We start from the raw sequence: 142,500 nt of genomic DNA on the forward strand, positions 1-142,500 counted from the left end.
CTGGGAAGTGAGGAGCGCCTCTGCCCGGCCGCCCCGTGTCTGGGAAGAAGTGAGGAGCGCCTCTGCCCGGCCGCTCCGTCTCGGAGGTCTACCATGGAGGCCAGAAGCAATGTGGGGGCTGGACGTGGTGGCTCACGCCTGTGGTCCCGGCACTCTGGGGGGCGAGGCGGGTTGATCACTTTGGGCTAGGAGTTCGAGACCAGTCTGGCCAACATGGCGAAACATGAAAAATACAACAGACAAACCAACCAACCAACTCAGTGACAACAAAACAGGTCTACCCTGGAGTCATACTCTAATTTTTTCTATTTTCCTCCCTTTCTGATCCTTTATCCCACTTTCTTTTTCTTCCTCTTCCTTCTCCTTCTTCTTTGTCAAATTGAGGATTGAGTTATTATCACTGATCCATATAAAGTCCCTCTCACATTTATTTTAACTCCCACCCCCCATTTCTATTCCCCGACTTCCCATGTGCAACCTTCCTAATATGTCTGATATGCATCTTTTTGTTTGTATGTATTTTTAGAAAATGTTTATTGTTTTTGTGTGCAAAAAAAATTAAAAAAAAAAGTTCTCCATTAATTTGAGCTCTGAAAAAAAAAAAAAAGAAAGTAAAAGGGTTGGTTTTAATATTTTTTTCCTCTCTGCTCATATTTTAAAGGTGATAAAGGGATTTTTAACATCATTTAGTGTACAAATTGCTTTATTTTCTATTCCATTCCTCCTTCCTGTAAAGATTTAAGAATCTTGTTTTCCTTTTGGTTACGGGGTCTCCAACCCCTGGGCTGTGGACCAGTACCAATCCATGGCCTGTTAGGAACCAGGCCACACAGCAGGAGGCGAGCGGCAGGCAAGCGAGCATCACCACCTGAGCTCTGCTTCCTGCCAGGTCAGCAGCGCATTAGATTCTCATAGGAGTGTGAGCCCTATTGTGAACTGCACATTCGGGAAATCTAGGTTGTGCCTTATGAGAATCTAACTAATGATGAGGTGGAAGTTTCATCCCGAAACGTCCCCCCATCCAGGCCCGTGGAAAACCGTCTTCCTTGAAACCAGCCCCTGTTGCCAAAAAGGTTGGGGACTGCTGGTTCAGAAAGCCTTGTTTTAACATTACATCCACCTATCCTTTCTATTCAGAAGATATGACAGAATTTCCAAAAATGGTTAACCACCTGTTTCCCTCTGCTCCTACGGGAAAAAAAAATTAAACCAGTACTGTGGTCTCTTTAAGTGGTTTATTTCTGAGAGGAACCTTCAAATGTGAGCACGAGATAATTTTTTTCCCCTCCAAATCCTAGGCATTTTAGTTCATTTAAAATGGGTTTATGTAATACCTGCAAATGGAACGCAAACATACCATTTTTTTCTTTCTTCTCTCAGCCACATGAAGAATTTTGTTTTTGAACATGGTAAAATATTCTTCAGCTATTAATTTCCTGTACATACTTCATAGTCCTTACTGTTTATATTTTGGGTTTATATATATATATTTTTTAGAGACACTGCACCGCAGATAGACTCGCTCTGTTACCCAGTCTGGAATGCAGTGGTGTGATCATAGCTCAGTGCAGCCTCAAACTCCTGGGCTCAAGCAATTCTACTGCCTCAGCCTCCTGAGTAGCTGGAACCACAGGGACATGCCATCACACCCAGGTAATTTTTTTTTTTTTTTTAAGAGATAGGGTCTCCCTATATATACCCTGGGCTGGTTGGTCTCCAACTCCTGACCTTTAACAGTTCTCTTGCCTCGGCCTCCCAAAGTGCTGAGATTACAGATGTGAGCCACCATGCCCAGCCCTGTTTACATTTTTAAAAACCATGTCGCCACACAACCCAGCATTTTTTATTCAGTTAAATCACATTAATAACCTTAACTGTGAGGCCGGGCACGGTGAACACACCTGTAATCCTAGCACTTTGGGAGGCTGAGGTGGGTGGATCACCTGAGATCAGGAGTTCAAGACCGGCCTGATCAATATGGTGAAACCTTGTCTCTACTAAAAATACAAAAATTAGCCGGGCATGGTGGCACGCACCTGTAATCTCAGCTACTCAGGTTGAGACAGAATTGCTTGAACCCGGGCGGCGGAAGTTGCAGTGAGTCAAGATCTCACCATTGCACTCCAGCGTGGATGACAGAGCGAAACTCCCTCTCAAAAATAAAAAAACAAAAAACCTGAACTGTGGCATACATAGAGATGGAAAAAAAGATTCTAGAGCCACCCACAGTCCTTAGCTGAAGGCCTCCTTCCCTCATCTGCAAAGCCAGCAATGCTGCATCTGTGCCTTCTTCTGTAGTTGCATCTGCCTCTGGCTCTCTTCTGCTTCCCTCTTCCACTTTAAAGTTTCTTTCTAATTATATTGGACCCATGCAGATAATCCAAGATAATCTCCCTATTTTAAGGTTATCTGATTAGCAATCTTAATTTCCCTTTGCTATGTAACCTAACAGATTCACAGGTTCTGGGCATTAGGATGTGATGTCTTGCAGGGTGGGTACTATTCTGCCTAGCAAACATGTGAATGCAGTGTTCTGAGGTGCTTCTCAGGACTTAGAAGAGTCATTTTAATACTAAAGATAATATACATTCTCTAACGAAGAGGAGTTTGCAGACTATCCAGTGTTTTCAATATATCTAGATGTTTCAACCTGAGGAAGCTGATTACTATATATATATATGGAAAGAGAATATATATATACTCTATAGAGTGTATATAGAGTGTATGTAGTATATATACGCTATATGGTATACTCTATAGAGTATATATATGCTATAGAGTATATAGTGTATAGAGTATATACTCTATACATATCTATATAGTATATATATACACTCTAGTGTATATAGTATATATAATAGAGTATATAGTATATGTAATATACTCTATATAGTGTATACTCTATAGTATATATATATACCCTAGAGTGTATACTTAGAGTATATAGTGTATATATATACTCTAGAGTGTATATATACACTCTATAGAGTATACACTCTATACTCTATATAGTGTGTATATATATATATATACTCTATATATATGATGTGTTGAAATTACTATACATTTCTAGAAGCAAAGACTAAGAGTCTGCAGTCCCAAGGAATTATTCAGTGACTTTGCAAGTCTATGTACTAAGAATAATTCTGATTTAAATGTCAGAATCTGGCTCAGTTTTTATTTTAACCTGTTATTAATTTTTATCAGTGTTATAGATACACATGCTAAGTAACTCCATGGTATAGAAAAACTGATGATGGAAATCAGTAGGTGCACTCTGCCTTTCCATTCCCAAGCCCACGCTCTAGAGCAAGCCTGGTATAGCTTTTGTTTTTAGTTCTTCTGAGGGTTAAATAAAATGAGTATGTAGTTTTGTGAATTAATATTGCCTTATAATTTTAAGTATAGTACATGACCCAGGTGGAGTGCTTTAGATACAGATGTATGAGTGATTAGTTGTAGGAAACACAAACCACTGTAGCTAGCCACATTTAAAAGGACTGTAAAACAGGGAACTGGATGCTTACAATATTGTCACAAGGACTAGGAGTGGGTTCCGTACTGGGTCTCCAGAATTAACTCCCAGAAAAACACTGCAGGTCTGTCTGGCTTGCCAGAGGCACTGCTACCCCACAATAATGAGAAAGGTGAAGATCAGAGTTGCATCCACCATGCCCACTTGCCTCAACAACTGACTGCAAGAATTCTGCTACAGGGAAATTAAATGTCTCCTCAACCACACATGCCACCAGAACACAAGCAAGAGGAAGATGGCTGTCTCCTCAGTTCTGCCTTCCAAATCTCACACATGGATATCTGATCAGTGGAACCCAATTCACATCTGGAAATCTACCTGCAAAGGGAATTTGGGAAATGTGGTTATTTTCTCACCTTCCAGCCCCTGCATTATAGGAAGGCACACTAGGAAAACAGAATGGACACTGAATTCCAAATCCCCGTATCATTCTATCTACATTTATCCACCTCTTTGGCTAGTCAATATCCATATCATTGTTTATGCATTCAATGCATTCATAAACAATATACGAATATTGTTTAATATTCTTCTGTATAACAACAGCAACTATAACATGTTAATGTAAGTATGATATTTCCCTTCTTTATCAAAGGGGAGCTATAAAGATCCATCAATCACAGGGTGGTGTTTATTCCTCTTCTGGTTCAGTTATACTCTCACCTTGATATCTCTATCCTAAAAATGAAATGAACAAGTTGATTACCACCAATACAATTTACTTAACACAATATTGGAAAAGAGAGAAGGCTGGGCATGGTGGCTCACACCTGTAGTCTCAGCTACTCAGGAAGCCCTGGAGTTTGAGAACAGCTTGGGCAACAAAGGAAGACCTCATCTCTACTAAAAATCAAAATTAGCTGGGCATGGTGTTGCATTCCTGTGGTTCCAGCTACTCAGGAGGCTGAGGTGGGAGGATTGCTTGAGCCCAGGAGATCAAGACTTGATCATGTCACTGCACTCCAGCCTGGGCGACAGAACAAGACCCCCATCTCTTAAATTTTCATCTTGCAGCCAGGCATAGTGGTGCATGCCTGTAGTCTCAGCTATTCAGGAGGCTGAGGTGGGAGGACTGCTTGAGCTGAGGAGTTCAAGTCCATCCTGGACAACATGGCAAGACCACCATCCCTTAAAAAAGAAACTTTCAGCCGGGCATGATGGCTCACGCCTGTAATCTCCGCACTTTTTGGGAGGCTGAGGCAGGCAGATCACCTGAGGTTGGGAGTTAGAGACCAGCCTGACCAACATGAAGAAACCCCATCTCTACTGAAAATACAAAATTAGCCATGGTGGCACATGCCTATAATCCCAGCTACTTGGGAGGCTGAGGCAGGAGAAACGCTTGAACCCAGGAGGCAGAGGTTGCGGTGAGCCGAGATCGCACCACTGTACTCCAGCCTGAGCAAAAAGCGAAACTGTCTCAAAAAAAAAAAGAGAGAAAGAAAAAGAAACTTTCATGATGTAATGTTTTTTTGCTTTGCACGTTTCTGTTCTAACATTTGTACTTAGGATTTGTTTTAATCAGCAGTGGTGACACAGAAACAATTACCTATGGAAGATTACTTTCATCTCCCAAGAGGGCATGCCATGCCACACCAGGCCACATGGGGAAACACCAAAGTCAGTCAGGCAGTAAAGAAGCAAGTGAAAAGCCTAGGCCAGAGCTTTGTTGCTACAGTGGTTGAAAGGTGTGGGGACACCCCCTATTGGTCAGGAAGTGAAATACTGTATGTTGGGGTTTGTGGTTGGAGGGACTGTAATGTGATGTCTGCACACCCACAAAAGCTGGATTGTAAGGGAAAGCTAAACAACTTTTGTTGTTAGTTTGGCCCTGTGATTAATGGATGCTAAATATAGAATCTAAGGAAACATGGAACAATTCATTCTGAAAATGTAGGTTTATGTCTTTTTAAAAATAAATTTATATAACAGCCGTAACCTTTGAGATTTATTTTCCTCTTTGAACAATGAATTAGTACATTTCCTCTTGTGTCTACCACTTTATTTTGGTTGATATTATTTATGTGTTGACTTTTGTGAAATGTTTTAAATTCTATTAATATATTTTTTTCAGCTTTAAATATCTCTTATTTATTTAGTTTGGAGAAAGAGTCTCACTCTGTTGCCCAGGCTGGAGTGCAGTGGTACGATCTTGGCTCACTGCAACCTCTGCCTCCCGGGTTCAAGTGATTCTCCTGCCTCAGCCTCCCTAGTAGCTGGGACTACAGGTGCGTGCCATCACACCTGAGTTATTTGCTTTAAATATCTTTTAACCCCTAGCTTTTAAAGACTTCACTATATTTATACTACTATCTACTTTCTCCTTTTTTTTAAGAGACAAGGTCTTGCTCTCTTGCCCAGGCTGGAGTGCAGTGGTATAACCATAGCTCACTGTAACCTCAAACTCTTGGGCTCAAGTGATCCTCCTACTTTTCAGCCTCCACAGTAGCTAGGACAATAGGCATGCACCACCATGCCCAGCTAATCTATTTTTTGTAGAGATAGGGTCTCAATGTGTTGCACAGGCTGGCCTCAAAACTGGCTTCAAGTGATCCTCCTTACCTCAAACTCCCAAAGCTCTGGGATTATAGATGTGAGCCACTGCACCTGGCCCCTCTTTTGATTCCTGATATTTCCTTCCTCACTTAAAAAAAAAATTTACACTGTGGTCTATGGCAATAGTCTCCACATCTTAGTTTTGGTCCTACAGTTAAACATCTGATATACACTGCCAGTTCTTTTTATTTACATTTTCCATTCATCTTCTGGTTTGCTGGAAGCTGTATTTTAGTAGATTCTCCAACAATGGTTCACATTTCCTGAGATCTTGTATGTTACAAAGTGTTTGTTGGATTTACACGTGATTGACAGTTTGGCTGGCAACCCTGTAACATTTGAATCCTCTCACAACATATGAGAAATTCTGGTCTTATTGATCCCACCACCCAAAAGTAGAACCAGGAAAACTCCCTAGCAGCCTATGAAAGGGGCATATAACATACCCTTTTTCAATCAGATGTCTTTGTATGCGACTTCTTTTTTGAATTCAGCAACTTAGGGAGGCGCCTCATGGGGAATCCTTTTGTTGCTGTTCTGGTGTGGGTGGGGGCATTCTTCTACCTATTACTGCTGCAGAAGTGGCAAAGGTGGGGCATGGGGGGCAGTAGCACTTTCTTCCAGCGCCCTGTGTGGCAGTAGAGTGTCAGCAGCTTCTTCCTTAGTCCAGTTCTAAGGCATGGTTTTACAAATTGCTGCTGGGAGCTTACCCTCCTGGTTCACCTGCCTTCTAGTAATTCTGTGAGCTAACCAAAATTCTTTCAAAAAACTCCTCCTGCTTAATCAGTCTGTTTCTATTGTTTGCAAGCAAGACTCTACAAACTACAGCCTGTGGAATAAATGAGGCCTATTATTAAATGGCTAAAAACAAAAATCGAGTATTTTGTATTCTTGACATGGGAAAATTTTATGAAATTCAAATTTTAGTGTCCATAAATAAAGTTTTATTGGAACATAGAATATGTAATATGTTCATTGGTTTATGTATTTGTCTGAATGCCTACATTTGATATGCAAAACTATGAAATATTCATACATATAAAAGGCAGGTCAAAAATATAACTATAAAAAATTTATAAGTAATTTACTTTTAGCCTTTTGGAGAATTTATTTAACAACTAACACATGGCTACCACTACAATTTTTTTTTTATTTTTTTGAGTCAAAAGTTACTCTATTGCCCAGGCTGGAGTGCAGTGAACGGTGTGATTGTGGCTCACTGTAACCTCAAACTCCTGGGCTCAGATAATCCTCCTGCCTCAGCCTCACAAGTAGCTGAGACTACAGGCATGTGCCACCACACCCAGCTAAGTTTAAATTTTTTTTTTTTTTTTTTTTTTTAAGAAATGGGGTCTTGCTAGGTTGCCCAAGGTTGGTCTCGAACCCCGGCCTCAAGCAATCCTCTCACCTCAGCCTCCTGAGTCGCTGTGATTACAGTGTGAGCTACTGCATCTGGAGACTTTATCACTCCTTAAATTAGTTTATTATATTTAATGCTTTTTTCCTATAATACTCTTGGGACATCATTTTTCAGAGAATAATATTTGAGTGTGTGTGTGTGTGTATGTGTGTCTGTCTGTGCATGCGCACATATCTTCACTGAGATGGCTTTAATCTGCTAATAAACCCAGGAGGCCCTAACTTGGTGAAGTCCTTTTACATAGTTTGAAGCTGGTAAACTTTTGGGCCTTTTTTCAAGAGGTAACCCTGGTCATTTAGTGATCCAATAAAGTTTTCAAAATCAGCAACCTGGAAGAAAACAAAAGGTTTAGCCCATTAAGTAACATGTCAAAATATTACTTTTAAAATAAATCTCTCAAACAATAATATGTAACTGTAAAGTTTCTTGGCCAAATAAAATTATTTTTACTTCTTACAGAGCAAACTGCCTATATTTGAGCTCTGGATTATATAATGCCTAAATAAACAAAAAATAAAAGTTCCAACAGGCAGAGAATATTTTATGTTTTAGGTTAGCTGAAAAACAAATCAAACTAACTTTTGAAATTAAGAAGTTAATTTTCCATAATGTGTAATAGCACGTTTGAAGTGCTATTACATTGATTTTCACGAGAACTTTGAAGTAGGAATAGCAGGTATAATCATGTCCATTTAACAGATGAGGGAACTGAGGTTAAAAGATGTTAAAATGACATATCCACAAGAGACTGTCAGAAAAACAGAGACTGTGTCTTATTACAATGTTTCCCTCTGACTATCAAGATGCTGAAAAGCCTTTGAGAAGCAGGTATGAATTTTAAATAAGTAAAAACTGTTTCTGTTTTACTATATATTAATAAGGACCTCCTGAAATTATTACAAAAGAGATTAACTCATTTAACATACCTGAATGTTTAGTTCTTTGGCAATCTGCCGAAGTTGATGAAATTGAAATATATTATTATAAGTTCTTTCAGCAACGTTGTTGAGAACAGAAATAAATCTTTTTGCTGTTGACCTGTTGCTCATTCCAGAACCATGCTGGGATCGCTCAAAATCTAGGTTCCCAAATTCATCAGAGTAAGTTCCTAGCATGCTTAAAAAGGAAGAAAAAATTACCCAATGTGGCACTGCCATAGAAATTGTCCTGGGCTTTCAGGTTACAGAAGAAAAATTTGGAAGTAGCCACAAGGCTCACTTAGCAAACATTTCAACATGTGTTTATTGAGTGGCCACTCTGAAATTCACTATGATATGGATTGATAAGGAATAAAAATATTTTGGACATAGTTACCACTTTTAAGAAACTTCTAAATTTGAAGAGAGAGATGCATAAAAACACAAAATTGATAAACTACAATATAAATACCTGGGACATTCTTTTTGATTCACGAAGAAAAGAAATTCTAAATATAATAAATCTAGACTTTACTGAATAAAAATGTGTCCTATCTCCTGGAACAGCATCTGGCTGTACCAGTATTTTAAATAAACGGTATTTAAAATACTCTAGGAACGAACTAGAAAGGTTATGGTGAGTTGCAGTGATAATGGTTAGATATTAAAGGATGCACCTATTACTGCCACACTTCTTCTGCTTTCTCTTATTTTCACAATATCTCCAAGGAAAGAAATATGTACTTGATAGTGAATTTTAGCTAAAGTCTGAGAACACCAGTTAGAAACACAATTAACCATCCTGTTTAATCCAACTCTATTGCTGATTCCCTGCTTGAACAATGGGACAGCTATATTTCACAGCCAGATTAATTGGTAAAACTGTTATTTAATCAGGAATTAATAGTCAAATATATACTGGTCACCTGCTGGGCAACAGGCTTATAGTGGTGAACAAAACAGGTATAATCCCTTCCCTTAATGAGCTGCAGGAATGATTTTAATGGGTTATAAACAATAAAGCTTCCTTTTGTTCCTTGAATAGTTAAAAGCCTACATTATACAAATAGGAATGAGTCATTCAAATAAGACTATTAAAAATGATAGTAAGATGGTAACTGTTTTCCTCTGAAATACAGCATAATCTCTTTTATGACAAACCTCCCATATGATTGTTTCTCATGAGAAAGTTGTTAAAAATGCTTTCAGTTAATAATAATAGGTCACATTTATCTTAATTATATTTATTTACCATAGGCTATCCCACTTAATCCTCCCAGCAACCCTGTGATTTAGGAACTATTCTTATTCCCATTTTACGGACGAAAAAACATTCTTATTAGGTTGGTGCAAGAGTAATAATGGTTTTTGAAACTGTTTTTCTTATGGCAAAAACTGCAACTACTTTAGCACCAACCTATAACATTAAAGTGACTTGTCAGAAGTTACACAACTAGTAAGTGGCATACCTCAGATTTGAATCTGCTACACTGCTTCAGATTTTAAAAAGCTATGTAAAATATTTGAGCTAGTTTCCTGAAATAGAAAAAAACAATGATCTCTCACCTTTGAAGGTGGCTCTGTTCTCTTCTGCTACCTTGTATATTTTCAATTTTAGGAGAAAGCTTATGTGAACTGTCTACTAAATATAAGCATTTAGTTTTTAAAATATAGCTAAGTGCTCTGGTAACTCAGACAAGCTATGTCACTGTTTAAGAATTTTCTTATTCAACTGTCGGCTTCCCAGTTAAAATGTAATCTTAAAAGGTTTAAAACCACATTAAGGGCAAAGATTGAACAAAGCTGAAGAGATGAAAACTCTGAAAGGGAAGATTTAATGAATGAATGAATGAATGATTACTAAGGTCAACTTTACCATCAGTGCAGGACATTTATTGAGGGCCTACTTTATGGCAGGCATGATTCTGGGCCCTGGGAATATACTGGTAAATGAGTCAGATAAGGTCCCTGCTCTCATAAACTAAGGACAGAATGCACATTGAGCATAACAAACAGATAACTCATAATCTAATTTCATTGTGTTTCACTGGATCTTGATCTCTGCCATGAACGCAGTGTCAGGTAATTCCAATCAAACTATTTTTCCTGAACATTTTTATGAATGCCAGTAAACATACTGAGACAATTCAGGGAAACAATCTGGTAATGTCATGTGGGTACTGTTTACACTTAATAGTAAGACCTCTTTTTTTCAGGGGCCCAGATGTAAACTGATCTGAAACTTGTTCAAATTTGCCACCAAAGCAACTCTGGGAAGCAGTATGAATACAGAGTTCCACGAGACAACACTTAAGAGTTCCTCTTGGACAGGAAAGCACATGCAAACGCTGTCCAACATAAGTATTCAGACATGCAGATAAATCTTATACCAAGTATAAGCCAACCATAAATAGGCAATATAGCATTTTTACTGAAAAGGTAATTATAGCCTAATTTACTCTGCTTAAGTATGATGCTCAGATAGGAGAACTAATCTACCGTGTCCACAGACCAGTGAATTTATTGTGGAGAAACACTAGACAGTTGAGGTGACATCTGTGGTCTAAGGCCTGCAGAAACTGAGCAATGGTAAAGCCTCAAAAGAAGAATGTTACAGGTTAAAAGAGAAAAGGAGCAGGGTAGTGTACCCCTTAATTTGCTTGACAGACGAACAGTCTACAAAGTAGAAACATGTGACATTCAGGAGAGCCAGGCACCAGAAGACCCAGAGGGCCAGAAGTAATTAAAAGGAAAAAGAAATCAGGAGTGGGAATCTCAGCCACACTCCCAAAGGTGGAGTGTTCAAGTGCAGGATGCAGAGAAAGCAAGATGCACACATTCTAGACTGTAAGTCAATAGGCAACTTATCATCGTTAAATATGAAGTGCCTATTTTTGGTCTTTGTTTTTGTTACAGGAAAAAAAGTTAAAATAAAAAAAATTCTGAAATTTTGGTTGGGTTGTGACTTACTTTCCTAATGGGAAAAAATATCTCTGCTAGGTCAGTCTCTAGTCTGGTCTCTCAGAAAGCCACACCCACAAGAAGTCAGGCAGACAACTATATTTTGTGGCCATTCTCTTACTTCATATGCTAGCACACCATGCCCCCAGCAGCAAGTTGTATGAGAAAGTCTAGTAAATTCCTAGACTATCTGGTTGCTTATAAATGGCAACGGGAGGGTCTCCAACATAATGAGATCAACTGGAGAGGGACTAAAGCCAGGTTGGTAAAATTTTCAGCTACAAGTTCCCTCAAACCCTAGTACTGAATCACAAAAAGAGAGAAAATTGACGGGTCAAGCACTGTGTGATGTCAGGCGCAGTGGCTCCCGCCTGTAATCCCAGCACTTTGAGAGGCCAAGGTGGGCAGATCTCCTGAGGTCAGGAGTTCAAGACCAGCCTGGCCAACTTGGCGAAACCCCGTATCTACTAAAAATACAAAAAAATTAGCTGGGCGTGGTGGCAGGTGCCTGTAATCCCAGCTACTCAAGAGGCTGAGGCAGGAGAATCGCTTGAACCCAGGAGGCAGAGGTTGCAGTGAGCCGAGATCACGCCACTTATACTCTCCAGCCTGGATGACAGAGCGAGACTCTAAAAAAAAAAAGCAAAAAAAAAGCACTGTGTGATGCCATACCAATAAGATACTTAGACACAGAAGGTAAGTTGTTAGAAATTAGCTGAAAGGGTTGGGAGTCAATAATTATTAATTTTTCTTATTATGAGGCAGTTACTTTGGTGCCACCAATAAAAAATTAAGAGCTGTGCCGGGCGCGGTGGCTCACGCTTGTAATCCCAGCACTTTGGGAGGCCGAGGCAGGCGGATCACGAGGTCAGGAGATCGAGACCACGGTGAAACCCCGTCTCTACTAAAAATACAAAAAAAATTAGCCGGGCGTGGTGGCGGGCGCCTGTAGTCCCAGCTACTCGGAGAGGCTGAGGCAGGAGAATGGCATGAACCCGGGAGGCGGAGCTTGCAGTGAGCCGAGATCGCGCCACTGCACTCCAGCCTGGGTGACAGAGCGAGACTCTGTCTCAAAAAAAAAAAAAAAAAAAAATTAAGAGCTGTCAATTCTAGAATCTTTAAAGCTTTCAAAGACAGCCAGTAGAACCTCACTGTTGCTTACAAACTCAGACTGAATTGAGAAAGGTTTCTCTTCTTCCATGGACTCCCTATAAGGGCAGGAAACAAGCTGCAGATTATTGCACCTTCAGGAGGTGATGTGGGTGCCCTTCTACCTATATGCATACTTCCAAAGGCAGCAGAAAGAAGACAGCAGCCTCCTGGGATGGGCCAGTACCAGGCTGGGGACAAAGAGACAACTAGGTAAAGTGTCTCCCTATGAGGAAAAAGACAAGAAGAAAAGGATCTGCAGCTAAGACATACTCTGCACGATTTAGATGGACAGCACTGAGGACTAGACCATAAAAATTCTTTGAAAAGGGTAATTTTGGAAACTTCTTATCTAGGGTGAGATCTGCCAGTTTTTGAGGCCTTCGGTTTATGGTATAACTCAGAGAAAAGGGGATCTGCTCAGCCTCATCTGAGTATCAACAAAACTTGCACTATCAGGCCAGGCGTGGTGGCTCACGCCTGTAATCCCAGTACTTTGGGAGGCCAAGGCAGGCAGATCACTTAAGGCCAGGAGTTTGAGACCATCCTGGCCAACATGGTGAAACCCCGTCTCTACTAAAAATACAAAAATTAGCCAGGTGTGGTGGCATGCACCTGTAGTCCCAGCTACTTGGGAGGCTCAGGCAGGAGAATTGCTTGAACCCAGGAGGTGCAGGCTGCAGTGAGCCAACATCACACTACTGCATTCTAGCCTGGGAGACACAGTCTGGCTCTGTCTCAAAAAAAAAAAAAAAAAAAAGATAGACTTGCACTATTGATAGTAAACAGTGTTTATTGAGTGTCCTCTTTATAGAGCATAACTGCATGACACCTCAGAGCACAATCTTTTGTGGTACGCTTTACACCAGAGGAGACTGAGAAGCAGTGTGTAATTTGCCATGGCAGCTCCAGGCTGGACTCCAAAGCCCTTGCTCTTCCAGCTATGCTGCACTTTTATTCACAGCCAAAGGGGAAGAGCTGGGCAAAACCACCCGGTTCTGACACCATGCAAGCCTCAGAATCAGCAGCTACTAGGACAAAAGAATTCATCTACCTTAGAAGAATTAGAAATTACTTAACAAAATAAGATAAATAATTTCATCTTCAATATATTTTTTGGTCTTGGAAAAGTAGATTCCTAACAGATATGTATTTTCATTGCTATAAGAGGATATTAAAAATGCATTTTAAATGAAAAAAGGAAGGTATAGTATGTATATGGTATGTTGTTATAGTTAACCATTTGTCTACAAAGGAGAAAAAAGAATATATAGATACGTAGTCACAAAAAAAACTGCTAATAAATGCCACTGGCTAGCAGGAAGAACGGGTAGCTATTAAGCAGAGTAGGAGGAAACTTTTTCCACTATATACTTTTTTTTTTTTTTGAGACAGAGTCTTGCTCTGTCGCCCAGGCTGGAGTACAGTGGCACAATCTCAGCTCACTGCAACCTCCGCCTCCCAGGTTCAAGCAATTCTCCTGCCTCAGCCTCCCAAGTAACTGGGATTACGGGCGCTTGCCACCACACCCGGCTAATTTTTTGTATCTTTAGTAGCGACGGGGTTTCACCATGTAGCCCAGGCTGGTCTCGAACTCCTGGCCTCAGGTGATCCACTTGCCTTGGCCTCCCTAAGTGCTGGGATTACAGGTGTGAGCCACCATGCCCGGCCCATACTTTTTGAACTTTGGAATTTTGAAGCTTATGGAAGTATGGACCTATTAAAAAAATTTTTTTAGCTGGAATAAAAAACCTACCTAAAATAATATTACTGATTTTTAAAAATCTATGTCTAAGGTAAACATATATGCTCAATTAATTTTTCTTTTCTACCTTCTAGGAATCATTATCTACTAAATGATATGAAATGCAAAGGATACAATTTAGCAATATTTATCAAAAACCTATAGTATTTACTGTTGAACCCAGAAATATCACTTCTGAGAATTTATCATGTAGGTGTACAACTTACCCACATATGAAGTATCTTACATGGAACATTACTCATTGTAGCATTATTTAAAAGCACAAGAATGGAAAATATTCATGTGTCAATAGGGGACTGATCAAATATACTATATAGTATCTCCACACAATAGAATACTCTGGAGCTATAAAAAAAGAGTCTCTAGTAAGATCTCTGGATATATTGTTAAAATTCAAAACTGGTACAGAAGAGTGTAAACAGTAGACTATTTATGGAAAAGCAATGGGTGTCTGGGTGAAGGGCGAGTAGGTGGTAAATAGCACGGGAGCTAGCTTTTCTCCAATAGGTTTTGGAACTGATTTTAGCACTATCTAAATGTATTACTCATTCAAAAAAAGTTTTTAATGTAAAGATTATTTACACACTGAGAAATATGTTAAACTAAGAAACAATACTCTGTTCAGGAGGAAAATAAGTGACCCAATGGCCTATTACCTAATTTGAGATGGGAAGATAACTGGTATTTCATTTAAAACAATTTGAAATTTTTATCTTACCTATATTTCATAATTTCCACTATATCCTCAGCATCTTCTTTGGTTGCTTCCTCTCTCAATTCCAACCTTGCTCGTGCCTTTAAAAGAAAACACATTTTCAGATGACAAAAGATGAATATATGTACCATAGTATAAGTTTTACTTCATTTACTCATTTTACACAAAAACTGACATTTAGGCGATGAAGGTTATAACATCAAAAGTCAAAATATGAAAATAATTCTCTGGGCTGGCGGTGGTGGCTCACGCCTATAATCCCAGCACTTTGGGAGGCCGAGGTGGGAGGATCACTTGAGCCCAGGAGCTCGAGACCAGCCTGGGCAACAAAGTGAGGACCCGTCTCTACAAAAAAATTTTAAAATTAGCTGGGTGCGGTGGTGTATGCCTGTAGTCCCAGCTACTTGGGAGGCTGAGGTGGGAGGGTCCCTTGAGCCTGGGAGGAGAGGCTGCAATGAGCCTTGATCATGCCACTGAACTCCAGCCTAGGTGACAGAGGGAGTCCCTGACTCAGGGCAAACAAACAAAAAAAATCTCTGAAACCACGACTATGAAAATTACAACTCATTTAAAAGAAGGATAAAACTCATTTTTACTTATTAACGTATCTTTCTGAGTGTTCATTTCAGGAGATTTGATGATGAAATACACTTGGTTTTCCCTTGCCTTTTACTTTTAGGAAATCATACCTAACCAATATGGTAAAACAACAAAGAATAATTAATTAGGAGCAAAAAGCCCAAACTCTGAGCTAGCTAATTTTTACTGCCAGAGTTCTCTTAGTATTTCAAACTGTGAATAGATATTACTGCTGTTAAAAACACAGGCACTATCCTTGTGGACCTGTCATGTAAAAAAATAAAATACTCAAGATCCTGACACATTCCATGTTCCCATATACTCAACTTGGGATCTCAGACTCCTAGTTAACCTAACCACTTTTCAGACATTCCAGGAGTCTCCTAAGAGTCAGTCAAAGAAAAACAAAAGAAAAGTTGCATGCTAACTAATTGATTCTGTGACTAGAAAGAAGTAGCTATACTTTGGTATGTTATAGACATGACAAAATCTTTTAAATAACTTTCATCCGTCCATTTCTAATGTCTCTCAACAGAAAGAAAAACGGAGTCAATTATGCAGAAAATACTTCAAAAGAGAAGTCAAGGCACACCCTTCCCCTTTAAGCCAAAAAAGCATGACCATAAAAAGAAACAAACCTCTGTCAGACGAATCAAAGATTCCAGCTGCCTGGTAGTGATTGGTGAGCTATTTAACCTCTGGCTCTGTTTCCGGAGCTCAAGGTAAAAATCTTGAAGAACTTGAGCAGCTTCTGTGGATAGCCTTGGGTACACATACTGCCGAGCATAGCCAATGTACTTTCTCAATAGCTGGTGGGGAATGGGATCTATTGTTTCTCCAGGAACCACCTGAAGCAGGATTAAAAGGCCCAAGATAACAAAGATAAGTAGCAAATAAAATCTTTCTGCTAAAATAACTTGTTTAGGCCAGGTGCAGTGGCTCACACCTGTAATCCCTGCACTTTGGAAGGCCAAGGAGGACACATCACCTGAGGTCAGGAGTTCAAGACCAGCCTGGCCAACACAGCAAAACCCCATCTCTACTAAAAATACAAAAATTAGCCGGGCATGGTGGCACGCGCCTGGAGTCCCAGCTACTTGGGAGACTGAGGCAGAAGAATCGCTTGAACCCAGGAGACGGAGGTTGCAGTGAGCCAAGATCACACCACTGCACTCCAGCCTGGGCGACAGGGTGAGACTACATCTCAGAATAAATAAATAACTTGTTTAGATACATATACAATTCTAAAAGACTCTCCAAATCAACCAAACACTTTATCTGTAGCTCTCATCTTAGCTGACTTAGATTCCTTTTTTTTTTTTTTTTTTTGAGACGGAGTCTCGCTCTGTCACTCAGGCTGGAGTGCAGTGGTACGATCTCAGCTCACTGCAACCTCTGCCTCCCAGGTTCAAGCAATTCTCCTGCCTCAGCCTCCCGAGTAGCTGGGATTACAGGCACACGCCACCACGCCCAGCTAATTTTTGTATTTTTAGTAGAGATGAGGTTTCATCATGTTGGCCAGGATGGTCTCGATCTCTTGACCTCAAGATCCGCCTGCCTCGGCCTCCCAAAGTGCTGGGATTACAGGCATGAGCCACCGCGCCAGGCCGACTTAGATTATTTCAAATGAAGTTTACATAAACTCTAGTATTGAAATATTAAAAAGTTCTGGTAAAAAAATGTATATCCTACTGCTCTACAATAAGCCACACACTGAACTTTGACATTCAAACAGAACCAAACTGAATAAGCAGAAGAAACATTTATACCTTTAGTCTTTCTGATAATGGTTTCTCAGAAACTACTTCAAGTACCGAAGTATTTGAATCTTGACTATTCATACGAGCTACTGTGGCACTGCTAATGGTTCTCTGCTTTCCAGCTCTTATTGCAATCACATGTTCAGAGAGTAAGTGATCATGATGCTCATTTGGAGTATCTAACAGGATAAAGACCAAATCAAATCTGGATAGTAGTGCACTCCCCATTCTACGAAGCATGAAAGAAAGAAGAAACAATGATTGGAATCAAAAGGAAAACTAGAAAACTGTTTACTCACTTGTTTACTACTCAAGTTCCATGCAGAACTTGAAAAACCAAGATTCAGGTTAAAGAAATAAGCAAATAGCTTCTTGGATTCGATATATCCAACCACTACAACATAGGCACAAGAATTACATGTATCTACCCTGGGTAGGTTGAGGACATGGCTCTTTCTCACACCACCAAACCCACTGAATTCTTCATGTCCTATTATCACTAATTGGCAATACTGCTACATGACATATCAGAGGTTAGCTAGTTCAGTATTTTGTTCATGATACCATTAACAAACAGAATCCAAGTCTGCTGGATTTTTGTTCAATAGATCTTTCTGAGTTTTCTAATATAGCACTTTGTCATTTTACTAAAGAAAAACTACTACAGGTTGACTTTTTTGGTGGTGGTGGTAAATACCCTAAATCTCCAAGTACAAATTGTGTATTTCGCTATGTATCAGACTGTTTCTATATTGATACATTGTTAAACAATAGGAAATTAACTCCACCCCCATTAGGCTTAAGGCTTTAACTTTTCAGGAGGCACTCTTTTGTCTTTTTTTCACTTCTGTATCACTTAAATATATTTTTCCTTTTCCACACATTTTGTCCAAGCTGTACAGAATGAATTAGAAGAGAAAGCATACATACAGATATAAACATTGTTTTTGAAAAAGCAGGATCATACCACATATTTAAGTTTGTCAATGTGCTCTTCTCACTTAATAGTACAGCACAGCCATGTTCCCCCATTAGTACATACAAAGCCACTTCTGTTCTCATAATCACTACAGTCTTATTGCAGTTTTAAGGTGTTTCCAATTTTTGGCAGCAATAATGCTGCAATACCAATGCTATAAACCTATCATTGTGCACTTGTATGACTATTTCTGTGAACAGTAGTCCTGAAAGTGGAGTGGCTATAACAAACAGAATGTGCATTTAGAATTGTGATTAACACACCAAGGGGTCCTACAAAATAATAAATTGTGTATGTGAGAAACAATTTCTTTTCTTTTTTTGACATGGAGTCTCACTCTGTCACCCAGGCTGGAGTGTGGTGGCACAATCTCGGCCCACTGCAACCTCCACCTCCCAGGTTCAAGCAATTCTCCTGCCTCAGCCTCCCAAGTAGCTGAGATTACAGGCGGCTGCCATCACGCCTGGCTAATTTTTGTATTTTTACTAGAGACAGGGTTTTGCCATGTTGGCCATGCTGGTCTCGAACTCCTGACTTCAGGTGATCCACCCGCCTCAGCCTCCCAAAGTGCTGAGATTACAGGCGTGAGCCACCCGCCCAGCCAGTGAGAAACCATTTCCACACTACTTTGCCAAAAATGATTCATATTTAAAATGTTTGCCAATCTGGTGGATCTCGCTGGTACTTCATTGTTTTATTTTGCAGTGTTTAAGCACATTTTTGTGCATTTATTGGACATTTGTAACTTCTGTGAACTATCCATGTATTTCCCATGTAGTTCTGTGAACCATTTCTTTTTCTTATTGAATTAGAGTGATTCAATATATTAAAGGTATAAATATTTGAAGAGACTTACTTTAAATTCTCAGAAACTGTTTTGGCTTTATTGTAATGTCCTCCAACTGGATTTGCAGCAGCAATAATGGAAGTTCTTGCAGGAAGGCTACAAACCACACCAGCCTTAGCAAGACTAATACTTTGCTGCTCCATGGCTTCCAACAAGGCTTGATGTTGACTCCCCATCTTATCAAATTCATCAATTCCACAAATACCTACAATCAAAGTAGAATAATGCAGAAAAAACATTTTTTTCTTTGGTCGTGTTCCAAATTTTATAGGATAGAAATTGTTTCACAATAATTATTTCCATTTGTTTCAGCAGTTAAAATTATAAAATGTCATATAATGGAGAATTACTGTTTGTTTCGCAGAAATTGTTTCACAATAATTATTTCCATTTGTTTCAGCAGTTAAAATTATAAAATGTCATATAATGGAGAATTACTGTTTGTTTCGCAGCAAGTTAATACATTTGTCTTATTTAACTAAGTTTTGTGTAATAGTTATTCCTCTAGCATTTTTCATACGCAAGGCACTATGTTGTGAGGATTACAAAAATGAAGAGGTAAGAGTAACCCTCAAAATGCTTAAGGACTTAAATTCAAACACGTGAGATGTTATATACACACACACACACACAATTTAATAAGTATACCTCGATACAGATATGTTTATTATGTTTAATAAGTATATTTCAAAACCTATACTAGGTATTGACTATACACTTGTATGCACTTATAGGGAAATCACTTAACCTCTTTAAACATAATACAATGCACCACCACTAACTAAAGGCACTATATGTACCAGGAATGTCATGTCTATTGCCTAAGTTATTGGAGATTCTCTAACATTACCTTGTAACATTTGTCTTCCTTTCTCCCCATACCGGTTAGGTTAGTATCTGGGGGTGACATCTGAAGGGCTTTGCTGTGGTTAAACCCCTCCGTATCTACTCTATATCCAAGTAAGCCTTGCTAGCACAGAGGAGTATATGGAAAATAACTGCTGATTAGTCTTTTTGACCCCTAGCTGCTAACCTAACTGGTATGGGGAGCAGGGAAGACAAATATTACAAGGTGATGTTAGAGAGTCCCCAGTAACTTATGCAATAGACATGACATTCCTGGTACGTACAGTGCCTTTAGTTTATCTCAACAGATTTTCTTCTATCCTTGAATCCATTTCTGGTTTCATGTTTGGGTTTTCTACTTCATGGAACCAATTATGTTGAATTTCCTTTGTTCTCTATCTCTGTTACTTCCCCTCTAATTGTGTTAAGCTTTGTTCTTTTGCATTCACTGTGATTATCTCAAGCCTTTCCTCTTTATAATTTCTCATTCGGCAGTGTCAATTTTATGTATTAGTTTAATAACATTGCTAGTCGTCAATTTGTCTCTCATATCTTTACGTCTTTTTGTTTTGAGCTATTTCATTAAATTTATGTTCTTGTCAAACATGAAACACTCATGGAAAATTTTCATTTGTTCTTTAGATTACAATTTTGTCTAGAATGAGGTCTTTTACTGGGCATATTAAATGTCTTTCTTCCTACGTTATTTCTTCATAGCTGTTATGCTCTCTCTTTATCTTGCTCATGTATAATGGCTGTTCTGTCCAGAACTATTTTTTCCGACACAGTATACATGAATTCTTGTCAATACTCTTTTCCCAATGTAATTTTGACCCATTTTTTCCTTTCCAGCTAGTTTGCACTTTTGGGTAACCTAATGATTTAGGAGGGGGAAGCAAGGGGGGCTTCGTTGAACTTTGTGCCACCTTTCTTGCTGATCTCTCTTCAGACGGTTCACCCCCCGCTGTTAGGAATGTGTCCCATATTCATGGCAGGGGATCCCAGTGCATTAGCCTGTTCCTGCTGTTCAATGTGGAGCTCTGGGACACGGTGAGCCTTCCCTGCCTGTGCTAAGATCCTAGCAGTGGTACACTCATAGGCTTTATCTCCACCTTTTCCTGGGCTGCCTATTGCTCTGTCTGCCTATACCTCTCTGGATTCATGGTATTACTGGAAATTATCAAGATTGCTAATACAGTTCCTCAGGGATGGGGATGGGGTAGGAACAAAGTCAAGCTACTTCCTACTTTGGCTGTCACTTTTCAAAGTGTAAAACAGGAGCTGGCAAGCCTTTTCTGCAGAGGTGCAGAAGTACATATTTTAAGTTTCACAGGCCATGCACAACCTTACATATTCTTGGGCTTTTCTGTTTGTCTGTACTTTACAGTCTTTTAAAAATATATAAGCCAGTTTTAGCTTGTGGACTGTACTAAAACAGGCTGCTGACTGGTTTGACCTATGGACCAAAGTTTAATGACCCCTTGTTTTAAAGCATAAAACATAAACTTTGAATTTTTTTTTTTTTTTTTTTTGAGAGACAGAGTTTCGTTCTGTTACCCATGCTGGAGTATAGTGGCACCATCATGTCTCACTGCAACCTCCATCTCCTTGGTTCAAGCAATTCTTGTGCCTTAGCCACCTGAGCAGCAGGGATTACAGGCATGCGCCACCTCACCCGGCTAATTTTTTGTATTTTTAGTAGAGACGGGGTTTTGCCATGTTGGCCAGGCTGGTCTCAAGTGCTCTGCCCGCCTTGGCCTCCCAAAGTGCTCGCATTAAAATTTTTTTTAAAAACCTCCAAATCACCTTCTACTTCTAGTTAATGAAAAGTTTCATGGTTTCATGAGTATCATCTTTTTATTACTATATTTTACCTGGTAACTTAGCAAAAATATTCTCACTTCTGATGAGCTATATAATAACCAGATACATGTTTTTGGTATTTATTTATTCAGCAAATATTTACTGGATATAAATGCAATAAATTTATAAATTCAATAAACTGAATGCCTTCTATATACCAGTACTATGTTCTAGGCAGGCCGAGTATGGCACTGAAAAGACAAAATTCCCTGCTCTTGTGAAGCTTATGTTCTACTCAGCCAATGAGGGGGTAGGCAATAAAAAAAGTAAACAATATAGGAGGTGAAAAGTGCTATGGAAGGAAAAAGTAGATTAGGGTAAGGAAAATCAGGTCTGTTAAGGTGGCAGCAGGGGCAGGGGAGGTTGTAAGTGAAAATACAGTATTTGGGGAAGACCTCACTGGGATCAGGACACAGCTGAGCAAAACATGAAGGTGGAAAGAAAACAAGCCTTTGCAGCTCTATATGGGGTAAGAACATTCCAGGCAAATGGAACAGCAAGTACAAAGGCGCTTATGAGGAAATGTGACCTGCCTGGTGTGCTGGTGTCCAAGGTAGAGCCACCAGTGGAGCTAGAGAAGAGGAGGCATGGGAAGCAGCAGATAAGGAGGCAAAAGAGGTGAAAGGCCAGAACATGAACGGCCCTGGGCCACTCTCTAGACTTTGGCTTTCACTCTGAGCGAGACGGGCAGTTACTGGAGGATTATGAGCAAAAGAGTAACACAATCTAATTTTTAATGAGATTACTGTATTAAAAATAACAGGAAGGGGCAAGGGTGGTTACAGGCATGCCAATTAGGAGATTACAGTAATAATCCATGTGAGACATGATGGTGCCATGGACCAGGGTAATGAAGAAGTGGTTAGATAGCAGATATATTTTGACCATAGAGCCAACAAGATTTGCTGACAGATTAATGTGGGGTATGAGAAAAAGTCAAGGATGGCTCCATGTTTTCTGATTTGAGCAATTAGAATGAGAGAGTTGTCATTTACTGAGATGAGAAAGACTGTGAAAATAGATTTGAAAGGCAAAATCAGGATTTTAATTTTAGACATGTTAAGTTTGAGAAATTTGTGGAGATACTGAGTAGACAATAAGAAGTGTGTGCCTGATATTTAAGGGAAACGAGATTATAAATTTAGAATTTTTCACGGATAGGTAGGTAAAGCCAATGAAACGATACAAGATCACCAAGAAGGTAAATACAGACCTAGAAGACAAAAGGTCCAAGAACTAAGCACCTTAGTTAACAACAGGTAAGAGGTTGTGGAGATGAAGAACCAGTAAAGACTGAGAAAGAAGTAAAGAAGGAAACCAACGAGAGTTCAAGGGTCTCAAGGAGGAGGGAGTGATTAACTGTGTCAAATGTGGCTACCAGGTCCTGGGTTCAGAAATGTGAAAGTCACTGGCAAACCAGAAGGAATGAACGACCTTAACTGGACTGGAATCTGCACACTGCCTGACACATGCATGGAAACATGTTTTTCCAATAAGGTGAAGGCATCACAAAGAGAAACTTAGGTGACAAAGCCCAATGTAGAGGTTTCTTCTTGCGGGGCCCTATGCCTGGATTTCTTATCACCTATCACTCAAATCCTGAAAAAAAAAAAACAAATGAGTTCAGTTACAATACAGCAAAACTATTCATTCTGAAGTAGGCCAGGTGTGGTGGCTCACGCCTGTAGCCTGTAATCTCAGCACTTTGGGAGGTGAGGTGGGTGGATCACTTGAGTCCAGGAGTTCAAGACCAGCCTGGCCAACATGGTGAAACCCCGTCTCTACTAAAAATACAAAAATTAGCTGGATGTGGTCACGCACACCTGTAATCCCAGCTACTCAGGAAGCACAAGAATGGCTTGGACCTGGAAGGCAGAGGTTGCAGAAAGCTGAGACTGCACCACTGCACTCCAGCCTGGGTGGCAGAGCAAGACTGTCTCACAAAAAGAAAAAAAAATCGCAAGTAACACCTCTAATCTCCTATTACAAGTCCTCTGTGAGCAAAGGATGACATCCACCTTTTTGTCAGTGCCAAGGTTTCTAAACTATTTAGAGCTAAATCACAGTAACGCATTCAACAAGTATTTACTGTGCCCCTATGTACTAGGCAATGGGAACATGGCAGTCCACAAGACATCCAAATCCCACCATACAGGGAGCTTACTATAAAGCTTCAAAACAGGCTTTTAAAAAAAAGATCACAAATGTGATAGGTGGTATGAAATGGGAAGTTTAGGGAGCTATACATATTTATTTGATTTTTACATATACTTGTATCTGCTATAAGATTCTGAAAATGAATGACATTAAGTATAGTTTCAATTCTGTAGTATAAAAATGATGATACTGCATTTCCAATGATTATTTCTGACAGTGTCAACTTACTGGTTAGGACTTTGCTATCTAAATGTCTCTTAAACAGAATGTAAAGAAATTAACTGAAAAGGAAAAGGCTTTTCAAAAAGTCCCAGAATCACTAATTATTCCCTTTGGCCTCTCACCTTGATCACCAAGTACCAGGGCACCAGCTTCCAAAGCAAAATCTCCAGAGGAACTATCTTTTGAAAGAGTTACCGTCAGACCAGAGGTGGTCGTGGTGTTACCACAAACATACACGCCACGTGGGGCAACATTGCATGCTGCCTAAGGAAACAAAAAGTTTAAGAGAATCATCCAAAGTAAAAGGGAAGTAATAGCTAACAGCAGTTGCTCACAAACGTTAGGTATATGCCAGGTATTCTTTTAAGAGCTTTAGTGTACAAGGTGCACCATCACCTGCAGAGAAAGGTATTATTATATCCTGATTTACTGATGTCAAAACCAAGGCCAACAAAGAGTGAACGAGGAACTACACAGCTATGAAGGTGGAAAGTCAGGATTCAGTCAAACCCAGGCAGTCAGATTCTGAAGTCTGTGGTCATATACTCAACACAATTCCAATTTATGCTTCATTTTCAAGTTCGAAAAGCAAAAACATGAGTACCAATTTTAATTTTGAAGGTTCCAATGCTTCTTTAAACATCAGGTAATAAAATGACTTAATACATGCTCACCTTCTGAGCAAACATGCTATAACAGGCCAGAAAAGTAAACAGCACAAGAGTTAAAAGCATAGCTCTCTGGAGTCAGACAGACCTGTTCAAATCGTGGCTCTACCATGCACCAGCTGTGTGGCTCTCAGACCTCTCTGAGCCTCAGCTTCCTTATGTTTTATCACAGCATTGCCTTGAACAATAAATGAAATCATGTGTGCAAGGCATGTAATTTGGTACCTGGCACATAAGTGCCCAATGTAAAACCGCTGTGTATGGCAGTGCACTGCCCAATTCCAGGGGACAGTATTCACATCTCAAACATCCACTGTTATCCTATGCTGCTGGCTCAATAAATAGTAATTATTATTTTTGTTACTTATATAGTCTTTCTGAGAAACCTTATAACACACAGAGTATGATGGTTTACTAGGTGGTCAGAAGAAAACACAAAAATATAAAGTAAATGGTTCATAATGGTTGGTGTTAGCCTAATTTTTCATTTGTTTTGTTATATTTATTATTTTTGAGGCAGGGTCTCACTCTGTCATCCAGGCTGGAGTGCAGTGGCACAATCCTAGCTCACAGCAACCTTGAACTCCTGGGCTCAAGTGATCATCCCACCTTGTGATATCCTACCTTGTTTTAACTCGAGTGACTCTCTCCTAGCAGAGAGAGAGCCGGACAGACTCCATTTTAGTTTCTTTACTTGTAAACCCTTTCACCTCCCTCCAGGCATAGCTGGTGTAAAAGTGACTCAGAGCACATCCAGGAATGCACCTGTTGATAAGATGTTGAGACGAGCTGCACCAGCAGCTCCTGGGGGTGCGCGCAGTGGATGGCACCCAAAACCCCTGCATTTATCTCTTTGTGATAGTTTAAGCCCCTGTAACCTGGAGCTGTTTATTTTTTGTAACTGCATTTGTAACCAATTAATTTTTTTAACTTTTTGCCAGTTCTGCTTCTGTAAAAATTGCTTCAGCTAAAATCCCCCCTTCCCTATTTAGACCATGGTATAAAAACAAAACTAGCCCCTTCCTCAGGGCTGAGAGAATTTTGGGCGTGAGCTGCCTCTCGGCCGCCAGCTAACAAAGGACTCTTAAATTTGTCTCAAAGTGTGGCATTTTTCTGTAACTCGCATGGTTACAACCACCTCAGCTTCCCTAGTAGCTGGGTCTATAGGAGCATGCCACCATGACTGGCCAATTAATTTTCTGTAAGAAACAAGGTCTCACTGTGTTGCCCAGGCTGGTCTAAAACTTCTAGGCTCAAGTGATTCTCCCACTTCAGCCTCCTGAGTAGCTGGGACTATAGGCACATGCCACCACACCTAATTTTTTTTTAAATTGTTTTTAGAGACGGGATCTCACTATATTGTCCAGCTTGGTCCTCCTGCCTTGGCCTCCCAAAGTGTTGGGATTACCGGCATGAGCCACTGCACCCAGCCTGTTAGTCTCGTTTTTAAAAACCCTGGCTTAGTGTGGCTTACGTGCCATACTCTGTACTATTCAGGATGTTTAATTTCCACTAATACTACAGATTCTATTCTAAATTGAGCCAAAGGCATTATTCCAGGTCTGAAAAACAAGAAAAACTGCCAATGTAACTTGTTGGTATTAACACTTTCAATACCACTAGATATATTTTAGAACAACTATCTGCCAAGAAACATTTATTAAAAAAAAAAAAGAGGCCGGGCACGGTGGCTCATGCCTGTAATCCCAGCACTTTGGGAGGCCGAGGCGGGTGGATCACAAAGTCAGGAGATGGAGACCCTCCTCGCTAACACGGTGAAACCCCATCTCTACTAAAAGTACAAAAAATTGGCCAGGCGTGGTGGTGGGCGCCTGTACTCCCAGCTACTCGGGACACTGAGGCAGGAGAATGGCGTGAATCCAGGAGGCGGAGCTTGCAGTGAGCCAAGATCACGCCACTGCACTCCAATCTGGGCAGCACGGCGAGACTCCGTCTCAAAAAAAAAAAAAAAAAAGAGAGAGCAAAAAAAGGAAGTTTTATATACTGCAAGCAGTATGTATAAATTATGAGATTTGTACAGATAAGACACTCTAGGGGTTAAAGCAGGCTCCCACCTATAATTCACTAATTCCAAAGTTACACACACGAACTTGTATAATACCACACAAAAGACAGAAAAGAAAGCTGTAACAATTCAGATCCCCACTTGCATCTTTTCCTACATATTCCAAACATAATGTTTTCTTTTCTTTTTTTTTTTTAAAGACAGGGTCTTGCTCGATTGCCCAGGCTGGGGTACAGTTGCATAATGATGGCTCCCTGCATTCTCCAACTTCTAGGCTCAAGCAATCATCCTGCTGCAGCCTCCGGAGTAGCAGGGACTACAGGTGTGCACCACCATGCCCAGCTAATTATTTTTTTTGTAGAGATAGGGTCTCACTTTGTTGCACAGGCTGGTCTTGAACTCCAGGCCTCAAGTAATCCTTCCAACTCGGCCTCTCAAAGTGTTAGGATTACAGGTGTAAGCCACTGCACCAAGATTCCTGTTCATTATGAGCTTTGTTTCACCTATAAGGGGTACCCTGAGCCTCTGTTGTCAGGCTACATTGTAGCGAGGTCTCAGAGCAGAATTTATTTTTTAAAAAGTAGCCCCAGCTGGCCAAAAGGAACCAAACATAGATGAAATATCTATGGAATTATAATAATATCTAGGAATTAAAATGACTGGTTTAACACTCAACCACAGGCAATAAAGGATGACTCAGATACGAAGGACAGTGGGTTTACAATGTAATGACAAGATCAAAGCAGTTCTCAAGCCTGGCTGCATATTAGAATCATCTGTGGACTGTTGTACACATATAGACACTAGGACCCTAACTTGGAAACTCTTAACTCAATTGGCTTGCAGTGGGCTATGGTATTTTCAAAGAGCCCCAAAGGTAATTAAGATGTGCAGCCAGGGTCCCAATCCTTGGACAAAGATTTAGGAGCCACACTACTACAACTTACCAAAGGGCCAGAGAAGCCCTGGTCAATTTTCCACATCGAGTGAAGAAGGGGGTCACAGGCATTTTTAGAAAGCACAGTGGCCAAGCACAGTGGCTCACACCTGTAATCTCAGCACTTTGGAAGGCTGAGGCAGGTGGATCTGCTTGAGCCCAGGAGTTCGAGACCAGCCTGGGCAACATGACAAAACCCCATCTCTACAAAAAAAGCATTAGCCAGGCATGGTGGCACATGCCTGTAGTCCCAGCTACTTGAGAGGCTGAGTTGGAAGGACTGCCTGAGCCCAAGGTGGAGGCTGCAGTAAGCCAAAATTGCGCCACTGTACTTCAGTCTGGGCAAAAGAGGGAGACCTTGTCTCAAAAAAATAAAGTAGAAAGCATATTATGGCTGGCTTACTGGGTGTCACTTTAAGGAAACTACAAGCATACCAATAAGCAGCACCTTCTAGAGCCATCATAAAACCCAGGAAAGGAAAACCACTAGGCTCTGACTGGCAGAGGCAGAATTTTCTTGGGGATCTACAAATGACCGGTCACAGCAGTTGCCTTGCTTTGGGCCAAGCGTGGTAGCTCACGCATGTAATCCCAGCACTTTGGGAGGTTAAGGTGGGTAGATCACTTGAGGCCAGGAGTTCAAGACCAGCCTGGCCAACACGGCAAAACCCTGTCTCTACTAAAAATACAAAAATTAGCTGGGCGTGGTGGTGCGCACCTATAATCCCAGCCACTCAGGAGGCTGAGGCACAGGGATTGCTTGAAAGTGGGAGGCGGAGGTTGCAGTGAGCCCAGATCACGCCACAGAACTCCAGCCTGGGCAACAGAGTGTGACTCTGTCTCAAAAAAAAAAAAAAAGTTGCCTTGATTTGGACTCAGAAGCAGTGGAGATGTATACAGACAGATCCCACACCTTTAGCAGACTGTTCTTAAAGCCCAATACAGTGTTTATGTACTTGTATGAGGGAGAATAGGTAACCCTGCTTTAACTCCCCTGAACTATTCTGTTCATAGGTGAGGTCACATAACAACGACAAAGACTAGCAAAACAATGGTTAGAGAAATGGTTAATATTTCCTAATAGTTGATGTCTCAACAGACCAGGATGTTTGTACAGCCTATGTAACAGGAGACTGGCTCCATTTAAAAATATGGTCAGATATAAGTTACACATTACTCACACAAATTCCAATTCATTTACGCCACCTAACCATGTCCTCTGGAACACACACACTACGTGCTTTGAGAAAATTCACCTGTGAATTATTAATGCATTTTACAAGCAAAAGAACAAACACTACACGACTGACTTTCTACCTGTAGCATCTGACTTTTTCCTAGGCCTGGATCTCCAACAACAAGGATGTGTGGGTCTCCCCGAACTGGAATTCTGTTTTTGTCATCTGCGTATTTCTGGCTTCCTCCAAAGAGTGCTAACGCCAAACCTGCTTTAACAAGCTCAAGTGCGAAAAAAGAACAAAAAACAGAAGTAAAGAAAACATAAAGGTGACTAGTAAAGGGGGTATTCCTCCTTCTATAACATTGATTTGCTTGGGGATTGTTTTAAAAGCATGACTGAATGTTAATTTTTTTCGAAGAAAAGGAAGTCTAAAAACAAACTTCTATCATGTAAATGACTAAAAAGTAAAAACCTGAAAGCATATAAAATCAGAGAGGTATCTTAGAAATTACTAAGACCTACCTTGCAAGGCATAAATCCATTCCACAAAAACGAGAAATATTTGTTTCTGCTTTAATACTGGCAGTGTGTAGTCACTTTAAAAGCCCATTTCTTACCAAAAGTAGCTGGGTCTGGTGGCGCGTGCCTATAGTCCCAGCTACTCGGCAGGCTGAGGTGGGAGAACTGTTTGAACTTGGGAGGTGGAGGTTGCAGTGAGCAGAGATCGCACCACTGTACTCCAGCCTGGGCGACAGAGCAAGACTCCATCTCAAAAAAAAAATAAATAAATAAAATAAAAGCCCATTTACATTTACTCTAGTTGGTAAAAGTTTTTTCTTAAAAGGAGCTATACGGCCGACACCTATAATCCCAGCACTTTGGAGGCTAAATTGGGTGGATCACTTGAGGCCAGGACTTACACACCAGCATGGGCAATATGGCAAAACCCCATCTCTACAAAAAATACAAAAAAATTAGCTGCACATGGTGGTGCATGCCTGTAGTCCCAGCTACTCAGGAGGCTGAGGTTAGGAGGATGACCTCAGCCCCAAAGCTCGAGGCTGCAGTGAGCCATGACTGTACCATCACACTAGCCTGGGTGACAGAGCGAAACCCCGTCTCAAAAAATAAAAAAAAATCTTTTAAAAAAAGGAGCTATAGTTTGCTTGCCTCCCATATCATTAATTTACAAATAAAGACTCATATTAAGATATAAATAACTGGCCTATAGAAATTTGCTATTTTCTGTGAAGTTTTTACATGTTATTTTTGCTAACCTTATATACTTTTTGAGCAAAGATGAAGTAAAATACTTACTTCATGACCAAAAATGACAGGGCAAAGCGAGCTGAAAAACAGAACACAACTTATAAATTCCAATTTATACTTCACTGATCCATTAGGAGATCTCCTTTACAATTTGTTTAACTTGCTTAATATCAACAAAGACAAATGTAAAAAATTTACATCCCCTCAACTAAAATTTCATTCTTACATTCTTGAGAAATATGAGTACATTTCTCAAAATTCTTGGTTAATCTATAAAGGTTAGAATGTTTTAAAAACTCTGCCTGCATAAGGAAAAGAGGATACTTGCAAAGCATCTTAAAGTAACTAAATATAATGTTGCTCTTCTTACACAACTAGCCTTAAAATGCGTCACAATCATGGTCTCCCATTTTAGGATACGGGATTATATTGTATTTTACGTGAATAGACATCTTGAGACTGTGCAGCCAAGTCACTGAAAGGAGACTAAGAAGTGAACTCAGTATATAATACTCTTAAGATGGGATAAAATTTCATTTTTTTCAGTTCAAGTCAAAAGGTCAAATTAAATAAGAAAATGAGGCCAGGTGCAGTGATTTGTAGAACCAGAAAGTCCAGAAAGGTGGGGTAACTCAAAGCATGGGCTTCCAGCCTACAGGTAAATCTAAACATTTTCTGGTTGACAATTGGTTGAGTTTGTCTAAAGACCTGGGATCAATAGAAAGGAATGTTTGGGTTGCAAGAGGTTGTAGAGACCAAAGTTTTATCATGCAGATGAAGCTTTTAGCTAGCAGGTTTCAGAGAGAACAGGCTGTTAAATGTTTATCAGACTGAAAATCTGTGTTGATGTTAATGCCAGAGATGTATAATAAGGCATGTCTGACCCCCACTTCCCTTTGTGGCCTGAATCAGTCTTTCAGGTTAAACCTTAAGAACCCTGGCTGAGGAGGAAGTCTGTTTAAATGGGTGGGGGCCTTAGAATTTTATTTTTGGTTTACAGGTTCATGCCTGTAATCCCAGCAAGGGAGGCTGGGATTACAATCCAACTCTGGGAGGCCAAGGTGGAAGAACTGCTTCAGCCCAAAAGTTCAAAACTAGCCTGTGCAACAAAGTGAGACCCTGATATCTACAAAAAAAAAAATTTAAAAATTAGCCAGGCGTGGTGGCATACACCTTTAGTCCCAGCTACTTGTGAGGCTGAGGTGGGTGAGTAACTTAAGGCCAGGAGTTTGAAGCTACAGTGAGCTCTGATTGTGCCACTGCAATCCAGCCTGGGCAACACAGCAAGACCCTGTCTCTAAAAAAAATTAAGAAAAAGAGTATAAAGCAGTACATTTACATTTATCAATTTTATAAACAAAGAACAAACAAAAATAGGGTGGGAGAGAAAATCAGGAGTAAAACGTGGGTCTTTATTCCCTTTTAATATATGTAAACACAGAAGGAGGTGGTGGTGTGCTCATATCCCCTTGGCACTCACTGTTCAGTATGTTCCGGCTTCCTACTGGCATCTGCACCTGTCTGCCAAAGACCTTTCTATGGCCACACAAGCATCATCAGCAGGCAGGATGGGCAGGCCAGAAGTGCTGAGGTGTTTAATACTCCTGGGGGCAGTCCCAAATGTATGCCCTTAAATGGAAAAACACTGAAGCTGGCTTTCCACAGTGGAGTTTTCCACTGGCCCAGGAGGACTATGTCCCAGATGCTAGTGGGTCACCTGTTCGTCAAGGCACCTACACTGGCTGCCGTCACTTCCCCATTTCCCTACCAGTAACTCCAGAATCACCTCCCAAGTAAACTATGTTGACCCAAATCATTGCTTCTGAAGGAATCTAAACTAAAACATAAACTTCTACTGACAAACTTTTTCTTAAAGGGCCAGAAAGTATTTTCAGCTTCACAGGCTATACTGTCTCAGTCACAACTACTCAACTTGTATCGTGCAAGCAACTATGAAGAGTAATGTAAGTAAACTGGGTGCGGCTGTGTTTTAATAAAACTTGACTTACAAAAACAGGCAGCCTGCCTAGTTTGCCAATCTCTGCTAGACTGATAATGGAGGACCATGAAAAATTCTAGTTTTGATGCTGAAATCTCACACATGGGCGGGAAAAAGCAAACTGTGGGAAGAAAACTAAAGTTTTCCATACTTACTCTTCTATAAGTACAGGACAAGAGGGACCACTAAAAATGTTCAGTTTTAATTTACAACCTTTAAGAGGAACCAAAGATGTTTGGATTCTCGACCAGGTTGCTTCCTTGGCCACCTGCTCAGACTCACTCCCAGACCACCCCAGCAACCCTAAGTTAGAGCAGCCTCTCTTCCAGGGTGGGTCTGGATGGCTTTTTATTCAGAGGGAAGTGGGATTTAAGGACAAAAAACCCCTGTGGAGCACTATTCTTTACTCAGTCAGCTAATTAACATATTAAAGCCAGAAAGAAAAAGCATCAAATCCTCTTACAGACCTGAGCCTACTGAACAGCAAAGCATGACAAAATCACTTTTTTTTCTTTTCTTTTCTTTTTTGTGAGACAGTCTTGCTCTGTTGCTCAGGTTGGAGTGCAGTGGCGCGATCTCAGATCACTGCAACCTCCGCCTCCCAGGTTCAAGAGATTCTCTTGCCTCAGACTCCCAGGAAGCTAGGATTACAGGCACCTGCCATCATGCCCTGCTAATTTTTCTATTTTTAGTAGAGACAGGGTTTCACCATATTGGTCCGGTTGGTCTTGAACTCCTGACCTCAGGTGATCCACCTGCCTCGGCCTCCCAAAGTGCTGGGATTACAGGCTTGAGCCACTGTGCCTGGCCAAGATCACTTTTTATAATACAATGCATTTCAAAACGTTCTCAGTTCTTTACCTCTCTTAGATATATCTATTATTCAGTCTCTCTCATTTTCTCCTATTTCTTCAAAATTACCCCACAATTGTCAAAAAATTATCAAAGTAACAGTATGTTGCAGTAGTTATGTTAAGTACATTATAAAATCCCACTTAATTTTTAGAACAACCTTCTGAGGTAAGTCTTATTATTTCCATTTTAAGGTGATACAAATAAAGGGGAAATTAAGTAATATGTCCCAGATCACACTGGAAGTAAATGCCCAAAGCAGGAGTCTAACTTAGGTTTGTCTCCAAAGAAAAGCTCTTAACCACTAAGGCAAAAAAATGCCTATACTTTGCTGCTTCTCCACGGCATGGCAATAGCATGGAAATAAAATTATCAAATACTTTTTGAATATATGTTAATTCGATTTGAATCTCTATGAACAACACCCTACATAGAACTAATTGAAATGGCTTTGGAATTCACTGTTCCCTCACTCTTCTGTTGAGCAACAAACTTCTTGTATAAGATAGTAAATATTCCGTATTGTTTAAACTAGAGATCAGCAAATTCTTTCTATAAAAGGATAAAGCAAAAATATGTGAGCCATATATATGTTCTCTGTTACAACTATTCAACTCTGCCACTGTAGCACAAAAGCAGCACACTGTGTAAATGAATGAGTGTGGCTGTGTTCCAACAGAACTTTATTTACGGACACTGAAATCTGAATTTCTTTTTTTTTTAAGACAGAGTTTCACTCTTGTTGCCCAGGCTGGAATGCAATGGCGTGATCTTGGCTCACTGCAATCTCCATCTCTCGGGTTCAAGTGATTCTCCTGCTTCAGCCTCCCGAGTAGCTAGGATTACAGGCGCCCAGCCACCACACCCGGCCAATTTTTGTATTTTTAGTAGACACAGGGTTTCACCATGTTGGCCAGGCTGGTCTCGAACTCCTGACCTCAAGTGATCCGCCCGCCTCAGCCTCCCAAAGTGCTGGGATTACAGGCGTGAGCCACCACATCCGGTTGAAATCTGAATTTCATATAAGTTCATGTGTTGCGAAATATTCTTTTAATTTATTTCAACCATTAAAAAATATAAAAACCATTCTTAGTTCATAGGCCATACTCAAGTGGATGGAGTGCTGGATTTGGTACATGGATTGTAGTTTGCCGACCACTTTGACTAGTTTTTGGTTACCTGTAGCCAAGAGAACCCCCAACATGCATCTATGTAATAAAATTTCAAATGACAGCATACATACTTGACAATGAGTTTAAACAGGTTTTCTTCAGCTTGAATCTCTTGGACGGCATAAAGGTCTTTAAGTGAGAACTCCATCAACATTCCATGCTTACACCCATCCTCAGAAGTCTTTGTTTTCTGTCCTTTGCTATTACTAATAGAATTTGCTTCAATGTACAAAAGGAACATACACTTGTCATTCTTATTTCGAGAACCTGTAAATTAAAAGTATTAAATACAATAGTTGGTATTTTCATTTTCCCTACAATGACACAACTAGAATATAAAACAAAGCATAGGTAGCTACAAATATATGTTTTTCTTTTAAGGGAATGTTTCATCTTATGTATGCAACAAGAAATTCCTCAAATTATTTGAGATTCAGGGGCATCTTAGAAAAGATGAATGTTGATGAATCATTATTGAGAGACAAATAATGAAAAGAGTTGTACCATACCTTCTTCCGCATTTGAGACTTTGACAATTCCAGTAATAGTCACTGTGTCTCCCGGGACACAGCTATCCACAAGATCATGAACAAGCTCACATTCTATTGTTCGTGGAATCCGACCTGCTTCTCTCTGATCATCAGACATCAACTCCTGGATTCTAAAAAGTTTAAATAGTTTTCAGTTAGAATACTTACTTTGGATGGTTTCTGCAAGATATTAACTATTCAGGGTTCCCATGATGCTGAGGAAGATAAAAGCAGATTTGCTTATTAACAGTTTAATGGTATATCTAAAATTACTTCAGCAGTTTCCAATTCAAGATAGCGGAATGAACATATGTATTTGCCTAGCCTCCCTCCAAAATGTCCACCAAAATGAGTCACTAAAAATTTGGGGGTATGTAGAGGTATCATCAGCAAATGAGATATTAATGAAATTTTTGAAAACAGCAAATGGTAAAGTATTGATGGATAAAACAAAATGAAGTCCAGAATACACATGGGCAAAAGCTATAAGCGTACAAGAAAAGTGGGACCCAGTGTTCTTAGCAGAGCCCCAGAGAAGCTTCCAAGTCGGATGTGGAAGGAACAGAGGGCAGGAGTAGATGGCTGGAAGAAAATGGTAATCAACAGAAAGACAAGTCATGGAATAGCTGTTGAGAATTTTTGGAGAAGGTGAGTGGACGGATGGGTAGGGGAAGAACACGTACTTTATCATCTGGCAAAAACCAGAGCACTGTTCTAAGGAAACAAACCCATCCGCCCTGTGAAGGGAGCTAAACTGTGCAGTGAGAATATCAGAGCTTCAGAATAAAGACTCTTCATTCTACCATTTGAGAAACCCAATTCCAATTCAAAAACACATTCATAAAGCAAAATCTGATAGCCCAAACCCTTATCTTTGTATTCAGAGGTAAAGTCTTGTGAGAAAAAACTACTACCTAAAAAATTGCAAAGGAAACCTATCTTACCTACTTCAAATACTTTCTCATTCCTCATCATACATTTGAAAACTAAATGGTAATAATTCAGGGAGCATTAAAAACAAAAAACTGCCTAAGAGTTTTGAGAAAATATTGCCATCATAAAACAGGAATAAGCCACTATAAAAAGGGAACTATGGGGAAACAAGTACGAAATCAAGGAAATTTAAAGCATGTATATAAAAATCGAGCATTTGTAGAGAAGATATAAGAAAAAGCCAAAGAAATCTAGAAAACAGAACAAAGAAAATGAAAGAGTGAGGAAAAAGTTAAAACAAATAATCCAAGGAATGCATTTGATAGGAAGCTGAGAAAAGTCAGATATTCTAGAGTTGAAGACAGAAGATCCTGCCAATCAAGCAGGATAGAGACGACTAGATACACTTTCACTGTTTCACAGCATGATAGACAAAACAGTTACAAAGAGGAGGAAAAGTCTAGTCCTCAAAGGAATGAGAATCAGATGAGCACCAGACCTCTCATAAACAGCAGAGAAAATTAAAACCAAATAGACTTCAATAGCTGGCAAACTCTTAGCCAGACTAAGATCCAAATAAAGACATTTTCAGACATGCAAGGGCTTAGAACTTTTTACCCGTCCTGTATACTTTCTGAAAATTTACTTGGGAATATTCCTTAGAAAAAATGCAATGAAGCAAGATCCCAGGATGACGCAGGATGCAGGTCTGGAGAACTACTGATCCACACTCAAGCGGAAGGAAGGTATGTTTTTTTGTTTTTGTTTTTTAAGAATAAAAGGTGGATTCCATGTATTCCATAGTATATTGAAGAGAGAATGGAAAATTATGGTGAAATGGTACAGGCATACTCTAAGAAGTAAAACCAGCACTTAGAAACCTTAGGAAAAATAAAGTACTAAATGACAAAGTTACAGTCCAAATATGATGCACACTAAAATGTGGGATAATTCCAAATAACTAGCAGAGTATAAGAAAAGATAATTTGATGCTTGAGTCATTTTCATTTAAGGGGTAAAAACCAACAAAACAAAACCCAGTGACATAAATTACATCTCCTTTGCTTGGCATTTGATCACTTCACTTGGTTCTTTGTTGAGCTATATTTACATTTTTATGTTAATAAAATGGGAAGGGAAAGGAGTAGAAGGACCGCCGTAATAAGGACTTAACAGACGAAAAGGGGTGTTTGATATTGGGACAAAGCTGGAGGTTTTATGTTAATTATTGTGGTAATAAAGTTAATGGCCCCTAAAATGGAAGAGACAGTGGAACGTGAAGATGGTCAGATCCACAGAGGCTCCTGCACGCGCTAGGTTTTTTGCTAAAGGGGGATAAACTGTCCAGCCAGTTCCAGCACCGGCTTCGACTACTGAGGACGCAAGTAGGAGTAGAAAAGATGGAAGGAGAAGTCAGAAGCTCATATTATTTATCCCGGGGAATGCCATATCGGGCATTTTTACTAACATAAAAATGTAAATGCCTGTTTATTGTTTTTGTTAGACATGACCTATAAATAAACTCTGGAAGACAATTATAATTAGAAGACAAAAGGTAAACCTTGACAATTTAAAGTAATGTTGAAACTGAGAAAGTCTAGAAGGTAAAAGAACAAGTATGTTTCTAATGTCCTCAGCTCACAGAACGACTGCAGTAAAGCGAAGGATGAAAGACACACAAGAATGGTATCTAAAGTTATGTATAATGTAACGGCAAGTTGTGGGGACTGTGCCTTTCCACACTGATTGAATTTTTAAAAACATGCACATGTTATTACATTAAAGCTTTTTTTACTTAATAATTAATGTAAACACAATCATTGAACATTAAAATAATAACTTTGGAATACATTCATCATACATCTAGACTACCTCTCAATGTTTTTCAGGTCATGGGCCAGGCGCTGGCATCCACCTAACCTGCACGACTTCAAACCTTGCTCCAAGATCACTCACCACTTCACAATCAATTCACCCCCCCCACACCCACTTTTTTAAGATGAGTCAAGTGCAGTAGTGAGAAGGGAGGAAAGAGTAGAACAAGAAGTTTGATCTGTAAGTGACTGTGAATAATCAACTGAAATAACTTACGACCTCCAGACTAACCCTTTGTCCCTCTTAAGTGGTAAAGTCCCACAGACTGGGTTGGAAATCAGGCTCTACTACACTCATAGGCCACACGATCGTACTCAAGAGTCTTAACCATTTCCTCTTTTATAAAATGGGGTGTTTGTAAAGATCTCACTATAGTACAATTAATTATTATATATGTTAGTCTTAATTTTTCAGGGAAGAAGGGGGTGAAGCAGTTAGCAGCAGACCATCATCTTTTCTCTAGGTTCTTAGTTCTTAGGACCATCTCATTTCAGCCAGGTTTGCTAGACAGCACTGACTTCAAAACCATTCATAATTTTATATTTAGGGATGAGCTATAGATCTACAGCTAGAAAAAATGGAATCAATTATGGGATGAAAAATACATACACAAAGAAAACTCTGACTTGCAAAAAAAAAAAAAAAAGCTATTAAAAAAACCGTATAGTAAAATGCCCCATTGCAACATTGAGAACATAAAATGAAACATGCCATTTCAAAGGAAGTCTATCTGAAAACTTCGAAACAATATTATTTCTATCACAGCTCATTATGGAATGAATCATATAGCTTTGCTTATGGCCTATATCCAGTTCAATTAATCACATAATTGAGATATAAAATCAACTATTTCTCAGTAGGACACAATATTTGCATAATGAACCCTTTCTGGAATCTGACAGAGAATAAATTTCAAATAAAGACAATTATTTAGGCCAGGAGCGGTGGCTCACACCTGTAATCCCAGCACTTTGGGAGGCTGAGGCGAGCGGATCACGAGGTCAGGAAATCAAGACCACCCTGGCTAACACGGTGAAACCTCTAAACTAAACCTCTACTAAAAATACAAAAAAATTAGCCAGGCATGGTGGCGGGCGCCTGTAGTCCCAGCTACTCAGGAGGCTGAGGCAGGAGAGTGGCGTGAACCCAGAGGGGGAGCTTGCAGTGAGCCAAGATCGCGCCACTGCACTGCAGCCTGGGCGACAGAGCAAGACTCCGTCTCAAAAAAATAAAAAAATAAAAAGACAGACAATTATTTTAACATAAAAATTCTTCATCAAATAAACCATCTATTATACACTATTATACACTTTGTCATTTAGATAAAACATACAATATAATACAGTGAAATTATGGATTTACTCAACAGTGTGACAGCTAAAGACTGCCTTTTATGTAACAGTCTGATTGCTTACTTGATTGACTGCCAGTCCATTGTAACTGTGAGAGGAGAGCTGCAGAGAGCAGTAAATGACCTGCCTCGACACACAGGCACAGGACACTGAATGAAACAAAAGTAATTCACATTCAGATTTTGATAAACTATAATCACACCTCAGGAAAATTCAGTTAAAACATTTCATTTAATGTTGTTTTAAAAGTTGGTCTCAGGATGCTAGTAAAGTAAAATCCACTGAGAGATTAATGACTTTCTATTTCCTCCTGCAACAATTTAACATCGAGAGCTTTTGAGGCACTTTCCAACTGATCCTTCTCGCTTACTGTTCTTATCCTGCAATGGGTATGCAAGGTGCTTTGCTTGCCTCCCACACGAAGCACTTACTGCTTCCTCTGTGCCCATGCCACCTCTCGCTCCTTGAACACCCCCTCTTATTCTGTCCCACATGCCCAATGCCAATCTTCTCCTTTTCAAAAGGCTTTCCAGAGTTTTCTTTAATCCCCAGCTTTCTCATCTGGGCTCCTTTTGCACTTTCTGTAGAGTGTAATATTTATTATACCACACAGGCACTTGTTTGGTGTTTGGATCTCAAGAAGCATTTATAAATTCAGACTGTGGCAGACTGTATTTGCCAACTATGATAGCAACAATATTTATCTTCAAGTCTTTTTAGAACCTTGCTACTCCTCCATTAAGAAATGAAGGCTAATTCCTTCTCCTGGAATTTGAGAAGGCTTGTGACTCACTTTGTAACCAAAAGAATGTGACACAGTGATGTCGCACAACTTCTGAGACTAGCTCACAAAAGGCAAGGCCATTTCTGCCTACCAACTGGACTTCTTGACTTGAAGCTGTCAGCAGCCATATAAGCAGACTGAGTGCCCTGAGCTGCTATACTGTGTGCAAGAAGCCCAAACTAGCCCACACAGCCACATGGAGAAGAAGATGCCTGGCCAGCCCCCAGCCACCTTGCTGTACTCCAGCCACCATCTGACTACAACTCCATGAGAGGCCTGGAGCCAGAACTAGCCAGCTGAGTAGTTCTTCCAAACTCCTGATCCACAGAAATCAGGAGAACTAATAAAATTGGCTTTATTTTCAGCCACTGAGTTTTGGAGTGATGTGTTTTGCAGCAATAGTGGCTGGAATAGAGATCAACTGAAACAGCCATCTTTCTGTCACTTCAAATCCCTACAGTTCAGACAAATAGAGGACCTCTTCACGACATCACTCATGAGTCAATGCTACTACCTCATCTATTAGAGGGCACGAAAATACCCTGAACAAACACTGTCTAGAAAATATCTGACTTAAGGAGGTCGAGGCTGCAGTGAGCTGTATTCATGCCACTGCACTCCAGCCTGGGTGACAGAGTGAGACCCCGTCTTCAAAATAAAAGGAAGAAAATATCTGGTTTAAATCAGGATTTAAATTCTGGCCTCTGAGCTAAAGGATGTACCTTGAACCTTAAGCCAAGACAAACACCAGATGAAACCCATCTATCAACACCACTGATTATTCAAAACCAACAGCTGAATCTCACATACCCTCTTCTTCCAGTAAGAGAAAGAAGCCTTAGGAATTTCAAACATAAACATCTTACGTTTCCCTTTCTAATTCTTCAAGGGATTATTTACCTCACTAAGGATTCAACCCTTCACATGAGCAAAATTTTAACAAATGTTAAATTTATTAAAGCCCAATGGTGATAAAGATGACTCTGGGTACCACCGAGGAAACATTATACATCCATGGTAATGAGGGCTTAATTAATAAATGGTGACAGGACAAATAGCTTTTCACCTAAAAATTAGATCACTAGTCTGTTTTTTTAAGAGATGGGGGTCTCACTATGCTGCCCAGGCTAGTCTCAAACTCCAGGGCTCAAGAGATCCTCCTGTCTCAGACTACTGAGTAGTTGGGACTATAGGCATATGCCACCATGCCCAGCTTAAATCCCTAGTTTTATGCCATTCACCAATGGCTTAAATTCCAGATGGACAAAAGATCTAAAGATAAAAAACAAAACTTAGGATTCTTAGAAGCAATGTAGGAAATATGTTTATAATGCTCGAGTGAAAACAGCTTCTTATTTATTTATGTATTTTTTGAGGTGGAGTTTTGCTCTTGTTGCCCAAGCTGGAGTGCAATGGCGTGATCTCGGCTCACTGCAACCTCTGCCTCTCAGGTTCAAGTGATTCTCCGGCCTCAGCCTCCCGAGTAGCTGGGATTACAGGCATGTGCCACCATGCCTGGCTAATTTTGTATTTTTAGTAGAGATGGGGTTTCTCCCTGTTGGTCAGGCTGGTCTTCAACTCTTGACCTCAGGTGATCTGCCTGCCTTGGCCTCCCAAAGTGCTGAGTACAGGCATGAGCCACCACGCCCAGCCGAAGAACAGCTTCTTAAGCAGGGCATAAAATGTACAAGTTATGGAGGAAAAGACAACAATTTGATCATGTCAAAATGTGAAACTGTACAACAAAAAAACTCACAAAGTTAAAAGACAAACCAAAGACTGGGAGAAAATATCTAACATATATAATCAACAATAATTAGTATGTAGAATGTATAAAGAACTCCTATCAATAAACCAATAGAACCAGGCACAGTGGCTGGCACCTGTAGTCCCAACTACGTGGGAAGCTGAGATGGGAAGATCACTTGAGCCCAGGAGTTCAAGGTTGTAAATGAGCTATGATCATGTCACTACACTCCAGCCTGGGCAACAGAATGAGACCCCATCTCTAAAAAACAAAATTAAAGAATAAACCAATAAACAGGAAAATGAACATTAGATATAAATAGAAAATTCAATAAAGAAAGAAACTGAATGGCCACTAAAGATATGAAAAGATGCTTAACCACAACAGAAATCAGAAAAATTCACATTATAAATGCAGTATTATTTACACCTACCAAACTGTCAAAAATGTGCAAGTCTAACAATACCAGGTGTTAATGAAAATACGGAGAAATGGTAACTGCTTAACACTACCAGCAAAGATTTAAGTTGGGGACAATACTCTGAGAAGTAATTTGGTGACATCTAATACAGTTAAAAATAAGTATAGCCAGCCAATCCCAGCACTTTGGGAGGCTGAGGCAGGCGGATCACGAGGTCAGGAGTTTGAGACCAGCCTGGCCAACATAGTGAAACCCTGTCTCTACCAAAAATATAAAAATTAGCCAGGCATGGTGGCGCGTGCCTGTAGTCCCAGCTACTCGAGAGGCTGAGGCAGGAGAACTGCTTGAACCCGGGAGGCGGAGGTTGTGGTGAGCTGAGATCGTGCCACTGCACTCCAGCCCGGGCAACAGAGCGTGACTCCGTCTCAAAAAGAAAAAAAAAAGTACAGGCTACAACTTAGTATTCCTCTGCTAAGGAGACATGTACAAGAATGTTCTCTGTAGTACCATTTATTATTATAAAAAACTGGAAAGAGCACAATTGTCTACCTCCAGGAAAATGGATAAATAGTGGCTATTTATTTAAGGCAACACTCCACAATAGTAAAAATGAAAGAATTCGATATGTATTAAAATAGGTAGAACTTCAAAATAACCAAGTAAAAAAACAGCTGCATGTTACATTCAGGATACCATTTATGTAAACACAATACAAAAAACTAACTCTACATATATAGTCAAGAATAAAAATGTAAACTTGAAGAATACATGCCAATTTCAGAATAGTGGTTGCATCTGGGGAGCAAATAAAGGGAATAAAACTGAGAACAGAGAGACTTCAACTTTAACTATATAACCATATTTTTGTTACAAATTAAGCTAAAATAACAAAATATTAATATTTGCCAAATCATAGAGTAGATGTTAATTACATTATTCTCTGCACTTTTCTATAGTTTTAAAATCCAGTTTAATAAAGGCTAATAAAGATTTTTTAAAAACCCACCACTTCTAAATAGTAGAAGAAATAAAGGGAAAAAAAAATTTGGTGTGTATACCTAGAAGTCAACAGAAATATGAATGGAAGGGATGCATATTATAATAACTCCAGGATAATGATCATCCCTGGGAATACTACAGGTAAACGGTAAAAAACAGACACTAATTGTGCCAGTAATGCTTTATATCATTAAAAAATGTGTCCAGAGCTGAACAATGTAAATTCAGGGTGATGAGTAGTGGAATGTTTTATTTATTTCTGTATTTTTCTTACCCTGAAGTATTTCATAATATAAAAGCAGAAAATCGAAAATAAAAAATAAAAATAAGCTCTGTGTTCAGAAACATTGGGAAATGTTTTCTGTATTCTGATTTGCCTTCTTTACCAAGATAAAGAAAGAAGCAGTTAAAGAACGTATTACCTTTGTGGGAAGACTGTATTTTCCATCTGGAAGAGGAAAACTCTGAACTTCTCCACATGCAGCACAACGAAAAGCCATCTTGGTGCAAAGAGGCTTTATATTACTGACACGAACCACTGTCCCTCTTAGAGCAATGTATTTTCCGTAGTAATTTGCTCGGACATTCTTGAGCTGTGTCAAAGGCTCATAGTTGTACACCCTAAAGACAAACAGGAAGTAATGAACAGAAAGTTGATGTTTTTTATATTTTCACAAGTTCCTTTTAGGAGCGACTATGGAATTCTCAAACCAAATCATCCTTTCGATATATCAGAAATATCACAAGAATTAAACCATTCTTGTTTTGCTTTATTTTGTTTTCTTGAGGCGGAGTCTCACTCTGTTGCCAGGCTGGAGTGCAGTGGTGCAATCTCGGCTCACTGCAACCTCTGCCTCCCGGGTTCAAGTGATTCTCCTGCCTCAGTCTCCTGAGTAGCTGGGACTACAGGTGCGTGCCACCACACCCAGGTAATTTTTGTACTTTTAGTAGAGACGGGGTTTCACCATGTTGGCCAGGATGGTCTCGATCTCTTGACCTCGTGATCCGCCCACCTCGGACTCCCAGTGCTGGGATTACAGGCGTGAGCCACGGTGCCCGGCCAAACCACTCTTAAAAAGAAACAACACTAAATCTTCCTTTTTCTTCTTATCTCATAGGCTGTTCTCAAGGAAAAAAGAAAAAAAAATTTAAGGAAAAAAATAATGCCAAAAGGGAAATCTACAGATTCAAAAACCTTTGGGTTTCTAAGTTCTTTTTAAAGAACTGCTAGGAAACTGTCTTCTATAAATTCTGGAAAAGAAAAACAAAACCTGATGATTACCTTATAATGAATTCTTCTAATGAATTTAAAATCTTAAAGATAAATTCAAGAAAAACAAAATAATTTCATTTATTCCCTTGTATCTAACAGAAACCTAGTAATTTAACAAAAAACACTTAGTGTATTACAGACTGAGTATATCCCTTACCCAAAATGCCTGGGACCAGAAGTATTTGGGAATTTTGGGACTTTCAAATATTTGCAATATTACTAGTTGAGTATCTCTAATTCAAAAATCTGAAGTGCTCCAATGAACATTTCCTTTCAGTGTCGTGTCAGAGCTCAAAGTTTTGAATTTTGGAGCATTTCAGATTTCAGATTTTCAGATTAGGGATACTCAACCCATACATGGATTATTAAACTTACACAGCAGGGTCTTGATAAGTTCACATCCAAAACCAATGTTTAGAAAAATCTGCAGGTTAGGAAATCAACATTTTCTTCCTTATTTAGGAAGTACTGTCATGATGTCTTTGATTAATTTTCAATGAGTTTATTTCAGTATGATGATCAATGAGATGGCAAGGAACTCATGTCCTTTTTACTGATTTCCTCATTTTTATAAAATAAGCGTTTTCATTCTTAAATGGCCTTCAATGTCCCATTCTAAGTAATACTTTAATACATCAAATTCCTCACCTTGCATGAATATGTGGCACATTTACCATTGTTTCTCCATCACTAGACAATCCTTCCTGAGCTTGTAACTCAGCTGCATGCCTTTCAAGGTCCTTAGTTAACACCTAAACAGGACAGACATTTACTCTGAAGTTGGAAAACAAAATATCCTCTTTATACAGAACTCTATTTTTATAGAGAATATAAAGTTTATGGACAGAAACAGAATAAAAACAGAAAACTTTAACAGCCCTTTAAAAATCTAATATTTAATTATGACTACTTTCTTTATAGTGGATGTTTTACTTTGGATTTTGCTGTCCCTGTGCTGAAAAACTTCAGCATCCCAGTCTGCTACTTTCTGTCCCAACGAAACCTAACATTAAAAGCCCTTATAGTAGTCCCCAAAACCATCATCTCTTGATACTAATTTTAAAAAAAAAAATGCATTCCTATTTCTCTATATTCACTGATCAATCAAGACATAGGAAATAAAAATGACCTTTAAAATACCTAATACTCACTCCCTTGGCATTTAACATTAAATAATATAAACAGGCTGGGCGCGGTGGCTCACACCTGTTATCCCAGCACTTTGGGAGGCCGAAGTGGATGGATCACCTGCGGTCAGGAGTTTGAGACCAGCCCAACCAACATAGCGAAACCCCATCTCTACTAAAAATACAAAAATTAGCTGAGCATGGTGGTGCAAGCCTATAATCCCAGCTACTTAGGAGGCTGAGGCAGGAGAATCAATTAAACCTGGGAGGCAGAGGTTGCAGTGAGCCAAGATCACACCATTGCACTCCAGCCTGGGCAACAAGAGCAAAACTCCATTTCAAAATAAATAAATAAACAACAAACAAACAATACCACTTGTGCACAGCAGTTTGCTGGCAACCTAAGAGGCAAAATAAGATGCACATATACAGCTGTAATTGTTATAAGGACCATAAAGATGTATAGACAAAATACCATGAAAGTTTTGAAAAGTGGTCACGAGAAAGGTTTTACAGAGAGACAACTGAGCTAGGCCCAAATAATCTGTCTATGTGAAGGGAAGGGGATTCTATGTTGAATGGACAGCACATGCAAGAGGTAGGAGAATGCCCCTCTGAATGCCCCAGCACTTTGTGTATGCCTGTCCTGAGATTTGCTACTCATTACCTTGAAGCATGTATCTGTTTGCTAGCCTAAAAAATGTTTTTGGCTGGGCAAGGTGGCTCATGCCTGTAATCCTAGCACTTTAGGAAGCCGAGGCAGGCGGATCACAAGATCAAGAGATCGAGACCATCTTACAACATGGTGAAACCCCATCTCTACTAAAAATCCAAAACTTGCTGGGCATGGTGGTGCACACCTATAGTCCCAGCTACTCGGGAGGCTGAGGCAAGAGAATCACTTGAACCCGGGAGGCAGAGGTTGCAGTGAGCGGAGATCATGCCACTGCACTCCAGCCTGGCAACAAAGTGAAACTCCATCTCAAAAAAATAAATAAAAAATAAATTTAAAAAATTAAAAAAGTTAAAAATGTTTTCATATATGTTGTATCACCTGACCCTGAAACAAAACTCAGGCAAGCACAGTACAAACTGTTATTTACATTTGATATACAGGGACACTCAGTGGTTTGCCTCATGCCACAGAACCTAAATCTAAGGTTGCTCTTTTTTGCTCTAAGTTCATAACTGGTAACACCATGATTCCTTGTTTTATCTTCCCTATGAGATTGTATAACTTCTTGAAAGCAAGGTTTAATTTCTGCACAATCTTTAGCAAGATTAAGCAAATCCAAATAAGTTGGAAGTAAATATTTCATTTAGATAAGCTGTTGTATATAGAATGAATGGTATCTTTCAGAACGGAACTGCAACCTCTCAGTTCTAGCCAACATCTTTTCGTAAAAGCTAAGTATCTCTTATAGAAAGTACAGTCACTGTAAAATCTTCCTTTAAACTTAGACAAGGTGTGCATGTGTGTGCAAACATTAAAAAAGTTTAGACAAAACTATGCATAAGACAAATAGTTACCTGATGTATTGCCAAACCCATGCAAGCCAAGGTTTTCTCAGGTGCATCTCTTAGTTCATTTGCTATATCTGGTATCAAGTTAGTTACTTCACCACCTTCTGTCAGTTCTTTAAAATCCACCAAAATACTTCCCTTTCTTTCTATTTCATCCTATAAAATATAAAAGTATGAAAATGATACTTGCTTTTCTGTAGTCAATTACCATTAACTGAGCATTCTATTATACACTTTGAGAAAGCATACAATGTTTATATGTGATAAGGGTAAGTACGACATAAGTATAAGCTTTGTGCCAAGCATGGTTCTGATATTTTAAATATATTAACTTATTGCTGCCTCTTAACAATCCTTTGAGGTAGGTATTTATACCTCTATCTCCAAATAAAAGAAAACTGAGGCACAGAGAAGTAATTAATCAAAGTCCATACTGCAGGTAAGTGGCAGAACTGAGGTCTGAGCCAAGGCAGTCTGACTCCAGTGCCTATGATCATAATCACAAGTACCTCAAATGCATTGATAAGAGGGCACACGACTGGTAGCTTTGCTGTAGAGGAATCTTACCTTGTCATACAAATCAATATGCCTTGTGAAAAATTTTTCAAATGCTTGAATCTTCTCAATCAAAGGAGAGCTATCGCTGTAAACTAATCCAACAAATATGGGATAAGCACAAATAATCACACACGTACATGCATATTTTTCATGAGACAAAAGCAGCACTACATACATGGTAGATGATTTTTTTCTGATTGCTTTGTATTTTGATTACATTCACATAAGAACTGGTATAGAATGTAAACTTAAGATTCTAAAACAAATTTAGGTTTGCATAATGTGAAATGCAGACAGAAACTCTCTCTCCCTAAAAGCCCCACTATCTGGGAAACTTTGTTTTGCATCTTTGACACCTAATAGGACATGTTAGTTCAGATAATTTAGACAATAAGCTTAAACCAAAAATTATAATAAAGCCAAAGCCAGAAACATAAACTAAGCTCTTACTCTGACAGAGCTGAAGACAATCACAGTCTTTCCTGAGATCAGGAGACAGACCAACACTTGACCCTGGTGGCAAAACTGAAAAGCTTTTTTTTTCCCAACATTCTAAAGTTCTACATTTTCAAATATGTCTCTCACAGAAGAACAGTACAATAAAGTAGTTTGGAAGTACAGATGGTGAAGGCTAAGGCACCTCTTGAACTCCATTTTTAGGACTGTCCAAAGATCACTTATAGCGTTCTGAGCTATCTGCTAGGGGAACAATGTGAGTGCTGGTGGCTAATACATCCTAAAGGAACAAGATCATTCATGAAACAGATTCTATTGATGGAAAAAAACAAACAGATTTCCAATAAAGAAAACATTTGTAAAGTACTCTATTTATTCACAAAATGACTACTGAGTGCCTGGTATGGGGCAGGGAGGGTCCTGGACCTCAACAGTCTAGTTACTAAAAAAAAGTATGCAGCCGGGCACGGTGGCTCACGCCTGTAATCCTGGCACTTTGGGAGGCCGAGGCGGGCAGATCACGAGGTCAGGAGATGGAGACCATCCTAGCTAACATGGTGAAACCCCGTCTCTACTAAAAACAGAAAAAATTAGTCAAGCGTGGTGGCGGGCACCTGTAGTCCCAGCTACTCAGGAGGCTGAGGCAGGAGAATGGCGTGAACCTGGGAGGCAGAGCTTGCAGTGAGCCAAGATCGCGCCACTGCACTCCAGCCTGGGCAACAGAGCAAGACTCCATCTAAAAAAAAAAAAAAAAAAAAAAGGTATGCACACGCACGCACGCACACACCCCTCATGAGACATAAGAAACAAATGGGTATTTTAACAGCACAGAAAAGACAGTTCCCTGCACCTATACAGACTGATGTAGGTTAACTGGTATTCCTAATTATCAAAGGGAGATTCCTTACCTGTGTTTCTACACAAAGCTGTATTTGTTATTGTCCCTTGATTTCAAGCCCACTGTTCTACTTCCTGCTCTGCCATGCTATAATTCAGATCTGTACCCTACATGTCTCAGATTCTCTTTAAATTCTGCCAATTGAAGGCACTTTAGAGACTGGAAGGTGGCAGGAAGAGAGAAAGGAATTTATTCTTGTTTCCAATTCTTTTCAGCATCTCTGCAGCTGCAGAAGATAACGATAGTGCTAGCCTCCAGTTCCAAGCACCACTGAGTCATGCCCCCTCAGTTACCAGTGGCAACCAGCTTCATTTGCCTTAGTGGTCTAAGCACAGCTCTCTAAGGTAGCCTTCAGAAGTCCAAGCATAGCTTTGTAGGGTGCCCCTCAAAAGTCAAAATTAACAGCTATGCTGTGACCTCTCCAACCTTTGAATTCCCACGTTCTGGTAACCTCAGAACTTCTTTTACTCTCTTAGCCATAAGGATGGTTGCTGCTTCCTGAATTACGACTTTCTGGGGGGTTACCTCAATATTTCCTTTCTGCTCTTTCAGTCTTCCATTTTTGTATCCAATTTCTTGTATTAAGTCCCCTTTTTGAAATACCTAGTATGGTTTCTGCTTTCCCGACTGCTATAAAGTCTAAAATGCTTTTGAAACATAAACATCATTTAATTGTTTGGGTGAACTAAGATTAAAGCAGGTATATGTTAGTAAGTGAATTATAGTAATACAAGATGTAGCATCCAAAGACAAGTTAAGAAAATACGATTTATGGTGCTTTTTTGTACTTTTTAAACCCTACCTTCGGAGAAATAAAGCTTCCAGCCTTTATATGGTATGAGTCGATCCAATGTTGACTGCATTGACTGTGGGGTCTTTGTTGAAAGCAAAAACTGTGGGGTTTGTTCTGAAAAAAATAAAATACTAGGTTAGTAGAAACAGAGTGAACATTTTTCCAATATGCTTCTCTTTCCAAATGAGACTCTCATTAATAGAGTATCCAAATTAGAAGTTTTAGTAAGAATCTAGGACATCAATGTTCAAATACTTACTAAGGAGTAGCACGAAATAAAAGACAAACCGAAGTATGAGACAAACCGCCTTGTATGATAGACATGAATTGCTTCCTTAAGTGAAAAAAACTGAACAATCATTGACCTCACCTACCAGAAGTATGTTTTCCTGTGGTTTTACTCAGATCAGGCCTGTGTTCTCTTTCTCTCCATTTTCCTGAGAAGTTCCCACCACCTCTTCCCCTTTTCCAGCTTTGAAATCTTCCTCGTCCAAATCCTCTGCCTCTATACTCTCCATTCATCTCTCCTAAAAGATAGATATTAAAAAGGTCTTCACCAAAACTGCAAGGAAAATAGTGCTCCTAAAAATGTATTAATAAAAAGAGAAAAATTAATGTATTCTAGGTTCAAGACTAGCAAACGGGCTTGCAAAGTTGTACAGCTATGATACAAGACCCAAATATTCTGCAGTTAAGTTTCTAATCTCTATCGCTTTTTAAGGTATACCATAATAGTTTAATAACTACTAAATATGGTTTACGTATACTAGACGCTCATAGGTTAAAAATAAGGACAGGTACTGCACCTGTTTACAAGTCCCCATCACAGAAATGAAAATAAGACAGGTAATTAACTCTATGAAAACTTATTTGCAGTATTTGAGACTTATTATTGTAGGACAGGACAGGATGAACATAATTCTGGCCTGTGAGACACTAGGGATACATCATCACAGCTTCTTACATACAGTCAGTCCTGCAGTGTCACATCCACTTTTTGTGCAATTTTTCTGTAAATCCAAAACTGTTCTTTTAAAATACAAGTCCACTTAAAAATGATTCATATCCTAAGTATACGAGTAAAGATATACCTGTACACTGCAGTGCAATTCATTATAAAATAATCCATCCAAATCCTTACTTAAAAGGGGTTTAGTTAATAAAACAAGTTAGTAACTAGAAAGTTCACGATTTAACGGCATGATAGGGCTCCAATAATTAGGCATTACACATTATGAAACTGATGCTCAAAGAAATTAAGCAAACCGATCAAGATCAAAGTTGTTTGTTGACAGTACAGAGATAAAACTTTCAGGCTCCCAAGGTGAGGCGCTCCTTCAACAACGCTGCGTGCCATACCCTTCTCAAACGAGACAATATGCTGAGAATAGTAACAAATTCAAAAAAACGTTAAGAGGTAGGACTGGAGAAAGAGTAAAAAGTAACAGTTGGGCACCTGTGCTTCTTTAAATACTACTTTATTTACATCTCCTAAGGCTAAAGTTCTTACTTGCTTGGGACAGAGGTCCCACAGCTCTCCTAGTTCACAACTGGGCCGGCTCCAGGATACGCGCAGATCTGTCCGCCCGGATTCTCCCTCCCTCCCTCCCTCCCGTAGAGAAGCACCACGGGGCTAAGAGTCTCCGGGATCTTAGCTCCTCAGGCGACTCCCGCCAAGTCCGCAGTTCTCTTCAGCCGCAGCTTTCCTGTCGTCCCCGCGCGGTGCTGAATCCCATCTGTCTCAACGGCTCGGGAAACTCAGTCTCCCCACCGCAGCTTCCAGAAGGTGTCTGTAGCGCACAGCGCCGCAAAAATGCCTCGAGCGAAAATCAGGTCTTCCCCGAAATTCTTTTTTGGCGCTTCAGTGATCCAACTTCCGCTCAAAGAAGCGGCAAGACGGGAAGGGCGGGGCGGAGTGCGGCCAATCAAGGAGTTTGGCCAGACGGAAGCTGAGAGGCTCCCGGAAGCGGTCTTGAGGTCTGGACCGGAAAGCGGAAGCGGCGTGCAACACGTGGGGGCGGTGCCGGTCGGAGGGCTCCTAGTGCGCCGGGTTGTGGGAAGTGAGGCCGGCGGTGGCGACAACCGAGAAGGCGGGGCGAGACGCCGCGGAGCACGGCGACCGGCTGAGCGTCATGGAGGGCTCAGGGGAGCAGCCGGGCCCACAACCACAGCATCCCGGAGACCACCGCATCCGCGACGGCGACTTCGTGGTGCTGAAACGTGAAGATGTGTTTAAAGCAGTACAAGTCCAGCGGAGAAAGTAAGTCAGATCGCTGACTTTAGGGGTCTCCCGCCCCCACCTTGTAGATACCTCCTCCCTCCAGGTTTCTCCACAGACTTCTCCCGCCAGGGTGCCATTCTTGACTCTCTCGGTCACCATTCCCCGCCCTTGTTGTCTCCTCGGGCCTTTCTGTCACAGAGGGCTTTTCCACCAGGATCCCGTCCTCGAACCTCATAATCTCCCTTAACCCTCCTTTTTTTCCCAGAGCCTCCTCCATGATTTCGTATCTGGCCGTCCACCTTCAGCATCCTTTTCAGTCTTTCCACAGAGTTCCTTCCGCAGAATTCCATTCTTGGCCCTAGGGTGCCAATGCCTCCCTCTCCACACCCTTAATCACCTGTCCTGAAGTTCTTTCCCTAGGACCTTGGGATCTTCACTGTCTTTTCACAGACACCCCCTCCTTTCTTCACTTTAGGATCTCATCCTTGTCTCCCAGAGTCTCCTTCAAGTTCCCCCTTTTTTTCCACCATAGATCCTCCTTCTTCCCTAATCCCTCAGTCAGGATCTATCCCACAAAAAATGAAACCTCTCCTACCTAGTCTGGCTTTCCATCCTCTTCTCTACCCAAACAGGATACACAGAATAGATGAAGGAGACAATTCACCACAGAGTGTGGAATCACTTTGAGTTTCCCTCGTTTTACTCACCAAAGGGTTCAACGCTGGGAAAATTGCTAAAAAGCAATTGCTCAAGGCCTCAGAACTTGAAATTAGGTTTGGTTTGTGCACCTGCTGATTAGTATCGCTCTGTTTTATAATAGTAGAAAAGTGGGATTTTGATAACTTTCTGGAAGGGCTGGTGAGGTTGTTAAGTCCTAAGAGCTTATTAATGGTGAAAATTTATTGGGATATTTGGATTACTCTATCTGAGAAATAGAACCACAGTTTTTTTGTTTATGAGACGGAGTCTCGCTTTGTCGCCCAGGCTTTAGTGCAGTAGTGCAGTCTCGGCTCATTGCAGCCTCTGCCTCCTGGGTTCAAGCGATTCTCCTGCCTCAGCCTCACTAGTGGCAGGGACTCTGGCACCATCACGCCATCAGACCCGGCTAATTTTTTTTTGTATTTTTAGTAGAGACGGGGTTTCACCATGTTGGCCAGGCTGATCTCGAACTCCTGACCTCAGGTGATCGCCTCGGCCTCCCAAAGTGCTAGGATTACGGGTGTGAGCCACCATACCTGGCCACAGTTTCTTTTGAGCTAGATTGTTGTATTACTTTTGACAGAGGTAAGTTGAATGCAATGTCAGGAGAACAGCTTTCTGCAGACTGGGAAGTATGAGATTTGGAATTTCTGATAAGTACTTACTTCAGATGAATTCTTTTACTCCTGGTTTAAGCAAACTGTTGACTGGTATTTAAGGTGAAGCAAGCATCATAAAATAGTCAAGAAACAAGTCTCCAGAGCACTAAGCTGGTGATAACCAAGCTTTTTGCACAAGCACTAATTTAGTAAAGAAAAAAAGTTTCTTTTATGAGAGGTATGTTTCTTTTAGTCCGGAAATGTAATACCTGCACCAACCTTTAACCATTTTTAAATTCTTCTTCTTTTTTTTCTTTTTTAAACTAACTAATTTTTTTTTGTAGAGACAGAGTTTCACTATGTTGTCTAGGCTCGTCTCCAATTCCTGGGCTCAAGTAATTCCAGCCACCTCAGCCTCCCAGAGTGCTGGGATTACAGGCGTGAACCACTGCGCCTGACCTTCCCCTTTTGTGGTGCCAAAAGGGCTGGGGACCACTGCCCTAAACGTTTATTTGGAGATACTTTTCAACAGGCCCTCTTCCTCGCAGAAGTCATAGTGGCAGTTTCCATTTTATTTAAGAAATGACTCTAAGCTCAGCTGCATCCTGGGTCAGACTCCCACATCACCCTTGGGGCTACACTCATCTGGTTGGGCAAAAAACAGTCCAGGCTCTCTGAGAAGTAGACTCTGCAAATCCCACTCCTTCCCAGTAAAGATGTGGCCTCCTCATCCCTCTGACTGGACCCCACATTCCCGACTGGGGCAGTGACCTGTCAAACCAGCCAGTGTTAAGTGACATGCATCATCCCCTCTGCATATCACATAGGCTTGCAGAGAGGTAAACCCACCCATCTCAGATCCAGTGTTTTTGTTTGGTTTGTTTGTTTGTTTGTTTGTTTGTTCGTTTTGTGAGACGGGATCTCACTCGGTCCCCCAGGCTAGAGTGTAGTGTCTTGGCTCACTGCAACCACTGCCTCTTGAGTTCAAGCAATCTTCCACCTCAGCCTCCTCAGTAACTAATTTGTGTACTTTTTGTAGAGAAACTCCTGAACTCAAGTGACCCTCCTGCTTCAGCCTCCCAAGTAGCTGGGACTACAGGTGTGTGCCACTACACCTGGCTAATTTTTGTATTTTTTGTAGAGATGGAGTTTTTCCCCATCAGCCAGGCTGGTCTCAAACTCCTGGACTCAAGTGACCCATCTGGCCCCCCACGGTTCTGGGATTACAAGTGTGACCCACCACACCTGGCCAGATCCAGTGTTTCAGTAGCACCTAGGTGATTAAAGGATGAGGGTAGGGGGTGCACATCTGGGCTGAGCTGAATTGCAACATCTAAGGAGGTTTACATTAGCAAATATTTTGAGCGTCTGTTACATTCTGTTGTATGTAAGTATTTAGGGACCCAGCAAATAACAAGAATTGGCCATATCTGAATCACTTATGATCATACAGGATTTCCCTCAGATGCTTTGAGTAAGCTTTAATGAAGATGAGACGCGAAAGTGTGGCGGGATTTAGGGAACCAATAAAGGTGACACACCCAGAGACCAGCAATGGTGGTAAGCCTCTGACATGGGAACGTGGGTGATGTGGCAGTATATTCTGTTGTAGTCAGCTTCCTGGCGGCACAGAGAGGAAGAGAAGGAGTGGGATGGGGCACAAACAGAATTAACCACTACATGATTCCCAGAATTCAGTGTTCTGTGCACATGGGCCATGTCCTGAAGCTAGGTGGGCTTTCTAAGGTCCTTAGGTCTTTGCTGGAGTAGACCGTGTGGTATAGTGGAAAGAATGAGGCTTGGGGTCAGACACAGATTTGAATTTGAATCCCAGCTCCAACAACACCTTGCAACTGTGAATCTTGGACAAGATACTTCTCCCTGGGCCTCAGATTGCTCTTCTGGAAAGAGCTATGTCCCAGGATTACCATGAGAATTAAATCAAAAAGTGTAAATCACACCTAGCACACACTGCCTAGCCCCTGGTTGGCACTCAGCAGATGTTAGTTTTCTTCTTTTGAGAAGAAAGGATTGTGTTCCTGTGGGATTTCTCTTTTAAATTGCAATAAGATAAAAAATCTATGTCATAGGAAAACCTCAAGTTGCCTGGTCCTCAGTAGAGCATTGACAGTGATAGGCTCCATTTCCAAGTGTGTAGATTGTCAGTGTTTATTTGCAAGTATAATTTGCTTTTATGAGATAATTTTCAAATAAAATGGCCAATCAGACCAAGCCCAAGAAATTTGTTAAATCCTTGTTACTTCAATGATTGTTCAGTTTTGAGATTTTCTGGGGTAAGTTGCAAGAGGTGTCACAGTGTGTGTCCAGGCCTGGCAATCTTGGGGATCCTGTCTGCCATTCAGGATATCTGCAGAGCCTGTGAGTTTGGACATCCTGGTAGACAGTGCAAAGTGGGGTCAGCCCAGTGCACCAGAAGAGGAATGTCTTCTGTCTTTGCTTCCCCTTTCCAAAATTCAATTTCTTGTGGCTTATTCATTAATTTTATGTCTCTATCCCAACCAGGTTCTCTCTAGTTCCTTTGTTGCTTTATGTTCAGAGATAATGCTGCTGATCATCCATTGTGGAGACCACTTTTGAAATAAACTGTAGTGAACGTGTCTTTTCTGTACTGAATACAAAAGATATTCAGTTAATTGATTGCTTTTTTTCCCTAGAAAAGTAACTTTTGAAAAACAGTGGTTCTACCTGGATAACGTCATTGGCCATAGTTACGGAACCACATTTGAAGTGACCAGTGGAGGAAGTCTACAGCCCAAGAAGAAGAGGGAAGAGCCTACTGCAGGTGCACATTTTGGATGCGTGAAATAGATGCTTTCCAACTGACTAGTCAGAAACATCTCAACCTCCACCTATTTCCTAAGTGCTAGGCCATGCTATCCCAAAAGAAGTCTTAACTCATAATCTAAGAACTGAAGCTTAGTGGAGTGAAGCAAGTACTGCCTTTGGCCATGAGATAACCTGGATTCTGGCTCCAGCCCACCATTAAATGGTTCTCTGCTCTTGGGCCAGTCCTTTCATCCTGTGAGTCGTTGCTGTGTAATTGCAAGAACATATGTAGAGTTCTCTGTTGGCCAGGCATTTAATCCTGTGAGTCGTTGCTGCATCATTGCAAGAACAAATGTAAAGTTCTTTCAGTGCCCAGAAGTTATGTAACAGCTGTAAGGTGGTTAGCATATGGTGTAGAGGTTAAGAGGTCTGGTTTTGGATCCAGCTAAGTTCAATTTCTACCTTCATCACTTGCCTTGTACCATTGGGCAACTTATTTGCTTTCTGTGAGTCTTACATCCTTATACATGTAAAATAGGGTCATAAACACATTTACTGCCTAAGTTATATTGAGTGTTCGATGATATGACTCATAGGAAGTTCTGAATAGTGTCTTGCTTTTAGTAAGGGCCCATAATTTTAGCTATTACTATTATTATTTCTTAACCTCTTGTCCAAAAGCTGTTATTATTAATTAAAATATTTATTAAGATGAACATTGAGAATATCTTATTAATTAAAACACAAGTAATTATTTGAAGTTAAATACTATTAAAGTTTTGAGTCAAATCAGTTATTTAGATACATTTAAATTAATAACCGTATTTTTACTAAGCACCAAATATATGCCAGGTATAATTTGGCACTGCAGTTATAGCAGTTCATAAGATAGACTGTCATATAAAACGTGCTTACCAGTTGGAACGCCAAAAATAATCAAGTAGACAAGCAAACAGCATGATTTCTGATGGTGAAGTGACACATGCTATGAAGATAATAAAGCGGGGGCATGTACTAATTTGGTAAAGCAAGAGGATGAGCTCAGCCTCAAGTGATAGGAAGGATCCAGCCACTCAGACATCTGTCATAGAACCTTCCAGGCAGAGGAAGCAGCAGGTGCCAAAAGCCTGCTGTGGGACCTTGCTGAGTGTGTTCAAGGAACAGAAAGAAGGCCATTGTGGCTGAAGCTAAAGTGTCAAGAGATCAGGCCAGGAACAATAGGCAGGGGCCAGATCATTTATGACTTTGCAGGTCATCTTTGTAATGTATTCTCGTTGCTGTGGGAAGCCACTGTATGGTTTTAAGCATGGGGTAGACGAGTCAAATTGCATTTAAACAAAGAGCACTCTGGCATCCAGGTGGATAGTAGGGGGCAAGACTGGGAGCAGGAAGATGACTTAGGGACTTGGAGTAGTTTTGGCAGGAAAGGATCGTGTGATGGGGGCGGCACAGCTGGGAGGCCAGACTTGAGTGGCCGATGGACTGGATGTGGAGATGGACTCAGAAAAAGAAAATGTCAAATAATTTCAGACCGTAAATATCAATAGAGCAATTTCTTTCCTTAGAGACTAAAGAAGCGGGCACTGATAATCGAAATATAGTTGATGATGGGAAATCTCAGAAACTTACTCAAGATGACATAAAAGCTTTGAAGGACAAGGGCATTAAAGGAGAGGTAATATTCAAAGGATTTTTAGTTTTGTTTTTGTCTGTTTGGCATTTAGGAAACTGTTTGGTTTTTAAAGCAGACTGTACCTAACTAAAACAAAAAAAAACGTTGTAGCTTTGATAGAAGTAGGTTGAAATGTACATGTTACTCAACATTTCAAAGATTTTATGTCTTATATACAGGAATATAAGTGAATGACATTACTAATGTCAGTGGTAGAGAATGTAATAACAGTGCATATCAGGATTTAACTTTGTTCATTTTCAGTAATGTTTTCAGCCAGTGTCTTCAGAAATTAGTTTCCTTTACCTCTCTTCTGCTTTTATTGGATATCTCTGTTCTTTTACCTTGGTTTAAATGGAGTTATAAAGTACTTGTATTTTATTATAAATTCCAAATATAGTATAGAAATACAAAGTTCATCTGTTTGGACTTCTGTGGAAAAGGGATTGGAGAATCAGACCATTGGATCCATTCTTGGGTAAGAAGCCTTTGGAAATTACTTGTTTTGTGAAAGTAAAGTTTCAGAAAATCTACTTGCTCCTTTTCTTATAGGAAATAGTTCAGCAGTTAATTGAAAATAGTACAACATTCCGAGACAAGACAGAATTTGCCCAAGATAAATACATTAAAAAGAAGAAAAAAAAGTAAGTAGTTTTTATTTTAAAAGGCTGACAATATTAAACTTTTTTATGTTTTAAAATATACATTTTATTACAAATAAAATATTTTAAGTCATTTTTTTCAAGTCAGTGTTCTGTTTTTTCTTCCCCCCTAGATATGAAGCCGTCATTACTGTTGTGAAGCCATCCACCCGTATTCTTTCAATTATGTATTATGCAAGAGAACCTGGAAAAATTAAGTACGCTTTGTTTCCTTTCAAAAGTATAATTGGGGGAAATATGTCTTTAAGAAAGTCATGATTTTAAGTAAAATGAAAAAACTTGCTCACCTGCATAAAGTATCCTCCTACCTCATAAATTGTAAGTCCTTTTACTGTCACCTCCAAAGCAATCAATAATCTTATCAACATAATTTTAATAAAGCAAATAAAACTTGAAAAATGATTAAAATAATAGGCTTTACTTAGCTAAAAATGAACGAATTATTGTTTTTACTTTAGCCACATGAGATACGATACATTAGCCCAGATGTTGACATTGGGAAATATCCGTGCTGGCAACAAAATGATTGTGATGGAAACGTGTGCAGGCTTGGTGCTGGGTGCAATGATGGAACGAATGGGAGGTAAGATTTAATATTTCCATTTTCAACAAAACCCCACCCTGATGTGAGTAAAGGTGGTCCAAAAATGTAAACTCATGGAAAGCCAGATCGAATTACCTCAGAGTTAACGAAGTGACTTGGGTGAACCTGCACAGCTCCTAGCATGGGGACCTTCTTACACAGTCTCCATCACCCAGCCCCCCACCCATGGGTACCCCCAAACCCATGGCAATTGTCCTTTCTAGCTTCACTGTGGGTGGGCATGATGCTGCAGCCTGTGGCTGGCTAGGGCTTTCAGGACAGTGATTTTAGTAAACTCCTAGGTAGCTGGTGCTCATTTCATTGGGCCTAAATCGAAGGGATTGAGTGGGAAGGTTACTAAGCATGTATTCTCTCTGGAAGAACACAACACAGCCTGATTTGTCTGGTTTTTTTCTGACCCCATAGAAGGTAAGAACTTGTAACTGCTCCATTTGAGGATCAGAGTGAGGGGAAGCAGAGTCAGTCACCAATCATGTGACATCCAAATTTGCAGACACAGGGTTTTACAGTAGTATCAAGTGGGGATAAGCTTCTTTGAGACTTCCTGCTATCTGCTTTAGGATTATATTACCTCCATTGGTAATACTTATAGACTCCAAACAGACTCCCTGAGGAGCTGCACCATCCTTCAGCCTCTGAATAAAGTATTAATAGAAAGACCTTCAGTCTCATTACTGTGGAGGACTCACTGAGGGTTTGCATAGTCTAGAGTCACTCCACGGGCAGATATTTATTTATTTTATCTGTCCAGGTTTTGGCTCCATTATTCAGCTGTACCCTGGAGGTGGACCTGTTCGGGCAGCGACAGCGTGTTTTGGATTTCCCAAATCTTTTCTCAGTGGTCTTTATGAATTCCCTCTCAACAAAGTGGACAGTCTTCTACATGGAACATTTTCTGCTGAGATGTTATCTTCAGAGCCAAAAGACAGTGCTTTGATTGAAGAAAGTAATGGCACACTGGAGGAAAAACAGGCTTCTGAACAAGAAAATGAAGACAGTATGGCAGAGGCCCCAGAGAGCAACCACCCGGAAGACCAGGAAACAATGGAAACCATTTCTCAAGATCCAGAACATAAGGGGCCTAAAGAGAGAGGAAGCAGAAAAGATTATGTAAGGATGCCAGGAGTCCCCATCACCCCCGTAATCTCAGGCCCTCAGTTAACTTCAGTTAAGTCATGAGATTTGATTTGGCTTTGGTGTGTTAGCTCCCAGGGTGATAACTATCAAAACAGAGAACGAGTGTGTGTGCATGTACACGAGCGTGTGATTCGGTCTTTGGGATGGAGCTTTAGGATACAGAAGCGTTGCATAGATAGCTTAATAATGGTTTTAATAGTATATAGGCTTTCTTGTGTATTTGCAACTTCCTTATAAACAACCTGCTTCTATTGGTTTAGTCCAAGTTGATAAATACTGTTGAAATGTTTTGACAGAGCAGAGCATTTCCATAAATTTGACTGAAAGACCCCAGTACATTGATTGCTTATTTTTCTTTTTGAAGATTCAGGAAAAACAGAGGAGACAAGAAGAGCAGAGGAAAAGACATTTAGAGGCTGCTGCTCTGCTGAGTGAAAGAAACGCAGATGGGTGTGTTGATGGAAGAAGGCAGGAGACTCCTCGGTGCATGTGGGCTCTGCTTCAGACAGATTGGCATTCTCTTTCTCCTTGTCTGCTTTGATTCTAGTGGGACCCGAGATAAGAATTTTGTCTTGGGGGTTTTTTAAAGAAAGGAGGCTGAGGCTGGCAGGGTTGGGTAATTGATGATGCTGGTTTCAGGGTTTCAGAAGAAACTGAATCTTCTCCATCACAGTGCATCAAGACGGGCCTTGCGGTCCCACTGGATGCAGGGGATGGGGCACTCAAATGCTGCGATACAGGCTATAACAGATATCCACAAAGCAGCTTATGCAGTGTTGGATTTGTTTCCAGGTGATTTTTTTTAGAAATCAAGAATGTTATTAAGTGCCACTTAGAGTTGCCAAGTACCACAAGAGCTTCTAACCTAGTTCGCGTTTCCTGGAAAGAAATAGCTCATGATTGTATTCTGTTTTGGATTTCTAGAATTTTATATTTAAATCTCTTCTCTGTGTGAGTCATGCAAATTAATACATGATCATTTTAAATGCATTTTGAAACCTGTGCTCCACTTTGGGGGAGTAGAGAAATAATTTGTCTGGCATTTTCCTTACAGTTTAATTGTAGCTAGTCGTTTCCACCCCACTCCCCTGCTGCTGTCTTTGCTGGACTTCGTGGCCCCTTCAAGGCCGTTTGTGGTCTACTGTCAGTACAAAGAGGTAATACTGGAATGGAATGAGCAGGAATTCTTACGTCTGAATGTTGATTCTTAAACTGCATCCCAGGAAGTAGTTCTTAACAGAATTCTGTTTTTGCCTGCAGCCTCTGTTGGAATGCTACACAAAACTGCGGGAGAGGGGAGGGGTCATCAACCTCAGGCTGTCTGAAACCTGGCTCAGAAATTACCAGGTACGTGTTCTTACAGCCAGTCCCAAGAGCTGCCCTCCCGAGACTTGACTGTCCTTGCAATAGTACTAGAAGTCATTAAATAGAGTTATCTCAGCCAGGCACGGTGGCTTATGCCTGTAATCCCAGCACTTTGGGAGGCCAAGGCAGGCAGATCGCTTGAGCCCAGGAGTTCAAGACCAGCTTGGGCAACATGGTGAAACCCTGTCTCCACAAAAAAATACACAAATTGGCTGGGCGTGACTCTGTATCTACAAAAAATATAAAAATTAGTCGAGCATGGTGGCAGGTGCCTGTAGTCCCAGCTACTCAGGAGCTGAGATGGAAAGATTGCTTGAATCTAGGAGGTCGAGGCAGCAGTGAGCCGAGATCCCACCACTGCACTCCAGCCTGGGTGACAGAGTAAGACCCTGTCTCAAAAACAAAACAAAATAAAAATAGAGATATCTCTGTTTCTTTCTACAGGGATGGAGATGTCTCATGGCTGTTACTCAGAGAATGTGCCCCTTTTTCTGACCCTTTTTTTCTCTTGTTATGTCAGAATATATTACTCTGTAACTCTGCCCTAAAGGCATTTAAAATGCAAACCGCTGTGGTTCTTATTTCCCCAAGGCCTCAATATCACTGTGGATGATACAATTGACAATAACAAAATTCCCAGGTAGATGAGAAACTGCCCTTTCTTCTCTGCCAGGATGTTTTTGCGGCATGTTTTCAGGATTTACTAGTGGGCTCTGTGTCAGTTCAGGTCTTCTGGAAGACATATGTTAAGATGGAAGTCGAAGCGTAAGAGATTTATTGAGGGAAATGCCTTAGAAAGATAAGGGGAGAGGGAGCAAGATTGGTGGTACAGGTTGATGCCTGGGCAAGGAGCGGGTAGAGAAAGGAGGATGGTAGGAAGAGCCTGCAGTGCTGCTCTGAGAAAGTCTCCAGGAGGCTGATGGCGAGCCCAAGTGGAAAGATAGGCATTCAAGGAGTCCTGTGTTAAGCAGAAATTCTCCAGCCCTGGTACCCATGCTCAGTTACTGACTGGAAGCAACCCATGGCCTCCTTCAGTATGAATGCTGCAGTGGATCCCAAAGGAGCGGCAGCTGGAGGTGTTCTGCCTGAATGCCTCGCAGCCGTTCCCTCATGAAGGGAGATCTGAGGGGAGAACCTCTATGCTGCCGTAGGCCCCGTCTCATTGCTTGGTGTCTTACCATTCTGTAGTGGGGATGCTATTGAGCCTTGGGTAACCCTGCCCTTTGTGGAGGTTGTCTTACTTAGCTAAGGTTACAGGAGAAAGAGGAGAGAAGTTGCCTTGGCAGAGTTAAGGGGGTAGCGGGGAAGGGAGGTTTGAAGTGTGGTACATTCAGTAGCAACTTCTCCATAGACCCAGGCTCCATTATTGGCCATGAAGCTTCCTGAAGCCAAGAGAAAGAAAGCTATATGCACAGTTCTAGAGTACTGCCCAGACCATTACCCATTCTCCATCAGAAACATGCTTCAGTTTCTAGAGAAACCTGGGCTGAACTGAAAACTGCTTCAGTTTTCTTTTTCTTTCTTTTTTTTTTGAGACAGAGTCTCTCTCTGTCGCCCAGGCTGGAGTGCAGTGGTGCGATCTTGGCTCACTGCAACCTCTGCCTCCTGGGTTCAAGCAATTCTCCTGCCTCAGCCTCCCAGGTAGCTGGCATTACAGGCGTGTGCCACCACGCCTGGCTAATTTTTGTATTTTTAGTAGAGATGGGGTTTCACCATGTTAGCCAGGCTGATCTCAAACTCCTGACCTTGTGATCCGCCTGCCTCAGCATCCCAAAGTGCTGGGATTACAGGCGTGAGTCACCATGCCTGGCCAGTTTTGTTTTTCAAAAGAAAATCAATTAAACCAATTTCTACACTTTTCTCTGCATTGTAATGTGAAGAAATGAGTCCTTAGTAGTTGGTCCATTTAAAGCCTGGTGCCGTGGCTCATGTCTGTAATCCCAGCCCTTTGGAAAGCCCAGGCGGGAGGTTCAGTTGAGACCAGGAGTTCGAGGTTACAGTGAGCCAAAATCTCACTACTGCACTCCAGCCTGAGGAGCAGAGTGAGACCCTGCCTCTGAAAGAAAGAAAGAAAAAGAAAGGAAAGGAAAGGGAAGGGGAAGGGGAGGGAGAGGGGAAGGGAAGGGAAGGGAGGGGGAGGGGAAGGGAAGGGGAAAAGGAAAGGAAAGGAAAGAGGGAGGGAGGGAAAGAAAGGAAAGAAAGAAACTGGTTCATTGAAATTATCAAGAGAACTGTGTTGTTTAAATTCTAATTTTTGGTATATGTGTTGTTAGCATGGACTTTATTGTCTTGGGAAAGCATGAATGTCTTTTCTGTCTTGATTAGGTTTTGCCAGATCGAAGTCATCCTAAACTGCTGATGAGTGGAGGTGGGGGTTACCTTCTCTCCGGCTTCACCGTTGCCATGGACAACCTTAAAGCAGACACCAGCCTCAGATCTAATGCAAGCACTTTAGAATCACACGAGACTGAGGAGCCTGCAGCTAAAAAACGGAAATGCCCAGAGTCTGACTCTTAACCCTTTGAGAATTGCTCTGAATTTTGTTCTCAGGCATTATACGGTTAGTAATTAAACTTTAAATGCCATTACTACTTGTTTTTTCATATCCCAAGAATAAGAACATGTCTATGTACCCGTTTCTAGGAAGGAGGAGTATATGCCTTTTGTCTATTTCTGACACAGGTGCGCTTGGTCTGTCAAAACTGCAACCATGGGGTATGTAGTATGACCAACTGCATTTAACAGAACTCCTCTAAGTACTTCTAAATATTCTGTGCAAATATCTTGAGAACTTCAACATCGTAAAAATGTGTTTCTACAAGACTTTATATTTTAAGCTAAGTGGAATAATACAACGTAACTAAAACGTGGCGGGTACCGAAAGGAGGGTAATTCATGGAAGAAATTTCCTCTGTTCATTCCGTTCTCTTCAACCTAAGCAATATGGATGTGTGAGTGTGTGATTTATTATGGTACCAAAAATGTCCACCCTCTTTCCTGCAGTGGAATAAGCTTTTTTGAAATGCTAAGGTTTTATTTTAATAGTTGACAACCTGGGAAAGTTCTGAGTATTTATTTTACTGCTCTTTTTTGTGCATAGAAAGGTTTAGTAGGGTACTTTTTTGCATTAATTTGCCAATACTCTTATTCTTTGTTCTAAATAAAGTGACTAGAAATTTTGTGTAGTATTCAATTAAAGGAAACAAATGTTTTTTCCCCCTCTGTGGTCTTATGGATACACATTTGAACACACACACATATATGTATATAGATGTTGGTATATATACACACATATATTTATATATACATAGACATATACATACACATACATGTGGAGACATAGATTGTACCACGTGTATGAATATGTATGTACACATGGGGACAGAAAGAGTATGCAAGCTGTTTGAACTATATCAAAGTTTTGTGCAGGACTTAGACCAGTTCTCATTGTATTAGTGTTATTCCTTGTCAGATGTCCCTGCAGTGCCTTTCTTGATGATTATTAATGCTGAAGAACTCTGTCGTGATTAGATGGTTACCCTTTCTAAGCTCTGAAAAACTCTAATCATTTGATCATATGCTGTAGCAAAGAAAGTGTTCAGAATCAGCCAACGCTGTTGTTCATTTGAGAGATTGAGTCTTGCTCACTGGAACATGGTCATCGTTTGTGTTGCTTCTGTCGTCATAGGATAGGTGTGTATCATACAGCAAGGAACATCTCAGAAAAAAATAATTTTTTTCCAAATAGCATGTGCTATTTTGATAATAGCCAATGTGATTACTAAGTACAATTTTGAGTCCTTTATCCTAATGGCTATTAAAGAATGAAAATGTTGGCCAGGCACAATGGGTCATGCCTGTAATCCCAACACTTCGGGAGGCCCAGGCAGGCGGATCACCTGAGGTCAGGAGTTCAAGACCAGCCTGACAAACATGTTGAAACCTGATCTCTACTAAAAATTCAAAAATTAGCCGTGTGTGGTTGCTAATGCCTGTAATCCCAGCTACTCAGGAGGCTGAGGAGGCAGGAGAACCACTTGAACCCGGGAGGCGGAGGTTGCAGTGAGCCAAGACCATGCCATTGCACTCCAGCCTGGGCAACAAGAGCGAAACTCTCAAAAAATAAAATACAAATGTTTCCTACTGTGATTCATCTAACAGTGATGCAGTCAGTGATGCCATGTTGGCTTTCAGCCGATTGTGACATATGGTCTGTCTATTGTAGAGGACATGCCTGGATTGGCACCTCACGGAACGTGTTGCAAGCTGTTGTCACACACATATAGCTAGTCAAGTTTGGACAAGGAGAACAGAAAACTATGTGCATAGATTAGAATCAGTAGTGGCCGGTCTCCTGGTTACTGGTTTGCAAGTTGCATTCCATTCCCTACATCTTTTCTCTGAGTTCCTTGAGCAAGGGGTCTGGGGTCTGAGCTACCAAGGCCCTGCATTCTCATGTTACCTTGTGAACTCATCTTACCAATGCCAACAGCATAAGTTAATCTGTATTTTTTTTTTTCTCATTCATATAGTTTACTTCATCTGAGTACAGATGATTGAATTCTGTGGTTTGCAAACTTAGCATTGGAAAATTTAGAATCCCTTGGAGGGCTTGGTAAGCAGAGGCCATTGGACCCTCCACCCCACAGAATAACATTTCAGTACTTGTGGAGTGGGACAGAGTATTTGCATTTCAAGTAGTTTCCAGGTGATATTGGTGCTGTTGGTCCAGGAACGGCCCATTGGGAACCACTACTGTGTGCATGTACATCATTGGTATAGCTAAATACAGGATGTTTTTGTCTTCTTGTGTTTAAAATGGACATTCACCTTTGGAGCAGATGAACGGATAATTTTATGATTTTTGGACATCCAGCCACCAGAGGAGTTATGTAGAATAGCACTTTAATGAATGGCAATCAAAAAGTCAAAGACAAAAATCATTCTGTAACATCCATCCTGTTCCTCCATTGGACTAGGGTACTTGGTAATATAGCATGGCACCCATTACACGGCATTTTTTAGCTTAAAAGTACACTAAAATCATATGAAGCAAGTACTGAGCAATCATTCATGCACTGGTTGTATATTGAAAAGCCAAAAATACAGTCTTTTCTCAATACATAGTGAAGCTTTGAAAAAAAAAAATGGAGTGTTTGCATGTTGTTCTAAAGTGTTGGTTGTAAATATTGCAAGAACAATATTAAATACTAAAACGCATGTCCTAAAAATCCATGATCAAGATTCACTTTATCCTGATTTTGTAATGCATTTAGGTGCAGTGCTAGAAAGGAACAGAGTATCTAATAACTTGAAATATAATGTTGCCTCTAGGCTAGTATTAATTTTTGTAAAAAGGATTATAGATTTTCCTTGAACTTAACTATGTAGCACAGGTCAGATGGTGAGAGAGATAAGTCCCTGAATAGCTACTTAAAAAGCAACTAGTAACCTTTTAACTACCATATTAACATTTACTAGGCACCCACAGTTATTTGAGTTTTTATGAGAAAGGGCAAAATCTTTGAAGCATAGGAAATGAATATCATACTCTACCCACTCCTTTTGGAAGGCCTTTTTTACAGTTCTATTAATAACCTGGGGTGTTTTTGTTTTTGTTTTTGTTTTACTCTTAGCTGAGATTTCATTAAAACAAGACTGGAAAGATTTTGACATTTCATTTTTGCTTTGACAGGTAACAAGGTGCTATATATATTTTGTTTTGAAAGAGGGGTAGGTTAATCTGTTGGATGTTTAGTCTACATAGTGTTATAATTCTAAGCCAACAAAGTTTAAAAAGTGGAGAAATTAATCCAGAGGAAATGATGGCAGGCGTTCTTTTGCCTTTTGGGAACACTTTTCCTCAATCAAATGCTCAGGTGGGTAGTGACCTCTCAGTGCTCTCCTGTCACCTGTGAATGACACAAAACAGGAGCTATAAACCAGATTAAATTAAATTAAATTAAATAATTATATAGACCAGACTTGGTGGCTTACGCCTGTAATCCCAGCCCTTTGGGAGACCAAGGAGGGTGGATCACTTGAGGTCAGGAGTTTGAGACCAGCCTGGCCAACATGGTGAAACCCCTTCTCTACTAAAAATACAAAAATTTGGCGGGCACCTGTAATCCCAGCTACTTGGGAGGCTGAGGCAGGAGAATCGCTTGAACCCAGGAGGTGGAGGTTGCAGTGAGCCGAGATCGCGCCACTGCACTCCAGCCTGGGCATCAGAGTGAGACTCTGTCATTCATAAATAAATAAATAAATAAATAAAGTCATATGGTGATAGATTCAAGAAAGGAGATAAAAATAAGAAAGAATATGATTAATTTAAATCGGGGGCAGCAAATCTGGCCCACTACAAGTTTTTTGTATAGCCTGTAACAAAAGATTTTTACGTTTTTAAGTGGTTGAAGCAGAAAAGTAAAAAATAAAAAATAAAATAAATTTGTGACATGGGAAAATTACATGAAATTCAAACTGAAGTTTTATTGGAATGCAACCACTCTTAATTTGTTTATATATTGTCAATGGCTGCTTTCACACTGTGGCAAAGTTGAATACTTGTGATAGAGCCCATATGGTGTCAAAGCCTAAAACACACGCTCTGTGGGCCTTTGTGAAAAACTTTGCTGATCACCGATTTCAGTGGCGTGATAAGACGGATTGTGGCACTGGTGGAAACGGGAGAGCAGCCCCTTTGGAGCAGCCACAGTGGGAAGCAGGTTTGGTGTGAGCAGCAAGCAACGATGGGCAGTAGTGTGACATCCAGAGCTCCTTCTCGGTCCGCTGGACCTATCAGCAGTGTCTGACACTGTCCATCCCTCTCCTTGCCAGGCTTTTCCTCCCTTGGCTTCTAGAATACCACTCTCTCCTGGTTTCCCTCCTACCTCTCTGGCCTTTCTTTCCGTATCTCTCTCGCTGGTTCCTCCTCATCTCTGAAACTTCTAAACGTTGGCATGCCTCAGGGCTCAGCACTTGCACTTCTTCCTTTTCTTGTCTACACTCACACCCTGGGGTGTTTGGGGGATTTGGGGACTGATCAAAGAGAAAGACATGACCATGAGATGGCAGCAGCACACACAAATTTTACTGGTGATGGTGACACTCTGACAGGTTTGCATAGGGGTAGGGGGATGTCCCTTACAGCAAGAGTCTGTCCAAAGAGCACACACTACAGGTGCTGCTACTCAGAAGGAGAGGAGGAAGGGCAAGCATACTCCCGAGGTAGGGGAGAGTCAGAAACAAGGCTTATGTGTCTAGGTGGTGGTGCACAGCAGCACAGAGGGGAGTCTCTGGGTCAGAGAGCTCCGAAGGACAGGGACGGCTTGAGGTTTGTGTTTTTGTTTTTGGTTTTATTTTTCTGAGACAGGGTCTCACTCTGTCACCCAGGCTGGAGAGCAGTGGCATGATCTCAGCTCACTGCAACCTCCACCTCCCAGGCTCAAGTGATCCTCCCACCTCAGCCTCCCAAGTAGCTGGGACTACAGGCACATGTCACCACACATAGCTAATTTTTGTATTTTTAGTAGAGACAGGGTTTCATTATGTTGCCCAGGCTGGTCTCGAACTCCTGAGCTCAAGCGATCTGCCTGCCTCGGCCTCCGAAAGTGCTGGGATTAACACTGCACTTAAGGTCTTATAACCACAAGGCTCTATGTTATCAATGGCCAACAGATGCTGGGTATAGTTTCACCGAGTATGTACCAGGAAGGCCCTGAATGGCTAAAAATTGGCTTAAAATTTGTTTAAAATAATTGGATGCGTAAAAATTTGAGTTTGGCTTCTGCAGTAATCAGTGTCAGCCTGCAATGAAGAAATAAACACTCTGTGAGCCAATACACAGAGGCCATCTTTGACTCATTTATATAATTCTAGGTGATCTCACCCAGTTTTAAGGCTTTAAATACCATCTCTATGATGATGACTCCCACGTGCAGTCTTCAACACAGGACTTTTCCTCCAGCACTGGCTCATATACCCAGCTCAACACCTCTGTGGGTATCTATTCACGTCTCAAACTTAACAAGTTCAAATCTGAGCTCCCCATCTCTCCCCTCCCAAACCAGTCCCTCCTGCAGTCTCCCCGTCTGTTTTCCCAGGTGCTCAGGCCTAAAGCCTTGGTATTCTCCTCTCGTTCCCTCATGCCACACCAAAACCAGCAGCCCTACCTGTCAGCTCTGTCTCCATAATAGATCTAGAATTCTATCACTTCTCCCCATTCCCAGTGCCACCACCTTGGACCCAGCCATCATGATGACCCACCAGGGTCATTACAGTGCCCTCTTTATTGGTTTCTGTGTTTCTGCCTTCACTTCCCCTGCAGCCATCTCTCAACCCAGCAGCCAGTGTTGTTATAAACATAAAGCAAATCCTATCAGTCATCCGTTGAGAACTCTCCAATTGCAAAACAACCTACAGAGAGCCCGGCATGACCTGGCGCCTGCTGCCTCTCTAAGCTCACCTCCTACGACAGTCTCCCCCTCTGGCCTCTTGTTCTTCTTCAAACATGCCAAATACATTCCCGACCCAGGGCCTTTGCACCTACTATTCCCTCTGCCTGAAATGTCCTTCCCCCAGGTGTCCACATGGCTCACATCCTTTCTTCAGGTCTTTCATCAACAGATACTTTCTCAGTGAGGCCTGTCATGTATGTGAGTGTCAGGATCCTGGACTGCAGAATTTTAATTACTGCAATTAATTAATTATTTCAGCACCTGAAATCTCCTGATTATATATTATGTGTTTGTTTGTTTTGAGACAGAGTTTCGGTCTTGTTGCCCAGGCTGGAGTGCAATGGCGAAATCTCGGCTTACTGCAACCTCTACCTCCTGGGTTCAAGTGATTCTCCTGCCTCAGCCTCCCAAGGAGCTGGGATTACAGGCAACTGCCACCATGCCCAGCTATTTTTTGTATTTTTAGTAGAGTGGGGTTTCACTATGTTGACCACGCCGGTCTCCAACTCCTGACCTCAGGTGATCTGCCTGCTTCGACCTCCCAGAGTGCTGGGATTACAGGGTTGAGCCACACACCTGGCCTCCTGATTATACTATGTTTTACATGGTGTGTATTTTCATTTTGTAATAATAGGACCCTTTCTGTCCTCCTGTCCCATCTCTGTGTATAACTCCTTCCCGATAAACTTGTCATGATATTATAAATCATGACAATTAACATATTCAAATAAGAAAATAAATCTAAAATTTAAATTACAGGTGGCTGCATCTGCACAAGGATTTGGAGGATGGGGCACTGAGGCCATTGTTTCTCATTGTATTAGATACCTAGGGCTGCCATAACAATGTACCACAAGCAGAGTGGCTTAAAACAACAGAAAAGTATTCTACTGCATATCTGGAGGCCAGAAGTCTGGAATTGAATTGTTGGCAGAGGCAGTGTTCCCTCTGACAGTTCTAGGGCAGAATCCTTCCTTGACCCTTCCAGCATCTGGTAACCCAGGCATTTCTTGGCTTGAAGAGGCATAGCTCCAGTCTTTGCCTGTCTCCACATAGTATTCTCCTCTGTGTGTGTGTTTGTCTCTGAATTTCCGTCTTCTTGTAAGGACACCAATAATACTAGAAATGGGCCCACTCTAATGACCCCATCTTAACTGTGGAGACCCTATTTCCAAATAAGGTCACATTCATGGGTGCCAGTGGTTAAGACTTCTTCATTTTGGGGACAAAATTCAACCCATAATCCTCATTTATAAGCCTTTCAGGACTACTTAATGTTTTTGCAATGAACATAAATTATTTTGATTAAAAGTGAGAAAAACAGTGGCCTAGATTGTTCTTCACTTCTTCCTGAAGAAATGGTGGCATCCCTGAGATCCTAATTGCACCGTCTGAGCAGCAAGTGTTGGGTGGGATTCTCTTGGGTGTCTCCTTCATCCTTGATAGACCATCTACACCTTCACGTTTCCTTCCCCTGGGGTGTTGGCAAACTAAAATGAAAAGATGTACTAATGTGCAGAGCCTCAACAAGGCAGATGCCGGGGGAAGCTGGGGGGTGCCATACTGCATTGCACTCTAGCTTCCAGCAGCTTTCCTCGTGAGCAGCGCCCAGTGTGTGTGTGTGTGTGTGTGTGTGTGTGTGATTTGCTAGGCTGGCATTTGGTGTATTGCTGGGTTTTGTTTTCTCTCCTACAGTGAGTAGATCACTTTTCACCTGGGGCCCCTCAATCTCTCTTTAGGAAAGGATTTTGTTTTCTGCTGGGCTATGATAGGAAAAAAGGCAGAGACATTGTACTCTGTGCGTGTGAGTACACGTTGAGCATTTCCCAGTATCTTGTATCAGGATATATTAAGACAAGGGGTTGCAACTGCAGGTATACTATCTGGCATAATATAAGCCTTGACTTTGGATAGTTTCTTAGGTCAGGGTCCTCCAAGATCAAACCCTGAGACAAGTATTTGAGAACGAGTGGTTTACATGAGAGATGACCCCAGGAAACACCGGCAGCGTCACCAGTGGGCAGTGGAAAAGGTAAAGGCAGCCAATAAAGGCTACATTATCGCGCAGCTCACTGCTGTGGCACCTGGGGCATGATCCACGGAGGAAGTCTGGGAGGCAGTGCAGAATATGTGCCTCAGCGTCTCTCCACCTGAGGGGGGTGGGTGCTGCCCTACTTTATTATGGGTTGAATTGTGTCCCCAGAAAAAAATATGTTGAAGTCCCAACCCCTAATACATGTAAATGTGACCTGAGTTGAAAATAGGGTGGTTGCAGATGTAATCAGTTAAGATGAGGTCCTACTGGAGTAGGATGGGTCCTTAATTCAATATGACTGGTGTCCTGATGAAGAACACCATGTTAAGAGACAGACTCACAGGGAGAGAGCGCCCATGTGCAGACAGAGGTGGCAGTGGGAGCTCTGCTGCCACAAGCCAAGGAAGGCCTGGAAGAAGCAAGGAAGGAAGAAGCAAAGATGAAGCAAGAAACTAAGAAGAAGCAAGGAATGATCCTCCTCTACAGGCTTTGAAGGGAGCATGGCCTTGCTAACACCTTGATTTTGGACTTCTGGCCTCCAAAACTGTAAGAGAATAAATTTCTGTTGTTTTAAGCCATCCAGTTTGTGGTGATTTGTTATGGCAGCCCCAGAAAACTAGTATGCTATGTATTTACCAACCACCCTTGCCTACTATAAGAGCTACCTCCTCCAGCAGCCTTCCCCTCCTCACACCCCCATCACTGCCCTTTACAAACAGGCAGTCATGATCCCATGGCCAGAAAAAAAAAACAACTGCAGGCAGAGAGATAGCAAGAAACCTTCTAGAAGTGTGTGTCCAGGTTTAGAAAAATTCGCCATCAGATTTATAGCACTGATGGGCTCCCCATATGACGAAGCAGCAATGCTCCTGGAAAAGTATGTCACAGAGAGTTCATCTAAAAAGAATCTGGTTAAGTAGCACAGGCAATTCTTGACTTAGCCAAGAGGAGGAGAACCAGGCCTTTCTTGATGGATACAAGTCCTATGTGATTTTAAAGCTTATTTTTGCATCTGCTGAGGCTCAGCACACACCATCCCAAAATACGACTGGAGGAGACCACAATGTGCCACCCAAAAATATACCTCTTTGGCATATTTTGAGCTGGTTATTCAGAGAAACTGCAGACACAGGAATGGCTCTAAAAAGCTGTCCTTTTTACAAGGAAATTTACATCTAGAAAGGAAATCTACATTAGTAAAGTATCTGTATCAGGAAGAAGGCTGCTCAGAGGTGGGGATCTCAGAAGGAAAGCTGGTCAGCAGCCAGAATGCCTTCCCTGCTCAGGAAAGTACACGGTCTCCAGTGAACCTGACAGACGACCAGATGGCCGCTGGCCTCCCTATGCACAAACAATGAAAGTACACTGGAGCCCATTAAGAAGAAGAAAGATGGTAACAAAGATTCAAACGGCATGAAAAAGAATCTTCAGCTTGTTGGCATTAATGGAGGATGTGCAACAACTTCAAGTGATGATTTCAGCACAGATGAAAGCTCTTCTTCTGAGTCAGATGACGAGTGTGATGTCATTGAGTAATATCCTCTTGAAGAATATGAGGATGAAGACACTTGGGGAATGGCCAAAGGGCACCTCGCCATTAACATTGAAGGTTTCAAGTCAGCCAGGGTGGAAGATGAAATGCAGTTTCAAGAATGTGAACCTGAGAAGGTGAAAATCAGCGGGAGGTATAAATTAAGTGAAAAGATGTTGTCTGCTTGCAACTTACTGAAAAATAATATAAATGACCCCAAAGCTGTGACCAGCAAAGATATGAGGTTCTGTCTGAACACCCTCCAGCACAAGTGGTTCTGCGTGTCCAGTCAGAAGTCAGCCATTGCAGCCACCCTGGGACACCACAGGGCTGCTTGTGAGGCTACCTCCCTGGATGCCCTCTACTAGGTCATCAACTTGGCAGACGGCAACAGCAACACAGCCCTCCATTACAGCGTGTCCTACTCCAATTTTGAGATTGTGAAGCTGCTGTTGGACACCCAAATGTGTAACGTGGATCACCTGAACCAGGGGCTATACCTCCATCATGCTGGCGGCCCTCGCAGCTGTGGAAGCAGAGGACATGCAGGTTGGGGAAGAACCCTGGCTGAAAGGTGAGCCTCAAAGCCAGTCAGCTGGGGCAGATGGCCCTCATGCTGGCAGTCAGTTACTGGGCAGATCGGCATGGTGTATGGTCTGCTGGCCTGTGGGGCTGAGGTCAACCTCCAGGACGACAAGGACTCCATGGTCCTCATTGTGCCAGCAAGCACGGGCACATGGAGATCATCAAGCTGCTGCTGGCCCAGCTGGGCTGCAATGTCCACCTGGAGGACAACGATGGCAGCACCATGCTCTCGATTGCCCTGGAAGTGGGGCACAAGGGCATCACTGTTCTCTTGTATGCCCACATCAGCTTTGCAAAAGCCCAGTCTCCGGGCACCCCTAGGCTTGGAATGAAGCCACAGAGGTTCATTTGATTGATTGTATGCAAATAGCCCTCCATTTTCATGCCACTATTAAGCTGCCAACTGTGCCTGTTGGAGTGACAGACACCGAATGTATATGTATTGTGCCTGAGCTCACCAGCAAACAGAAGCATAAAGCCCAGGGCTAAAGGCTGAAGCTTCCACAGTGCAGAGATTGCCAACCTGGGCACGCATGCCTCCTTTCTGGCCATCTTCTCTCTGCGTGGGGTGCACTTTAACCTACTCTGTGTTGCTGGTGAGTCTCTGCTCTGTTATGCACAGCTATAGGGAATTGTGACCTGACCTGACCTGAATGGGCACCTTCTATTCCATCTCTCCACTCCCAGACCACCACCACAGAGAAGTGTCAGGTTCTCACTGGCATCACGTTTTAAAATTTTTCCACAAATATTTATGTTTACCATATGTGGCACCATTAGAAAGCTCTTCCAAAATTCTATCCCAGCACAGTTTTGTTGATTTTTCTTTTTTTTATTTTAAAGTAAGAAAGTTGATCATCAGTAACTTCATCGTGGGCTAGATAGAACTCTCAAAAAGTATGAAACTTACAAAAGAAAATATTTTCATTTGGTTTTATCTAGGTAGATGTAAATATGACTTTTTAAAAAAAGAGTATATGAAATTGGCACAGTATTTTCAACTTTTGTATTTCATACTAATTAAAGACATGAAGAACTACATGTAACATTATCATATTTTTGTTAATAATTGCACAATTCTGTATCTAACGATAAAGGTGGAATTGTGTTGGAGGAATTGGCTATGTATTTGCCTCTAGAGAAATATAGCGTAGTTCTCTGTGTTTATGGATTCCTTTATACTGTGTTACATTTACTTTGGTCCTACATGTATTTAAATGTTTGAAGTGCCTTAGACTTTTGCCATATTTTCAAAATAAAATTTCATTAAGCTCTAAAAAAAAAAAAAAAAAGAAGAAGGCTGCTGGATCACTTTGATTACCTGAGAGATTTTATCTGCATAACAACACAACCTTTATTTATCATACAATTCCTCCTGCTACCTTCCCATAACTGTGTCCCCCAGGAACCCCAAGCCCCCTATTCTCTTCTGTAGCTCAGGATGCCATAAAAACTTCAATCGTCTGGCCCTTCTGAGTCTTATATTTTGTGGGACTCCTGGGCCTATGCATGTAATTAAAATGTTTTTTTCTCCTGTTCATCTGCCTACTGTCAGTTTATTTCATAGACTTAATTATCCAACCTTCAGAGAGTAAAGAGAAGGTCTTATTCTCCTCTGCACCACCTTCCAGAGAATAACTCTTTACCAAAACTGTCAAACCAGTAGAAATCAACCAAGTAGAAGCCACCAAGGGTGAGGAATTAAATGACAGGTAAAAAAAAAGGGAGAAAGGGAATTGTCCAACCGTATTGCCCTAAGAAGCTGCAGGAATGATTACAGCAGCAGCTAACATTTCCTGCGCCACTGATATATACCAGGCACTGCTCTGTTTTGTATCAACTCTATCATCCTTGTAACAACTCAATGAGACAAATATCTTATTTTATTGATGATCTTAAGGTTCAGAGAGGAAAAGTAACTTGCCCAAAGTCAGAGCTACTTAGTAACAGAGTCCGCAGAGTAAGAGCTCTATCTTTTCTTTTCTTTTCGAGACAGGACCTTACTCTGTCGCCTAGGCTGGAGTGCAGTGGCACGATCTCAGCTCACTGCAGCCTCAACTTCCAGGGCTCAAGTGATCCTCCTGCCTCGGCCTCCTGAGTAGGGAGGGACTATAGGCGCACAACACCACGCCTGGCTAATTTTTAAATTTTTTGTAGAGACGGGGTTTCGCCATGTTGCCCAGGCTGGTCTCGAACTCCCGAGCTCAAGCAAACCACCTGCCTTGGCCTCCCAAAGTGCTCAGATTACAAGTGTGAGCCACCATGCCTAGCCTCTATCTTTTTTTTTTCTGAGAGTCTCGCCCTGTCACCCAGGCTGGAGTGCAATGCCTGATCTGCGCTCACTGCAACCCAAGTAGCTGGGATTACAGGTGCCCGCCACCATGCCCAGCTTTTTTTTTTTTTTTTTTTTGGTATCTTTATTAGAGATGGGGTTTCACCATGTTGGCCAGGCTGGTCTCAAACTCCTGACCTCGTGATCTGCCTGCCTCGGGCTCCCAAAGTGCTAGGATTACAAGTGTAGGCCACCACACCTGGCTGCCTCTATCTTCTTGAGTAGAAATCCGACAAGATCTGAGGGGCCAGGGATCTGTCTGGACAGGCCAGATGTTTTCACTCCCACCCTGGAATTCTTCCCGTTACCCAAGCTTTCTTCTCAGCCCTGAAAAATGAACTTTGGCTGGCTACTTCTAGAGCTCTTTAGATAAAGGAATTTTTAAAGTAATATCTTATGATTATTTTTGAAACAGGTTCTTCAAGCCCCTGTAATCTCTCTCAGCATGGGGAGTAGATGTCTTTTTCTAATCTATTTCTCTTTATATCCTGCAAATTACTTCAAAAGGTTTGCTTTTTTATTCTATTATGCATCCAAAACCCAACAAATCCTAGGGTCATCTTTTGCAATTTACTTCAAAGAATAGATTTGAAAAGTCACACGCCTCTCTCTTTGCCCAAAAGCAGCTGAGAACAATGAAGCTTTTGGTCTCAGGTGAATCTTTTATTATTTCCAACTGAGACAAACATTTTTCCAAAGACAGTAGCACAGTCATTGCCACAAGCATGTTAATATGTCTATTTTGCAGAAAAGAATATGCTACAAGTCATGCAATTCACATTTTCAATAGCATTCTGACAGAAATTAAAGACATTTCCAATTGTGTCAAACATTTAATGAGTAGTAAGTTCTACTTTCTGCTCTTGGGTAGATAAATGGCATCTTTCAGTGAAGTGGTGAAAAACAGATCATGTGATGGCTGCTTCTTAACAGTGCCCACCGCTCCAATGACAGTCAGCCCCTTTGGCTGAATTTCTCAGCTATCTTCTGTAGTTCCAAATCCATTGCAGCCAAGTTTTCGAGTTCTTTTTTCTGGAAAATACAGAAAAGTGGAGGCATGAGGTCCCGAACCAATTTCTTTTGCTGCAGTTTGATGCAGTATGAGCGGAAAGGGGAATTTTAGGCATGTTAGAAGCTGCATTAGTCAACCTACGTCAGTAACTCTCAAAGTGTGGTCCCCTGACCAATGGCATCAGCCAGGAACTTGTCAGAAATGCAGATATTGGGGTCTCACTTGGGATCTACTAAATGAGGAACTCTGGGGGCTAGGAATCCCTCATGATCCTGATGTACATTCAACTTTGAGAAGCACCAACCTACATAATCAATATTAGGAAAAAAACATTGTTTGGGTAGGTTCAGCTCCAATAGTGTTCTCTCCCAGATACAAATTTCTGACGGCAGTAGGGCGTGAAATAATAAAGACAGCAAACTAAATAGTCAAGCAAGTAAACTTCTCTATCACCTATTCTCCCTACCTCAGGGAGAGAGTGATGAACAATCAGATGACCAAGGGGAAGATACCAGAACAGTCGTCGTCAACCTTGGCTGAACACTGCAACCATCTGGAAGCTTTAAAATATTCTGATGATCAGGCAGCACCCTAGGCACTAAGTAGACAGAATCTCTAACACAGTAATTTTTCACGCTCTGCAGGTGACACCAGTGTGCAGACAAGGTTGAGAAGCAATGCAACCGAGTGAGGTGGACAACGATGTGGATGATGGCTAGAGGTAGGTGGAAACCAACCCCCAAGGTGGCCTCCACTCCGTTACTAGGGCACCATTTTCATAGTGATTAATTCCCACCAATTTCTCCCCGTTAATATCGGATAGTCTTGAACATAATGTGCTAACATTGACCAGAGTAAGTACTTTTAAACAGAAGCCCCAAACCATACCTCGTCCTCTGTCAGGACTGTCTGGTCAGCCCTGTCCTTTTCATTTTCTGCCTCCTGGCGGGTGCTCACCGGCTCCTCAGAATCATAGAAGTCTGGAAACTCATCTGACTTCTTCCTGTAGTGAAGGAGCTGGTCCAGTTGGGCCACCCTGTCATACTGCCTTTTCAGGTCCAGCTTGGTGACCCTGTCGACGTTTCTCTTCTCATACCCCCAGTTCACATCCTCAGAGAAGGGCTTTTTCTCCCACCAGTCATAGTTGTATTCTGGGAAGAAATTCTTCTCATTCAAGGTCAGCTCATTTTCCTCTTCACCCTCGAGAAAATTGTCATCCATGTTGTCTCTTCTTTCAAAATGGCTGCTCTTCCACTGGAGAGGGTCATAGTATGGGTTGAACAGTTCCCCTAATCTCTTCCTCTTTTCATCTGTGTGATGGGAGCCATATTGTTTATCTTGAAACCTAGCTTCCTCCCTGTTTTCTTTAGTGTCCTGCAGGTCTCCCTGCTGCTGCCACTTCCCTTGGGCTCCTTCCTCACCATAGTTGAGATAATTTCTGTCCAGCTCTTTCCACGCACCTTGTGGATGCCTCCTTGCCTTGTCCATCTGGTTTTCTTGGACACGGTGGTGTCCTTCACCCAAGAACCTTTTCTCTTCTCTGGCGTCAGACATGAAATAGGCACGTGGATCCCCTCCCCTGCCTCTGTGATGGCGTCCCTTTCCCGGCTCAAGGCCCCTCTCTTCCTCACTTTCTTCATCATATCCATGTGCCAACTTATCAAGCTCTAAGCTGGGGTAGTTTCTCTTGTCCTCTTCATCCCAACTCTCCTCACTCTGAGGTCTTGGAGCCCTGTATTCCTCACTTCCTCTGCCCCTATAGCGCTCCCCCTCCAGGTCCTCAGGGGCCTGGATGCCTGGATAACCCTTTATTTCTTCTCCATATTCGGGTTCTTCCTCTGAAGCCCTGTAGTGGGTTGAATGGTGGTCCCTCTTTTCCCCTAAACTGGCCATGCCGACATTTGACTCCTCAGATTCCTCCTGGGGGTGTCCCTTTTCCTCAGAGGGAAGACTCCCTCCTTGAGAGGACCCGTCGGGCCTGCTCCTCCCGTGGTGGTGTCTGGGCCTCATGCGTCGTTTGTCCACCTCAGAGGTGGCATCTTCCTCACCTTCCTCAGATTCTTCCTGGCTTCGGGGTTGGCCTTTAGACTCCTGGGGGTGATTCTCGCGGCTCCCTGCCTCCTCTGCACTCTCCTGGCTACTCTTCTCCCGGCTATGCGTCTTCTCCTGCGAGTGCCCGGCAGCATGTGTTTCAGATCTGGCCACTAACTCCTCTTTTTTTATAGCTGAAGCCTGGTTTCTTTCATTGAGAAAAGCGTTTTGCGTCTCTCCTGGCTCTGCAAGGTGTTTCTCTTCACTGCCATCTTCCCCTCGCTCCCCTTTTTGATAGTTCTCTCCCTCCTCCTCCTCCTCTCTCTCGCTCTTCTCAGAATGGCGTGTCTTCGCTTCTTCGGAGACTTGGCTGTCGGAGGGATAAAGGCTCAGCTGGGGCTCATCTGCTCGCTCTCGGCTGTGCCCGCCTCCCTCTGCCCATTTCTCTGTGTCTGCCTTTGTTGGGCCTTGGACGTCCTCCTCCCCTGGGCCTCCTGCCCCCTCCCTGCTGGAGGACCCGTGGGCTTCCGAGGCATCAGCTGGGTCTCTTAACAATCTTACTTCAAACTTTGTGTTTTCATTTTCAGTTGCCTCTTTGTCTTTGACATCTTTTCTACCTATAATGAAAACGAAGAGTAGGTATAACTTCAGAACTGCTTGTGGCTCGACAAGCACAGCCTCAGTAATCACTACAAATCCTGACGACACTGAAAATTGCTTGGATAATTATTTAAGTTAATGAAGAATATACTCAGATTCCTTTTGAAAGTAAATGCTATGAAAGCTCCTTGACTGTGTTTAAATCTAGTAACAAACTGTCTATATTTTTATGTCTTCATAATACCCAGCCAGCTTCTCTCATTGGTACTACCAATGATCAAACTGAAATCGAGATCTAGATTTATGAAATATTAGAATTTAGAAGCAGAAATCATCTTAGAATTCATCTAATCCAGTCCAACCTCTTCTTTTTGCAGACATTGAGACTCAGCACGGTATATCCAAGACCATTCTTTCCATATTTTCTTCAAGTAGGAGTTAAAAAGTTAGCATATGTGAACGGCTCTAACAATAATCCAGCTAGATAGTTAACTAGCCAAAATCAGAAATATCAAGATTCAAAGGACGATTTAAACATTTGAAATTATTAGTTTATATCAGACTTTTATTATCCAATCAACTGTAGACTCAACCTAGCAGTATGTGATCTATAACTTAGTAGCTGGTGATAAGGGTGTACGTTTCTTGCCTGAGAAAACTGCACATCAGTGGAAAGGGCCATTTCTTTTTTCACTCAGGCTCCATCCACCCAACATGTTCTCTGATGTTGGGGACAAACTTCAGCATAGTGAGTTATCTTTGTGTTTCCTGAGTCAGAGTACATGGTATAACTGGTATTTTAATTGAATGCTGTTCTCGTCCATCTTTTCCAAATATCAATAGCTCCTTTACTAAGTCCTCCTTAACTCAAGGGCACCCCATGAAAGGAGACAGGCAGTTAGCACTGTCTCAGTTGTTAGCTGGGAGGGCTTGGATTTCAACCTGTGTCACAGAGTTCAGATAAATGCCTGAAGCCAAGGCCACTGACAGCTCCGGGTCTACACTGCAGGCACCATAAGCCTAAGTGCTGTCGAGCACTTGAAATGTGGCTGGTCTGATCTGAGACATGCTATATATGTAAGATACACATCAGACTTCTGAGAATAAAGACTAATGTGAAATAATCTCAACAATTTTTATATCATTATATGTTGAAATAATATTTTGGATGTATTGGATAATATATATTTCAAATACATCAGATATATAAAATTATATGTCAGAAAAAAATTGGATAAAAATAAAATATATTATTGAAATTAATTTCCACCTGTCTCTTTTTACTTTTTAAACATGGTTACTATAAAATTTGAAATTACATTTGTGGCTCACATCATATTTCTATTGGGTGGCACTGATAAGTTATTTTGAAATGATATTTGCAAAATGGAAAAAAATTATTTATTTTGTAAAAATGTCCAAGAAATAGTGGACTCTCTGTACCTCTCTGTTTAAAGCCCAGTCTGGCATGATAATAATATTCTCATGTTTATGAGGCAATGAAAATGTCCCTGGCCTTTTCCAGATATCTGAGGGAAGGTCCATCTGTCACCAGTCTCTTTGCCTCTTAAAAGCCAGTGGTGGTGTGTATGGCATTGGGGCATGGCTAGCCAGATGGGCACAGGGAAGCATGGTGGCTCTGGGCAGTGCTATTGACTAAATGTTTGTGTGATTCCAAAATGTTGAAGCTCTAATCCTCAACGTGATAGCATGTGGAGGTGGGGGACTCTGAGAGGTAATTGGGTCATCAAGGTAATTAGTGCCCTAAGAAAGGAGATATGAGAAAGAGATGATTTCTGTCTCCACCAGATGAGGATACAGTGACAGAAGGCAGCCATCTACAAGCCAGGAAGTGGGCCCTCATCAGACACTCTGATCTTGGACTTCCAACCGCTGTAACTGTGAAAAATAGTTAGTTGTTTAAGCCATCCAGTCTATGGTATTTGATACAGCAGCCCGAGCTGACTAAGACAGATACTGATATCATTCTGAGAGTTGGTTGAAACAGAGCTGATCAGACAAGATCTCAGCCTCCAGGGGCCGAGTCACTGTGATCCCATTCCTATTGCCCACTGGTTTGTGAGTCTTAAGTGTCAGGAACAGAAGTATTTTTATTTTTTTCCCAATTAAATATGTACTGCCTGAGCAGCATGTGCCTGAGGCTTAGCTCTTCCTACTAAATTTAGCTTTAAGCCCCCGCAGGTGGGCCTGGAAGAGGGCTGTGATTAGCAGCACACACTCACTGTCAATCTGTAAAATCAAGGAGTGAAGCTCACGCTTACTTTCAAGCGAAAACAGGGAAATGCATCTGTCATGCTGTAAGGATGACCAGATCAACCCTAGTCAAAGAGATTCCTGTACCTGTCAAATTAGACTACGTCTTCCCTGAGGTCTCTTAAATCCATAAAACAATGATTCTGTCCTACTCCCCAAATACTCATTTGCTCAGTGAGTATATGCTGACTCCGAGACATGCAAGTAGGAGTGGGAGTGGAGATGGGCGTGGGGTGGAACAGAGGCTGTATAAAGGCATTCATCCAACCAGTTGGGCAAAAGCTCCACCAGTCTTCTGATCATTTTAGGGCATGCCAACGAGAGAGAGAGAACTAGAATAGAACAAAAGTTGCAAACTGGCGCCTCAGAGGTAAATTCTGTTTGACCTAAACAGCAGTTTTAGTACATTTGAATTCAGAGGCGATACGAAAATACCAGGAGATGTCTTTTAAAAATCAAAATTTTAACTTCTTTTGAAAAATCCCAAGATTTGACAGCATAGTCTGTATTTCTCCATAACGGGATTAGAGCTGAGAATTATCCGCTACCTCCCAGAAAAGGCATGTGCCCTCCAGTCTGTGAGTCCCTTCCTGCCCTGCCTTACTCCTTTGTGTTATTTCTCTGTCTAGCCCTGGCTGGTGTTTAAGGCTCAACCACAGAAGAGCTCTTAAACCTTCGCCATCTCAGCATTCTGTCACTCTCTGGGTATAACATCTCCAGGATCCTTAGATACATTTGATTTTTCCCAGTTTCCCTACGTCTCTCTCAACAGACATCAAAAGACCTCAGGGCATAATCAGGGCTAGAGCAGAGGCTATTGTTACTATGCCATAAACTAAGGACTGAGATCTTGGCAGGCAGGCATAGGCAACTTTTCCTAAGCAATTGTGGTTCTTTGGTGAGCTGATGGGACAGACCCCTCACTTTTGCACTGGTCTAGTAAACAAAGGAAGGGAAAGGGAGATACCAGGATGGGTTTGCCAAAAGGAGCAGCCTTTACTCTCTGCCTAGTGACCCACTCTGCTCTTACTCACTTCTTGTAACTGCTGGAAAAAAGTTGGAAAGAAACTCAGAGGTATGTGGGCTGGAAATGGTAGGAAAGCTTCCATCCACTGTTTCTAGGGTCCCTAAAGGCTCAGGCCCCCACAACCTCCACCTCCTGGGCTCAAGCGATTCTCCTGCCTCAGCCTCCCGAGTAGCTGGGACTACATGCGTGTGTCACCACACCCGGCTAATTTTTTGTATTTTTAGTAGAGATGGGGTTTCACTGTGTTAGACAGGATGGTCTTGATCTCCTGACCTTGTGATCTCCCTCCCAAAGTGCTGGGATTACAGGTGTGAGCCACTGCGCCTGGCCTCAGGTTACTCTTTTGGCCAATCACTATTTGCTTTTTACCATTTCATGCCTGAGGGCTCATGTATAGCTATAGCAAGAAAGTCTTGTCTGGCAGCAAGAGGTGTTTTTGTGGTTTTTTTTTTTTTTTTTTTTTAACGGAGCCTCACTCTGCCACCCAGGCTGCACCCAGGCTGGAGTGCAATGCCGCGATCTCAGTTCACTGCAACCTCTGCTTCCCAGGTTCTAGCGATTCTCCTGCCTCAGCCTCCCGAGTAGCTGGGATTACAGGCGCCTGCCACCACACCTGGCTAGTTGTTGTATTTTTAGTAGAGATGGGGTTTCACCATGTTGGCCAGGCTGGTGGCAATGAGAGATTTTTTTTTTTTTTTTAGATGGAGTCTTACTCTTGTTGCCCAGGCTGGAGTGCAATGGTGCGATCTTGGCTCACTGCAATCTCTGCCTCCCAAGTTCAAGCGATTCTCCTGTCTCAGCCTCCTGAGTAGTGGGATTACAGGCGCCTGCCACCATGCCTGGCTAATTTTTTATTTTTATTTTTTTTATTTTTTATTTTTAGTAGAGACAGGGCTTCGCCATGTTGGCCAGGCTGGTCTCAAACTCCTAACCTCAGGTGATCCACCTGCCTCGGCCTCCCAAAGTGCTGGGATTACAGGCGTGAGCCACCACGCCCACCTGAAAGATTTTTAAAGGTGAAAAAATAAGATAAAATCTACTGTTCCCACCCTGACTTAAAGTTTAAAAGCAGAGGGCAGTGTTGAAGAGGGCAGTGTTTTCTGGATTTGTTTGAATCAGTTTGGCTTCATGCATAACAGAGACTGCAGTCTTGTAAAATTGACCTCATAATGTCAATTTCCAATGGGTACTGCTTATATTACTGTTCAAATTTTATTTTCAGCAGAAATGGTTTCACATTGAGAACACTTCACAGGCTGGACTCAGAAAGCCATTAGTCTGCCTCACTGGAATGCACTGCCTCTACCTGAAACCCTTCCAGTTCTCAGGCCTGGAACTCCTGGTACCATTTGGTGGTACCTTCTATTCTAGTAAGCTGTGCATTAAAATATCTTAGCTAATTTGTTGTGTAAATAGGCCAGAATTTTAAGTCACCTTTCTAAGTTTCTTGCTGCTCAGCTTCCTGATTCTCACTGTCAGAAGAGCAAAAGGCAAAGAAAAGAATGATTTTTAAATCTCCCTCTGTCATCTTCCAACACTTCCATAACCCCCCTCCTCATCTAATCACAAACCAGCATTTCCCAAACCCCCTCCACTCAAATGAAGTCCTGTTCTAAAAATCCAAAGTATGGAACTAAGGAATTTAAGAACAGATAGACATCTGAAAGACTATCACTAAGTTCAACTCCTTCATTTTACTTTGAGGAAAAGAGAGGCAAAGGGTCTTTCCTATAGTCACACAGCTGCGAAGTGGTAAAGCAGGAACTAGGAGTCATATCTTCTGTCTCCCAGATACTGGGCTAGTCAATCAATACTCTTCCTAGTGCATTATGCCCCCAGGTCATTTGTAGATAAAGTAGAAGGTGATATGGAGGGAGTAGGATCAAGGATCACTGCAGCGACAAAGATCTGCCTGCAGTGTGGGACACTTACTCATCTTCAGGACTTGGCGGCACTCAGGGGTGATGGGTGGAGCGCTGGACTTTGACAAGGCATTTGAGAGGACCTCAATGATGCAGCGAGTCACCTGGGGGAAAACCCAAAAGCAGGTTGGAGAAGCTGGTGTCACTGGATGACAGACTACTCAACCCAGAGCTGCTGTCAAGGAAGACTTGACTACGCGACCTGCGCTGACGCAGTATTCTTAGGGCGGAGATACAGATTTACAGGAACAGAATGAAATCTTCCAAACTTCTACACAGAACAATGCAAGAAGGCACTGAGCTGGGATTATCTGGAGAAGGGGAATAAACATCCGTTTCTGAACCAATGGCACAGCTATCCTCAGGGGTGCTAAACCATCCTGACAGGAGATAGGAGCTCAGTGCAGGGGGGGCATCCCTTGCTCACATTCTGTCAGCTGTGAAAACCTGGCTTTGTAAGATCATGTCGTGCATGTGTTTGGTTTGGTATAATAGGAACTGGGAGAATCTAGAGTCTAGATACAAGTCTAGATTCTAAGACTGACATTGCAACTTACCATTTCTTCATTGTGGTTCCTGTTATCCACTGGCATGGAATTGACAGCTTTGAAGGAGAAAAGGAATGGAAAATGACTTGAGTTGGTTTTTGAAAGCTGTGTGACCCCAAACTGACAAAATCACCCCACATTAGTTGTTGTTTTTCCCCTGGCAATGTCTTAAATATATTTGGAAACAAATGCTATTTTAGATCCGGTATAAATCAAATCTAGACCACAGACAAGGAGGGGACTTCTGGGGAACCAGAAATGTCCCGTTTTTTAATCTCACTGCTGGTTACATAGGTGTGCTTATTAAGCTGTATACTCATGATCTGTTCAATTTTCTATATATTTTATTTCAATTAAAAGTTTAAGCTAGGGCTGGGTGCAGTGGCTCACACCTGTAATCCCAGCACTTTGGGAGGCCAAGGCCAGTGGATCACGAGGTCAGGAGATCGAGACCATCCTGGCTAACACGGCGAAACCCCGCCTCTACTAAAACTACAAAAAATTAGCCAGGCGTGGTGCCATGCACCAGCTACTCAGGAGGCTGAGGCAGGAGAATTGCTTGAACCCAGGAGGCAGAGGTTGCAGTGAGCCAAGATCGTGCCACTGTACTCCAGCCTGGGTGACAGGGCCAGACTCCGTCTCAAAAATAAAAAAAAAAGTTTAAACCAAACTAAGTCTAATAAAACAAGAATGCCCTCCTTGATCCTTCTCTGCCTACCCCAAATAGGTAAAGATCTGTGGCTCTCTCTCCCTATCTCTGTTTCCAAAAGTATATCCTCCCAAAACTTACTTCCTTGATAAAAACATGGTTATGGATGTCTTCCATAATTAATTACCTCATTTTTTACCCACAAGGCCTTTGCCTGAACAAGCTTGTTTACGCATCTGTATCAACATTGTGTTTCTCTTTCTCCACACTGTTTGCAACCATGGAAAGAACACGGCAGATATCTAACCCTCCTAGTACAGCATCAAGTCCATAATATTATATGCAAATTGGTGTTTAACCATTGGCTTATAAGAATATTTTAAAAGAAAAATTTTAATTTATTTCAATAAAATTTCATGGGATTCTGCCTATCTTAAAACAGTGTTTGAAGTTGCTTTGTCTTCTCAGAAAATGCTTCAGGTAATTTTAATTTTTCAGTGCCATTTTTTTCTCTCTCAAAGCTGCTTTGATTTTTTTTTCACTTTGACTTTGTTCTAAGCCCTTTCCATTAGAACAGCCCAAAGCATTTACATATAATCCATCTCTACAGTTCTCTTGGCATTCCCTGTAGCAGGCAACGGAACAGGAGAAGCTAGTGCAGAAAATTATTCTAAGTCCCTGAGAAGAGAGTAGAGCTAGCTGGGGCAAGTTCTCAGACATCAGACATGAAAGCCATTCAAATGCAGCAACCCAACCTTTCCTTGCAAAATGCTTTGCTCTAAGCCTCTTTAAACATTCCCCACCCCCCTATCAATTACATATCATGGGGCTCAACCTGGAAATAAAACACCTATTCATTTACTTACTTTACTAAATTTTTCTTTTCAAAGCATGATCTGGGCTCACTTCAATTGTTTCAAGAAGCCCAAAGTTATGCAGCCTATTAGAATCATTAAAAAATATTCAAGAAGTAGCTAACAAGCTATGAAGACCCCAAGTTCTACCTGAAATGCTTATCAGGCAAGATCCAGTTGGCCCACTTTTGGTACCCAAGGTCCAATATACTCAACTGTTCTTTCATCCTCCAAATGGCTATTTGAGAACACACCCATTTCAGCACTTTCTCTTTCCACCGGAAATCTGTAATACCCTCTGCAAATAAATGACTGTGAGAGAATAACTCCCCTAATAAATCAGATGGCTTTTAAAAAATCCAGCTTTACTAAGCCTTCTTGATAATGCAGTTTCTTGCTAATACTTTCCCTTTTTTTACAAATGTAAAATAGATGTTTTTATTAACTACTAGTATTGCCAAAGTATTAATAGTTACCAGATTTGGGGGCAGAGAAAGATTTTTCTTTTATTACTCTAGACAACTTGTAGCTTAAGTTTGTATTTATGAAACCATCGTTTCTCTCACTGAGGCTCTTCAGATCTTTTTGATGGAAAAAAAAACAAACTAGGGTCTGCTTTTGAACATACATTATACATCTCGGTGAGACATCTAGGTGCTTCTGTATTTTTCCAGTAAAATTTGTGACAACAAGGTAATAGCCAAAGGCATGTTGTCATCCTTAAAGTAGTCCAACTTACTTTTGTATACAGTAAGATTCAGGTGGCACAACAGAAAACCTAATGCTGTCTGTCTGTAGGGATATAAGAAAAAAAAGAAAACCTAATGCTCGTGTTAAAAGTAAAGCAATCAAATGGTAGAAAAATTATCAAATAATGTGGTAAATCTGAGAGTAACTTCTGATGTATTAATATCTAATACTATTAAGGTTTGATACCAGATTGAAAATATAGCTGTAAAATAAGTTAAACAAGCTCTTCTGAATTTAGAAACCATTTTCCCGGCCGGGTGCAGTGGCTTACGCCTGTAATCCCAACACTTTGGGAGTCCGAGGCTGGTGGATTACCTGAGGTCAGGAGTTCGAGACCAGCCTGGCCAACATAGTGAAACCCCATCTCTACTAAATATACAAAAAAATTAGCTGGGCGTGGTGACACACACCTGTAATCCCAGCTACTCGGGAGGCTGAGGCAGGAGAATTGCTTGAGCCCGGGAGATGGAGGTTGCAGTGAGCTGAGATTGCACCACTGCACTCCAGCCTGGCCAACAGAGCAAGACTCTTGTCTCAAAAAAAAAAAAAAAAAAAGATAAAGAAACCGTTTTACCTAGAATAATATGGATATCATTTTACTACTTCCCTTATATTAATTTTTAGAGTGCACAATAGCTTCCACAGAAGATTGGGCATATCTTTCAGAAGTTCTTAAGGATAAGTGAATGAGCTAGATGGTTTCTTGAGGCTTCCCCCAGCCCTGTAATTTTGCAAATTAACAGCTCTACTCGAAGGCCAACATGTCTCATTGCCAGAGGCTGTGGGGAGGTGGGAATGGAGAGGTGCTTGCTAATGGGTTTGTGGTATCTTTCTGGGGTGATGAAAATGTTCTGAAATTTGATAGTGGTAATAGTTGCACAATCTGCGAATATACCAAAAACCACTGAATTATATACTTTAAAAGGGTGGATTACATGATACACAAATTATAGCTCAATTTTTAAAAAGATTATGTCATTTTAGCTGCTATTAAAATATAAACTTTTATTTAAAATATTCTGTTACATAAGAGATCTGTAAGTATTGTACCACAATAGTTAAATCATTCCCACAAATGTCACTGTTTTTGTGGTCTACAGCCTCCTAAGCAAAGTAATTCTTTTCTGAAAGTATTTTGACCAGAAATAATTATAAATATTCATTTGATTTTCTTTAATGAAATTGAGAACATTTATTGGCAATTTGTGAGAATGACAAGAATTTTAGCAAATTCTGAATGTATATAGCTTACAATAAAATTAATTACGACTGGCTTTTATTTTGTTTCTACCTTTTGGATCTAGTAATTGCTGCCAATAAAAGCTTCATATTCACGGATGGCAGTATCTCAATTCTAGGTAGGGGTCTCAATCTCAGATATGAACGATTTTCTAAATCATTAAAACAGCTGAAGAAAACCTGTAGTTTAATTTGGTGCTAGTATACTTACTTCTCAATAGTCTCAATATCTCAATACCCATAGGTGACTCGACTTCAACACACACACACACACACACACACACACACACGCACACACACACATTCAGATCTTCAGAGATCATTTGTTTGAGATTCAGGGTAGTTTGAAAGATTAATCCTACAATCTTCCCTACAAAAAGGGAAACAGTCAAATATCTACTACTTAAAATTCAATCCTCTTAAATTGGCTCAAACTTTTTTTTTTTTTTTACTACTCCAAAGGTACTTTTGTGGTTATTTTGTACTCTAATATTTTCCTGGAGTACAGAAGTCAAAATACTGCGGTTTCCATTCATAACTAAAAAATGAGGGGCACATGTTCTCAGGACTGCTGAGGCTTTCACAAGTTAAAAAAAAACATAATTCCTTTGAGTGTGAAATTAGAAATTACCTGTCCCTAGAGATGGAAATACAAAATAGAGGAACATATTATATTAAACTTGTACATACATGAGCACACATACACACACATTATATATGGACATGTTAAGAAAAGGGATATATCTTATATATATGTGGGACTCACTTTTATCTCATCATACTTACATGACAGTAACAATAATAAGGGAAATTACGCAGGCACTAAATAGCATCATACATGTATTCCTGCCTCTCTGTAGTCGCCTGGCTTTAAAAAGCCAAACAGATACAGAATCAGACAACAGAATCTCTCTAGACGGGCAGAGAGAGTGTGACATCTTAGAAGCGAGTACAAAATGTGGGGTTTCCTTGGAGGTATGGCACGTTTTCTTCCTTCCTATCTAGAGGAAAACTCAGATACGGAAAGACTGAGGCTCCCCTGGCTGGGCTAGGAAGCCCTCTAGCTTTTTCCAAGTCAAACGGGTGGGAGGAGCTGAAGGAAAACACCCAGGGAGGAGAAGGAACGAGGCAAGAGATAAACCTTCCCCTCAACCCTCCCTCTCTCCCGGGATCCGCCAGCCTGGCTGCGGGAGCGGCGGGGAAGAGCGAGGCCGGCGCTGTCCGCGGTGCTGACCGGCCCGCCGCGCCCACTCACCCGCCAGCCCCACGGCTCCCAGGAGGCTGAGAAGCAGCGCCGGCTGCATGGCCCCGCTCGCCGGCCCCTGTGCGCGGAGGAAGATGGCGGCCGGACCGCAGAAGCGAGACGCAGGAGGAAGGCGCGATGCAGCGGCCCCGGGAAGCCAGCGTGCCTCCTGGTCCCCGCGGTGTGGCGCGGCTGGCGCAGGCCCGGCTCTTTTAAAGGGCAGGCGGGGGCCGCAGGGCCGGGAGGGGCGGGCAGCCGGGAGCGGGCGCCCCCTGGCTCAGCCCTGACGTCACGAAGCAGCACCCCCAGGCGGCGACGCAGATGGGCGGAAATTGACGCCAGTCCGGTCGGCCGGTGTGTGCAGGGTCTGGAGCGGGGGCGGGGGAGAGGCGGGCCGAAGGATGGACGGGCGAGGGGAGTAGTGCAGATCTGAGACGGTGGGGGAGGCGGGAGGTCCCGCTTCGAGTGCCTCAGCCTGCTCCGCATCTCCCCCCACACACTATCAAATCTAAAACCGTGTGTTTGAGACTATATGCATGTGTGTGGTTGTGCTGAGATGTGTGCATGACGAGGTCTGTTTGTGTCTCCCCAACCTAGCTGAGGAAAAGACTCCTGCTAACGAGAGAGAACTAAATGGTTGGTCAGGGAAAATGGAAAAGACAGTGAGAGCTTCAAAAGTTAAAAGTGCAGCCGGAGAATATGGGACCTGCTGTTCTCTCAAACTTTTCTTTTTGTCTGTATATCCATCTACCTATCCATGATTATATCTCCTATTCATGACTCTCTGTCTCTCTTCCTCCTCCCTCTCTGAATACATAACATATACACATGGTTAAAAAAAAATCAGACGGTACAAAAGGATTTACTGTAAAAGTCTCCTTTCCCCCTTTATTTCCAATTCTCAAGTTCCTCAATTCCTGTTTCAGTCAACACAGCTTTACTGCTCCTATAATTTAGGTTTGACTTATTTTGGAACATACACAGCTGCATCTTCTTTTGAATGATGTATTACATTGAATGGATACAATAGAATGTATTGAACCAGTTCCTTTTCTAATGAACATTTATTCAGGTTGTTACCCTTTGGTCTTTACTCCTTTACAACACAGCCTTAGTCTCAGGGGTGGGTCATGTAATAACCTGCTGGTAAGAAATAGTCGACGCTACAAACCCTGTGCATCCTCTCTTGCTTTCAAATTGAGACAGTAAAGTATTTTTGTTATGATGTGTGAGGAAAAGGTGAAAGCATCTTCCAGAATATTTTTGATGTGGGTTCCCCTCAGCCTAATGAGGAATCGGGAAGAAGCAGCAGCCAGGTGACCTGCACAGAAGAGGAATAACACAGGCTTTGTGGAATGGAGTGAGATTTCACTGGGCTCTCTTCATTCAGGGAATGAAGATGTCTGCATGCACAGCTCAAGCGAGGTTTCAGTTTACTTTTCTTGAAAACTAATGAGGTTCAAATTCTTTTTGTATGTGCTGAGTGAATGGCTACATCTTCCTGAAAAAGCTGGAAAGTATTTCACCGAGACCACAGCCACAGAATAGTTAAAAGAATGGTCTTAAAAAGGATATTAGTGGAACAATGGATAAATGTTGAATAAGATCTATAGGTTACTGTATTGTATTGTATTGTATCGTATTAGTGTTGATTTACTGATTTTGAAAATTGTACTGTGGGCCGGGTGTGGAAGCTCACGCCTGTAATCCCAACACTTTGGGAGACCGAGGCGAGTGGATCGCCTGAGCTCAGGAGTTCACAACCAACCTGGGAAACATGGTGAAACCATGTCTCTACCAAAAATACAAAAAAAAAAAAAAAATTAAGAAAGAGAGAGAAAGAAAATTGTACTGTGATTATGTAAGAAAATGTCCCTGTTTTTAGGAAACACATCTTGAAGTAACTAGATGTAAAAGGATATCATATGTACAACTTCCTTTCACGTTTTTAGAAAAAAATATAAAGATAGAGAAAAAGAGAATGCTAAGGTAAGTATGGCAAAATGTTAACATTCAGGGAATTGAGGAGAAAGGTATAAGGGAATTTTTTTACTATTTTTGCATTTTTCTGAAATCTGAAATACTTTTAAAATTGAAAAAAGAATATTTGGGGCACAAAAGAGTCTGTTTAAAACCTCTGTAGAGCAGTAGGTACAGAAAAAGAAGCTGTTGAGTGAGGGCTGTTCCTTGGCTGCAGATCTGCAAGCAATTTTTCCTCTAGAGTTGATATTATATAAGGGGTTCTAATACTCTTTAAGGTGGGCTGATTGCCAACAATTCTTTAAAGTTACCACCTTCCAGGAGCATCTGCATCTCGATCTTCCAGTGATTTCCTTCTCTTCTTGCTCCGTTGAAAAGCGTGGAGTTAAACAATGTTAACGTCATCTTGTGGCTTCTCAGGCTGGGGGCTTGGTCTGAGTTTATTACTCATCAAGTCCTGACGTAGGAAAGATCTCTTTATTATTGTCAGTTGGAATGAAGGAAAAAAAGGCAACCCTGGCCTACAGCCAGTTCCCACATTCAGACTTAGCTTTCTTTTTAAATTTTTCATCATTGTACAAATGTTTTATTATTTTTGCCTTTCACATTTAGATCTCTGTGTACAAGGGGAAAAAACAGCCATAAAGAGAGGCTTTTTTTTTTTTTTTTAAGACAGAGTCTCTCTCGGTTGCCCAGGCTGGAGTGCAGTGGTGCCATCTCGGCTCACTGCAAGCGCTGCCTCCTGGGTTAACGCCATTCTTCTGTCTCAGCCTCCTGAGTAGCTGGGACTACAGGCGCCCGCCACCACGCCCAGCCAATTTTTGTATTTTTAGTAGAGACGGGGTTTCACTGTGTTAGCCAGGATGGTCTCGATCTCCTGACCTCGTGATTCACCCGCCTCAGCCTCCCAAAGTGCTGGAATTAGAGGCGTGAGCCACTGGGCCCAGCCAAGGAGAAGCATTTTTTAAGAATCCTCTCAAAGCAGGACGAAGGAGGAAAACCAAAATTTTTCTTAGGGACTAGGCCTTAGACTAAACATGGCATGAGATAGGGGTATATTCTTTTTTCTTTTTTCTTTTTTTTTTTTTGAGACAAGGTCTTTCTCTGTCACCAGGCTGGAGTAAAGTGGCATGATCATGGCTCACAGCAGGCTCCAACTTCTGGGCTCAAGCAATCCTTCCACCTCAACCTCCTGAGTAGGATTACAGGCGTATGCCACCGCACTTTGCCAATTTCTATTTTTTTTGTAGAGACGGGTCTCACTATGTTGCCCAGGCTAGTCTTAAACTCCTGACTTCAAGCGATCCCCTCGCCTCAGCCTCCTAAAGTGCTAGGATTACAGGCATGAACAACTGTCCCCAGCCACATTTTTTAGCATATTATCACCCAGTTGTCCTGGAAATTTTTACTGAAGTGACCATCCTTTCCCATCTGCTCTGCAATGTCACTTTGAAAAAAATATCTACAGTCCATAGGTATGTTGCCAGACTCTTCCAGAACATTGGTCCATTCCATATCACTGAACTATTTGTTCCTGGAAGCAGCACCACACTTTCTCTATCATCATATCTTCTTAATTTTTAATAAGTCTTCTTTTTGTTTTTTTCATTTTTTTTTTGTTTTTTTTGAGACAGGATCTCACTCTGTTACCCAGGCTGGAGTGCAGTGGCCCAATCTTAGCTCACTGCAACCTCTGCCTCCCAGGCTCAAGTGAACCTCTCACCTCAGCCTCCAGCATAGCTGGAACTATCAGCATGTGTCACTGTGCCTGGCTAATTTTCATATTTTTTGCGAAGACAGGGTTCCATCATGTTTCCCAGGGTGGTCTTGAACTCCTGTGCTCAAACAATCAGCCTGCCTTGGCCTCCTAAAGTGCTGGAATTACAGGTGTGAGCCACTGTGTCTGGCCATTATGTCTTGATGTCTGCTGAAAAAGGTCTTCTCACCTTGTTTTTCCTTAGGATGGTATGGGCCATTTTTGGCCCTTTGCATTTTCATACAAATCTTGTAATCAACTGTCTCTTTTCATGAAAAAAAAAAAAAAAACAGTTAGGATTTTGACAGGAATTACATCACATCGATAGATCAATTTAGGAACAGTTGGCATCTTTCCAATATTGGGCATACTTAGGTTTTTTGTTTGTTTGTTTGTTTTGACATGGATTAAATGATCCTCTTGCCTCGCTTCCCATTGTGCTGGGATTACAGTTGTGAGCCACTGTGCCTGGCCTAGACTTAGCTTTTTGATTGCTGTTAATGTTCTGAATATAATCTTATTTCAAATACTACAAAATACCAGGAAAATAAGACATAGGAAAGAGTATCTTTCAGAAATGCTCTCAAATAATTAAGGAGGAAAACAAACATACCTCCTTTAGGAACTAGGGTTTAGAATAAACCATGGTTTTGCATATGGCTCCTGAAATAGATTTTCCATCAGAGTCCAGCTGGGAAAATGAAACCAACAGAGGGAATTTGAAACAGGAAACAATATACAGAAAAGTTGAAAAAGGGAAGAAAAGAAGAAAGTGAGAAAACCCAAATATTACCAACTGCAGGCACTGCTACGCCCATAGGGATGGAAGGATAAAGAAAGGGTGTGCCTCCCTGGAGCCCAGAAACATTAGCCACTTAGTAGGAGTGGGAACTTCTGCCAGCTAGGTAGGTGGGATTTGGGGCCATGGGGCGGAGGGGCTGTATGATGGGAGCCGGAAGTACAGAAGAGAAACAGCCACTGCTAGAGATGCGTCCCCTTCCTCCCAAGAAGAGGAAAGGGCAGAAATAGCTTGGCTTCTTCTTTTTAGTGCTAGTGCCTTTTAGTGGCTGAACCTACCTGGGAACAATTGACAGAGAAGCCTGGGAAATATAGTTCGCAAGAGCCAGTCCCCTCAGTGACACAGAAAAGAGCAGGGGAGGGAATTGAAAAGCAAACCTACAGATAAATGCCATGTAGATCAAAACCACCCAGGAGTAGAGGTTTTGAATTTAGATTTTTTCTTAAAATTCACAAATTCATTGCGTTTGCATATGTGAATGGTGATTAGGTGTCAAGCACAGTGGTAAATACATATTTCTTTGGTCGTAACAAACTACACGATCAATCACAACATTAATGGTGCTCTACCCACTCTAGCAGAGTTCACCAGCCAGTCAGGGAGTAAAGCTGAGAGAGGTGCAGGTTAGACTCCTGTTCCAGAAATGGAGGGCAAGAGGGCACCACAGCCAATGAAACTGGAGCCACTCTGGAAACTGCTGACCTGCAAATAGACATTTGCAGAAGTCCATGGGTGGGTGGCCAGCAGGATAAATACTGATATCTTGTGAATTTAAGTGTTTTCCTAATAAAGGGGACTATGTCAACAAGTAGTTTTCCTTGGGCAGTTTGGTCCTAGAACACATTCAGTACCTGGTTTCTTAGGTCAGATTCCTGATGCACTTGAACATAATTAAGAAATCAGAAACCAAACTTTCATCCTAAGAGAGGATGGAAATCATTTTTTAAAATCTACCAAATTGTGGGTAAGGTAACTCCATATGACTTACATGCAGATATGTATTAGTAAAAATCAACATTTCTCCAGGGAAGGCAAGAGGTAGAGCCACAACCATGCAGGTGTGACAAAGCAGGGGATGTTCCTCTAAAAATCTGGGGTTTACATATAATGTGATGGTCAGATGAACTGTCTCACTTCTTATAATTGGAGGAAAATCAAGCAACTAATATTGAGAAGTAGGATAACTATGCTTTGGGTCTGATGAATTGATAAGACACAAATCTCTTGACAAATCTGTAGTTTGCCACATATCACTTGGAAAGGATCTAGAATGAAGGGTGCTTGCAGGTCTTTTTTTTTTTTTTTTTTTTGAGGCAGAGCCTCGCTCTGTCCCCCAGGCTGGAGTGCAGTGGTGCAATCTCGGCTCACTGTAAGCTCCGCCTCCCGGGTTCACGCCATTCTCCTGCCTCAGCCTCTCTGAGTAGCTGGGACTACAGGCGCCCGCCACCACGCCCAGCTAATTTTTGTATTTTTAGTACAGACTGGGTTTCACCGTGGTCTCGATCTCCTGACCTCGTGATCCGCCCGCCTCGGCCTCCCAAAGTGCTGGGATTACAAGCGTGAGCCACCGCGCCCAGCCTGCAGGTCTTTTTTATGTCCCTCCCCAAAAGTCACACTCAGTTCGTAGAACAATTTAAAGTTTCCAAAGCACTTTCACAAATGCTGCACATTGCATTTTTACAAAAAAAAAAAAATATTATGAAACTGACTGCTCAGGCCTCTTAACACCCTCTTTACAAGTGAAGGATATGAGGTTAAAAATTAAAAACGTGAAGTATTTTGTTCATGATCAAAACATTTGGTGGAAAGAAGCAGGCTGAGATTTGGTTTTGGTTCAATTCTTAAGATTAATTTTAAGACAATTTTTTTTTTCAAAAATTTAATGTATTAACATAGAGTCAAGTGATGAAGTGCATACACCTGAAGTATATAGATCATTAGAGTTTTGCCCATGTATATACCCATGTAGTCAACACCCTGATCTGGAACATTCCCAGCACTCCAGAAAGCTCCCTTGTGCCTTCAGTCAACACTCCCTCCAGAGATAACCACTCCTCTGAAATCTACCACCATATATTATTTTGGCCTGTTTTAAAACTTTGTATACGTGGAATCATGTATTAATAGTATGTGCTCCTTTGTATCTGACTACTTTCGCTCATTATTACATCTGTTGTGTATAGCAATAATTCATTCCTTTTCATTGCTATGTAGTATTCCATAGTATGAATGGTGAAACAATATATTTATATTCTATCATTGGTGGATATTTAAATTGTTTTCAGTTTGGAAATATGAATAAATATGCTATGAACACTTATGTACTTGTGTCTTGGCAGACATAAGCACTTGTTTCTAATACACTCATTAGATATGTGTTAGATGTGTATGTGAAATTGTTGGGTCAGCTCTAGTAGATACTGTGTTTTTGTTTGTTTGTTTCTTTGTTTGTTCTTTTGTGACAGAATCTCACTCTGTTGCCCAGGCTGAAGTGCTGTGGCATGAATACAGCTCACTGCAGCCTCGACCTCCTGGAATCAAGCAATCCTCCCACCTCAGCTTCCCGTGTAGCTGGCACCACAGGCACATGCCACCATGCTCAGCTAATTTTTTTTTCTGTAGAGATGGGAGTCTCACTTTGTTGCTCAGGCTAGTCTCCTGGCCTCAAGCAATCCTCTCACCTTCACCTCCCAAAGTGCTGAGATTATACGTGTGAGCCACCATTCCCAGCACATACTACCAGGTTTCTGAAATGGTCGTACCAGGGACTGGGATTTGAATTTGGATTGTTTGGGTGTTGATGTTCTTGTGACATAACACTTCCCCCTAGTGCAACCCCCACCCCAGAGTTGGAGGAAGAATGGGTATCTCGATTCTGGGATGCTTTGGGTAGACGGCTGCTAGAAAAAGACCAAATCGTGCTTCACTTACTTCACACGTATGCTCCAGCCTTGGACCTAGGGCCAGAGGTGATTCTTACTTACTCAGTGGTAATGCACAGATAAGGCAGAGAGAAAGAGCCTGAAACCCACTGAGAGAACACTTTCTTCATTTTACTCATTTTCTTAATCCTTTATTTAATACCTATTTATTAAATTGATAGCAGAAAGACTATGTCAGTGTGGCAGGATGAGAGCATGCTCCAGTCTCCTTTGATTTCAGGCTCCCTAAGAGACTACAGAGATATTTCACACACGTGTTCTCATGCATATGCACGCACACGCCTGTGCACACACACACACGCACGCACACCGTGCAGCAGATGCTGCTGGTTCCTTGCCCATTTCCCTGATCCATACCACTTGGATAGGACTAATGAAAAAGATTGGAGGAGCTTTGGGGTTCCTCTGATCCTGAAAGCAGAAGGGAACCTGGGGGTAACCGTGGAGGAATCTGATGGGGTACCTGGTGGGAGTACAGGCAGTGTGACCCTTCCCTCCTCCAGCACTTGTGCGAAGCAGTTGGTCGCTGAGATGTCAGGCCTGCATCCTTTTCTGTTGGGATTCTTTCCACCTCTTAGTAGCAACCTCTTTCCACCTCTGGTACCTTGATACTCACAACTTTTTTCTCCTCTTCCCCTGAAAAAGCCTTCTTCATATGGTACTCCTTCTAGGGACTTTTGAAGTTTGGGCTTATTACAAAATATGTACATAAATATGTAGAATTTCCAGCACCAAGCCAGACGTGGTGGCCATGACCCTGAAATCACACCACTTTCAGGCCAGAAAGGCTGATATTGAGAACCCAGAAGCAGTCCTGTGCTGTGTTTTGAGCTCTCCCTCCCCTTCTCTTCCTGCTGCATCTCCCTGGCCCTTCTCTCTGTGCTCATCCTCAGGGCTCATGAAACGTAAGTTGGTTCTGCTTCCGCAATTCTGAGAGATTTGGCTGACTTTGCTCTGAGAGGAGGCATTCTTCTGGAGATGCTGAATTTTTAATTATTTATAGTGAATATTAGAGCGTACCAACTCCCAGGCAGACCTCTCCTCAACAAAAATGTATTCTATAGATATAGACTCCAGGAAAACTTCATGTAGGTTAATTTCAGTTTTACAACAATGAATATCTTATTTTTCAGTAATTCATAATGGTCCTTGAGGAGCCATTATTTTTATGTAAATATGCTTAGTCTAAAACCTCCCAAGATGTAATTGCCATATTTTTGGTCTGAGTAACAAAGATATAGTTCTATGGTGAACCACTTCTCCTAAGTTCTATTAAAGGGTTGCTCTCCCTCTCTTTTTCTTTCTAGATTAATTAAATTTTTTAGAGACAGGGTCTTACTCCATTGCCCAGGCCAGAGTGTAGTGGCGTGATCATGGCTCACAATAACACTGACCTCCTGGGCTCAAGCAATCCTCCCACCTCAGCCTCCTGAGTAGCTGGGACTACAAGTGTGTGCCCCCATGCCCAGCTGATTTTTAAAATTTTTTGTAGAGATGTAGTCTCACTCTGTTGCTCAGGCTGATCTCAAACTCCTAGCCTCAAGCAATCCTCTGGCCTCAGCCTCTCAAAGTGCTGGGATTACAGGTGTGAGCCACTGTGCCTGGCCCTGCTCTCCCTCTCTTTCTCCCTCTCCTCCAGCTGACTTTCCTTCCATTTATATTCACTCAATCAACTCAGAGCACCAAATAATTTTATATTGCCATATAAACATGGTACTGTCTGAAACTGTAAATTACTAATGGATGAGCCACTCTCACCTTAATCTTTTTGTCTTTTAGAAGGCATTTTATCCTACCAGTTATGAAAATAAATATTAGAAAACTTATGGATTTGATCTCACTCCTCAAAGTACAATGGAGGCAGAATACACAGTTAATTTTGGAAAAGACAAAGAACCTTTGCAGAAATATGACCCAAGGGGCAACATGGTATTACAGGTCCTACAGACTAAAGTAGAAACCTCAGGTACTATTAGGCCTCAGTCTACTGGAACATGGACCAGTTTCCAGCCTAGAGGTAAAAGAGGAATTAAAGAGGCATCCAGAAGATCTACCCAATTACAGCCCAACGAGAGAGTGAAGAATGGTCAGGTTGGCTGGGCACGGTGGCTCACGCCTGTAATCTCAGCATTTTGGGAGGTGGACAGATCACATGAGGCCAAGAGTTCGAGACTAGCCTGGCCAACATGGTGAAAACCCATCTCTATTAAAGATACAAAAATTAGCCGGGCATGGTGGTGCACGTCTGTAATACCAGCTACTAGGGAGGCTGAGGCAGGAGAATCGTTTGAACCTGGGAGGCGGAGGTTGCAGTGAGCCGAGATCACACCACTGCACTCCAGCCTGGGTGACAGAGTGAGACTCTGTCTTAGGAAAAAAAAAAAAAAAGTATAGTTAGGGCATCATGAAGGATGGGAGCTGCCTCCAGAGAAACAGCTTAGCCATTGAAAAATGAAGCTGAACCCTTTGATTCTTGAATTTACCCAAGGACATCATGAAATTGATAGCATTCTGCAAAGCTAGAGTGGTGGCTCGTTTACATAATAATGTAGTGTTTTTATTGAAATGCTTAAACACGGTTTTGGCAGTGGGGTTGTGACGGGAGAAAGAAACAGGGAGAGTACGTAAGAGGCAGAGTGTAACACGCAAGCTCCTGCCCTCTGCTGTGGGTAAATCCATGCGGTGGTATTCACGGCTGCTGCTGCTTCTTGCTTTGAGGAAAAAGGATACATAGATGATCATGCAAAGCTCAAAGCAGGCATTGAAATGCCAAGTCAGACAGTGGCCCGCAAAGTTTTCCTTTCCATAACCTCTTTTATACTTCTCCTGATCCCTCTAGATGTAAGGAAGACACCAAGAAAACTTTGGGAGATAAGGAAGAAGTAATTCAGAGACCATGCTCTGTCTCCTTGTCATCCTGTTGTAAGCATCCAAATGACCCAGATTACATAATCTGCCTGCCCCATGAGTACCTAATTAACATCCCACCATACTAGATCCAAAAGTGAAGAGGTAGTTTGCACAAAATGTGCTATTACAAAGTGCTATGGATGCTAGGAGGCTCCAAACCAACATTATTCCCGGAACCATTTCATAACAACTTGTTCCTGAAGACATCCAAGGGGACCGAGTCCATGATTAGAATTTCAGACCCAGTGCAGAGGTTCCCCCAGGGACACTCTTTAATTAAGAACCTTCTCAAGATCCCTCAGTTTATAACCTGTGGGTTGTGGCCCCTAGTGGGCCAGTTCTGCTCTGGCTTCATCTGGAAACAATATGTCTCATGATAACATCGAAGTGGACGTTTTTGTGAGGACTGCAAAGTGGGTGGTGGGTTGGAAGGCCGTCCAGAGCTCCTGGGAGGAGGGTCTTGTTTATCTCTGAACCCTGACAGCATCTTGCCCAACCTCTGTGATGATTCCCTGGATCAGGGTGCCGGCATTTCCGCTCGTTAAGGATCTTGTGGCATCACTTGACTGCTTCTACAGTTCTCATCTGTCCAAAACTAACACGTTTTGCCCCATTCTTACGTGCTCAGCCTGCCTGAGTCTCAGAACCTCCCTTAGGCTCTGTTAAGGGAGATACACAGAGTTCAGCCCCTCAGAGCTCAGTATCAGGTCACATTTGTAGGTGGTCTGGCCCAATCTGGAGTCTGAGTTCTTGTAACTAGTCTTGTTTCTGATTAATTTCTGACCTATCCCCAGCCACCTCCACTGTAGTCCAAGATTATATAATGTATCGTGAAGAGTTTGAGACCTCAGGTCAAATCCCACTTAGGCCACTTACCAACCGTGTGATTGTGGAACAAGTGACTTAGCTATGAAACTTGCCTTCCTCATCTGTAAAAGAAGGATAATAGCCTGGCCTGTGCAGGAAATGAGCTAGTTTTTGTAACCCCCTACTACTGTGCCTGTCACACGGTGGCATTCAAGACATGGCAGCTGCTATTGTGATTTCAAAAAATAGCAGCTTCATTGAGATGTAATTTATACACAATGAAATACTTCCCTTTAAAGAGTAAAATTCAGTACTTTGGTATCTATGTAGAGTTATACAACCACAGTCACTGTCTAATTTCAAAAAGTTTTTCATCATCCCAACAAGAAACTCTGTATTTATTAGTAGTTACTCCCTATTCCCCCTCCCTCAGCTCCTGGCAACCGCTGATGAATTTCTGTCTCTATTGATTTGCCTATTCTGGACATTTTATATAATCATATAATATGTGGCTGTCTGTGTCTGACTTCTTTCACTTAAAATAGTGTTTTCAATGTTCATGCCAGTTGCAGCATGTATCAGTACTTCATTTCTTTTCATAGCTGAGTACTGTTTCATTATGTGGATATATCACATTTTGTTTACGCATTCATCTGTTGGTGGACATTTGGGTTGTTTCTACTTTTGGGCTATTTTGAATGATGCTGTTATAAATGTTTGTGTACAACTTTTCGGGCAACATATGTTTTCATTTCTCTTGAGTGTATACTTGGGAGTGGAATTGCCAGGTCATATGCTAACTTGTATGTTTAACTTTTTAAGGAACTGCCAAAGTGTTTATTACAGTGGCTGCACCATTTTACAGTCCCATCAACAACATATGAGGGTTCCAATTTCATTATATCCTCACTAATTATTCTTGTCTGACTTTTTGATTATAGCCTTTCTAATGGATATGAAATTATATCTCATGGTGACTTGTAATTCCCTAATAACTAATAATGTTTGCATCTTTTCACAGGCTTATTGGCCATTAGTATATCTTCTCTGAAAAAAATATGTATTCTAGCGGTCCGGCCGCAGGGGTTATTCAGGGATGCACCGAGAAGTAGTGAGAAGAATGGTGAAAGAAAGACACAGAGAAACGGGATTAGGAGGGACGGTTCCCTGATAGGGAAGCGACGACAAGCTCTGGTTTATTCAGTGCTTTTATACATGCCAGGGGTTAACAGTCCACACAATAATTATTTTTGTCTTCCTTTGATGCGGCTTCTGCAGTCTGTCCTGTGCTAACCATTAACTATGAAAAGCCATTCACAGTGCTTCACTGATCTGGTAAGAACAGGAAGCTACCCAGGATCTTCAGCGGTCAGGTCTTTGCCATGCCACCTACTTCCCTGTCTGCAGGCTTTGCCAATGCATGGGAATGTGAATTTGGCTCCCCACAGTTCCCCCTTTTCTTTCTAAAAGAAGCCGTTGATGATTTATCCGGAGCTGGGTGATGGCAGAGAAGGCTCCCCGGAGACAGACTGGGAAAACACAAAGAATTAATAAAACAATACATGCAAGGGTGGCTAGACTGATAAGTATAGCAGACAAATGAGATGTAGGGGATAACTTATGGAGAATAGACAAAATGCTATCAGCAACATCCTTTGGATTCACGATATCTAAATGTGCCTGTTGCATCTTTTGTATTTCCTTATGTAGCGAGGCAACATCTAAAGAGAAGTTGTTAGCTGACCACACTCCATGAAGGTGTGCCTGCACTTCTTCCCAGCTCCATTGAGATTGATTATACTCATGAGCTGTTATACAGATACATTCATAGTCAGCATGACATTTTAAGGGGAGTCTAGTAGATAAGGTCTCTACTCTCATGCCTAGAAATTCAACAGCCTCTTCTAATGCATTCAATTTTGCATTGATTTTTAAATCAATTCGTTCTTGAGTTCCTAAAGCAGTACTAGTATTTTTTGCAAGATCGTTTACAAAGTGAGCAGTTTGAACAGATTTTGTGATAGCCACAGCTGCAGTTGCTGCAGTAGCTACAGCAGTAACAAGTGCTACTATTCCTGCAATGAGAAGTCCTAAAAATCGTTTTGTTCGGGTGAGAGACTCAACAACTATTTGTAATGCAGCAAAACCAGGATCAGTATACCAGGTCTCATTAAGATGAACAGGCAGCATCACAAAAGGAGGCTGCTGTAAAATAGCCAAAGTTAAGTTGAAATTGTCTCTAGTAACACAGTTGGTAAGGTTACAATGCAGGCAGTGAATAATGTATTCCTTTTCACCTTGATGGGGAATGCTATGAGCTAAATGTGGGGACACCAACTTGCCCGTGTGGACTTGTACAGTAATATTAAAAGGTCCAGAAAGGAACACATAGGGGGCACGCACACAGGCACGCAACCCAATTCGAACTCGCTTGTGAGTGGTCTGTTCTGGATAGAGGAATTCTACCACTCCTAAAGCAGCAGCGGCTCGCCAAATGTGTTCTTGTACTCGTCCCTTCTGAGTGGTAATAATAGGCATCGTCCAATCTCCAGTAGCGACATTATGCGTCCCAGAAATGGGAGGAAGGTAAGCATATGGGCGAGACCAGTCAGTAAGATTAATGTCATAATGAGGAATCGGATGTTGAGTTCCAGGTAGATAGGCACAACTTTGCCATTCAGGATATTTGGAGACAACATGTTGTCCAGGCCTGACAACAGGGCATGGGGGAAGGACATGAGGCGGATGTTGGCTGTTTGGGGCGACCGCCCCAAAGGAATATCCCCAGAATGAAAGCTGCCACTGCACAACAGTATGTAACTCTGTAGGCAGATATCCTGCCACACGTCGAATTTCATGCCCAAGAGTAAGGCAGCCAGCCATTGGAGTAAAGGAAAGGCAAAGAGGCAGTGTAGCAGTGGATCCTGTATAATTACATATGGTAGAAACAGGGATAATGAAGTCTCCATCTAAGCCCCCAAATAAGTCTGTGTTATTGGTATATACAGGCACATTAGCGTCATTCCATGTAACAGGACGCAAAAGAGGGGGTTCAGGCACATAAGCCCAGCAAATTTTCCCTTCAGTGGGCAATACCTGGAAGCTCAGGAGAGCCAGCATGGCCAGGAACAAATTTCCAGGAGTGAAGGGCTTGCCTTCAGTAGTAAGCATATCTTGTGCGGTAATGGCAAGACGCTTTATTTGACCCCAACTTGGAAAGGGAGAGTTACGTGTTTCCAAGGCAAGACAGCGAGGGCGCTGACGACGGCGAGGAGCTCCGTGAGGAACTCCTGGAGGGCTGCTCGGATGAGTGTGCAGACTGAGGTTTCTCACCAGGAATCCCTTCCGCATGCCGGACGAGCCTCTCCGGAATCCACCGAGGTCCGCCATCAGACCCTTCAGGAAAACACAAACACTCCCTCGTCCCCATATTAGCACAGGGTCAGGTCCATGCCATTGTCCAGTCAGTGGGTCCCTCCACCTCACAGGAGCTTTTGTAGATGCCTCCGGATGCCAAAACCGCTCAGCAGCAGAGCGTCCCGCGGCATCCAGGCGCAAAAAATTCAACACATATAAAGCATGATGCAAATAATTCGCAGGTGTGCGGGGGTAAAGTTCCCCTTTTTAATTTTTTCAAGCTGATGTTTAATGGTGGAGTGTGCACGCTCAACAATACCCTGACCCTGTGGGTTATAAGGGATGCCAGTGCAATGTGAAATATTAAATTGTGCAAGGAAAGAGTGAAAGGCTTTAGCAACATAAGCTGGTGCATTATCTGTCTTGAGTTGCCGGGGAATTCCCAAAGTCTGAAAACAACAGAGTAAGTGAGCTTCAACATCTTTAACAGCCTCTCCAGAGCGTGCGGAGGCTAAAAGGAAACCTGAAAAGGTATCTACACAAACATGGATGTAACTAGATTCACCAAAGGGAGGGTAGTGAGTAACATCCACCTGCCACAAATGTAGGGGCTGCAAGCCTCGAGGATTAACTCCATAATGAGGGACAGGTTGCAGTTGAGGGCAGGTGGAGCAATGCTTCCCAATAGCACGAGCAGCTTCACGAGTGATTTCGAACTGCAGTCGTAAACTGTGAGCATTTTGATGATGTACGGCATGGGAATTAGCTGCTCGCTGGACAGCATTTTCCGTGAGAAAACAAAGTTTATCAGCAGCTTCATTTCCGGCAGACAACGGTCCAGGCAACAGAGAATGACTCCGGATATGTCCTACAAAACAGGCAGCGGTACGCTGTCGACAACATGATTGTAGAAGTGGAAGTAACTGGTAAAGTTCGTCATCAAGCAAGGAAGAAATAGTAGCAGATTCGATATGAGTGCTACTGCGAAAGACCCACTCACTGTCAGTATAGATGTTAGAGGGCTCAGAGGGGAACATTTGTAAGGCTTGGCACACGGCAAAAAGTTCAACTCGCTGCGGAGAAGAATAAGTAGTGGGAAACCGAAAAGGACGGTTGTCAGCGGTGACGGCTGCAACACCTGTTTTTGAACCATCAGTGAACAAAAGGTGAGCAGGGGGTAATGGTTGATGACAATGATGATGAGGAAGAACAAATGCAGTACGCTGAAAAAAGGTTAACAATTTATGTTCAGGGGAATGAGTTGACAATTGTCCAGTAAAATTGCTAAGTGCTATTTGCCAAGGAAGGTTGAATTGATAAAGAGAAACAATTTGCTGTTGAGTAAAGGGAACAGTGAGGATATCAGGGTCTTTTCCATATATCTGATGAGATCTCTTGTGGCCGGCCATGATAAGTTGACTCACTAATTCTGCATAAGGCTGGATAGTCTTGTGATGGGTGGAGGGCAGATGTAACCACTCTAAAGGGGAGTGTTGCCAAAACACCGCTGTAGGATATAGGTGAGGGGTAAGAATTAACAGAAGCAGAGGTTGAGTGTAATCCATGCGAGAAACATGAGCTTGCTGAATTGTGGACTCTACAAGTTGTAAGGCTAGTTTTGCTTCTGGAGTAAGAGTTTGGGGAGAAGTGGGATCACTGCTTCCTCTTAGGATATTGAACAAGGGTAATAAGTCAGCAGTAGTAAGGGACAGAAAAGGTCGAACCCAGTTTATGTCTCCAAGCAATTTTTGAAAATCATTGAGTGTTTGCAATTTGGAGAGGTTAAATTGTATCTTTTGAGGAGAAACAGTGGTTTCTGCAGTTTTTTGACCAAGATAAATAAGAGGAAAGGTTTGTTGAATTTTTTCCTCTGCTATTTGCAGACCAAAGGTAGGTAAATGCTGCTGTAAAAATAATAAGGCTTGTCGCAATTCTGCGAAAACCTCTCCTGCAATTAAAATGTCATCCATGTAATGTAAGCAATAAATGTGAGGAAATTGAGCCCTAAAAGATTGTAAAGCCATGGCCACATATTTTTGACATAAAGTAGGGCTATTAGCCATGCCTTGAGGCAAGACCTTCCACTGATACCTAGCCATTGGCTGTTGAAAATTAATAGAGGGTAGGCTGAAAGCAAATCGAACTTTATCACTTGAATGGAGAGGAATTGTAAAGAAGCAGTCCTTAAGATCTATGACAAAAGCTGGCCAATTTTTTGGTATAGCTGTAGCAGAGGGAAGGCCAGGTTGCAATGCCCCCATGGGTAACATAGTGGCATTTACGGCCCGTGAATCCTGTAGTACCCTCCATTTTCTGGATTTCTTTTTAATAACAAATATTGGTGTATTCCAAGGGCTAGTAGATGGTTCAATATGACCAGCAAGGAGCTGCTCTTGAATTAATTGAGTGGCTGCCAATAATTTCTCCTGAGTTAAAGGCCACTGATCCACCCAAACAGGTTCATTAGATTTCCACTGAATAGCATCTGCAGTTAAGGGGGCAGCTAGGATCAGTGGCCTTGGGGAAAACCCAAACCATGTCGATCATTTTTTGGTGTAACTTGTACTGGAGCAAGAATGCCAGTGTTATGTTTTCCTAATCCTTGGTTGGGGAGCAGTCCCTGCTGGAGCAACTGTTGGGACACAATGGGGTTAGGACTAAACAAATAAACCCCCGTTTGTTGTAACACATCACGTCCTCATAAGTTACAAGGTAAGTGGGGTAACACATAGGGTTGAAATTTTCCTTGGTGACCTTCTTGATCAGTCCAAGTTAATATTTGTGCACTTTGCTGGGGGTTTTGAGACATTCCAATACCTTGTAGATGAGTTATAGAGGCAGTAGGAGGCATGAAGCGGGCCAAAATTGTAAACTGAATACAGAAACATCTGCTCCAGTATCAATTAAGCCTGAAAAAGTCTTTCCTTCTATTTGAAGTTGCAGGGTAGGTCTTTCGGCATCAACAGGCTGCAACCAATAGACATCAGAGGAACCAAAACCGCGACTGCCGCGTGCAGTAAAGGAAGCTGTTTGCCCTATTTGAGAAACATAGGGTAGAAGTAGAAGTTGGGCCACACGCTGACCTTTAGATACAGTGACCACAGCTTGAGAGGTGGAAGCCATAACTTGAAGCTCCCCAGTATAGTCAGAGTCAATTATTCCAGGATAGACAATTAACCCCTTAAAGAGGACACTGCTTCTTCCAATAATCAACCCAACAGTCTCTTTAGGGAGAGGCCCAAACACTCCTGTAGGAATGCGCTGCGGACCCATTTCAGGTGTTAGTACGTAGCTGGAGGTGGCACACAAGTCCAATCCTGCTGACCCTGGGGTGGCTCGCGAAAGGGATTGGAGGGACTCATGGAGGTCACTGGAGGGACTGTCTGAAGGGCCCCTATTGTTTGTCGGGCCCGGGGAGAGGCCCACTTCTGGTTTCCCTGAGGGGAAAGAGGGTTGCCTTGAGAATCAGTACGAGACCTACATTCATTCATCCAATGAAACCCACGTTGGCATCGAGGGCACAAGGAAGTAGGTCGAAACTTAGGTGACTTCCCTGAACTTGCGGGCATGTGGCGGCATTGGTTCTTAAAATGTCCTGGTTTACCACAATTAAAACAAGTTTGATTACCTCCCTTGTTTTGAAGCCGCTTATTTTGGCCCCTACCCTGCACCTGCAAATAAATCTGAGAAACAGGAACTCCTTTCATAGCTGCAGCATAAGCCACACCTTGATTAAAAGCAGGACCAATTTCAGAACATAAGCGAATATAATCTTCCAGAGTCCCATTTTTCTTGTATGGGCGAATAGCGGCTTGACAAGCGCCATTCGCATTTTCAAAAGCAAGTTGCTTTACGATAACAGTACCTGTCTCAGAGTCACTGATCGCTCGGCCACTGCTTGTAATAACCGAGACACAAAGTTCTGATAAGGCTTGTCAGGTCCCTGGCGAATTTTTGTAAGTTCCTCTGTGCGTTTGGAAGATGGCAATTTCTTCCAGGCAGAGAGGGCAATATTGGATACTTGATCGTAAATCCATCTTTCCCAACCAATTTGATTAGCAGTATCTGAAAAGTTAGCTAAGCCAGTGAGCATTTCATAAGTAACCTGATTACCCGCCATGCGATTACGGCGAGAAATTTCCTCAGCTTTTTCCAAAAATTCAGTTTTCCACAACAAGTAGTCACCCCCGTCTAGGCAGGCTTTTGCTATGCCCTTCCAATCATTAGGAGGTAAAGCATCCTCTGCAAAGGTCTCCACCATGGCTAAAGTAAAGGGTGCTGTAGTCCCATACTGAACCACAGCAGCCTTAAGGTCCTTTAAAGTCTTAAAAGGTAATGATTCATGATATTGCTGTTGATTCTGTGGATTAAGTCTAACTGGGAAAGCATGAAATCCCTCAAGAGTCTCCCCCGACATATGAGCTTGATGAAGAGCCCCTTCAAGGGGAGACATAACAGTTGCAGGCAAGGTGCTCAATTTTAAGGGAGGCAAGCAAGCATTAGGAGCCCCAGGGGGCTTTTTAATAAAGGTAGCTGCAAAAGCACGTACCAGGGTCTCTTCATCTTCCCCTGGTGAAAGCAGAGGTGAAGCAGGAGAAGTAGGCAATGGTAATTTTTCAGTCTCCTCACAAGACAATTTCTCATCTCTTGGAGACAGTTGATGACAAGCAACCAACTTTTCCTCAGGCATGATAGGGGCAGAAGGTTCCCCACTGGATGTAGTCCCAAAGGGCTTGTAAGCCTCAGGGCAAGGCACAAGGCACTCCTGGACCAGGTTAAAAAGCCCAAAGGTATCTACAGGAATTCCATCAGGGCCATGCAGAGTATAATGCTTCCGCAGGCCTTCCCCTACCTTTGACCAGGTGTCCATGTTAATAGTGCCTTCCTCAGGGAACCAAGGACATGCCTCTTGTACTCTCTCCAAGAATTTTTCTAACTGCTTAGTTTTTATAGAAGCCCCACAGGCATGCATCATAGATTGCAACACTTGAATGTAAAGAGCTCGTTCCTTAGAACCAGAATGTCCCATTTTTACTCCTAATGTATGACTATGCGCCCACAACTGTTTATACTCACAACTTCTGCAGAACTTACCAGAACTGGGCGTTTTTCTCACAGTATTTCTCGGGTCCCTGTTCGGGCACCACCTCTAGCGGTCCGGCCACAGGGGTTATTCAGGGATGCACCGAGAAGTAGTGAGAAGAATGATGAAAGAAAGACACAGAGAAGCGGGATTAGGAGGGACGGTCCCCTGATAGGGAAGCGACGACAAGCTCTGGTTTATTCAGTGCTTTTATACATGCCAGGGGTTAACAGTCCACACAATAATTATTTTTGTCTTCCTTTGATGCGGCTTCTGCAGTCTGTCCTGTGCTAACCATTAACTATGAAAAGCCATTCACAGCGCTTCACTGATCTGGTAAGAACAGGAAGCTACCCAGGATCTTCAGCGGTCAGGTCTTTGCCATGCCACCTACTTCCCTGTCTGCAGGCTTTGCCAATGCATGGGAATGTGAATTTGGCTCCCCACAATATATTCAAATCCTTTTCTCATTTTTAAATTGAGTTATTTATCTTTTTATTGCTAAGTTGTGAATTGTTTTATATCTTTTGTATATGTCTGTAATCTGATATACGAGTTGCAAATATTTTCTCCCATTTTCTCGTTGTCTTTTCAATTTTTTCATGGTGTACGTTGAAGCACGAAAGTTTTAAATTTTGTTGCCATCCGATTTATCTACTTTTTCCTTGGTTGCTTTTGCTTTAGGTATTTCTAGCTAAGAAATCATTGCTTAGTCTAAGGTTCGAGATTTTCTCCTATGTTTTCTTCTAAGAGTTTTATACTTTGAGGTCTTATGTTTATGTCTATGATCCATTTTGAGTTCATTTTGTATGTGATGTAAGGTAGGGATACAACTTCATTCTTTTGCATATGGATATCCAGATGAGTCACCATTATTGTTGAAAAGAATATTCTTTCCCTCTTGAATTGTCCTGGCACCCTTGTGCCAATTTTACATAAATGTATGTTTTTATTTTTGTATTCCAATTCTATTCTATTGACCTATATGTCTATTCTTATGCCAGTACCACACAATCTTAATTACAGTAGCTTTGTAGTAAGTGTGAGTCGTTCAACTTTGTTCTTTTGTATTCCCCCAAGACTATTTTGGCTATTCTGGACCCCTTGAATCTCCATACAAATTTTAGGATCAGTTTGCCTATTACTGAAAAAAAAGGGGGGGGGGATTTTAATAGTGATTGCATTGGAACTGTAGATGAGTTTGGAGAATACTGCCATCTAAACAATATTAAGTCATATGACCCATTAACACAGGATGTCTTTCCATTTATTTAGGTATCATCTAATTTAACAATGTTTTGTGGTTTCCAGTGTAGAAGTCTTGCATTTCTTTTGTTAAATTTATTTTTAAGTTTTTTTATGTTATTGTAAATGAATTTGTTTTCTTAATTTCCTTTCATTGCTAGTATATAGAAATGCAATTGACTTTTGTGTATTCTTCTTGTTTCTTGCAACCTTTCTGAACTAGAACTTAACAGTTCTGGTAATTGTGTGTGTGTGTTTGCATTTCTTAGGATTTTCTATATACACAATTGTGTCATATGCAAATAGGTATATTTTTACTTCTTTCTTTCCAACCTGGATGCCTTTCATTTATTTTTCTGGTCTAATTAGCCTGTGTAGTGCTGCCAGTAAAATGCTTAATAAAAATGGCAAGAGTGGATATTTTTCTCTTATTTTTGTTTTGTTCCTGATCTCAGGGGGAAAGCTTTCAGTCTTTTACTACTAAGTATGATGTTAGCCGTGGGCTTTTTTTTTTTTTTCCATAATTTTTTTTTTATTATACTTTAGGGTTTTAGGGTACATGTGCACAATGTGCAGGTTTGTTACATATGTATCCATGTGCCATGTTGATTTCCTGCACCCATTAACTCATCATTTAGCATTAGGTGTATCTCCTAATGCTGTCCCTCCCCCCTCCCCCCACCCCACAACAGTCCCCGGAGTGTGATGTTCCCCTTCCTGTGTCCATGAGTTCTCATTGTTCAATTCCCACCTATGAGTGAGAACATGCGGTGTTTGGTTTTTTGTCCTTGCGATAGTTTACTGAGAATGATGTTTTCCAGTTTCATCCATGTCCCTACAAAGGACACGAACTCATCATTTTTTATGGCTGCATAGTATTCCATGGTGTATATGTGCCACATTTTCTTAATCCAGTCTATCATTGTTGGACATTTGGGTTGGTTCCAACTCTTTGCTATTGTGAATAGTGCTGCAATAAACATACGTGTGCATGTGTCTTTATAGCAGCATGATTTATACTCCTTTGGGTATATACCCAGTAATGGGATGGCTGGGTCAAATGGTATTTCTAGTTCGAGATCCCTGAGGAATCGCCACACTGACTTCCACAATGGTTGAACTAGTTTACAGTCCCACCAACAGTGTAAAAGTGTTCCTATTTCTCCACATCCTCTCCAGCACCTGTTGTTTCCTGATTTTTTAATGATGGCCATTCTAACTGGTGTGAGATGGTATCTCACTGTGGTTTTGATTTGCATTTCTCTGATGGCCAGTGATGATGAGCATTTCTTCATGTGTTTTTTGGCTGCATAAATGTCTTCTTTTGAGTAGTGTCTGTTCATGTCCTCTGCCCACTTTTTGATGGGGTTGTTTGTTTTTTTCTTGTAAATTTGTTTGAGTTCATTGTAGATTCTGGATATTAGCCCTTTGTCAGATGAGTAGGTTGCAAAAATTTTCTCCCATTCTGCAGGTTGCCTGTTCACTCTGATGATAGTTTCTTTTGCTGTGCAGAAGCTCTTTAGTTTAATGAGATCCCATTTGTCGATTTTGGCTTTTGTTGCCATTGCTTTTGGTGTTTTAGACATGAAGTCCTTGCCCACGCCTATGTCCTGAATGGTATTGCCTAGGTTTTCTTGTAGGATTTTAATGGTTTTAGGTCTAACATATAAGTCTTTAATCCATCTTGAATTAATTTTTGTATAAGGTGTAAGGAAGGGATCCAGTTGCAGCTTTCTACATATGGCTAGCCAGTTTTCCCAGCACCATTTATTAAATAGGGAATCCTTTCCCCATTTCTTGTTTTTGTCAGGTTTGTCAAAGATCAGATAGTTGTAGCTATGCGGCGTCATTTCTGAGGGCTCTGTTCTGTTCCATTGATCTATGTCTCTGTTGTGGTACCAGTACCATGCTGTTTTGGTTACTGTAGCCTTGTAGTATAGTTTAAAGTCAGGTAGCGTGATGCCTCCAGCTTTGTTCTTTTGGCTTAGGATTGACTTGGCGATGCGGGCTCTTTTTTGGTTCCATATGAACTTTAAAGTAGTTTTTTCCAATTCTGTGAAGAAAGTCATTGGTAGCTTGATGGGGATGGCATTGAATCTATAAATTACCTTGGGCAGTATGGCCATTTTCACGATATTGATTCTTCCAACCCATGAGCATGGAATATTCTTCCATTTGTTTGTATCCTCTTTTATTTCATTGAGCAGTGGTTTGTAGTTCTCCTTGAAGAGGTCCTTCACATCCCTTGTAAGTTGGATTCCTAGGTATTTTATTCTCTTTGAAGCAATTGTGAATGGGAGTTCACTCATGATTTGGCTCTCTGTTTGTCTGTTATTGGTGTACAAGAATGCTTGTGATTTTTGTACATTAATTTTGTATCCTGAGAGTTTGCTGAAGTTGCTAATCAGCTTAAGGAGATTTTGGGCTGAGATAATGGGGTTTTCTAGATATACAATCATGTCATCTGGGCTTTTTATAGTCGTCCTTTGTCAGGTCAAGAAAATTTCCTTAGATTTCTAGTTTGTTGACTTTTTTTTTTAAATCACAAAAGACTGTTAGATTTTGTCAAATGCTTTTTCAGTATCTATGAGATGATCATATGGTAGTTTTTTCCTTTTATTCTCTTAATAAGGTATATTATGCTGATAGATTTTTAAATAATGAATGAGCCCTGCATACCTGGGATAAATCCCACTTGTTAATGACATCTAATGCCTTTTATATATTGTTGGCTTCAGTTTGCTAGTACTTTGCTTAAGATTTTTGCATGTGTATCAGAAAGTACATTGGCATTGTCTGGTTTTGGTATTAGGTTATCACTGGCCTGACAGGGTTGGGAAGTGTTCCTCTTCCTCTTCACTGCTTCTTCTTCTTCTTCTTCTTTTTTTTGAAAGAGTTTGTAAATGATTCATCTTAATTTTACTTTAAGTGTTTGATAGAATTCACCCATGAAGCTATCTGAAACTAGGCTTTTCTTTGGGGAAAGTTTTAAAATTACTAATTGACTATTGTTTACTTGGTATAGATCTGTTTGGATTTTCTATTTCTTCTTCTTCCTTTTTTTTTTGAGACAGATTCTCACCCTGTCACCCAGTTTGGAGTGTAGTGGTATGATCACTGCTCACTGCAGTCTCAACCTCCTGGCCTCAAGTGATTCTCTTACCCCAGCATCCCAAGGAGTTGGGACCACAAGCATGCACCACCATGCCCGGCTAATTTTTGCTTTTATTTATTTATTTTTTTTGTAGAGACAGGGTTTTGCTTCTTGTCCAGGCTGGTCTCGAACTTTTCAGCCCAAGTGATCTGCCTGCCTCAGCCTCCCAAAGTGCTGATATTACAGGCATGAGCCACCATATGTGGCCTAGGTTTTCTATTTCTTCTTGAGTCCAGTTAAGCAGTTTTTGTTTTTCTTTGAATTTGTCCGTTTCATCTGTTTTCTTATTTGTTGGCATACATTTGCTCATAATATTGCCCTGTGGTCATCTTGCTTGACCTATCAGTAGCCTATGACACAGCTGATCATTCTCTCCACCTTGAAATCCTTTTTTTACTTAGTTCCTGAGACACTGCACTCACCTGTTTCTCTGAGCTCTTCATCTCAGGTTCTTTTGTTGGCTCCTCATTCCCCAAATCTCTAAACATCAGAGTGTCCCAAACCTCAGCACTGGACTTCTTCTCTTCTCTATCCATTCTTCCTCCTTGGTGCTCTCATCCATCTCTTGATTTTAAGTATCATCATTAATTAGGTGACATCTTCAAGATTTATAACTCCAATTCCAATTGTTCTTCTGAATTCTGGCTCAAATATGCAATTGCCTACCTGACATCTATACTTAGATGTTGCATATCCATTTCAGACCTCACCTGTCCAACACTAAACTCTTGATATTCCCATGTGAATGTGCTGTTCCCTTAGACTTCCTCATCCCAGTAAATGGTGTCTCCATAATTTCAGGTGCTCAGCCACAAACCTTGGAGTCATTCTTAACTCCTCTGTCTTCTCATATCCAATAGCTAATCTTTTTAAGAATCCTGTAGACTCAACCTTTAAAATATGTCCAGGATCTGGCCACTGATTTCCACCTCCATTGACTACCACCACTGCCACAGGTCATCATCAACCCTCACCTGCACAATGAATGGCCTCCTCAGTGATCTTCCTACATCTGTCCTTGTCTCTTTACAATCCATCCTCCATATAATATCTAAACAGAGTACACTAATGTCTTTAGTCAAGTCATGTCATTCCTCTACTGAAAATGCCAACAGCTCTCGTGTCACTCATGAGACAGAGTCTTTACAGTGGCTACCAGCCCTTTACAATTCGGCTGTCAGTATGTCTCTCACGTCTCCTGCTTTCCCCCTCATGTACTCTTCTCCAGGAATACTTGCCTCTGTGCTGTTCCTTAGACATGCCAAGTATTCTTCTGCCTCAGGTCCTTTGCACTTACTGTGCCCTCATACAGGGCCAGAGATTCTCATGCTCCTTCCCTCCCTCCTTCAGGGATTTCCTTCAATGCCACCTTTCAGTGTGGCCTTCTGAGATTTTCTCCCTCTCCCTTTGCCAGCGTGCTCTATCCTTTCTTCTGTTCCATTGTTCTCCGAAGCACTTACCACCACCAGTAAAACACAACATATGTTTTACTTGTTTGTTTCGTATCTCTCCCGCTAGAGTCTAAGCTCCATGAGGGCAGGAGTTTTCGCCTGTTTCATTGTGTACTCTATTCCAGGCACCTAAAACAGTACCTGGCTCATAGTGGCTGCTGTTATGGTTCCCAAATCTGGCTGTGCTTCATTCATTCATTCAACAATATGCATATTACATGTGCATGAATGAATGATGCACAACCAGGTATGGGAGCCACTATTAGGGAGGGCCTTCAAACAGCATGAGGGTGGGTGGTCTACTCTTGGGGCCAAAATTATGATATTGTGTGATTTGGGGAAAGGTGTACTGAGTGCCTACTATGTGCATGACACTGTGGAAGACAAAACAAGACATTGACTGGACGCTGATCCTTTCGATCAATTCAATTTGACAAGTGAGCTCCTGCAGAGAGTCTGATATTGTGCAAGTTGTTGGGATTCAGGGACAACTAGGACACACAGTAACTGCCCTCAGTGAGCCTGTCAAGAATTCAAAGAAGCAAATACATTATTATAATACAGGATTATGAGTACTTCTTTGGAGGAAAATACAAAATACAAAATTGGGCCACTAAATATTTCAAAGGTTGGCAGGGGCCCTCAAGGCTTCCACTGGAGATGATTTTGAGCTGGCTCATAAGTAAATATATGTCGAGAAGCTTATTATTTCATAGGATGATGAGTAACATTAAAGACAAAACAGTAGTTACAAGGAAGTGTGCCACTCATCTTTGAGTTGCCTCATACCAGCTTGAGAGAGCTGATTGCTAAATTTTCAGAAATTTCAAGAGTTGATTAACATCATGTTGGTAGCTTGAACTTGGCCATGGTGGGAGAATACAGCACATAAACCAGCTGCATATATATCAGGGTTTCCCTGCCAGCACCTACTCAGTGGAGCTGTTTGCTAAACATTTACCAGCGAACCCCTGGGCACAGGACAGATGTGTCCCCATGGTTTATACCATGGGATGGTCATAGCAGCTGTCAGGGACAATACACCTAGGCGATGGAATCTGAGCTGGGCCTTCCTGGTGGGCGAGACTTAAACATCCCAAAGTGAAGATATTGGGTGGAATAGCATCCCTCCAAAATTCATGTCAATCTGGACCCTTGGAATGTGATCTTATGTTAGAAATAGAGTCTTTGCAGAGATGACTAGTTAAGGTGAGGTTATATTGAATCAGGACCTTAAATTCAACAACTGGTGTTTTTTTATGAAGAGGGAGATTTGGATATAGAGACACAGAGGAAACCCAGGAAAGAATGTCATGTGAAGAGGGACACATGGAGATATGTAGCCATTAGGTTGGTGCGAAACCAATTGCCATTACTTTTAATGGCAACAATTGCAATTGGTTTTGCACCAACCTTATGCAAGCCAAGGAATACAGAGGATTGCTGTCAACCATCCAAAACTGGAAAAAAGCAAAGAAGGATGCTTCCCTGTAGGATTCAGAAGGAACACAGTCCTGCTGAAACCTCGATTCTTGATTTCAGATTTCTAGCTTCAGAACTGTGAGACAATAAGTTCTAAGCCACCAAGTTTGTGGTAGTTTGTTACTGCAGCCCAAGGAAACTGACACAGAATTGGATGAATAAGGAAAAAGAGGTGGGAATGTAGAAGGGATGCCCAATGGATGGGGAAGGATAAGAACCATTCCCATGTATTGAGGGCTTCTATAAGCCTCCTCCATTCCTAGGATGTGCTTCCTGCATCTTAAACATCATTTCTGTGAATCCTTAAAATACTCCTATGAGGCAGAGTTCATTATGCTCGTCTTAAAGATAAAAACAGCACAGTTAAGAGATGTTAAGCAGGTTGGGCATGGTGGCTCACGCCTGTAATCCCAGCACTTTGTGAGCAGAGGCGGGTGGATAACCTGAGGTCAGGAGTTTGAGACCAGCCTGGTCAGCATGGTGAAACCCTGTCTCTACTAAAAATACAAAAAAAAAAAAAAAAAAAAAAAAGTAGCTGGGTGTGGCAGCGGGCACCTATAATCCCAGCTACTTGGGAGGCTGAGGCAGGAGAATCACTTGAACTTGGGAGGCAGAGGTTGCAGTGAGCCGAGATCGTGCCGCTGCACTTCAGCCTAGGCAACAAGAGTGAAACTCCATCTCAAAAAAGAAAAAAAAAGCAATTTGCTTAAGGTAACACAGCTACTTATGACAGAACTCTGATTTGAAACAGCCTTGTTGACTTTTAATGCTCACATTCCTTCCTCTGTGACACTCTGCCTGGCTGATGTTCTCTCCCAGGTGAGCAAGAACCATCTCAACAATCTCAAGTGATGGAGATGGAAATGAGATATTAAAATCTTCAATATCTACATCAAGGAAGAAGGACAATGAGATTTTAGGGCCCAAGTAGAGTTCAATATCTTTTGCATTGCAAAGATCACCTCAACCTGGTAGAAAGATTCAGAAGTCATTAAAGAATAATACTTCAAGTAATCACAGACATGCTAAGAAAAATTCTATAGGGGAACTGAGACCCTTTGTGTTGGAGGAAACCCACCATCATGTTAAGAAGAGATAGAGCAGCTGATGTATATGTTGATTAAAATCTTTTCTCCCCACAAGTGGTGCCTTTTATGCGGCATTGCAGTCAAACATCACAGTAAAGGGAATAAAAATCCGGCTACTAGAACAGCAGGCCACAGGGAGACAACGTTGTGCACATTTGTACACATAAGACAAATTTCGACTGTGAAAATGTTTCCAACAGAGTTAAAAGGGAAGAATCACATCAAGTAACTGTGGTGAGTATTGCACTGCATTCAGGATATATTTAATGGATAAAAAGCCAATGACTGGCCAGGCACAGTGGTGCATGCCTATGTATAGTCCCAGCTACTCAGGAGGCTGAGGCAGAATGATGGCTTAGCCCAGGAGTTCAAGGCTGTAGTGCAGTGAGCTATGATCTCATTTTACCGTTAGGATTTCGTTTGAATTTGCATATGGATAAGGGTGATCAACCAATTATGTAATATAAGTGAACATTTCTAACATAGGTGCACTTGTTAAATGGGAGGAGCATGTAATTATAATTTTCTGAATTCCTCACCTTACCTTGTTTACAAATACGTAGCCTACATATGGGATATGATTTTTCTCATCTGATTACTAAATTTATTAAAAGTCTAACATTAAAAATGATGACATTTTACCTATTTGGTTTTTTTTTTTAATTATGGTGGTTAGAATGTTTTAATCTGTGATTCTAACTCTCTGGGGTCTGAAGTTGGCTTAGCAATAAGAATTGGCTTCCATTAGGCCCATATCTCACTGGAGTATTCAACAGAGAGATCAAAAACTAGTAGCCTGAGGGCCAAGCTTGGCTGTCACTAAAGTGAGTTATGTTTGGCTCTTACTGGTTAGTTGTTTTAAACATTTGAATTCAAATGCCTTTAGTTGAAGTTTGACCACACTCTGTCTCCACCACTCTTTATGGTCTCACATCCAGCCCAGTGCCCATAGTTTATCATCTAGGTGGCCCTTGAAAACCTTTGCTTCTGCTGTCGTTGAAGGGAATGCTTTGTTGGACTATTTTTCCCACACTTGCAGAAATATTTCTGTCATTTTGATTATGCTTCTAATTCCTACAGAAGGCATATTAGTTATTCATACTTCAGGGTGAAATATTTCAGTCAGATTGCTGTTCTCTTCAAGTCTAAAGTCCAGCCTGGAGAATCCTGGAGTTTTTCTGGTAGGGAGTGTGTATCCTTGAAGCTTAAATGATGAAGGGAAAAGGGTAAGCCGAGAGGGACCAGGTAGAAGGAAACTTTGGGCGGTCAGAGCACCAGGCCAGGAAAGAGGGAGTCCCCACTGATGACCTGATGAGTAGTGTGGCCATGAGAAAATTCCTTCCCAGCATTTCTGGACAATGTATATATTCTTCTACATCCCAAATTCTGAGACAAATCGGTTGAGAAAATGGAAAAAAAGTATTGCAATTCTGCGAGAATTAAAGCTTAACAATCAGCAGAGGCCCCAGTGGTTTGAAAGATTCATCGAGGGATCCACTGAAGGCAAGATCAACTGACACAGCAGTTGAAGGCTGAGGTCAACATTTCCGAGAGCAAGGCGGGGAGCACATGTAGTGAAGGTGCCATGGGCTGATCAGTCCGCCTTGCTGATAACTGATACCATGTTACAGGCCTGTGTTCCTGGCCCTGTCTGCTGCTAACTGGGAGGCATTCTTGCAGATAAAATAAACATTAAGAACTTTACACTTTTTAGATCAGGTGCGGTGGCTCACACCTGTATTCCAAGCACTTTGGGAGGCTGAGGCAGGTGGATCACCTGAGGCCAGGAGTTTGAGACCAGCCTGGTCAACATGGTGAAACCCCATCTCTACTAAAAGTACAAAAATTAGCGGGGCGTGGTGGCGGGTGCCTGTAGTCCCAGCTACTCGGGAGGCTGAGGCAGGAGAATCACTTGAACACGGGAGGCAGAGGTTGCAGTGAGCCAAGATTGTGCCACTGCACTCCAGCCTGGGTGACAGAAAGAGACTCCATCTCAAAAAAACAAAAAAAGAGAAAGTTTAAAAAATAAAATTGAAAAAAGAACTTCGCACTTTTTATAGCATACTTTACACAGACCCTAAGAGTGATGTTCCCAGAAATAACAACTTTTGGAAGCAAAAAAATCTGTAAATTGACGATTTTGAATTGTGATTTCTATGTGATGCTGTTAACTTTGCTGGGCTAGATTTGAATGTTAGATTATTCAAAAACTCCTTAGGAATGTTTGCTAGCCTTTGACAAGGTTTGGATATTTGCTGTAGGTTATAGTTCTTTGTAAATACTACTAGACAGAATATTTCTTATTTATTAAAATATGTTAAATCTAAGCAGGCACGGTGGCTCATGCCTGCAATCTCAGCACTTTGGGAGGGCGAGGCAGGTGGATCACTGGAGGCCAGGAGTTCGAGACCAGCCTGGTCAACATGAGGAAACCCTGTCTCTACTAAAAATACAAAAATTAGCTGAGTGTGGTAGGGGGCGCCTGTAATCCTAGCTACTGGGGAGGCTGAGGCACGAGACTCACTTGAACCCAGGAGGTGGAGGTTGCAGTGAGCTGAGATTGTGCCACTGCACTCCAGCCTGGGCTAGAGAGCCAGACTCAGTCTCAAAAGAAACAAACAAACAAATAAACAAACGAAAAATGTTAAATCCAGAATAATGAGTAAATAACTTCTGATTTCTCATTTCCAAGTTCTAAGTATTAATATTTATTGAGAATTTGAAAACACTACAAAAAATGAGAATACAAAAAGGTGAGTAAGAGTCTGTTTTGAAACTTTGCCTCAGGCCAATCTTGTTCCTGGAGGAAAAATAATGGTCTCCAGGAGGCATGGGTTTCTACCAGGAAGCAAAGTTAGTGAGTAAATGTCACAGGCTAAAGAAGCCACAGGGATTTGCTCTTGTTTATCTATCTCCCGTGTTCTCAATTTCATCTAGAAACATCACTTGACTTTTATCTTGGCTGACAAATCAGCTCATGTACCTAAGGAAGCTTAACTGAACGTGGCAACCCGAGCTGCTGTTTTGGTCATGGAATCAGATGTCTTTTACTATTCTGAGGCCCAAAGAGCCCAGGGTGAAATAGCAGGATCTGCGGCTTTCCATGTGTCAACTGCATGTTTTCCAGCCCAGACCAGTTCCGGTGGAACAAGATGTGATCAACCATATCAGGTTCTCTAAGTGCAGTGATCGCTCTTTTGAGAAGAAACTATTCTTTATCACCATTGTGATGAATTGTGAGACAAGTGTCTCTGCATCTGACGCCCTCTCACCCTGGAATGCTGGCAAAGCAAAGACAGAGCAGGGATGAAATTTATCAGGCACATGTTTAACTTCTCACATCGACCCAAATCAAAATGAAAGCCTCCTTCGTTGCTTATCAAAGCCCATTAACCAACCATATTGAGGTGTTTGCTAGCAAGGACAAAGTTGGAAAAGAGCTCATGCCTCATACTTTAGGGAATATAATAGACAATGATTGGCCTCTGTTCTCCCTTTTTAAAAAAAACGGGAGAGCTGGGTGCAGTGGCTCACGCCTGTAATCCCAGCACTTTGGTAGGCCGAGGTGGGTGGATCGCGAGGTCAGGAGATCGAGACCATCCTGGCTAACACGGTGAAACCTCGTCTCTACTAAAAAAAAAATACAAAAAAAATTAGCCGGCGTGGTGGCGGGCGCCTGTAGTCCCAGCTACTCGGGAGGCTGAGGCAGGAGAATGGTGTGAACCCGGGAGGCAGAGCTTGCAGTGAGCCGAGGTTGCACCACTGAACTCCAGCCTGGGTGATAGAGTGAGACTCCGTCTCAGAAAAAGCAAACAACAAACAACAACAACAACAACAAAAAAAAAAACAGGGGATAGTGAGAACATAGTTCCCACTGCCACAAATTATGCAGTTGCGTTTCCCACATTTGGGGAAATCACAGGGTCAGCACCTCTGGAGTGCAATGGAACCTCACCCTGGGAAAACCACCTTCATGATCATGGTATCTCCCCTGCCAGGTAAGGATCTGTTCCACTCATGTTTTATGTATGTGGCCAGTGGAGGGAAAAATTAAAATTAAATTTTCCTTCTAGTCTAAAAGGACCACTCATTTTGATATAACAAGCATGCGTTGATTGTTATATCATGTGTATAATTAGATATAGATGTGCACGCAAAGTTTAGATCCCGTAGATATGGATGATGTCGATGGAGTTGACATAGATATTATAGATGCTGTAGAAGTAGCTGTCGATTCCGTAGATGCCAATGTAGAGTGGACGGTGTAGATATATACACAGACGTAGATAGAGTAGATGTGAATATAGATGCAGATGTGCTTGGCATAGCTGTAAATATGGATGCAGATGAGGTAGGTGACATAGATTAGGGCTTCTCAACCTCAGCACTATTGATATTTTAGGCCGGATATATCTTTGTTGTCAAGGACTATCCTGTGCGTTGCAGGATTTTGCAGTATCCCTGGGATTTAGCAGCATCTCTGGCTTAGATGCTGAGGGCATTCTTCTCCCAACCCTGAGCTGTAACAATAAGAAGTCTTTCTGGAAGTTGCCAACTGTCCCTGGGCAAAGTTGCTCCAGTTGAGAACCACTGGTACAGATGGTACAGATGGTACAGATGGTACAGATAAAAATGTTGAAGTAGATATTGATGTGATATAAGCATAGGTGTAGGTGGTGCAGATAGTAAAGATGAAAATGTAGCTGTAGATGATAGAGCTGTGAACACAGATGTAGGCAGAGTATGTGGAAATGTAGAGGCAAATGATGTTATAAGACACAGCTTATAGATAAATGATACAGCTGTAAATACAGACATAGATGACACGTTTGATATAAATAAGGTAGATGTTATAAACTTTATGATCTGGGCAGAAAAATATAGGTGCTGATAATGCAGATGGCATTTCTTTGACCCCTCTTTTGTTTTGTCTTGTTTTGTTTTGTTTTGAGATGGAGTCTCGCTCTGTGCCCAGGCTGGAGTGCAATGGCGCAATCTCGGCTCACTGCAACCTCTGCCTCCCGGGTTCAAGTGATTCTCCTGCCTCAGCCTCCCAATTAGCCAGACTAGCCTGGCTAATTTTTGTATTTTTAGTAGAGATGGGGTTTCATCATGTTGGCCAGCCTGGTCAGGCTGACGTGAGCCATTGCACCCAGCCTGACCCCACTTTTGGAAAAATTTCCAGACCGTGGATAAGCAGCGTCCTGTTAGGAATAGTTTAAGCATGGTATAGCCTGGAGACCGAGAGACTGCCCAGGTGACCTATTAAGGTTCTTTTTGATGAAACCACCTGATCCTGAGATATCACAATTTCTATTAAAGGCTGATACTCAGGGTGAAAAAGAAAAAAAATAAATGATGAAAACCAACAAGACATGAGACTCAAAGATATCCTTTTATTAATATAAGATCACGTGGCAAACCTCAGATGGTCTTTCAATTCTTTCAGTAAATCTTAGTAGGACGTTCATACACCAGACAAAACTAAGCAAGTGTTTCTGCTTTCACCACAATCCCAGCCTCTCAGACACCCCCAAGTTGCCAACTCACAGCTAGCTGACCCACAGTTTAAGCAAATTCTATCCATAGTCCTGAAGGAACCCGACCTATGTCCCAGAGAAGAGAAACATTCATTCTCCCAAGGTCTTGGTTCTCTACCAATCCCAGACTCAACACATTTAGCGAATTGTAAACCTCTCCAAATCATTTTTCAGGACTTGCTGAAAGTGCATTGGCTGTGAACTGTGGCATTTCCAAATATCCAGGACATTTGCTGAATAGAAGGAAACGAGAGTTAGTCAATGAGTCAGCATTTATTCAGTTATGCCAGGGCTGTGGTCAGGGTCCATGGGCTGCTGATGAGTTTTCTGGCAGGGTTGAAAGAAGATTAAACTCGAGTGACTCTGTAACACGGGTGGAGAGTTATTGAGCAGTAAATAGTGAAATAAGCCACCTGTACCAATTAGGAATCTGGTGGAGCATGTGCACCTCCTGATTGATTCTGGGAAGAATTTTTTTTTTTTTTTTTTTGAGATGGAGTTTGTTGCCCAGGCCGGAGTGTGATGGTGCGATATTGGCTCACCGCAACCTCTGCCTCCTGGGTTCAAGTGATTCTCCTGCCTCAGCCTCCTGAGTAGCTGGGATTACAGGCATGCACGACCAACCAGGCTAATTTTGTGTTTTTAGTAGAGACAGGATTTCTCCATGTTGGTCAGGCTGGTCTTGAACTCCCGACCTCAGGTGATCCACCTGCCTTGGCCTCCCAAAGTGCTAGGATTATAGGCATGAGCTACCATGCCCGGATGATTCTGGGAAGATTTATGCTGGGCTTTGAATGAGTGATGAACAGGAAGTTTGTCTACAAGTCTGGAGGATGAGAGTGGACACAGTACAGCAGATGCTTTGGGTGCCCTGCCCATGCCCCTCGGGCCTTAGCATTTTGTGCCATGGCACCTGACTTTCAACTGCCAGCATCTGCCTCTTTGCCTGAGGGCTTTGTCTGGTGGCCAGAGCTTGCTTTGCCCATTCACACAGCAAGCTGGAAGCACTGGGAAATTAGTGCCCTCCCAGTTTCAGCCTTCAACCAAAGATAGATGGGGACTGGTGTTTAAATACCCCAGCTGCCTTGCTCCTTTTGCAGGATAACCTTGAAGCTTACAGTCTACACTGGCTCCAGTAGGATTAAGTTCCAGGTGCCCACAGTGGTAACTTGCTTGATAATGTACCTTTTACTGCTTCTTTCCCGCTCCTGACTCAGTTCCTTGCTTTCCCACTCAAATAAACTACTTGCACTTGAATTTGTGCCTGAGAGTCTATTTCTGGGGGAACCTAAAACACACAGGCCGTGGATAGATTCTCTGAAGGTCCTTCTGGCTCCTTATTTTCTATCTTGTAATCCATTAAGGCAAACAGAAAGCAGAGAAGGCAGGATCTGCCAAACTTTCTTACCTCAGCCCAGAAAATTCAAGGACATCTTTTCCTGGCAATGAAGAAACTCTGTACCTTTGGGAGCAGCTGCCACAGTGTCAGCTCTGGCCTCATGTTACTTAACCACAGACATCAGCACCTCCCCTTATGGAATTTGAGAGGCATCAGAAATACACTGAAAGAACAATGGCAGAATCCTGGCTGTCACCTCAACACATCTCTCATGTTCCAGTTCATCTCTGTCCCAGCCTGATACGTGGCAGCATGACATACTTTAAAGTGCACATCTAATCACTAATGGAACCCTTGGAGAAGAAGTTTCCATGCCCCTGGAAGCTAAAGTGCTGCACACTAAGCATCTGAGCAAAAGTCAAGTGGACAGATTGATCTTTGGTTTTCCCCCAGACATTGGGCCAGAAGGAGGCAATCAGTGAACTAGCGAGACAGAAGAAGAAATTCTTTCCCCTTCGGTGAGGTTAAAGCCCTTTGCAAACTCAGCACTTAGAACAGTGCTTTTTGTGGGGGGTGTAACTCATTTGAGGAGTGATAGGAAATTCCTCCATGTTTTGTAGTAATAAAGTAACTGGCAGGCACAGTGGCTCATACCTCTAATCCTAGAATTTTGGGAGGCCAAGGTAGGAGAATTGCTTGAGCCCAGGAGTTCAAGACCAGGCTGGGCAAAACTGCAAGAGCTCGTCTCTACAAGAAATTAAAAAATAGAAAACTAGCCAAGCATAGTGGCTCATGCGTGCAGTCCCAGGTACTCAGGAGGCTGAGGCTGCGGGGTTGCTTGTTCCCAGAAGGTCAGAGGCTGCAGTGAGCCGTGATAATGCCACTGCCCTCTAGCCTGGGTGACAGAGTGAGACCCTGTCTCAAGAAAAACAAAACAAAAACAAAACTGTTGGTGATGTCTATATGCTCACAGAAGTCCAAATGGGGAGGTGAAATAGTCATTTGTGGTTGTGGGGGTTACTTAGCATCCTAATGCCCTTCCCTCTGTGAAGAGGTCATGAAGGCAGGCAGGATCTACTTCCTACTATAGAAGGGAGCTGAGCCAGATGCCCTTTCCCTGGTCCCTGGCCACTAGAGGACAGTCATATTATCTAGTCTCAGCAAATCAAATGCTCTCACCCGGGATGAAGGGGTGGCCTGCCCCTCCACACCGGTGGGTATATCTTATCAAGTGGGACGAGAGACTGAGGAAAGGAATAAGACACAGAGACAAAGTATAGAGAACGAACAGTGGGCCCAGGGGACTGGCGCTCAGCATACAGAGGACCAGCACCAGCACTGGTCTCTGAGTTCCCTCAGTTTTTATTGATTACTATTTTCACTATCTCAGCAAGAGGAATGCGGTAGGAGAGCAGGGTGATAATAGTGAGAAGGTCAGCAAGAAAACCTGAGCAAAGGAATCTGTGTCACAAATAAGTTCAAGGGGAGGTGCTATGCCTGGATGTGCACGTAAGCCAGATTTATGCTTTTCTCCACCCAAACATCTCAGCGGAGTAAAGAATAACAGAGCAGCATTGCTGCCAACATGTCTCGCCTCCCGCCACAGGGCGGTTTTCCTCCTATCTCAGAATAGAACAAATGTACAATCGGGTTTTATACCGAGACATTCAGTTCCCAGGGGCAGGCAGGAGACAGTGGCCTTCCTCTATCTCAACTGCAAGAGGCTTTCCTCTTCTACTAATCCTCCTCAGCACAGACCTTTCACGGGTGTCGGGCTGGGGGACAGTCAGGTCTTTCCCATCCCACGAGGCCATATTTCAGACTATCACATGGAGAGAAACCTTGGACAATACCCTGCTTTCCAGGGCAGAGGTCCCTGTGGCTTTCCGCAGTGCATTGTGCCCCTGGTTTATCGAGACTGGAGAATGGCGATGACTTTTACCAAGCATACTGTCTGTAAACATTTTGTTAACAAGGCACATCCTGCACAGCCCTAGATCCCTTAAACCTTGATTCCATACAACACATGTTTTTGTGAGCTCAAGGTTGGGGCAAAGTTACAGATTAACAGCATCTCAGGGCAAAGCAATTGTTCAGGGTACAGGTCAAAGTGGAGTTTCTTATGTCTTCCGTTTCTACATAGACACAGTGGCAGTCTGATCTCTCTTTCTTTTGCCTACACCAGGACTTTTAATTTAGACTCAGGGATAGTTTAGAATTTCAAGCAGCAGTGGCATCTGGCTCCTGTGTTCAGTTGTGTTGATGTCCAGCAGCCAGAGTGGCAGCAGAGCCACAGTTAGGGACATCCTACGCAGACTGCCCCTGACGCATGGTCTAGGCTGTGTCCTTGCTGCCCGGCCTCCCTCAGAGCCTACCTGATTTCAAAACCTGGTTACCCATCCTGTCAATTCTGTTAGCCACCTACTATCCTTCTATTAAAGTCAGCCAGAATCCTCTTCTGTTATGTGCAACTGAGAACCCTGAGTGGCATAGAAATTGATATCCCATATACACAGAGCTTCCTCTGGAGGTCAGAGACCTGGGCCCTTGTCCAGGAGGCATCTAGATAGCTGTGGGGGCCTTCGTCTCCATCCCTTCAGGGGGCTTGACTGCAGAGTTGCTGAGATTATTTTTCTGTTCTATGATTTTTCTATGATTCTTCCTAAAATGTTGGCCAGTGAAGACCCAAAGCTACCTGAGCTTCTGTAGCCTTAGAGGTGAGGGGTATGGAAAAAGATGTCATTGTGTGACAGCCACAGATGGGTCTGGTCCAAATCGAGTCACTTGAGTATCTCAAGCCATATTCAGTTCCTCACTTTCCCACTATGCCCACTATATGTCTGTATAGGTCCCCAAAGAAATGAATGTACCTGGTAAAAACTGCTTTGGAATATCAAGGGCAAGAACATCCATGGTTCATTTAATAGTATTCACAGATATCTGCTCAATGAATGGGCCCACTGGAGACAAAGAGAACCAGAGATGATGAGACCGTGAGAGTGACTGGCACTTTTTTAATACATGGTAATCTAAATAGTTCTGGCACCCCAGCAAAAAGTCTGGGTAATGTAAATGTGCCTCTAATAGGCATAGATTATGGGTATTTTTAGGGGGAAGAAGTAATTTGTTTTTAAGCCACAGTCACACTGTGGCATAAAGTAAATGCATGCAAAAACCGCTTGAAGCAATATGGGTCAGGAAACCTTTTATAGTTAATGGTAAACCAATCTATTTGGAGAGTGGCTTAAAAACAGCTTTTAAAGGAGAGAGAGACTACTATAGTTTGGCTTAAAAGCTATGTCAACCAAATGCAAAGTCCTTGTTTGAATCCTGATTCAAACAAACCAACTGTAAGAAGGCATTTTTGAGACAATGGGGAAAATTGAATATGGACTAAATATTAGATGATGTTCAGGAATTATTGATTATTTTCTTGGGAGTATTATATTCTGGTTGTTTTTAAAAAGTACAAGGCTGGGCACCATGGCTGACGCCTATAATCCCAGCACTTTGGGAGGCCGAGGCGGGCAGATCGCTTGAGCTCAAGAGTTCCAGACCAGCCTGGGCAACATGGTGAAATGCTTTCTCCACCAAAATTACAAAAAATTAGCCGGGTGTGGTGGTGCATACCTATAGTCTCAGCTACTCGGGAGGCAGAGGCTACAGTGAGCCAAGATCACACCACTGCACTCCAGCCTGGGTGACAGAGCAACAACAACAAAAACATACTTATCCATTGGAGATACATGCTGAATTTGCAGTTGCAATAAAAATGCCTTAGATTTGATTTTAAAATACTCTAGTGCAGTACTACTCAAAGTCTGAGGACTGGGGCCAGTTTGCAAATTGCGTGCTCTTGGTCTGTAGTAACAAGTGCAGAAATTGACAACAAGTATTTAGAAATGGCTATAGTACTTTGACATTGCCATGGCATCCAAGTAGTGATTGGTGGACTCTAATGAGAATAGAACTTAGTTTGGGTGTTGTTGAACCTGCATGGTGTGTTATGTGTGGCTTGGGTGTGAGCTGATTGGTCCATGGCAGATCGGAAATCTAACAAAAGAGTCCTTAGCTTGAGGAGCAGTGTCTTGGCGTGCGCGCGCGCACACACACACACACACACACAGAGGGAGGTGGTGGTGGGATCTGCTGAAAAAGAATGGCAGAAAGCTGATGGCTGTTGAAGGTAGGTGATCAGTACATGGAGTTCATAATACAATTCTCTATATTTTTGTGTATATTTGAAAATCTACATTATTTGGTATATTGAAAAGTTTTAAGAATCAGCCTGTTGATGGAGATATTTAAAATATATACATTTTAAATGCATATATTTACACTGAAACATACTGTGTGTGTGTATTTCAAATAAAATAACATAGAAATGACACATAGAACACACAGCTCCCAGGGGTATTATACGTAATGATTCAAGTAAAACCTTCTTATTTTACAAAAGAAGGCTTAGGCAAACAAACTATGTCATTTGCCAGATCATGAGCTTGGTGAGCTTTTATTATATAATAAACTCTAATTACATAATAAACTTTTTTTGAAGCTATGGATCTGGTGAGATACAACTTCTGTGTCTCCATAGCACTCCACCCATGATACTGCAGAATAAATAGTGCCTATTAAACATTGGTTGATAAACAAACTCAGGAAATGAACTGTTATGGACAGCAGTTTAATTCGTGCAATAACTCCACACTGCTCAATTAATTTGAAAATTAGTTTCCCAAATCCACCCTCTTAGAGATTTGTCACAGAATGTTTAAGCCTGAGGGGGACTGGGAGCTTTGTTAATGTCCTCATTTGCAGACACGGAAATGAAGTTCAGAGGAGGTAGATGAGCCTCACTGGACACCCTGCTTGTTAATGGAAGTGCTTTAGCCTCTCACGCCTGCAACTGGACTCTTCCTTCGGCCATGATGTCTTTCAGAAAGTACGAACCCATCTCCCACACTGGCCCCTTGCTCTTGGTTTTAAAATTATAGTTTCAGTTGTAGGAAAGAGAAAGATGTTGTCAGGATGGCTCCACCAGGAAGCTGAAAAGGAAGTGTGAATACAGAAAAAAATTACGTCTTGGTTGGTATTTACCCAGCACTAGTCTGTGCCTGGTATGGGTGGTATAAGCTCTCCAGCCTTCAAGAACTTTCTGCCTGTTCAAGGAAGGCAGATGTACACATGTTAACAGTTAAAGGACAGTCCTGCTATGTAGCAGTTAAAGTGCAAATGAGTAGTTGGGTAGAGCCGTGGGAGCTAGAGAAGGAAAGGAACGTTTTGGCGGGTCCAGTCTCAGAAATGTGGAGAGGGCAGAACATCTGGGTTTGATCAGTGTGGACCTGTGGTGGGGTTTCCTTTTGTTGGCATTAAGGAGCTTTCTGTGGGGGATGAGATAGGATCCCCTTAGTGATTTGGGAAAATCAACTTGGTAGCAGCAGTGCATGGAAGAGGCTGAAAAGGGGAGAACTGGCAGCAGGGAGAACCTTGAGGAGGTCCTTAAGGAGATGAAAATGATGCAGGTGATGGTGTTGGGAAGAAAAAGACAAGGCAGGTGTAAGAGGTTGTGTGTGTGTGTGTGTGTGTGTGTGTTTGAGACAGGGTCTCACTCTGCCCCCCAGGCTGGAGTGCAATGGCACAATCATGGCTCACTGCAGCCTCTATCTCCCAGGTTCAGGTGATTCTCCTACCTCAGGCTCCCAAGTAGCTTGGACTACAGGCACACGCCTCCGAGCCCAGCTAATTTTTTGTATTTTTTGTAGAGTCAGGGTTTTGCCATGTTGCCCAGGCTGGTCTCAAGATCCTGGGCTCAAGCAATCTGTGCACCTTGGCCTCCCAAAATGCTCTCTGGCTGGGTGCGGTGGCTCATGCCTGTAATCCCAGCACTTTGGGAGGCTGAGGCAGGCAGATCATCTGAGGTCAGGAGTTCGAGACCAGCCAGATCAACATGGAGAAGCCCCGTTACTACTTAAAATACAAAATTAGCCGGGCATGGTGGCACACGCCTGTAATCCCAGCTACTCGGGAGGCTGAGGCAGGAGAATCACTTGAACCCGGGAGGCAGAGGTTGCGGTGAGCTGAGATCACGCCATTGCACTCCAGCCTGGGCAATAAGAGCAAAACTTCGTCACAAACAAACAAACAAACAAATTAAAAAAAAAAAACACTATATACTAGGTGCTGTTCTGAATACTATATAGATGTTCCTTGATTTAAGATGAGGTTATAGCCCAATAAATCCATCATAAATTGAAAATATCTTAATTCGCTTGATTTAGAATATTTTCAATTTGTGATAGGTTTATGAAATTGTAATCCCATCAAAAGTTGAGGAGTGTACTGAATGATTTCATGCCACTGTAACGATAAAAAACCTTAAGTTGAGCCATAAGTCAGGAACTGTCTGTAAAAATCTGAACTCATTTGTGCCTGCTGAACTAAGCACTATTGTTATTCCTGTTTTACAGTTGAGGAAACTGAGGCACAGTCAGGTTAAATAACATGCCCAAGGACATACACTAATAAATGGCCAAGTCAAAATTCACACCCAGGCAGGCCTCCTCCTGTGTCTCAGCTCTTAACCACCACTTCTTGCTGTATACAGTGAGACATTTAGAAGTAAAAGTCACAATGAATCCACACTTCGTCAAGCCTGAGTGACTTAGAAAATGTTAGTGCCATGGACAGATTAGAGGCATCAGATGAGAATATTAACTTGTGGGAAAGAGGATACATTTGATTTCTATACATTTTCTTTAAAGTGACAAGGACACATATAAGTAGAATGTTCCATGGGAAATTAGAGTTATATAGGATAGAACCTTGGTAAAGACTTGAAAATTGGCAGATGGATAATAGCTGGAGTTTTGAGAGAAGGTAAATTCAGAAGAATGATGATATGGTTCAGCTGTGTCCTCACCCAAATCTCGTCTTGAATTGTAGCTCCTATAATTCCCACGTGTAGTGAGAGGGACCAGGTGGAGATAATTGAATCATGGGGGCAGTTTCCCCCTTACTGTTCTCATGGTAGTGAGTAAGTCTCATGAGCTCTGATGGTTTTATAAATGGGAGTTCCCCTGCACAAGCTTTCTTACCTGTCACCATGTAAGATGTGACTTTGCTCCTCGTTTGCCTTCTGCCATGATTGTGAGGCCTCCCCAGCCATGTGGAACTGTGAGTCAAGTAAACCTCTTTTCTTTATAAATTACCCAGTCGCAAGTATGTCTTTATTAGCAGCTTGAGAACAGACTAATACAAACGGCAAGTGTGAAGTTGAAGACTATGGAATTGCTAGTTCTTGGCTATTTTGACCAACAAAAATAGTGGTTTCATACAGATTAAGCAGGGCTCAAGATTGTGCTTCAGGGAAAAATGAGAGGTTGAGGTCAGGAGGGAGAGGGACTGCTTGGGAGACAGACATTAAACAGGGATTGGGGAAGATTTAGATCACACCCTTTTACATTATTCATTTTTAAATTACAATTTTGTTTATTTTTGAATAGGCAAGACCGACATATAGCTGATAATTCAAAAAGAGATTTTTATCCACTAGCATTACCACCTGCAGACAACTGAATCCACTGCTGTAGGGGTGAAGGGAATTTTTCTTCCCCCTGCTTCTGAAGGTTCAATAATTTGGGTCTATAAAACAAATGGACAATAGACAGATTAATAGGAGAAAAAGCATATAAATTTATTTACATGCAAATGCACAGAAGCCATACAAAATATGAGACTCAAAGAAGAGCCAGACGACTGAAGTTCTTATAATATATGGGAAGAAATAGGAGCTTGAGGCTCCTGGGGGTAGGTGGTAACAAGTTATGGGAGGGTGAGGGGAAGAAAAGCAAGTCAAGCAAAGCCTGTCTTACTATGCAGATGAAATCTCTCAGGTAGCAGTCCTGAGAACAAAATAGATGGCAGCCTGTGGTAAAGGTTTCTCTGTCAGACCTTTAAAAGTATCAGGCTGGGCATGGTGGCTCATGCCTGTAATCTCACTGCTTTGGGAGGCTGAGGTGGGAGGATTGCTTGAGGCCAGAGGTTCAAGACCAGCCTGGGCAACATAGCAAGACTCCATCTCTAAAACAATTAAAAGAAAATTAGCTGGGGTTGGTGCCATGTGCCTATAATCCAAGCTACTCAGGAGGCTGAGGTGGAAGGATCACTTGAGCCTAGGAGTTCAAGGTTGCAGGGAGCCATGATCATGCCCCTGTACTCTAGCCTGGGTGAGGAAGTGAGACCCTAACTAAAATAAATAAATAAACAAAAACACAAGTTCAGACCACCAGTCTCATTTTCCTGTGAGTTACTCTTTCCTAGATATGGATAAGAGAACCTCAGAGAAATCCTGTGCCTGCATCTCCTGCTCTCTTTACTAATGCAGATAGATGTAAATTTCTTTTACAAGAGGGTAGCTTTTTCAGAGCTATTCCCATCTGCAGCTTTTCTGAATAACCAACTTGAAATATGCCAAAGAAGTATATTTTGGGGTGGCATATTTTGGTTTCCCACACCACTCTAGCTAATTTAAGGAAGAGGGATTTGCTAGAAATGCACCAAAATGTTGAAAGGGCTAGAAGAATAAGCTATAGGCTGGGATTATAGCAACGACTTTCCAGCTCACACCACAGAACTAGAATGGCAAGGGAGATATGGCTGCCTCTGACTTCTGTACGAGGCTTCCTTCACCCTGGTCAGGAAACCACCCTCACCCTCACCAAGCCCTGAATCACACCACCTCTGCCACAGTCAAGCTGTTGTTGCCACCCCTCCAGAAATATGCTATTTCCAATTGCCTCAGCTTCAACAAAATGGATGCCCAGATGCCCTGCCTGTTTCTTCATAGGTAATCTCTGAGCCCCACACTTGTGTCTGGTTGGCAGAGCCAAGTCCTGTGTGTGCAGCACACTGATTGACAAGGGAAGCTGGGAAAGGTGTATTTCCAAGGCTGGGAAATATCTAAATGTGGAAAGGTGTTTAAAAATATGTGAGCAGGCTGGGCGCAGTGGCTCATGCCTGTAATCCCAGCACTTTGGGAGGCTGAGGCGGGCAGATCACCTGAGGCTGGGAGTTCAAGACCAGCCTGTCCAACATGGCAAAACCCCATCTCTACTAAAAAATACAAAATTAGCTGGGCGTGGTGGCAGGCACCTATAATACCAGCTACTCTGGAGGCTAAGGCAGGGAGAATTGCTTGAACCTGGGGGGTGGAGGTTGCAGTGAGCCGAGATCATGCTACTGCACTCTAGCCTGGGTGACAGAGTGAGACTCCATCTCAAAAAAAAAGAAAAGAAAGAGAGAGAGAGAGAAAGAAGAAAGAAAGAAAGAAAGAAAGAAAAAAGAAAAGAAAGAAAAAGGAAGGAAGGAAAGAAAGAAAGAAAGAGAGAAAGAAAGAAGAAAGAAAAATATTCTCACCCTTTGTGGGAGATCATTTTAGAAATGGCTGCCAATGAATCACGCTTCCTTGTGTTACGTGCCTGTGTGTAGTGCTTTCCCATAATGACTCTGAGTATGGCCATGTGACTTGCTTTGCCCAGTGGCGCATGTGATGTAAGCAGAGGCTTGAAGAGTGCTTGTGTGGTGGGATATGCCCTCTAGGAACTCTACCTCTATGTAATGCCCCAGTCAACACCAGCCCTAACTACCAGAAATGCAAACAAGGCCATCTAGGAGCATTCAGCACCAGGTGATATACCAGATGACTGAAGCTGCATGAGTGGCCCCAACTGCTCAGATGAAACTGGCCCAACTTTTTGACCCTCAACATTTTAAAATTAAACTTTTTATTTTGAGATAAATGTAGATAAATGTGCAGTTGTTAAAAACTGACAGCGATCCTATTTATCCTTTACCCAGTTTCCTTCAATGATATCATTATGCAACACTGTAGTATAATATCTACAACCAGGATATTGCCGTTGATACTGATAGATCTTATGCCAGTTTCTCCATTTTGACTTGTAGTCACTTGTGCATATTTAGTTCTATGCAATTTTGTCCCGTGTGTAAGTTTATGTATCCACTATCATACAGAATAGTGATATCGGTGATTTTTAGTTTATTTTTGAAGAACCAGCTTTTGGTTTCATTGATTTTCTTTTCTTTTTTATTCTTCTTCTTATTTTTTTTTTTTTTGAGACAGAGTCTCACAGTCACCCAGGCTGGAGTAGAGTGGTGCACATGTGGCTCACTGTAGCCTTAACCTCTTGAGGTCAAGCAATCCTCCCTCCTCCGCCTCTTAAAGTGCTGAGATGACAGGTGTGAGCCATGTTGCCTGATTTCCTGTATTGTTTTCTTTTTCTCACATTTGGCGATTTCTGCTCTTATTTTTATTATTTCCTACTTTCTGCTTACTTTGGATCTATTTTGCTCTTCTTTTTCTAATTTCTTGAACTAAGAACTTAAATTTGAATTTGTTTTCCTAATTTCTAATGCAAGCATTTAGTGCTATAAATTTTCCACTCAGCACTACTTAAACTGCACCCTTCTTTAATATGATGTATTTTTTCATTTTAATTCATTTCTGTGTGTCTCCCCCTCAACCCTTTCAGACTTTACCTTTGACTCATGGGTTTAGAAGTTTATTCATTTGTTTAGAAGTGTGTTGTTTAATTTCCAAGTGTTTGAAGACATTCCTGTTATATTCTGTTATTGATTTCTATTTTGATTCTGTTATGGTTGAGGAAAATCTCTGTATGATTTCAATTATTTTAAATTTATTGAGGTGTGTTTTATCATTCAGGTTATTGTCTATCTTGCTGAATGCTTTTTGAGGCTTGTACAGAATGTATATTCTGCTATTACTGGATAGAATATTCTATAAATATAAGTAAAATCTTGTTGATTGATGGTGTTGTTCATTTCTTCTATATATTTGCTAATTTTACGACAAGTAGTTATATTAATTGCTGAGAGTGGGGTGCTGAAGTTCCTAAACTATAATTGTGGAGTTCTGTTGTTTGGTACATATGTATTTAAGATTGCTTTGTCAGATTGATAATTGTGTAATATGTTTTCTTTGTTTTGAAGTTCATTGTATATGATATCAATATAGTCACTCCTGCTTTTTATTTATTTATTTATTTAGAAATAGGATCTCAGTCTGTCACCCAGGCTGGATTGTGGTGGTGCAATCATAGCTCACTGTAGCCTTGAACTCCTGGGCCCAAACAACCTTCCACCTCAGCCTCCCTAGTAGCTAGGACTAACAGGCATGTGTCACTATGCCCAGCTAATTAAAAAATATATTTTTTAAGAGACAGGGTCTGGCTATGTTGCCCAGGCTAGTCTCAAACTCCTGGCCTCAAGCGATTCTCTCTTCTTGGCCCCCCAAAGCACTGGGATCACAGGCATCACTCCCACTTTTTTACAGTGAGCCACTACTCCCATTGTTTTTTACAATTAATTAATGTTAGTGTAATATATATTTTTCCATTCTCTTAATTTAAACTTACCTGTTGTTATATTTGAAGTTAGTTTCTTTTAGACAGTATATAGTAGGGCCATGGTTTTTTGTTTTTTTGCGGGAGGGGAGTATTCTGACGATATCTACACTGTAATTTATGTATTTGGACTGTATACATTTAAAGTGATCATTGATATGTCAAGGCTTAAGTTTGTCATTTGAGTATTTCTTTAATGTGTTTTTTTATTTGCCTTTCTAGGAGTTACTTGAACATTTTTCAGGGTGTCACCTTGGTGTTTTATTTATATGTGTTTGAATAAATCATTTTGTGTAGTTTTTTTTTAAGTTGTTGCTCGAGGTGTTAAAATATATACACATATCTTATTGCAGCCTAGTATATTGACATTTTATCACTCAGTGACATACTGAAACACTACTTCCATTTAGGTCCCTTTACCTGTGTGCATGGGAGGAAAAAATAAACTGACGGCTTTCTCCTACTCTACTCTCATACTCAACACACTACACACTTTGTGATCAGATACAAGAATGTTTTTCCTTATACCAAGCAATCCTCCAGCAGACACCGAGTGTGCTACAGTTTAACTCAATTCTGACACTATTTACCTAGAGATAGCATCAGATCCCACAGGTTAAGGGCCCAGTCACCCAACACTGACCCCCACTTCAGTCACCAATCTCATGCCCCACGTTGTCACATACACTTCTAGCTATGAATTGAGATTTCCAAAACCCCCTCTCTAGGTTTGATAGTTTGGCAGCATGGCTCATAGAACTCAAGGAAACACTTACATCTACTGGTTTATTATAAAGTATATGACAGACTGGGTGTGGTGGCTCATGCCTGTAAATCCCAGCACTTTGGGAGGCCGAGATGGGTGGATCACTTGAGGTCAGGAGTTTGAGACCAGCCTGGCCAACAAGGTGAAAATAAAATACAAAAATTAGCCAGGGTGGCAGTGCATGCCTGTAATCCCAGACACTTGAGAGGCTGAGGCAGGACAATCGCTTGAACCCAGGAGGCGGAGGCTGCAGTGAGCTGGGATCGTGCCACTGCACTCCAGCCTGGGCGACAGAGCGATACTCCATCTCAAAAAAAAAATTAAATTAAATTAAAATTAAAGTATATGATAAAGAATACAGATCAACAGCCAGATAAGAGAATCACAGGGCAAAGTCTGTGGAAAGGGCTGTAGAGCTTCCCTGCCAGCTGTGGGTACATCGTTTTCCTTGCCCCACCATGTGTTCAGCAGCCCAGAAACTCTCTGAACGCTGTAGTTCAGGGATTTTTATGGAAGCTTCATCATGTCTGCATGATCTATTATTAACCCAATCTCCAGCTCCCCTCCCCTTCCCAGAGAATGGGAGGTGGGGCTGAAAGTTTCAAGCTTCTACTTATGGCTCGGTCTTTCTGGTCACCAGCCTCCATCTAGGAATCCACCAAGAGTTGCCTCAATAGAACAAAAGACCCTCCCATCCCCCAGGAAACTCCAAGGTATTAGGAGCTCTGTGTCAGGACCTGGGCTTAAAGACCAAATATTAGAACAAAAGATGCACTTAGCATCTCTTTTGCTCAGGACTTTACAATGGTTTTAGCAGCTCTGTGCAAGAAACTAGAGCCAGAGACAAAATATGTATTTTTTATTACATCATAATATCGTAACCTGCCTCTCTTTTTAAGTATAATTACCTCAAGTACTTCCTCTGCATCTATTAAGCACCACAATAGATGTTATAATTTTTGCCTCAACTGTCAAATATGAGTTAAGAAACTCATAAGGAGAATAGTCTATTATATTTTCTTTTCTTTTTATCCATTCTGTTGTTCTTTCTTTTCGGAACTTCCAGCCTTCTTTTAGCATTTCTTTTGTTTGGAGAGCTTCCTTTCGCATTCTTTAAGGGTAGGACTGCTGGCCACACATTCTCTTATTTCTCCTTCATTCTTAAAATACAGTTTCGCTGTATGTAGAATTCATGGTTGACAGTTCTTCTCTTTCAGCACTTGAAAAATGCTGAGCCACTTCATTCTAGCCTCCCTGGTTTCAGATGAAAAATCTGTTCTCATTCAAATTGGTGTTTGCCTATGGATAATGCATTCCTCCTTGGTTGCTCTTAAGATTTTTTTCTTTCATCTTCAGAAGTTTAATTATAATGTGTTTTGGTGAGGATTTCTTTTGATCGGTCCTATTTCGGGTTCACTCAGCTTTGTGAATCTGTAGGTTTCTGTCTTTCACCAAATTTGGGAAGTTTTCAGCCCTTATGTTTTCAATACTTGTTTAGCCCTCAAATCTTTCTGGAGTCTTTCTGGGTTCTGAATGTTAGGTCTTCTGTTATTGTCTCGTAGTTCCTTCCTTCCTTCCCACCCTTTACCTCATCTGTCTTCTCTCTGTTGATCAAATTGAATAAATTCAATGGAATTGTCCTCAAGGTCAGTGACTTTATCTTTTGTAATCTCCACGCTACCAATGAGCCCACCCAGCGAGTTTTTAAATTTTGTTGCTGCACGTTTCAATTCTGTGGTTTCCATTTGGTTCCTTTTTAACTTCTATTTCTTTGCTGAGGTTTTCTATTTTTTCATATGTTTCAAAGGATTTTATAATTGCTTACTGAAACTACGTTATGGCAGTTGCTTTAAAATCTTTGCCAGATAGTTCCACCATCTGATTCATTTCACTATCAATGTCAGCTGTTGCCTTTTCTCGCTCCAGTTGTGACTTTCCTGGTTCTTGGTATGACAAGTCATTTTCAATTGTATCCTGGACATTTTGCAAGTTATGTTACGAGACTCTTGATTCTATATAAATCTTCTATTTTAGCAGGCAGCCGCCCTGTTTAGGTTTATTGTGTCAGTTTTGCCTACTTTTGTGGGCTATAGTTTTAATGACAGTTGTGTTTTCTGAGCCTTCACAGTGCTATTCTGGTCTGCTTTGCTCTTGGGGCTCTGCTTAAGCTCCTACTGGGTTGCTACATATGGTGCCTAGAGAGGCAGAAAGCACTTCTCTAGGTTGACTGGTGTCATTATGTGGGTGTGGGGGATGCCCTAGGCCACCTTCTGCCTCTGCATGAATGCCTGAAAGATACCAGGCCTGCTGGCACTGCTTGTGCAAGTGCAGGAGCCTACCTGCCATCACCTGGTGTGGGGCAGTAGATGACCTGGCCTGCATGGGTTTCACTGTTACCACGGATACGGGCAGATTGAGCCCCCTGCTGCTGGTGGGGATGGGATGTGAAGGGGGTTGGCCGGTTTGGATTCTTTTGTTGCCACTGCTGCAGGGGTACTGGCCTGCTGCTGTCTGTGGCTGTGGAGTAGGGGAGTGGTTGGAAACTCATTTCTGCTGGTGCTAGTGCTGTGAGGAGATTGGGTCCACCACTGCCACTGGGTGTGGATCTCCTTACTGAGTTCTCCTTTCCTGGTCCCTTAGCCAGAGGGAGAAGAACTCTCTTTCTCTCTGTGTGTGTGTGCCTGTCTCTCTCTCTTGCCTGCCTCCCTTCCTCCCTTCCTTCCTTCTTTCCCCCTTCCTCTCCTCTCCTCCCCTCTCCTCCCCTCCCCTTCTTTCCTTTCCTTCCTCCCTTCCTTCTCTTTCTCTCTCCTATGCCTGTCTGTGGTTTCAGGCTGGCTGGTGCCCAGGATATATGGAAGATAAAGAAAATCCAGAAAACCGGCCGGGCGCGGTGGCTCACGCTTGTAATCCCAGCACTTTGGGAGGCCGAGGCGGGCGGATCACGAGGTCGGGAGATCGAGACCACGGTGAAACCCCGTCTCTACTAAAAATACAAAAAATTAGCTGGGCGTGGTGGCAGGCGCCTGTAGTCCCAGCTACTCGGGAGGCTGAGGCAGGAGAATGGCGCGAACCTGGGAGGCGAAGCTTGCAGTGAGCCGAGATCGCGCCACTGCCCTCCAGCCTGGGTGACAGAGCGAGACTCCGTCTCAAAAAAAAAAAAAAAAAATCCAGAAAACCAACTGTTCTGTTATTCTTCGAGTCCTGAGTCCCTAGTCCGTCCATCTTCTTTCTGCCATTCAGAGTCCTTTTATGATTGCTGAATTCTTTCCATGGTACTTGGTTGTGTTTAACAAGAAGAAGCCAGAAAAAGTGAGTCTATAACATCTTCTCCTGAAACTGGAAGCTGCCTCAGGATTTTTACCAAATGCTTGTTGGTTTAAGCCAGGGGTTCCCAGCCTAGGTCTTCCAAATTCCAGCAGCTTCTTGTGTTTTGGCTGTGGGTCTAGAAGATGGTACCAAAGGGGAGAAGAGAAGCTGAACAGAAGTAAACCATGATTAAATCAAGTTTTTAAAAGTGCATAGATATGTGTGTGTACAATTTTCTTAAAATAATGAAGACCTTTAAATATATGGTGAAAAAGAGGAAAAAGGAGGGGGCCTGAGGATATGAGATAGTGGGAAAATAATGTGAAAATCAGGGCAGGGTTAGAAATTTTTGCATCCAGGGATTCTAACCAAAGCAACTGACAATTGCACGCCTGACATCCTAATGGTCCTCATGCCTTAGAGAAACAATGTGACAATAATTAATCAGGATCCCAGGAGGAGCTTGTAAGGGCAACCAGAAAAGTCCCACAGTTTGAATACACATGAATTACCTTCTCATGAAATAATAATATGTGCTTAAGGCATCTGACATTCAGCTGCAAACGCTGAAGGAAGAAGAGGAGAAAATAACAGAGAGGGCAGGAATGCTAAACCGTGTGCCTTCGTCAATGCACTGCCTACTGAGACAGCAGATGGAAAGGATTCACCTGGCAGGATTTGGAGAACTCTTGGTTCGGTTGCTGGTAAAACTGCTATCTCTGATGCACAGCTTTCGGGGATTTAAGAAAAAGGCAATGAGAGAATAAGGCCTTTTGGGTGTTAAACAAGCAAACAGGCCTGGTTTGGTCCACAAGCATATTTGCAGAGAGAATCATCTATCCCAAAGGGGCCATCACTCAGATGGCCTTAATATGTTCTTTCTCTGACTGTGACCTTGCTCATGAGGACTGAGTTCTCAGATACACAGGGACGGTGATTTTCCACTAGAGAAAGCAAGCAAAGTGAGAGAGAGCCATGTACTGTGAAGTGACTTGAGAGAATGAGAATGGAGAGGGGAAAAGGAATAAACAAGTATTTTGAGACAAAATGCATATGCCTGTAATCCCAGCACTGTGGGAGACCAAAGCAGGAAGATCACTTGAGGCCAGGAGTTCAAGACCAGCCAAGGCAACAAAGCAAGACCCTATCTCTCTCTCTCTAAAAAAAAAAAAAAAAAAAAAATTAGCAGGGCATGGTCTCATGCACTTGTGGTCCCAGCTACCTGGGAGGCTGAGGCAGGAGGATTGCTTGGACTTAAGATCAAGGCTGTAGTAAGCCATGATCACGCCACTGCACTCCAGTCTGGGTAACAGAGTGAGACCTTGTCTCTAAATAAATAGTTTGAAAATTTCATACATAGAAAAGTGGAAAGAATAGTGAACCTTCATATACTCATCAGCTGGATGTGATAACTTGTTAACATTTTGTCATATCTGCTTTATCTCGTTTCTGTTGAAATATATTTAAAGTAATTTACAGATGTTAAGATATTTTAGTCTAAATATTTCAATATACATTTCTAAGAAATAAGGATATTTTCTCACAAAACCACAATGCTTTTATCATATGTTTA

General features: G+C 41.8%; 3 protein-coding genes, 1 non-coding gene and 1 pseudogene across 9 annotated transcripts; 2 read left to right on the plus strand and 3 right to left on the minus strand.

The window, feature by feature from the left end:
• Positions 1–2,943: 2,943 nt before the first annotated feature.
• Positions 2,944–51,233, minus strand: MCM8 (minichromosome maintenance 8 homologous recombination repair factor). Of its 3 annotated transcripts, XR_009211484.1 has the most exons (20): positions 51,155–51,233; positions 50,019–50,171; positions 49,654–49,758; positions 47,507–47,589; positions 46,946–47,095; positions 44,937–45,040; positions 43,438–43,636; positions 39,128–39,213; positions 34,884–35,035; positions 34,446–34,641; positions 30,400–30,430; positions 29,220–29,360; positions 24,394–24,535; positions 19,193–19,388; positions 17,367–17,586; positions 16,236–16,445; positions 15,022–15,098; positions 8,438–8,627; positions 6,538–7,840; positions 2,944–3,853 (listed from the first exon to the last, which is right to left on the minus strand). XR_009211484.1 is itself a non-coding variant. In XM_032142097.2 (19 exons), the coding sequence occupies exons 2-19, from the start codon at positions 50,164–50,166 to the stop codon at positions 7,748–7,750; spliced, it is 2,523 nt and encodes an 840-aa protein (XP_031997988.1). In that variant the 5' UTR covers positions 50,167–50,171; positions 51,155–51,233; the 3' UTR covers positions 2,944–7,747. The 3 variants fall into 3 exon arrangements, 2 of the variants coding, with proteins under 2 accessions (XP_031997988.1, XP_031997991.1); XM_032142097.2 differs by having other exon boundaries at positions 2,944–7,840; XM_032142100.2 differs by lacking the exons at positions 47,507–47,589; positions 50,019–50,171; positions 51,155–51,233 and having other exon boundaries at positions 2,944–7,840; positions 49,654–49,713.
• A 408-nt stretch (positions 51,234–51,641) lies between these two features.
• On the plus strand, positions 51,642–78,282 carry TRMT6 (tRNA methyltransferase 6 non-catalytic subunit). 4 transcript variants are annotated; one of them, XM_058432926.1, is made up of 12 exons: positions 51,642–51,904; positions 55,839–55,966; positions 57,516–57,625; positions 58,175–58,266; positions 58,398–58,481; positions 58,743–58,867; positions 59,640–59,998; positions 60,390–60,514; positions 61,080–61,182; positions 61,286–61,372; positions 63,716–63,950; positions 77,986–78,282. In XM_058432926.1, the coding sequence occupies exons 1-11, from the start codon at positions 51,777–51,779 to the stop codon at positions 63,905–63,907; spliced, it is 1,533 nt and encodes a 510-aa protein (XP_058288909.1). In that variant the 5' UTR covers positions 51,642–51,776; the 3' UTR covers positions 63,908–63,950; positions 77,986–78,282. The 4 variants fall into 4 exon arrangements, with proteins under 4 accessions (XP_058288909.1, XP_031997806.1, XP_031997807.1 ...); XM_032141915.2 differs by lacking the exon at positions 77,986–78,282 and having other exon boundaries at positions 63,716–64,606; XM_032141916.2 differs by lacking the exon at positions 77,986–78,282 and having other exon boundaries at positions 60,390–60,508; positions 63,716–64,606.
• On the plus strand, positions 67,971–75,535 carry LOC116460993 (KN motif and ankyrin repeat domain-containing protein 1-like; annotated as a pseudogene).
• On the minus strand, positions 76,972–90,754 carry CHGB (chromogranin B). The gene is made up of 5 exons (XM_032141918.2): positions 90,491–90,754; positions 85,753–85,799; positions 85,206–85,299; positions 78,230–79,989; positions 76,972–77,361 (listed from the first exon to the last, which is right to left on the minus strand). Exons 1-5 carry the CDS (start codon positions 90,537–90,539, stop codon positions 77,284–77,286), a joined length of 2,028 nt encoding a protein of 675 aa, XP_031997809.1. The 5' UTR covers positions 90,540–90,754; the 3' UTR covers positions 76,972–77,283.
• A 31,625-nt stretch (positions 90,755–122,379) lies between these two features.
• LOC116461575 (U1 spliceosomal RNA) lies at positions 122,380–122,538 on the minus strand. The gene has a single exon (XR_004246111.2). It is a non-coding gene; the product is annotated as a U1 spliceosomal RNA (small nuclear RNA).
• Positions 122,539–142,500: the final 19,962 nt, after the last annotated feature.

This window comes from Hylobates moloch, unplaced genomic scaffold (assembly GCF_009828535.3).
Source record: "Hylobates moloch isolate HMO894 unplaced genomic scaffold, HMol_V3 SCAFFOLD_21, whole genome shotgun sequence".
NCBI lineage: Eukaryota > Metazoa > Chordata > Mammalia > Primates > Hylobatidae > Hylobates > Hylobates moloch.

Bases quoted from the DNA above. Each gene is read 5' to 3' on its own strand.
- MCM8 (XM_032142097.2), bottom strand. From the start codon at position 50,166: ATGAATGGAGAGTATAGAGGCAGAGGATTTGGACGAGGAAGATTTCAA. The intron at 29,361-30,399 runs GTAAGTATTTTA...TTCGCACTTGAG, and splicing joins CTGTCATTTTTGGTCATGAA to CTTGTTAAAGCAGGTTTGGC. The intron at 17,587-19,192 runs GTAAGTCTCTTC...CATGCTTCGTAG, and splicing joins ACAGTTTCTGAGAATTTAAA to AATGGGGAGTGCACTACTAT.
- TRMT6 (XM_058432926.1), top strand. From the start codon at position 51,777: ATGGAGGGCTCAGGGGAGCAGCCGGGCCCACAACCACAGCATCCCGGA. The intron at 57,626-58,174 runs GTAATATTCAAA...CTTTTCTTATAG, and splicing joins ACAAGGGCATTAAAGGAGAG to GAAATAGTTCAGCAGTTAAT. The intron at 58,482-58,742 runs GTACGCTTTGTT...TTTTTACTTTAG, and splicing joins AGAGAACCTGGAAAAATTAA to CCACATGAGATACGATACAT.
- CHGB (XM_032141918.2), bottom strand. From the start codon at position 90,539: ATGCAGCCGGCGCTGCTTCTCAGCCTCCTGGGAGCCGTGGGGCTGGCG. The intron at 79,990-85,205 runs GTAAGTGTCCCA...TTTTCATTATAG, and splicing joins CCGCCAAGTCCTGAAGATGA to GTAGAAAAGATGTCAAAGAC. The intron at 77,362-78,229 runs GTATGGTTTGGG...TGTATTTTCCAG, and splicing joins CAGTCCTGACAGAGGACGAG to AAAAAAGAACTCGAAAACTT.